Source organism: Carassius auratus, chromosome 9, assembly GCF_003368295.1.
Source record: "Carassius auratus strain Wakin chromosome 9, ASM336829v1, whole genome shotgun sequence".
Lineage (NCBI taxonomy): Eukaryota > Metazoa > Chordata > Actinopteri > Cypriniformes > Cyprinidae > Carassius > Carassius auratus.
The window spans coordinates 13,572,542-13,684,205 of record NC_039251.1 but is presented as its reverse complement, the minus strand read 5'-3'; the positions used below and the strand labels follow the sequence as shown (position 1 = coordinate 13,684,205).

The following is a 111,664-nucleotide window of genomic DNA, read 5'->3' as shown; positions in this document are numbered from 1 at the left end:
GATGAGGCCAAGTCCACATCAAACACTCAACAATAACACGGGTAGTGAGGCACAGACACATGTATGTGCTTGTGAGAATCTGTCACTTTGCTTTAAAATAATACCGATCTGTCCTTGCATCACCTTTCACTCTGTCTGCTAGTTTCTCACTATGACCACCGCGGTTGTTTTTCCTTCAGTTCACTTTTTTCAAGGCTGTATTCTCTCTCTGGTAGTCTAGTCACCGTGCTACGACATACGATCGATAGGATACAGTCATATTTCAAACTCAGGGAAGAATATTACAGTCGACGGTGACCAGTGTTTGTGCTCTTCTGTAGATTGTATATGAATAAAGCATGCATTCTACATGCAGTAAGCAGATAATGTACAAATATGTACATTACTGGTCAAATGTTTGGTGGTCTGTAAGATTTTTTGTAATATAGTAGGTGTAATGAGAGAGTTGTCCTGTTGGTGGTAGGTGGAGTGTTGAGCTTTCAATGGAGAGATCAATCTTGATCGTAGAGCAACAACTAAGACAAAACACTGCCTTTATGTAGGTTATGTAGGGGTGAAAAAGTGATCCTCAGTAATTCATCTCGTAGATTAGGCTCTGATGGGATATTAAAATATCCCCTCCAGAATTGGCTCTCTCTAAACATGCTAATGACAAAGCTACATCTAAAACACAAGTTTAACATCTTTCATTTTCATTCTGTTTTTTCTCTTTATTGAATATAATATCAAACAACTGTGTATAGCAGAAGCATGCTCTGACTTTAGAATATAATAGTATGACACATTTTATCAGACACATTTTTTAAATGCTTTCGTCAGTTTCCCATCATACCCTCTAGCAGCTTTGAAGCTAATAAATTATTCAATTGAATAATTAGCATTTAATAGAAAATAATTTGCATTTGCAAAACCACCATAAGGATTAGAAATTGAGTTTCACAAGTGCTTCGTGGCTTTACTCTTTCATATTAAACAGGATTCATGCCTACTTAATGTTCAGTGAAATCTGATACTTCCTGTTGTGCTCCTAAGAAGTTCAGCACATGCATTCACAGACCTCTGTAAAAATAAATAAATAAACAAAACTAATCCTTTCAGTATGGCAATGCCTGCGCATATGGTTCTCCAGCACTGTCCATGGTGCTGATTCTTTCACATTTCTTATAATATTAGAGGCCTGTAAAAGCAAACACTTTAACTTAATCACACACACTTTGAACAAATAAAACACACAAAACATTGTTAAAATAACAAAATGAAAAAGAGAAAGCTTGTTAGAGAAAAACAGATGGTCTTTAAATTCAACAAAGTACCCAGGGGAACAAACTCTGGGTGCAGACATGACCCACACTCCTTTAGTGTACATGTGCTTATATCAGGATGTATACAAGTATGTATACAATGTATACTATTTACAGAAGCAATGCTGCATTAAAAAAAAACATAATAGCTTTCTTCTCATGTGCACACAAACAAACACTCACACTCACAAAGCAGAATTAAATGAAAGTATTTGGGGTTTCCATTCTGTCACATTATAGCAGATGGTGTCCAGTTCAAGCCAGGCTGGTACAGTCCCTGGAGACGAAGTGGGAGGGAAAAAGAGAGAGACAGAGAAAAGCAAAAAGGGAGAAAGATGTTGGGTACTCTCTTAACTCCCTCTTTGTCTCAGTTATTTACACCTCAAAGATTGTTCTTGGGGGGAAAGGACTTACCAATTGGTTCTTCCCGCCCAGGAGTGCAGCCACACATCCAGCACATCTTGGATGTATCATGAAAGCCAAAGTTAGGTTGTTGCTGTTTTTGATTTCTGGGCCTGTCAAACTCTTCAATCTTCTCTGTGCAGGTGCAGAGATGGACCTTTCCAATCATATCCATGCATCTATAACCAGATTTGCCTCCAGGATCTCTCACAGGTGCAACATTGGCCCCCGGCCGGCCTGGCACCCTACCGTCCTCTGCTCATCAGCACCACTACCAAAACACACACACACATAAACCCTCTGCCCCCCTTCTTGAAGGTCCAGCTGATCCCCACCTGATCCCAATTCATGGGGGAGGAGGAGGTGTTCTGATCTGGGCTCACCCTGGAGAGGTGAGAAAGAAGAAAATATATGCCATCGCTCATCTTTCTCGTCTCTCTTTCTCGGATAGTAACTCTTTGTGCTCCTGTCAGATTAACACCAACAATAACCCCTAAAACCATATTAGATGGTGTCCTTGAGAAGCCTATGCATGCATGTGCATGTACATAACATTGTGCTTCTGTGTGAACCAGTGTTATTGTGTGTAAAGGGCAGTATGTCCAAGCAGGGCTGAGCTCAGGTGTCCTGTGCTGATGAGCTGCAGCTGGCTCTCATTGGGGCTGTAATGGGTGCTTCCAGTGCCTGGGTCAGTCACGCAGTTTAGACTACCCTCGGTATAGCAATCCTTGTTCAAATGCATTCAGCCTCCTAAAAGTAAAGAAGTTACGTACTTATCTTAATGAGATCAGGTCATTAAATGATTTTCTAAATTAAAATTCCATTTAAATTAATTTGTCCTCCGTGACAAGCTATTGAGATCACCACAGTACTATGAACAGGCATGCAAACATTTGCTTAATCAGGTGTAGTATTTCCACTGAATGCCAAATAATATGAGATAAGTCCCACATTATACAGTTAGTTCCAGTTCTCAAATGTGAAGCAATGCCGTTTTGGGTTCCCCAAAGATTTCATTTCAGTGAACAGTTCCATGGAACCATGGAAGTGAAAGGTTCTTCACAAAACCACATGTGCCACATAAGAACTGTTTTTAAGAGTGTGGCTGAACTGCGTATTTAGAGAAAAAATATTTTAAGTATGCTAATATGCTATTTCATATTAAGTTATACAGTACAACACAAATTATGACTTTTTATACAGGCTGTCAATCTGTGCATTAGTGGTAAATTGACTCTTTCTTGAAGAATACATTGATATGCCAATCAAGTGACTGTCTTTAGGAGTGAGTCAAGGTGTCATTGATTCAACCGATTGTTTCAAAAACACTGATTCATAAAGGAATGAAGCACCTGTGTGTGTTGTTCAGAGTCGCATTACAGTTAATTGTGCACTAGCTGCTCAGTACAGTTTTGGTGGAACAAAAAATATCTTCCTATTTTGAGTCTAAAATGTAAGTTAGTCAATATATCCATCTGAATAACAGTTTATATGAGCTGTACTGTTATTGATTTTTATTTATTTTTTTGTATGCATAAGGGATAAATGTGGAGATGATGCAGATGGGGAATATTTTGCACTACACACCACAATAAAGCATTGGGAATTTGTTATATGTGATTTAAATGAACATGCCTCACAGCTTGGCCCGGCAGAAGGTATTCTTATTGACCGCGTACTTGGACTGAATTAAGCCGTGAAATGAGCTGCAATCCATTGTTCTTTAACCATGAACAACAGAGATCAATACTTATGATCTCCACCAGCCCTCCTGAAACTAAGCACATAGGATAACACGTTTCCTTCAGTGACGGCATAATCTGACTAAACCAAATTATACAAACCAAAGCCTTTACAAAGTGATTCATGCCATAATATTCCCCAAAACACATATGATCTTCACTTGACTCTTCCAGTCAAAATATCCCATCCCATAGTCCCAGTACTTCTCTACCTCCATGTCCTCCCCTCTGTTTTTTCCTCTTTCTCTGTGTCTTATTATTTTCATACCCCTCCACTGGCCTTGGGTCAGACATCCTGCCTCCATCCATCTTTCCATCCACCCATCCATCTTTCCATCCTTCCAGCAACATCAGCCAGCTGCCCCAACACACACACACACATAGAGTAGACCTTAATTCAGTCAGTGAAGTCTTTGCCCCCTTCCCATAGCAATGCCCAGATCTGAACACATGCACCAGGCAAAAAAGGGCAGCAGAGGGGGGATGGGTGACACTCGAAGCCATATGCCTCTTTCTCACATTTGACTCTGTGTATTTATATGTGTATGTGTGAGGAGGGGAGGGGTGTGTTGCAGGAAATAACGGACCAGCTGACTTTATTCACAAACAGAGGACAGAAATAAGCGGTTTTAATGGAATTTAATACATCTCATCGGCCATGATCAATAATAGTCTAAAACATAATCGGTCTGAGGATGATTTGTGGATCCTGGAGAATTCCAATGATTTAATTTTCTATTAAAGCTTTTTTTTTTTCTCATCAAACTTGGTATTGAACTATACATTCATTTTACTGATCTTTACTAGCTGCATCTATTTGCTATTGTTATGACTATGGAGTGAAATACTCTTTACAGTTCTTTCACAGGAAGTTTGGCAGTACATTAAACACCCCTGTCCCCAAACTTTTATGAGAAATAACTTTCTATGAGAAATTAGAAATATCTTCATGAGAAACATCTTTGCCAAATCAGCATCTTTAAGGCCGTATCTCTACTCATGTAATCACACAATCTTCACAACAAATCATTACTAACGTTCTCTCTAACTCACTCTTTTTTTTTACTGGAAAATTAAAGAATTGATCTTCGAAAGACCATGGGTTTATGTTTACTCAAAGAATATTTGTACTACACTTTTTAAAAACAAAAAACTTCCAAAAGGGGATTTTGCAGTGATGCCATAGAAGAATTATTTTTGGTTCCCCAAAAAGAATCTTTCAGAAAACAGTTAAAAGAGCATTTGTGTGTGTGTGTGTGTGTGTGTGTGTGTGTGTGTGTGTGTGTGTGTGTGTGTGTGTGTGTGTGTGTGTGTGTGTGTGTGTGTGTGTGTGTGTGTGTGAAAATCTGAAGAAACTTTTTTCACTAGAACCTTTTGGGTCAGTGAATGTTAAAGGCTCCTTGTGGTACCACAGATGCCAATAGTAATAATAATAAACATTTATATGTGTGGCCCATCAATGCTTAAATCATTATTGTGACTTCTGGACAGCTTAGATTTTGTTAAAATTATAAACTTCATGAAATTCATCATGTACGGCAAACAAATTTTATAGTTGGATCCAAAGTAAAAAATAAAATAAAAAATAAAAACATCTTTGTAAACAGGTAGCTAAAAACAACATTTAAAATAATTCAAAAAAATTTTCCGCCCATGGTTTTTAGATTAAAACTTAGTTTCACGTATACTATCACATTACAATTTCCTTTGAAATTTACACCATTTTAATAATCTTTATAGCTTTGCTTTGTGGCAGTTCATTTTAATATCCATGTTGTATTACGGATAATTTGTTAGTATTTTCCTCAAATATGTCTCTCAATTTAAGTCATAAAAATGTATAAAATTTAAATAAAGCTATAGCCTTCGCGATACTCCTGCCATTCAAAACGTCACCCTAAAAATTTAAAAATATAAATTTTTCTTAAAATATAACAACTTACCACTTAATTTAGCTAAAAAAAATTTTAAAAAAGTTTTACAAATAATTGCACCACTTTAACACAGGCGTACAACCCATGCGTTACAGCCAAACATTTGCGTCCAGCTCTAGCCTCAGGCGCGCCTTTCAATCTGTTCGAGAAAGAACTCGCTGAGTGGAAGGAGAGAGAACAGAGGGGGTGGGACGGAGGTGTGACTGTCGTGGATAAGTGCATAAAGTGAATGATTTGTAAGAGCGAGCGAGAGAGCAAGAGAGCGAGAGAGGGAGACTTTAAAGGGAGCCAGCGGAATGTTATCTCTCAAATCATCAGAGGCACGAGGACCAGCACGCGTGGCTGTTAGGATGACTGGAGCAATGTTGTCCTAATCCACGGGAAACAGAAAGGACAGCCTGAGACGATACTTTCGTATATCTAATCGATCTTATCTGAGGACGCGTGTCCATTGTTAGCCACACACGGGTCAGAGGGCAACACATCTCCGAGCGTGCGTTACCGGTCCTGATATTTATATCCATTCTGTAACTCTGCTTACGGGAATTTCATGATATATCAACACAAATCATCGTTGCCGACTGCGAGAAATTAGTGACGAGGAAAGTATTACCCTAAAATATGCTGTTGCTGATGCTGAAATAAACATTCAGAAAGCGCAATGGACAGATGAACATGAATCAGTGACTGAAAACAGACTTGATAAAAGGGAATTGAGGGAATAAATTGATTCTCATCCAATTCATCATCAACAGAGGTGAGTTTCAAATCAATTTCATAAAATGTTGATTATACTTTTCCCTCATCTTCATGTTGTAAATGCCATTATATTGAATTATTAGCCATAGCAACAGTCTATAAAAAAGCAGCTCTGCAAAACAATTTTGTACAGTGATAGGCCTACACCTTTTTATGATAACAACATCTTTGTATTCATCCGTTTAACCTGTCACAATAATGTCCACGTTGTTTTTAGGATTTCAATTAGATCTTCCATATTTCAAATGGTTAAACAAGTGTAAAGAACTAATCACTGCAGGTTGTCACCTTTGCACTGCTTTGGGGTTTTTTCTTTCAAAATTAAAACAGCAATTAAATGTACATTTTTCAGTGTTCAGCTGCAACGCTCAAATAAAAGTATCCTGAACATATAATATACAAAATAAACATTAAACACATCAACCATCTTATACCTTTTTTCTTTTTATTAAAAATATTCCTTGTGATTGAATCTATGTCTTGAGATTCACGCACCCTTGTGTCATCTGGAGCTATAGGCTTTGCATTTGCATTTGCGACAGATGGTCAGCTATGACTTTGGTTTTATGACAATAGACTACTTGATTTCCATTAACTTTTGCATGGAACCAGTGAATATTTATAATCATCTACTGAGGGTAATGTGGGCTGAGTGAGCTAAATTGCAAAATGCACATTGACAACCATTTACCAACATTTAGTAGCTACTGAACTGTTTTTTAAAGTAACAGAAACCAATAGCCTACAGTGTTACTTTTAAAAACTAAAGAGTCTAAATACAATAATTTAGTCATTTCATGAGATATAACCGTTGTATTTGTTGAATTTATTATAATATGTAGGCCTACAGATTTTTTTTTATATTTATAAAAAACAAATCATTTTGTGTCTAATTCACCAGGGCAGTTAACAATCAGTGCACCACTGAAGTCTTGATCAAACGGATCTGAAAATGATGCTGAGTCCCGATCAGACGGATCCTGACCTCACCTGGACACAACCGGACGAGGAATGTCTGAACGTCATGAAGGTGGAGTGTGTGGCCCACGAGCCCTTAGAGGCCGAGGATGGCAAGACTCGCGCACTCGTGCCAGCCGCGCTCACCAGAGAGGAGAAGAGACGGAGGAGGCGCGCGACCGCCAAATACCGTTCTGCGCATGCCACGCGCGAGCGCATCCGAGTGGAAGCGTTCAACGTAGCGTTCGCTGAGCTGAGAAAGCTGCTACCAACACTTCCACCCGACAAAAAGCTGTCAAAAATCGAAATACTTCGCCTAGCTATATGTTACATTTCTTATCTTAACCACGTTTTGGACGTTTAAACGAACATTTACCAGTACCTTATAACAAAACCCTACAAATGAACAAAAATAATAGCTACTTTTATAAACATTGAGAAGTTGCATATTCCAGCTTTCACACAAACAGCCTATTAAAAGAGAGAGAGAGAGATAATTAGTAACACTTTATAATTACTTTCAGAATAGGCTACGTTTTGTTGTCCCACTAAATAAGAAAAGGGAAATCGGAACAATGGGATGGGAGAAAGTATTTTAATTAGGACTATTATAAAACATTAGCTACCGAAATTTTACGTAGGCTGTCGCAATAACTGAAGCTTGTTGTTTTTGATAGCTAGTGTAGCTTTGGATAGCTTTTCAAAGATTAGCTATCCTGTTCAACATCCCACATCATATGAGCACGTTTGTGGCAAAAGTTAGTTGTGGAGAGATTTGACGGGTTGGATCTCATTAGGCTACATCAAACAAAACAAATAGTTATCTTTCGCAAGCTTGTTATAAATCAAGCTGATTTTACAGGCTACCAACCGTGTGGAGAAATGTATAGGCTACTTCTATGTGCTGGAACAAATCGTAACCTTGTTGGTGGTTAATTTTTATGTTCTTGTTTATTTATTTATGAAGTAAATTAAATTATGCGAGTGTCCTTAAAATAGCATATCTGAAGTGTTTACGTATAAATGTAAATATTTAATGTTTTATTATTATTCCTATTTTAGACTGATGTCGCAGAGTTTGGGTTTACTGTTGGTTTTCACTTGCACTTTTCATTGGCAGTTTTCTTAAGAGTAGGAGGGCCTTCGCTGTGTGTGCACTACATTTATTAATATAGCTAATGGTGTTGCTGTTGATGTCCTGTCCTATGATAACGAGAAGCACTTCCCATCGGATAGGATCTATTGCTGTATTTTTAATTTTGTTTACAAAGTGCTCATAGATAGCGCTTTGGGTACCCGATGACTTGGGGTGGTTAAGAGTACAATTATACTAATTAAATACATCATAATCAATGCCAGATAAATAATTTGGGCATAGACATAAAAAGCGTGTTGCCTGCCTTCCAAGTCTACAAGCTACCCATCGACGCTCTCTTTGCTGCGACCAAAAATGATCTCAAAGTAGTTTTATTTTTCTTTTATAAACTATTTATAGAGATTATTTGTTTACTTGATTGTTGTGAACTTTTGGGGAATTTTAAAGTGAACAAAAGATCTCACATCTGCCTCATATCCAAAGATCACCCTGTTAATTCAGGGTTTTGTTTGTCATTTTGTAGTGGAATAGCCAGTAGCTACACTGGTTTGTATCGCAGTTTTTCATAACTATTTTAGAATAAATAGTAAACATATTAATTAAGCGCTGATTCGTCTGTTGTAGTTTTTGTATAAAACAAAATGAAATTAAAGATATTGTGCCAATATGATTTTCTCTGTTCATATACTTTCACGCACGTCATCTCAGAAACCTGAAATGAACGAACTATAGGCTCACATTATGAAATTCACTGTCAAAAAAAATAAATAAATAAAAATACAATAAAAATAAATATATATATATATATATATATATATATATATATATATATATATATATATATATATATATATATATATATATGTTTACCTATTAAAGAGTCATGAAAAAAGACCTTTTCATGCTGTCACACAACACATTCAGTCCGCTCTGCTCACGGCCCGAAGGCGACTTTCTCCCCAGAGAGGAGACAGGTGCTCGTCCAGACGGGCCAAGGCAACCAAATTACGACCCTTCTGCTGCGTCCCGTGGGAAAGAGCAAGAGAGCATGTGCGCGTGTACGTGTCCAAGTTGGTCATATTTCACATTAAAGATTTTTACTCAGCCGATGATGATGCAACTTTAAGGGGTTACAGTCGATCTCAAATTTGATTGTTTCACTCAATCAGTAAAGAAATTGTTAGTTTGTGGAAATGTGTTTAGATGATAACAAATATTTTAGGTTTAGTATGATACACTTAAGCTCTAATCTAACTAAACACATCCCATAAGTTACATTATGTTCCTCGCCCGGGCAAACGGGCTGATCAGTTTGTGTGCTCTGGACGTGAAAAGGTCTCGTTAGTGGATTATCTAATGAATGACCCTCAGCCCCGCTGTAACGCCATATGTCTGGGTGTATGTCACGGAGAAGGGTCGAATACATTGGCCTTAAACTCAGGTAGCCAGATTAGACTTTGACCCTTCATGCAAAGAGCCAATCTGCCGTCTCTACAAGTGTCTTAGATGATAAAACAAAAAGAGATTAAATCCTGATCAAATAAAATCCACGTATTAAGCTATCGCCTATACAATATTTTCTCCATCTGTTAAAAATCTCCATAGTAAAAATCTATCTGTCTGTCTGTCTGTCTGTCTGTCTGTCTTTCTGTCTGCCTGTGTCTATCTTTCTATCAGTCTGTCTGTCTGTCTGTCCCGGGTCAATCTGTCAGTTTGGTTAAATTATTTGTGGCCAGATGGAAACGGACGGATGAGAGGAAGACGACATTAAGGGGGTTTATAAAGAAAAGAATAGAAAAAACCGCTTAGAGGGGAAAACGAGAGTCAGTCTGTTCTCATTAACTAGCGCATAGAAAGTGTCACACTCAGAACAATGCGACCCGGCTGCGCGCGCACTGCCGGACCATCTGTGCACGCGTCAGACATACAATGATCAGATTTTCATCACACAATGACACACTGACATAGTCAGCGCATGAATTTGTTGACGCATGCATTGAAGATTACAGATTTGTAACCTTCTTTTGGATATTTGCACAGGATCAAACAGACTAGGTTGCAGGGGTTTATTGTAAGAGATTTTGAAGAAAAAATAAATAGACTTTCAAACACAATAAAGTTATTTTTTGTAACATTAACTATTTGGTAAATGTACGAACGCTATTGCGTTTGAGAATAAAATATATCAAGTGATTTTTATTTATTTATTTATTGTATTAACGGAGTGAATTTAAAGTTGTATTATTATTATTATTATTATTATTATTATTATTATTATTTTCAAAACTGGAGAACCCCCAACACTGCACGTTTGTTGTCTCTCTTCTCTGACACACAGGACCAGGATTGGGAGCCACTGGATCAGATAATAGGCTACTGGAGAAAGACAAAATGTGCTGTAATGCAGTCAGTGGTTCAATCCACAGGATTAAAAAAAAGAAAAGAAAAACACACACACACACACACACACACACACACACACACACACACACAAATGCCACCTATCGGAAGCTGCTCGCTAGTGCTTCTTAGTGGACAAACCCAGTGTCACTTCATTTATAAAATGGTAACGATAGCAAATGAAGATACATACATCACATATTATTACTTTTACATTTTAACTTTATTTGTCATCAACTACAGTGATTTTTTTTCAAATTGCTTAGAAGTTATAGAAGTTCAAGTCTAGCTTCCAACAGTGAAATAATGTATAACAAAACTTTGCTGCCCCCTATTGGTCAATAATGAGAAGTAATAGGCTAGGTTTTATAAAGAGTACACTTTCTCTTCAGTGAAAAAAAAGTTAAGAAACACAAAAATGACAAAGAAGTAATTAAGATAGTACACTACTTCTGGGTCATTAATTAAAAAAGCAAAAGTGTCCTTTTTGAAAGGTACTGCCCCAGTGACAGCTTTTGTACCTTTATTGTGAGAGTGTAAAAAATGTCAAACAGATGCATTTTCTAAAACGTTTTACATGAACAGGAAAAAATATTGCAAGGACACAGGCCTATAAGCAATGCACAATTCTAAAGTAGGTTATGTGTATTTGCAGACATTCTAATATTAATGTACAGCCTATATTTGATAATTTTCTGATTATTTTCTGAGATTCTGGACCATCAGTCCCAACAACATTATTTTGGCAACCATTGTGAGTGAACACTGAAGGAAAGCTTTAAGTGGCATGAGCAGTCGAGAGAATATGTGGGGGATGGAGCTATATTTAATGGCTCGCTCTGCATCTCTCTCGCTTCATCAGTTTTATGGAGTATGATAGCTGGATGCAATCATCAGGAAGTCGGTAAAAACTACAGACAGAAAGATGTAAAAACAGAGAGAAAGAGAGACAGGCAAAAGACATGGACAAGATTTGACCTGATTAATACATATCCAATTGTGTGCTATTGCTGTGAGTTTATTTGTATATAGGCCATGAACCAACAATTATGATTTTGCCTTTTGCTTTTAGTTTTAACAAACAATTAATATAGAGTACCCTTGACACAACTGCCCTACCCAACCATATTTCTCAGAACAAAACACAGTTAGCTATAGTTCCTAAATTAATCACTGTTTTTTAACTAACCGATTCATTGCATGATCCACTGACTCACTCAAAACGAAGGTCATTTGATGTGTTTCTAAATTAGGACGTGTGTTTGAACGAAGGACTTGAATGAATGATTCAGTTACTCACGTTTAAAGACAGTAACTTGTCTCCACCTACTGGCGGAACGATATAAACAGCATAAGTAGCTATAGGGGATCGAAAAAAAGCCTATACTGAAATCAAGAAAAATCCTCTCCAATGCATATTTCAATGCATTATTTAGCAACTGGTGATTCAGATTCATATTGCTTTATTTGCATGGTGAAATGTTCTTTGCATTGCCAAAGTGTTCATATTCACACACACACACACACGCACAAGTCTTATTAGAGGCGATAACTCCCCCTAGCGCAGCACACTGTAATGAGTCTCAGTCGGTCACTCCACATCCTCTGCCGAGGTGCATCTCCTGTGTACTCCGCCTGTAAAGGATACTTCCATTACTGCCGTCAGATTGGTCGCAATTCCTGATAGTGGATAAATTTGGTTACAGTATTGATCATCAGATCATTTTATCGGGGATGTTGGCGTAGCCGCCGGGTAAGTTTCTTCTGCACATATTGTCTGTTCTTTTGTGCTCACTGCATTGATCTAAATACAAGTGAACACCTTGGAAGACCCTGAGATACACGCATGTTGTTAAAGTTCTCACGCCCAGTTGCTGTCTGTAAAATGACAGATTAAAGTCATTGCAGCTCCTAGAGTATTGATTCTAGTCTTTATGACAGGGTTACAACAAAATCATTATTGATGCTTCCTGGCGAGACGTCCAAGAAGCCGTAATTTATAATGCAATGACATTGTAATAACATAATGTTTAGATACATTTTATGTAATATGTCCATAAACTGGTTGAAAAACAACAGATTTTCTTTACGACTCCTTGTGATCATTAATCTCGTGTCTTGTGACATCGAGTCGCCTTCAGAAATGCTGCTGGGTGGATCATGCGCGCACCACGTAGAGTGCATCTTTATTTATTTGCTGATGTGTTTATCGGATGTATTAGAGGCAGTGATGCCCCTCTTTAAAGCACATGGTTGGCATTCCATTGACTTGGGTGGTGTATCCATGCCTAGATGTCCGATTCGCAATAGAATCATTCTTTTGAGCCGGTTCGTTTTAATGATTCAGTTCTCGAAGCAGCAGAGCAAAGGAATTCACTGACAGAACATTTCATAAAGAAGGAACTAATTATAGCTTACAACTGCGTAATGGGTAACCCATGGGTAAAGTAATATAATATATTTTTTAAATGGAGTGACCATTGTAAAACATATATTAGTCCATATTCATATAATTTTATTAGCCTACATTTTTAGCATGTTTTAAATGTTAAGGAAAAAGGGCTAATATGGATTGTATTACTATAAAATATATTATCAACAGATAAGTGACACCTTTCTCCATTATTTATTTATTCTTCTTTTCTTTTCTTTTTTATACAATCAAAACTTTTTACCGTTTCTTATTATTTTAATGTTTATAACATTTTCTAATATTTTATCTATTTATTGTTTCATTTATTTAGAATATTTATTTTCACATAACACTACCATTAAAGTTTGGCTACAACAAAATTACTGGCAAACAAAAACATCATTATGTATATAATTTGTTGGCAAACACAGCAATATAAACAGCATTTAGCCAAATATGTATTTATCTACAAAAAACTCGTAAACATCGCGCTAGGGCTTTAGAAGCACTATGAGCAATGAAACGAATTGGTAAATCGCCTTGACGATTAATATGAGAGATCCGAACGAATCGATTCTAGAATGAACCGGTCTTCCCAACGCTATCATTTACGCCCATGAGCTACACGCAATTTAAGACCTCTTGCGGTTCCCATTTCTTTCCTCACAGACTGCTCTTTGGCTGAGGGGGTTGCTCTCGCATTATTGCAAACAGAAACGGACATGTTCAATGTCAACGCGGATCTTTTTTGTTTTGAATAGCTACGTGGTCCGCATGGAAACAACGGACGGATTTCAGGAATGACAGATCATTTGTGCGTTTTCACATTGCGTTGGATTTGATGCAGTCAGATGGTAAATGGATGCTTATGTTTCATTTTAATCATCATTGACTAGTTGTCTTTCTTTTGTTTATACATAATCATTCATGACAATAATTAAGGTGGTGGTGGTGGGGGGCGGGGTACCATCATCTTGATTATCTTTAGAAAGGCTATTTGGGGAATATTTTTTCTCTTCTTTTCCATACATCCTCTTATCCTAATGATCAGGGCCGGCCCAGGCTCTGTCGGTGCCCTAGGTGAGACTTTAGACCACCTCACCTATAAAAAAACCTTCACTATAATAAAACATAACATAAAATAAATATAAGTATAAACTTAAACAAGTAGCAAATAATTAGCGATAATAAATAAAGAAATGCGTCTTATAGTCACCTGAAGAGTAACACAAAAATGTAATTACAAATTAAATCAACAAATATTTGCCAAACTTAAATTTGTTACATTACTTACATTTGTAAGTATTTTCTGATTGAATCTGTTAAAATATCTAAGAGACCAGATGAGCTATACTCCCAAACAGAGAAATGCAACCCACAACTATGCCTACAGTGACAAGTACTTATTACAACAAAAAGTAATATGAGAAATATGGAATGCCTCAAATAGTCTAACAGACAACAAAGGCAACAAAATAAAGGCTACGTATTGAAATTTATAGGTGTTACCCAGCAAGCTAGCTAGTCAATCTAATTAGCATACCCATTTCATTTCATTTAGTGCATATAGTGAAAAATAGCATACTTAGAGATTTCTAAAAGTTAAGATGTTAAGATGTTCTAAAAAGGCTATGAAAGTGAAATTCAGCCAAGTATGGTGACCCATACTCAGAATTCGTGCTCTGCATTTAACCCATCCAAAGTGCACACACACAGAGCAGTGAACACACACACCGGAGCAGTGGGCAGCCATTTATGCTGCAGCACCCGGGGAGCAGTTGGGGGTTCAGTGCCTTGCTCAAGGACACCTCAGTCGTGGTATTGCCGGCCCGAGATTTGAACACACAACCCTAGTGTTAGGAGTCAAACTCTCTAACAAAATGTAATTTTTTCAAAATTGTTTTAGAAATGTTCCTTTCAGACCACACAAATGTCAAAACTATTTGTGCGCCATGTATAATTCAAGCATTATGATGATGTATTATAATTAAGTCATATCGACGCAGAAAGTGTTTAAATTAGTCCAACATGAAAAGTTGTTGAATCTGATTTTTCGTCTGTCAGTTTTATTTGATTCTAACATTATTTTTATCAGTTTGATGATCGCTCAGTACTAATATTTTAATTGTCAGTATTTGCTTAATATATGGGTGTACGAGCGCACGATAGATCAAGAATGGCACACGGTGGTTTTGCAGAGAAAAAAAACTATATCTATGTCGCCTATGCCACGGGCATAGTCACATTCTTGACTTCCTCTCTGACTCTTCTGTAGCCTAGTAAATGCAAGTATGTAGTAAGGTCATTGTATAGTCGCATAGAGCATATCTTCAAAATTAAGGTTAGATGAATTAATTTTATTGGACATAAACTTACAGTTTCTTAATATACATGTGTCCTAACTTGCTGTGAATTGTTAAGGACCACATTTTACAATAATATGTTCCATCTGTTGGCTTGTACAACATGAATGAGATTGTGTCCATCATACTGTTCACATGGACTAGTTTCTTGTGCTTCTTGGTCTATTTAGGAAACTACTGCCAGATAATGTAGGCTATATAATTTTTTTTGGACTCTCTGTAAGATGCCTTGCTTTTCATGGAAGATTGAATTATGAAAACTAAAAAAAAGAAAGAAAAAAAAACATCAGAAAACAGGTATTTTACCAGAGCATGTGCACCTCAGCTACAGTATGTATTGTATGCTGTGTGGTTTTGACTGATAAACAGTGGAAGCGTGCATGTTTCTCCTCACTAGAAATAAGTAATGAGACAATCTTTCTTGTAAAGCAGATATTTTATGTCTTTTGCACACCAGAAAACAACCGACTTGCAAACGCTGGCTTTTAATATGTCAGTACAACTCTTGCATTTTATATCTGACAGCACATGAATTATGCATTGACCTATCTAAAAGTTTTACGCTCTCATGCGCTAAAATAACACTAAACTTTATCTCAAGAACATCACAAAGGAACAAGGCACCCGCATTGTTGTTTGGGTAACTGTAATGTATTTATAAACGGCCTTTCTATTGCTACACACACATTCAACACGCTCTATGCATGTCTTGAAAATGAGATCTTTCTTATGATTAATGTTTAATATTTTAGTGTTTTATTTTTGCTTAAATAAAACCCTGTATCACTGTTAAAAAAAAAAAAACATTCCATGGAAGAACACAAAATGGCAAACGCTGGAAATGGTGAGACATTCAGAAACTATAACACACACTTTTTGTTTTAATTTCATAGTATCTTATTCTGTCTATCACAACATATAGACCTTTCAAAACATAGTATCTTAGTACATTAACACTAGTATCCCTTGCCTTCTAGCAAAGGCTTCCTTAGGCAGCCAGCACCCAGGGAAAGGGGTGTAACAACCCTTATTACAGTAAAACTGCTGGGAGGCCTTGCTATAAAATGTGTCAGTAAAGCTCATGTGCTGGCCCTGGCTGCAATCACTATGCTAACCACATAAGCTTGTGGTGTTTTTATTGTGAGATGTAGAGATGTAGAGCGATGGGGAAAATGGTGGGCATCAGAGGCCTTTATAGGCAGTTATATGAACAATTTTATACTTGAAATACTTCAAGAGTGCCTTGTAGCTGTTTCTCTAGCACGCGAATGAAACACTTAAGGATTGAAAGCCCATCTAGTAAATAAGGAATACCCTTTGTTTTTTGTACAGAAGGTTTTGTGATGTTTTTGTTTGTGGGTGTGTGTATGGTGGTTTTTCCACATCTGCTCTTTAGATATGGACTCCACTCCACTGCACAGCTGGAGAAAGAGAGAGTTCAGGATAGTGTTCTGTATGGGGCTGGATTGTCTTGGCTAAATATAGAGCTACCAATGTTTCTGACACAATTATTTAATTTCCATCAGGCCTCAACACCCAGATTAAAGAGAGCAAGGCTCTGTAATGCAATTTTTCTGTTGCACTGTAACTCGCTGTCATTCTCTCTTCCTCTGTCCATTTTGGAATAATGCAGACACACACACACACAAACACACACACACACACATACGCTGTTTACCTATTTGTGATTTGAAAAACTTCTATGAAAATGCTGTGGTAGTCTTGGAAAAGAGCCAGGGTGAATTGAAGACACGGCAAAGCGGAGAAGCTGATAATTGTGTAATATTTATTGATTTATCTTGGAGTTTTTGCATTTTTACTTGACATAAATAAAAATAATATCAGTAAATTATCATGAAAAGTAAGGAATGTCATTAGGATATATTGCAGGCTAGAATCAAACCCGTGTGACCAATATATGAGCACTATATCTGCAGTCATTTGGGATATTGTTTGAACAGTGCAATATTAAATTGAAGACTATCTTAGCAATACCATTAGTGCATATTAATATATAAATAATAAGTGTATAAATAAAGGGTAGACCAGTATATGTATACAATTAACCATAATATTTGTAACATTTTACATGACTTAATGACATGAAGATATAATTTTATACACATTTTTACATTATACCTATTTTACGATTTTATTATAGAGAGAAGGAAATTCTATAATAATGAAAATATAAAAAATCATATGTTAGTATATGTTTTTAAACAATTTTACTATAACATGAAAAATATATTAGTTAAATATAATGAATACGATACCTGCATTTATACAAACACATGCACATATATTTACTGTTTTTAAGATATGACCGTTCATGATCTGTTCATGTGTGCATGCTTTTATACATTATGGTTGCTCATTCTTTTTTTTTTTTATCTTTCCCCATTCTGTTCCTTTCACTCTCTCTGTCCCTTCCCCCTCTGCTCTTGTTCTTTCTGTTCTCTGATTCAGTCTATCTGCCTGTGTTGTATTCTTGTTTAGTAGGTGAAGAAATTTTATTGTTCTGTCTTTGATCATCCATGACTGCACCAAGGGCAAGTCAAATATGAAAGTCTTGCTTGTGCATGTGTGTTTCTACATGAGTGTATATGATATGCATTACTCAGCACTTTGAACATATGTTAAAGGCTTCTTTGGCTGAGTGGGCCTCTCTGTCAAATGATGTGTGTGTTCATGTGTCTTAGCTTTGTAGGTGTAATGGCTGTGAAAATCTGAGTTTTGATGGCTAAATGTAAAAGCCTCCAGGGACTCTCCTGCTCCAGTTAGCACTACATTCTGACTATATGCTCTAATAACAACTGTCCATCAGCTCATGTTAAAATAAGCCACTGTTTCCTGTTACTGACATCCTTTCTTCAGTGCAACGCAAAAGGATCATAAAAAAAGCACTGGTTGCTCATTTCCAAGAAAATTATAGTTAATGTGGAGCTTTCAGAAGACACAACAGTATCGCAGATGCGGCTCATACTCTTTCAAGTATTCTGAGGCCAATATGTGACAAAAAGACTGAAATTTAAGGTCAGTGTTAACTTCTACATTGTGTGTGTTAACTTCTACACACGTGTGTGTTAACGTCTACATGTATTGCAGCATTCACGTCCAACACTAAGCTGATTTGAAAAGGGACTAAGTAGCTGTTCAAGCCATAAAATTATTTTGAATGAAATGCGAAGATATTATGTCCATCTGTAATTATCCCCATAATTTAGAAATAGAATGCAGTCTGAGACTGTTAGCCAAGACCCAGCTCTACAAAAAAAATTTTATTTGAGATTAGTGAAAGTTAGTGGAGTTCTAAACAATTTCAAACCCTGTTGTCTTTCATTGTATGAAGAGAAAAAACACATTTCAAAATATGCATATGTTCCAACTGTCAGAGAGGTTTGGAACAATATGACTGTGACCAAATGATGCCACAATTTAGATTTTGGGTGAGCTATCCCTATATTAACAAATAGCAGAGAGATTTTAATTTCTCAAATCAATGTGCAGTTTTTCTGTGTGCATACAGATAAATACTATTCTAATGTGTATGGCGAACATGGATATATATAATACACACAGTATCTAAAATAAAAGTTTTAAATCTTTATATATTTTTGAATATCAATAAAAACTATTTTTCCTATTTATTTTCTGTCAGAACTCTGAAAACTGATTAAAGTCCACAGAGAAAGCCTGGTAAGATTAGAAAACTATTCACTCTGAATTGGGAATCTGTGTATTTGCATTAATGGAATGAATTTTGTAAACAGATTTCAGTTTTCAACCGCCTCTAGACAGTTCATCTAGACAGATCACATATCAAAGTCTATCAAACCTTGCATTCCTGCTTCAACAAAGAGATTTATTTGGCCTGTGCTGCCCTGTAAAATATGCAACAACCTCTAAATTGTCTCCAGAATAGTAATGAATTGACACACAGTGCCAAAACTGAGATAAGAAGAGTGAAATCTGTCTGATGTTATTAAACGTTTGGCAGTAATAGCTGTCGTCTCCTTTATGATAGTGTATAATATCATAAAAATACTAAGCCCCCGGCCTCCCTAACATGATACACTCTGTGAGTGCATATGAGTGTACATGGAGTAACTTTAGAGGAATTCTTTTTGTGTGTGTGTGTGTGTTTTCAGGGCACTATGAGGTAACCCCAGAGGAATGCTATGTGTGCTTGTCCAGGTCAGATTTCTCCCATTGATAAGAGAAATTAAGACTTGAAAGTGGTCAGTGCTATCTTGGCAAACTCACATACCACACGCTGATCAAGAACATGCAGGTATTTACCAGTACTCTTAGATAAACCAGCAATTGGTTCTAAATAACCACAAGTTCAAAACATGTTTGTCTGTTTTTTTCAGAGTGCGGGATGTTAATATCATTCTTGTGATTTCTAAAGAATGGTTTGAATACCTACATAACATTTATTGAGGTTGATGGGTCATAATTTTTGAAAAGTTTTTAAGAATACAAATATTTGCAGCTAGAGTGAATATTTGCTGTCAGAGGGAATAAATGCAATTTTAGTTTGAGCAATTTTTATGTATATGTGGTATATGTAAGTTCCTTGTGAATCGCAAAAAGAAAGACTTTTAAAATCCCATTTTTTGAACAAAACAGAAATTATTATTATTTATTATTTTTAATATAATTTAATCTACAAAATAGTTTGCCACCAATAAATTAATTAATTGAGGCACCCAAACCTTCTGTGAATGTGGCAGGGAATGAGAGGCAGAAAGTATATTGCAGAATTTCATTCCATCATGGTTTAATGCGAGTGACTTGTGATGGAATAAATTTGCCCATGCTGTGATCTAATTTTTAGACCTGTAAATCCTCTTAAAGGTGTGTATTTGTGAGTGTGCTTTGTGAGTGTGTTGATGTGTTGGTTGCTTGCTTTGAGATGACAGGTGGCACTAGAGCGTGAGTGCATTCCAAATTAGTAATTTATGAGCGGATAAATCAATGCACAAGGTCTGTGCTAGAAGTCTCAGAATAAAGCCTGATACTGCTCGCTAGCCTCATATGACTCTTTGTGACAGTTGACAGTTCAAAGACATTTTTTTTTCTAAACTCTTTATGTTATTGTCCAGGGCTTATGAGTCACATCACTTTGATATGCCCTATTCTGGGTGCTTAATAACCAACCAATCCGAATACCGCTTTGGTCCTGCAATCTGGCATGTCATTCAAGTTTTAGCAGCTAAGAAAACTATAACTAGCTAGCAAGCTTAGTCTTAATGTGTTTAAATGCTGTGGGAGAGTGCAAAGAACAAATTTTTTGAAAGATCAAATTTAAAGTGACACCATGAAACTAAAAGCAGGCAGAATTCTCTGAAGGTGGAGACCTGGGGGCCAAAAAGCGAAGAAAAATAGGTTCCACAACAGCTGAAGTGAGAGGGCTCTGTGGGCATAGTGATGAAAAGGAATAGTTGAGTACTGATAGTGAAGTACAGTTGATATCCTAAGGATCATACCTTCCGTTCTTTAATAAATTATCACCGGCAGATATATTCGAACTAGGAAGGAGGAAGCGGAAGTCAAGCAAACTACATTTATTACATTATCTTCTGTACTGGCTGAAGTCGAGTAATAATGAAACAGATGCACATTGATCTTGCCAGCAGAGGTGCTTTACAGTGCTTTAGGCATCGCTGCAGTGAACTCTTGATGCTGGTCCTGCATTTGTTGTCAGTGTATTGGAGAAAAGCTGTGTACATTTACATTTATGCATTTAGTAGATGCTTTATCCAAAGCGACACATTTTTATCAGTTCTTGCTTTCCCTGGGAATTGAACACATGCCTTTTTTGGACTACTGCACTGTATTGCAGTTATTTTATACTGACATGAAATAGCCCTAAATCTTTTAAACGACTGTGTTTGTCTTTCTTTCTCTCTCTTTTAGGTTCATGTTTGATAACAGGAAGCCCCTAGAAACGAGTCTGTCATCTTGCGAAGCTTCATGTATGTCCAGATCATCATCAGCACTTTAACTGTCTCTGCATTCCTCCCTCCGCTGTGTTAAACCAGTCACAGCACGGACAGACACAATGGACACAGATTCCATCCACTCTGGTTATTCCCACCACTCCAACAGGTCACGGGGGTCAAACAAACAGAGGTAAAGGGCTGAACTGCCTGAGCACATACATGTACAGTACACCATATCTCTCTCCTTAGGATTTTCTCAGATTTCCTCACACTTATTCATGCAGAAAATTAATGTTTTCACTATGAAAAGATTTTGCATTTATTTAGAGCTTCAATTATTCTGTGAAATTCTTTTGCTCATTAGTGACGGGATGTGTTTAATTACTTTCAGATTAAATTATTGAGAATATTTGAGAATATACATTTAGAATTATTACTTTTAAAAGGTAATCAGTGTCATTAAAGAAATGTTCTTGTTTAAAGGTTCACTCAGTATTTTTGAGATGAGATTAAGACATTTTTAGTGTTTTTTTTAATTCTTTTTTATGTTTTTTTTTTTTTTAAGTTTGATGACTACATGACCAATATTGCATTTGTTGTCAACATGCTTTTTCATCTCTACATCATTTTCGTTTCCTTTCCATTGCTGCTGTTTAAGTAGTTTCTTATTGTATTTAATTGTTTGTGCTTGAATGACACTTTCTACTCATGATCACAGATTTGGTCTGGATTATCAGCTGCTGTGATATGATCCAGAGATTTCCAACATATTATTCCAGCTCTCCTTGTCAGAACGTACTGAAATACACTTGAATGCGATTAGACTGTGTTGACCCCACCTACTGTAATTAGGACGTTATTTATTGAGCGCCGCTATTGTTTGGTTTCCTATAAAATCTCCAGTGAAAGGCCCAAACAGGCCTGAGGAATTCCAGAATGAAAGCAGAGAATGTATGAGTCTTCACTGAGAAAGCCACAAATGAATGTCCTCTCTCTGTTCGGCTGTCAAACTTCCTGCCACTTTTCACTTCATCTCTGTTTCTTTCCATTTGTATTATGTTAAGGAACATTTTTTGTTGTTGGATGAATTAGGTTATGAACCCTATCCTGTAATCTCCATATCTTACCATAATTGTGTGTGTTCAGTACTTAGTCTAGTTTAACTTTTTCTACACATGGAAAAAGCAAAACATGTCTCTAAAAGATGTGATAATGAAAGTTAAAACAATGTTCACTTAAATATTAACTAACATTGTTCACACACCACCTCTTTCTGTCTGTATCTACAATTGTTAGCATACACTCATCTAGTTTCCCTTGGATCAGTGGACAGGCTCTGCTATTTCTTTCTTCCAATTTTATAATGAAGTTGAACTGCAGTTTACATTTACATACATTTATAATGTCTGGGTGGGGACGGACACCTCAATGTTTCACCAGGGGCTATCACACTGCCTCTCCCATTCAGCATCAACACCCAGTTTATATAACTTCTAATTACAATCCCATGCTTGCTGCTGGGTATTTAGAACACTGGAATACACACAGAAATGAGTAGATCTGCACTGCTGGGAAAAGGGGCTTTGTTGTTTTATTCATTGATTGCATTTAATATATATATATATATATATTGTGGCGGGGTGAGGAACTACACGACAACCGATTGACAGAGAAAGTCCCCAAAGGGTGGATTTATTAAAGGTAGGTGCTCTGGGTGAAGGCGGTGATCTCCTGTGGCGCTTCAAGTCCCTCGTGCTCGCTGTGTCCTGAGTGGTGGATCCTGTGCTGTGCTCTCCTTGGTGGGGCTGACGGTCACACGCTGAGGTAAGGGTTAGCGTCTTTGTTGGGAGACATTCCTCACCACTCTGTCTTCCTCCTCTGCCTAAGTAGGCACTGCTTGATGAGCTGCAGGTGCGGCCACTCAGCCCGTGATGAGCTCGTGCCGGTGATTCCGGTGTGTTGCCAGGGCGACGCTGACGAGCGCTCGGGACGCATGTCACACTCCCCCCCCTAAGCGTCGACCTGCGCCTGCGGTACAATGGGGAGATATGGGGAGGGTGGGGAGTGGAGCCTGACAGACCTGCGAAAGCTGCCCCTATCCTGGAGAGACCGTCCGCGTTGGCGTTGGCCGTCCCCGCCCGATGTTGTATGGTGAAGTGGAAGTCCTGGAGCGCAAGGAACCAGCGGGTTACCCTGGGGTTGGTGTCCTTTGCGCGGGCCATCCACTGCAGTGGCGCATGATCTGTCAGCAGGGTGAACCGGCGTCCGAGGAGGTAATAGCGGAGCTCCAGGACTGCCCACTTGACGGCCAGTGCTTCCTTCTCCACGGCGGCATACCGTTGTTCGGTCGGGGTCAGCTTCCGGCTAATAAAGATCACCGGGTGTTCCTCGCCGTCCTGGACCTGGGAGAGAACGGCTCCCAACCCGGTGTCCGAGGCGTCGGTTTGCACCAGGAAGGGGCAGTTGAAGTCGGGGGCTCGCAGGACTGGCTCCGTGGTGAAGGCTGACTTCACCTGCCGGAACGCCTCTTCCGCTTCTGGACTCCAGGCTATCTTCTCCGGTTGCCCCTTCCTGGTCAGATCTGTCAGGGAAGAGGCTAAGGAGGAGAAGTTAGGGATAAAACATCGGTAGTATCCTGCCAACCCCAAAAAGGCTCGTACCTGGGTCTTGGTAGAGGGCCGCGGTGCAGAGAGGATAGCTGTCACCTTCTTTTCCTGGGGGCGGATGAGGCCACGTCCCACGCAGAAGCCCAGGTACTTGGCTTCGGAGAGAGCCAGGTGACATTTCCGGGGGTTGGCGGTGAGCCCCGCCCGGCGGAGGTCCAGCAGCACCCTCCGGAGCCGCTCTAAATGTTCCCCCCAGGTCTCTGAATAGATGACCACGTCGTCGATGTAGGCCGCGGCGTAGGCCATATGGGGCCTCAGCAGGACATCCATGAGCCTCTGGAATGTGGCGGGGGCCCCGTGCAGGCCGAAGGGAAGGACCCGGTACTGCCAGTGGCCACTGGGGGTCGAGAAGGCTGTCTTAGGCTTGGCATCCTTAGACAGGGGGACTTGCCAATACCCCTTGGTGAGGTCGAGAGTTGATATGAACCGGGCCCTTCCTAGTCGATCCAGGAGCTCATCGACGCGGGGCATGGGGTAGCCATCGAATTCAGAGACCTCATTTAGGCGGCGGAAGTCGTTGCAGAACCTTAGGGTGCCGTCGGGCTTCGGGACCATGACGATGGGGCTGGACCATGGACTCCGCGAGGGCTCAATTACCCCCAACTTCAACATCTCCTGCACCTCTGTCTCGATTGCGTGTCGCCGAGCACCGTGTTTTGGGCGCCGAGGTGGCCAGCCATCGGGTGGGCGTGGGCGAGTTCCAAGACCGCCGGAACTTTGCTCCGCGGTACCACCAACAGCGTCTTTTCCTCCCCCCTCCGCTGGCCGACATAATAGAGCAGGCCGTTTTGGATGATGAAGTGGGGTGTGGGGTGGGGAGCTGGTTGTAGATCCTCTCCTTCCGCCACCCGCACTTGAGACCAGCAATGCTTGAGGCGCTCGTCCCCACGCTGCTCTTTGGCGAGCGTCCCCCCTCCCGCTATCTGCTGGAAGACATCGCAGAACAGGTTAGAGTTTTGGGAGGGGGACTCACCTCCTCGAGGGCTGTCCGACGTCAGCAGCGCGGGGCCTCGTCGAGGGCGCCTTGCTGGACTCCGGCGTCGGCGGTTCCCGGCCGGGCTAGCAGGCTGTGTGCTGGAGGTGAGGAGCTGATCGAACCCCGGCCAATCCCGGCCGAGGAGAACGGGTACCGGTAGGTTCCTTAAGATTCCCACTTCGACGGGCCAGGAACCAGGTGTCGCGGTGATGGTCACTCGCCGGGCCGGCACATGCCTGGTATCCCCGTGCACGCACGTTATCGCCAGCCGGGCTCTGGAACCTGTTCGGGGTGGAAGGACAGTCGGTTGTATCAGGCTTACCCCACTGCCCGAGTCGAGGACGGCGACGAATGGCCGGCCATTGATGCGCACCGTGGCCCGTGGTGCCTTCGGCGCTGGACCGTGGACTGAACAGCCTGCTAGCCATGTCCGTCCTGGGGAACGCGGCGGCTCGGTGGGCATGGGCTCGTCCTGGGGGCCGGGAACCGCAGGCCTGCTCACGGGTCGCTGGGTGCCCTCCGGCGAGCGTCGCTCCTGGACCACCCTTCGGGGAAAAGGCGGCGCTCGCTCCCCTATCTCCCGGTGTTGGGCGGCCTCCGCCAGCTCAATGGCCTCCACGAGCCCGTCAAGGTCGGTGGGGTTCCTCATGCCAGCCGCCTGCCTCAACGCGCGGGGAAGGGCGCGGAGGAGTCGGTCGATCACCACACGCTCAGCTACCTGGTGTACGGAGGGACCCCCGGCCAACAGCCAATGTTGGGCCAACCGGGATAGTTCGGCCGCCTGGGCGCGAGCGGGCTGTCGAGCTCGATATTCCCAGTCATGGAACTGCTGCGCCGCACAGATTGGGGAAAGGCCTACTCGGCCCAGGATCTCCTTTTTCACCTCTCCATAGTTCCGGCTTCTCTCGGCCGTCATGGTGAAATACGCCCGCTGCGCTTCCCCGATCAGCAGCGGCGCGAGGAGACGGGCCCACTCGTCCTCTGGCCACGCCTCCCGGACTGCGGTGGCCTCAAACATCCGAAGATACATCTCCACGTTGTCATGCGACGTCATTCGTGGCATCAGCTGGACGGCTTGGACACGGGGGTCAGGCAACGGCGTGCGGTGGGCGGCGGCGCGGAGGGCGGCGAGCTCACGTTCGGCGTCTCCTTGACGTGAGGCCATGTGCTCCACTATTTGTTGCTGGCGGATGCTCACCTCGGTGAGGTGTTTTAGCAGTTCTTCCATGCCGGGGGAGGAGCGGCCGCCTGTGAAAACAGAGCAGACACAAATGACAGGGGGAACAAAAAGGAAACAGGAAAAAAAAAAAAACGGGTGGCTTTAACGGTCTCCTCAGGGGTCGGTTGTCGGTGTCCACCTCACACTCTTGCCCGCATATATATATCCTTCTCAAAAAATTATCTTATTGTGATAAAAGTTCATTATTTTCCATAATGTAATGATAAAAATTAAACGTTCATAAATTTTAAATCCATTGCACACCAACTGAAATATTTCAGATATTTTATTGTTTTAATACTGATGATTTTGGCATACAGCTCATGAAAACCCAAAATTCCTATCTCAAAAAATTAGCATATTTCATCCGACCAATAAAAGAAAAGTGTTTTTAATTCAGTGCCAAGAACTTTAGCACTGTTAAGAGCAAAGAAAATATGTATTCTGAAGGCCATTTAGATATTTTAAGACAATAATTAAAGAAAGAAGAATGAGAGAATGTGGCGTGGTGCAGCAGTTGAAGATGTGGTTGTGTTTTAAATCCACTTCAGCAGAAAAAAAGGAAAAAAAAGCTAGTTCTAGAAAATTTCGTTATTTATTTACTTATTTACTTAAAATATATTGTTAAGATTAAATTAATTTTAATGAATATTATTATATTGACTCCTACTATATCAATTGTCTATCTACAAATTTTAACCTTGTACTTTGCTGTATGTTGGAGCAGCTGTTTTGTATGTGACTCAGCAGTAGACATCTTCTATAATATAACACAAATCCCAGAGTAGCCAGGGTTCCCGCTCTGCCCAGGCTTTCCAGGATTAGAGTAAAGCAACAGAGGCTTGACATATGTGATGACTTACTGTAAAAGAAAAGGAAGTGTTTTAAAAACATAAGGGTGGTATTCAAATTGGGATTGATCAAAACATGTACCTTCTGGGCATATGACTGTATGAAATGTTAATGTTGTCATTAATTGCTAATGCTTTTATCACGGTATACGGTATTATCACTGTATTGAAATTTAGTTGCAAAAACTATGTTGTCATAAACTATAACAGGTTTAATAACTTTTTTTCTTATAACAGAAAGAACTGAGCAGTTATATACAATAAAGTAATACACAAAAAAATTTATAAAGTAAAATTCACAAAGTTCACAAAATTCACAAAGATTAAAGGATAAAAGAATTATAAAGACCAATAAGTAACACTTTACGATAGATCTCATTAGTTAACCATATTTAATGCATTTACATTTAATAATGAGCCATAGCTACATCTGCTACTGTAGTTATTAATCTTTATTTAAAATAAAAAACTACAAAAAAAATAACACAGTTGCACATTTTGATTTTAACAAGGATCCTTGGTAGGCAGCCTTCCTTTTGTGTCCTTCATTCAGCTGAATTTGAAGGATTTCTGGGATGCTTCCTCCACGACCTTCAGTCACCCACAATGCTTTGTACCCATTTCATGAAAATGGAAAATGATGGAAAACGAGTCAGTACTGAGCTTGTCTGAATTTATTATGCAATGTAAGACAAAAACAATGTTTTCAGACATGAAAGGATAGACGTTATTTAAATGCTAAACTGCCAATAATTTAAGCCACAGGCAGGGAGACTAGACGACTGTGATTCATTGTATTGCATGAATAGAAAGCAAAATAATATAAAGATTTGTAATACAAACTATTTTAACAAAACTAAGTTTTGTTACTGTTTTTGTGCAGTGACGGTGAGGGCGAGAACATATGTGACGTAGCCATGCACACTTACTAGACTGTCTCATTGTACCATTCAATTTTAATATAATCACGAAGGGTAAGCACAGCACCTTAGAAGACGTTTAATTCAATGAACCAAGGGATACTAACTCAAGAACTCAGAAATTACTTTTAACAGCGAATGGTAAATAAGGGGCAGAACACACTATAAATATACAGACACAAATGGGACACACCTGGGAGCAAATAAACAAAATAATCAAACACAGCTGGAAAAGAATAAACACAACAAGGACCGAAACAGGAAAGACCAAATAAGGAAAACGGGGGAAAAACAAGACCACTGACACTGACAGGGTCGTGGACTGCATACAAAAAACAATGCTTGCTAGTACTTACTAAGTGCAACTAAATACATAAATTAAGTTCTGTGAAATAAAATGGAATTATTCAAGGAAAAACTATTGAACCCACTTACTGAAATGCATTTAATACTTCATAAAAAAGCCTTTGTTGTTAATGACAGCTTCGAGACGCCTCCTCTACGTGTGGTTTTGGCTCATTCTTCCACACAAACAGTCTTCAAATCTTGAAGGTTTCATGAGCCTCTTCTATGAGCTCTGATCTGTAGTTATTTGCTGATGCCAATAATTACTCAGAGCGAGATGTCTGATGCTGTTTGATAGTATGTGTGTTTGAGTGTGTGTGTAAAGTAGTGCTTGTATTTGTTTGTTTATCTGTTTTGTTTTGTTCTAAGGCTTGCCAGGCATTGGCTACGATGACTAAAAAGACTGAGCGAAAGATAAAAAGAGAGAGAGAGAGAGAATGCTGTGTTTGGATTAGGGTCGTCACAGCTCACTGCATCTAACCCAGTTTGCACCAGATGCTCCAGCTAGGGCATGTGCGAGACAGTGCTAGAGGAAGCCAGTAAATGTCAGCGAGAGGATGAAGAGGGAGAATGATGATGGTGGTTATCCTGTCATTAGTCTGAGTGTGTTTTCCCGCTCCCATCGCCATGGCGACAGCGTTTCCCTCACCTCCATCGCTGTGTGTGTCTCTCTCGTGCAGTGAACGTAGCAGCAGGGATCGGCACAAATCACACAGCCGAGACAGCAGCAGCCGCTCAGACAAAAATGTCACCATCAGTGCATCATCAGCTCAGCCACAGCAGCCGGATCAGAGCTCCGCCCCGACAGATGCCCAGGTGAGTCAGACACTGAAGAGATTTGAGGGGCACTGATGTAAATGTACTCCAGAGAAACTGAACCTTTGAGTTGCTTGAATAAAACACTTTCTCAGAAAACACTCTATACAGACGGATGAGGATTAGAGTAAAGCAACAGAGGGCTGGGAGCGGGGGACTGTGACGTTTGGCTAAAGAAAAATTAAACTGACATATATATTAAAAATAAATTTTTAAATATTTAAAATATTTTAGCAAATCGAAGCATGTTGCGTTTTACATGTGAACCAGTCTCCAGATTTAAAGTTAATAATATTTTCAATATTATATAAAACATTGATATTCTATATAAAATTAATATTTTATCAAATATCTATTATATTTTTTTGAAAACAAATATTACATTAATATTACACTACTATTAAAAAATTTGGAGTTTATTTAAAGAAATTACTTTTTTTTAAAGAATGCATGAAGTTCATAATTTAGTTGATCAGATTCTATTTTAAATAAATGATGATCTTGTAAACTTTTTATTCATCATATAATCCTGAAAAAAACATAAAAGATGGAACATATAACATATGTGTATATATATATATATATATATATATATATATATATATATATATATATATATATTTTTTTTTTTTTTTTTTTTTTTTTTTTTTTTTTTTTTTTTTTTTTAAAGGAACAAATCATCATATTATACTGATTTCTGTAAGATCATGTGCCACTGAAAACTGGAGTAATGACTGCTGAAAATTGTGCTATGCATAGAACATAGAAAATAGTTATTTCAATTGTAATAATATTTCACAATATTACTGCTTTCTTGTATTGTGATCAAATATATGAAACCTTTGTGAATCTAAGAGACTATTATGTTTATAATATTATAAATATTAAAAAGTCTTGCTGACTGCAAACTTTTGAACTGTAAGATGATATTTTAATGATATGTGTATATATATTAAGTAAATATTTTCCTTAAACTTATCCTTATTTCACTCATTGCAACATTGCAAACCAATTGTACATGCTTATCATTGTATACTTTACATACAGTGTAGATGCACAAATACAAACATTCTTGTTGTTTTTAATGCTGCACTGCATATGCATTTGTGCAGAATGTATGTGATGAGACTTTATGTGATGGGATGAGGGCGTCAACCTGACCGCAGCTCATAGTTAACAGAGTAAAGAGGATAACAGGGATTTCAGAGAGTGACATGCTCCAGAAAATAGGAAAATGCATTAGATTTATTGAATGTTATGTGCTGCAAGAGTAACTCATTTGTGAAGTGCTCAGTGTTTTGACAGATTAAAGCAAAGAACCTCAAAGAAAATAAGTCATTTACAGCTTAACTAATGAATATTATTCATGTTCATAGTCCTTTTTTTTTAAATCACAAGCTTCACATTTGTGTTTTTTTAAGCCTCCAGTCTGCTTGCCTGCTAGCACTCCATTGTAAAAAGCAAGTCCCAGATGTGGTTCATGCTGTTTCACACTGCATGCATAAACAGCACACAAGCGGTGCTGCAGCTTTACTGCCAAAGCAGGCTCACATTGTGCTTTCACACTAACTGTATTTCTGCTGCATAAAAGAGCTTCAGCTTTATACAGAAACTAAAGGGAGTTTGGGTTAACCACAATTGGTATTAGGTGTGTGTAATTGAGAATTACAGTATGTGATTATAAGCTTGGTGGATCACATTTACATTCAAAAAGTAATTTATATTCAATTGAACCCAATTCTATAAACTTATTTAAATTATTTGGATTGACTCTGATTTACTGATTTGCGGTGTTCGGGTGTCTGCCAGTGTTTAAACATAATGAAGGCAGATATATGTATTTTTGTGAAATGTCAAGTAGATGACTCTGTTATTTTGTGTTTCTTTATAAAAGCCAATAATGTAAAATGTGCTAATAAAATGCGTTTATATTGTTTTTAATGTATTTTCTGCTGCACTCTTAGAACACTTAGAAGTGGAAAAATAGGCTTAGAAGTGAAACTCTATGGGCAAAAAAAACTGATTGCTGCTATGAACCCAGTGTGAAACAGGCCTAATATATATATATATATATATATATATATATATATATATATATGATGTTGATTATCATTGGTTGTATTCTGGCATATACAGTAGCTGCATTTGAGTTATATAAAACACATATTTACAGGAAACAGTCAGGTTACAGGGAAGATGAGATGACTGTGCTGGAATATTATCAGAGAGACAATGAAAAATTTAATGACAGAATATGAGGGTAAAGTGTGTGTGCGTGTGTGTGTGTGTGTGTGTGTGTTTAAGGAGGGGGTTTCGTGGAATAGGCAGATATGGAAAATAAGAGTGACATACATCTCAGTATGAAGGGACGCTGCTTTGTACTTCCTACTGGGTCTCAGTTATTCTGACCTACTTGGCTCTCCCTCAGGGGCAAAAAGCACACAAAGTTTTTATAGGTCCTCATGTCTGTCTACATTCATTTGTGCAAGTGTGTGTCTGAGTGTGTGTGTTTAAATACTGTACATTTCTGCTTGAAAAGACTTTGGAAGAATTCTGATTGATTAGATTTTAGTGCATTATATTATATAAATCAATACTGAATAAAATGATGTTTGTTTCCACAAAAAGCAGCATAAACCTTAAAAAAAAACACTGACAATAATAAGAAGTATTATTAACTGAGCATCAATGATAATTGATAATAGCTGAGCAGCAAATTACCATATTACAAATGTTTTCAAAAAAAAATTATGTGATGGTGAAGACGTGAGTAAGGGTTTCTGAAAATTCAACTTTGCCTTCAAAGGAATTAAATACATTTTAAGATATCTTAAAATAAGCCACAGTTATTTCAAATGTTTATATTTTTCACAAAATGTATTTATTTTTGATCAAATAATTGATCAAACTGATGAGCCTAAGAGACTTCTTTCAAAACTGGTATATTTGGTTAAAAATATCATAGTAAAATGAGGAAAGCCCCTGGCACCGCTAAAAGGTTAATGCCATGCCCTTGAACGGCTGTCAGGTCTATTCTTCCCCGAGTCATTTCATCATGTTGGCTCTGATCTTCTTTTGTCTTCCTGTCATTTAGCCCGGGCCTCTGGAATGTTTTCTCCAGTGAGGAAACTTTAGACGTTAGTGAACAGAATGACTTGGAATAGCAAACATGTTACTAGCTAAAGGGTCTATATTTATGTTTGCAAGTTGTGCCCTTGTTTGAGTGTGCCTTACTTGCTAAAGTCAGTTTTATTTATAAAACAGATAGCTCTGGCTTGGTCATTTGATTGGCTGAATTTCAAAGGCTACATAGATTTATCCATTGTTTTGGTCTTTAACTCTTTTCAGTATTTTTCAGGCACATAATGAAGTTGTCTGATAATATAATACCTCCACAGAGTGCTGCAGTGATTATGTATCTTTGTAGGTCAGTACTGAAGTTAAATAAAAAATAATAATAATAATAATAATTGGATTGTTCCATTGGCTTTTGGAGTATTGCAAAAATAAGTTCTGTGACAATGTTTATAATTCTTACACATTTTGTTCATCATGATAATGTTAAAATATGAACAAAATTTTTTAATAATCGGCAGAAAAAAAGATAAATATAAGCTTAAACTATATACGAATTACGAACTACACCAAAGTCACATGATTTGAACACCACCAACATTTAGCGTCTCATTTAACCTCTTAAGTGACCTTTTTCAAGACAAGCAATCGTTTTTAAAAAGCGCAAGTGGGTATTACTGAGGTATTTTGTATACAGTAAAACATGAAAATGTCTTTAACTTGTGTTAATCACAGACCTTATTTCATGCATTTAACAATAAACCCACTCAAAAAAAAAAAAACCAACAACATAGACTTCAGAACTCTGTTAGCCTCTATCAGAGTGTCATCACTAATGACAGATGTCTATTTTAGTTCCTCCCCTTTCCCCCAACTCACTCACTTTGATTTATCTCGCTTCTCACGGAAGTTAAAAGCACAGAGTCAAAATGAGTTATTAATCCTTATCTAATGCAGCTTCTAACCTTTCAAAGCCAGCCTCTGTTAAAAGGAATGTCATGGGTTCAATACAAATTAATTCAAAATCAAGTTAAACCATGCCGAAAGCTGTAAGATACTACGGACTATTATTTTAAATCATTGTGCTATTAGTCATGTCTGTAATTCATGTCCATAGTCATTATGTTCATTTTCATTTGGAGTTGTGAACATGAGAAACATATCTATGTAGGTTTATTTAGGAAAAAACGAGTGGAATAGGGCGAAGGGTGGAGAAGAGAGAGATGTAGGAGTTTCTCACACTTGTTTACCACTCCCTGGCTTTCTGCTTTTCTATCTGTGGTACATCTCAGACTGTGGCTCTGTGAGAGGGAAATGGGCTGTACTCGAGTCAAGCAGAACACTAACACACATGCAAACACACACTATTAGCTGTGATGTGTGCTTCCTTTGTCTCTCTCAGTGGGGGAAGCACATTCAGCAGTGTGGGACTGTGGACAAAATTGAACAGATCAGATCGCTGCAAATATAGTCTGCCCTCTGGTCACAAAGGAACAGCTCATAAGAGTTATTAAATTAACAAAGGCCTAGTTTAAAATAAGAATCTTTGTGGAAATATTCTGCAGTAAAATGAAATAAACTTTTAAAATAGAATATTGTTGTTCTTGGGTTAAAGAGTAAGTTCAACCAAAAAGGAAAAGTCTGTTATCATTTATTAACCCTTATTTTATTGTCTCTTTGAGCTGGTCTCAGGAAAATGCGTATCAATACCACAAGTTTTTTTGTGTGTGTTTTGCATGCTGTTGACTTTAGTATGCATACGAGATGCACGTTTAGCTGTGGGTAGCTGTGGCCTAATGGTTAGAGATTTGGACTAGTTACCTGAAGGTTGCTGGTTTGAGTCTCGGTGCTGGCAGGAGTTGTAGGTGGGGGAGAGTGAGTGAACAGTGCTCTCTTCCACCATCAATATCCATGGCTGAAGTGCCCTTGAGCAAGGCACTGAGCCCCAGTTGCTCCCTGGGTGCTGCATATATAGCTGCCCACTGGGTGTATTTTCACTTCTCACTGCTGTGTGTGCACTTGAATTTGTTAAATGCAGAGCACCAATTCCGAGTATGGGTTACCATACTTGGCAAATGCCATGACTTTACTTTACGTGGCGTGCAAATAAAATACAGTTTTTGCGAGCATATGATATGCACTTTGTTGGCATGCATATTATACACACCTACCCCACACCCCTAAACCTAACCATTGGGATGATTTCAGTCAAATCTAACAGTTTGTAAAGTAAAATTTCCGCCTGGCTTGCTGTGTGAACCTTTGCAGCTGTGAGACTGTTATTGAAGGATGAACCCCGCTTATAGACATTTTTAGTTGAATATTTTATTTCAAATGTGGAAAGCCAATCATTTCAATCCAGTTGTTTTTGAAGTCTGAAAGGTATAGTACCAAAAACAGTATAATTTCAAGGGTCAAAAGTAGGTGGAAAATGGTCAATAAAAAAAATGAAGAGATATGACCTTTTTAACTGTAGTTTGAGGTAGCTGTGTTAGACTTTAGTGCTCAAAAATGTGAGTGTAAATTTGTTTATTGCATATATTGATTACAGCAGTATTTTACACTAGTAGTTGACTGTGGTTCCAGCAAAACACTTTTGGTGGTTGATCCTTTGAATTCATCTGATGGGCTTCTCTAATAAAAAAAGTTCATGTGCATCTGTGTTTGTGTTTCCACCAACTTTTACAACACCTTCTTTAACCTTTTCCATCTGCCATTTCCTCACTTCTGATGATGACACCTAAAGTTATTTTTGCACAAGGGTTGGTACAAACTCTAATCTGTGTAATAGAAAGGGAAATTATTTTCTTTTTTGAGCTGAAACCATCAGACGATATAGTCACATTGATTTGTTGTCACTTTTCTTACACCTACTAATAATCCCTTTTCTTTAGTCACATACATCTTATGCTTATCTTATATTGTATTAGTTAGTTGTCTTATTCGTTATTTCTTTGGCCCTTGATTCTTTGAATCTAACAATACCAGGTTATGCAAGGTCCGCCATATAGCAGAGTTGCAGCAGTGTTGTTCCTAAACTCATTGAATTGAGCTTAAATATAGTCTGTTTTGCTCAGTAATTGCTGCATGCAGCTGTATTTTATGTCTAACATGGATGGAAAAGTGGGCAAATCAAAAGTTATAAATGTGTCTTTTCCTGTATTATCGATCCTGAGTGCTGGGTTTGGGCATCTGAGATAACAGGGCTTTTAGGAGTATGTTGAATTTTGATGTGCATGGTATATTGCTGATCCCTTCCCACCTCTTGACAGGATGACAACTGGGGCGAAACCACCACAGCGGTCACTGGAACTTCAGACCACAGCTTGTCTCAAGAGGATTTGGCTGGCTTTGGAAAGGACACGGAAGGTCCAGTAGAGAAATTGAACTGTGTACGCTTCCTTCCTTTGGCCCTCACCCTTGTCCTGGGCCTGATGGTTCTGGTCACCCCCCTGTCCTTCCTGGTGCTGCCCCAGCTGATGTGGCCGGAGCGCCTGCAGGCTTGTGGCACTGCCTGTGAGGGCCTGTTTCTTTCACTAGCATTCAAGCTCCTCATTCTTTTGCTGGCTGGTTGGGCGCTGCTTGTGCGACCGGCGCGGGCATCCCTTCCCCGGATAGCAGTGTTCCGTGCCCTGCTGGGGTTGCTCACGCTCCTCCTGCTACTCTCCTATTGGCTGTTCTTTGGAGTGCGCATCCTGGACTCGCAGGTATGGGCAAATGTGTGTAGTGACCATGGAGAATCAATAGAAACATGTTGAGATTTGTGGAACTGTGATTGTGTGAATTAAGTTTTTATAAAACGGATAGTTTCAGCTGTTGATGAGCCATCTTTAAAGCCGTATTGAAATAAATACAGATATGCACACCTTGGGTAATTATGTTTGAGATGTTACTGGCACTGAAACTACTCACTTCACTTATAATGAATGTTTTCTATTTTAATATATTTGAAAATATCATTTATTCCTGCATGTGATGGTAAAGGGTTTTCAGCATCCACTGTTCCACTCTACAGTGTCACACAATCCTTCAGAAATCATTTTGATTATACTTTTTTTTTCAGGATTCTTTGATAAAGCAAAAGTTAAAATTAACTTTTATTTCAAATATAAATCTTTTGTAATGTGTCTTTAATGCCACCTTTTATCCATTTAAAGCATCCTTGTTGAAAAGTAATAATTTAATATATTATTAAATTATTTTATAACACTGAAACTAAAGATAACATAATGTCTTTTCTTTAAGAAAATCTGTGAATTTAGTACAGGTTATTTTGATTCCATTTGCGTACTGCTTTACTATATGTGCTTGACAGGATGAGAACTACCAAGGCATAGTGCAGTTTGCCGTATCATTGGTGGATGCTCTGCTGTTCATCCATTACCTGGCAGTGGTTCTGCTGGAGATCCGACATCTGCAGCCCTGCTTTTCTCTCTGTGTCGTGCGCTCCACCGATGGAGAGACTCACCACTATAACCTGGGACAGCTCAGGTGCCAGCTGAAAACAATGACCAAACTTTGATTAAAATGATTATAATATGCTGTTTAACGGTCTGTTGCACGCTCTTTAGTCAAATAATACAAAAGAAGTCAAAAGAAAGAGAAAGTCACTTCAAATTAAAGGTTCCAACTAATACTAAAACGTTGTACAAAACCTGCATTTTTTACATTAGAGAATTTCTATAGAAAACCAGTTATTTATTGATGTGTTCAAGAATTTAGATACCAGAAAGGACTTTTTAGAGAATAGATAAACATATACACCACAGTGAAATTTTTTTATTATTAGAATTGGGTTCTTCATTGAAACATAAGGATCATTGTAGATCTTTAATTTTAATACTGTTTAAAACATCAAATCTGCAAACAAACTATATATATTAACAAAGAAATGTTTATAGAACATTAGAGGTATCTGTAATTGCACTGATTATATGGCTGAGCTGCTTTCTGGCTGAGATATTTTATGTACTTGTGTACACAAAACTGTGTGTGTGTGGTCTTTTTTTTGTGACATATCAGGACACAACTTTGTATAATGACATGGGTATGACACAGGTATTACAAGGAGAGGGTGACTTATGAGGACATAACCCATGTCCCCATTTTTCAAAACGCAGAGGTTTTTTTTTTTTTTTTTTTTAAGTAAAAATGCACAAAGGTTCCTGTGAGAGTTAGAGTTGGGTGTAGGGTTGGTGAAGGCCAATAGAATATACAGTTTGTACAGTATAAAAACCATTACGCATATGGGATGTCCCCACTTTTCACAAAAACAAACGTGTGTGTGTGTGTGTGTGTGTGCGCGCACTGTTTAATGCATTAATAATGAGTAGAGGTTGGGCCAAGGGAAAAAGGTTCATTAATCAATCCATTACAGAAACTCCCTACTTTGCCCTGCGTTACTTCCCCTCTCCCTTCCTCTCTCCTGCCCATCGCTTTCCTTTGTTCTTGCTCCCATTGTTTCATTGGCTGAACATTTTTGATCCAGTGCTGCTACAGAATCAAGTGACAGTGCACACACACACACACACACACACACACACACACACACAAAGCCAAATGAAAAATATTATTATCTGACATCCAATGACTCTGTTTAATGCAATACGTGATGGGATTGTGTGTTCCTGTATTTTAATATTACAAGGGTTTTTTTAATTTATATATATATATATATATATATATATATATATATATATATATATATATATATATATATATATATATATATATATATATATATATATATATATAATGTTGATCGGTCTGTCTCTCTTTCTCTCTCTGTAGCATTCAGCGGGCAGCCCTTGTAATTCTTGAACACTATTATAAGGATTTCTCTGTCCACAACCCTGCCCTTCTAACAGCTGCAAAGTCCAGGGCAGCTAAACATCTGGCTGGGCTAAAAGTCTATAATGTAGATGGTGAGTTTAATCTGTGTAAAGTCTGTTTTCTGACCTGACTCTTTCTGAAGTCATTTTGGACATCAAAGGCATCAAAATTGAGATGTCTTTAATACTGTATATGAAATATTTCTCCTAATTCTCCTAATTTTAAAGCGTGCATTGAATCACAATACATTCATTGTTGGGTTTACTCTCTGCTGTTAATGGAATACCAAAATTCATGCAAAAACTAACATTCACTATACATTTACTAACCCTCAAGGCACCTAAGATATACATTAATTAGTTTCTTTATCAGTTAGATTTTGACAAAAATTTGCGTTACATCACTTGCTTATGAATGGATCCTCTGCAGTGAATGGGTGCCGTCAGAATGTCCAAACAGCTGATGGAAACATCACAATATTCTACAAGTAATCCACATGATTTTAGTCCATCACTTAACATCTTGTGAAGTGAAAAGCTTTGTGTTTGTAAAAAAAAAAAAAAAAGAAATAATAATAATATTAATAATAAATCATCAATGTGTTTTAACTTTAAACAGTCGATTCTGGCCAAAATTTTGTTTAATTTATAATGATGCTTCGTCAAGTCAAACTTCCATTACATTGTTGTCCTCTCACAAAATCAACTGACATTTGATTAGAACAGTTTTACAGTGTTTCCACTTGTCAAAGGTGCTTCATCTGTGCATATTTCTCTCCTGATTCAGACGAGGTGACTTTTTCACTAGAGAAGGCAGTATGGATAGAGTTGTATTTTAGCCAGTTGAAATAGTTTGAATTTAAAAAGATCTTTATGACACATTTGTTTATTACAAACAGGCAGGTTTTTGCTTCAAAAGATGTTAATTGATCGACTGTAGTCAAGGATTATTGTGATGTTTTACCAGGTGTTTAGAATCTCGTTCTGATGGCACCCATTCACAGCAGTGAATCCATTGGTGAGCAAGTTATGAAATGCTACATTTCAAGTAAATTCTTTGTTTTGTATTTGACCAACCCCACACTTTTTTTCCACTATATACAACCAATTGTTTTGTTTCTAATTGTATCCCTCATGAGGAATTTTAATAGAAACATCTGATATAAGTTGAGAAAGTTGATCTACAGTTGGTTAAATCAACTTAAAACATCAAGTCTCCAAAGTGGTAAAGTAATATTATTCTGATTTTATTAAAAGACGTACTAAATGAAGCTTTTACTTTTAATGCAGCAACTGTGTCAATCAGTTACCAACAATATCTAACAAATCTTCTGTAACAAATCTTTTTGCAGAGTTTAAAGCCAAACTGAAAAGCTATCTATTCGATTGTAAGTTCATACTGTATTATACATTCAGAAATCCTTTCACAGAGACACTGAATTGTTAAGTGCTCCACATGTCTTGGTTATTTGCTTGTGCATGCAGTCATTGTACACTGTGCACAAGGACACAGACTTGCATCACAGAAAATTATTTGCATCAAGAAATCATTCTACATGTCTTGACTACTGTGAAAAAGGCACTCATCTTTGCACTCACTGTGCTCTAAAAACCTGTCCAAAAAGTCAATAATTCTTCCTCCCACCAGATTTTAAAAACACTCTCCCTCTCTTCCTCTGTCTTTGTTTGATATTCATGATGTGCTGTCACCACAAGAAATGCACATACACCACGATGCAGAGATGCATACGTGGGATCAAGTTAACCCCTTAAGCACTCAAAACTTCCTTCATGCCTGTGGGTATTGAAGCAGGCCAGGAATGTGTGTGTTTGAGTGTGAGTGTGCACGTATATGAAAATCTGCAGAGTGTAGCTCTTTGTGCTTTGCACAGATTGTCAGAGTATTAATAATGCATCACTGAAAAAAAAAAACATATCTTTTTTTCTAGGTTTCAGAGCGCTCTGAAATAGTATACACTTAACTACATGTTTTTTCTGTGTGTTAAATTAGTTTAAAATCTTGTCTCTTTTAATTATTTTCCTTATTTTATGTGTATATATGTTAAATATAAATAACTAGTGAGGAAAGGTTGGTTTCAAGATTCGCTGGTCCATTTTTAGTATATGTGATTTCTGGAGGTGATTTGGTGAGCTATAGAAGAAATCACAAAGCTGCCCTGCTACCAAGGAAAGTCATGCTGCCCTTGTCATGCATTATTAATTATAACTGTGACCTGAATATGGATAAATATGCATAAATAAATCTATTCACCGCATTACTATGCACATAGAGCTAATATGCATTACGTGTGATCATCATGGCCCCATTCAACATGAAAATGTGCTTGGCTGCCAGTGATCTTTTTTGCAGTAAATGTAACATACTGTTCAAAGGTTTAGGGTTTGGTAAGATTATTTTAATGATTTTTTAAAAGAAGTCTCTAATGCTCTCCAAGGCTGCATTCATTTGATAAAAAATACGGTACTGTAAGGTCCACATGATTGGCCAAATGGAGGTATCCAATGGTGGGATGAAGGTTTAATGCGTATTTGGTCATTTCAGTGTGCAAAGTTATTAAATTGAGGTTAAATTTAAATATAACTCCATTTTATTATGACCTCGCATTTGAGTTAGAATGTCAATTACTGCTCATCTATATGATTATTTATCTAGACATCTGCTTATTCTATTTATTCTTTATATTATTGTACTCGTTCAATTGGGTGCTCATGTCTCTCAAATCGCTTTGGTCGTTAGCTTATCTTACGGTCACATTCTCATCAGTCTTGGTTATTAGACAGAGCTAACGGTCTAATACTGTAGATGGTCGCTCTTATGCTTGCTCATTCTAAAAGTACTTTTAATTAGCCTCCATAGATTTGTACACTCTTGAATAAAGCAACATTATTTCTAGTCAGAGGTCACCACCACTGCTATAGATGTAAGACAACCAATATTACTTTCCCTAACAATAGATTTGTTATGGTCATGACATGGTTTTCCCATGTAAGGTTAGGCTCACCCGATTTACGTTGGTTGAACAACATCCAGTTGACCTAAAAGGAAATTCCCATAAGCCCTTACAATCTAAGTACATTTGAACTAATACTAAGTGTTAGCCAGATCTCTAAAGATACATAGTTTGTGTGCCCTATGCTCCATCTCAACTGAATTTTAGTCCGTTACTAACCTGATGCAGGAAATGCAGTAACAAGGATTCAGCATAATCTACTAGAGTCAATAATTACAGAGTGAAACAGAATAAATCAATTGTAACAATTATCAGGTAAATGTGTATTGAAGATCCACACCTGACCTTAGTCTTATGTGGAGACAGATATCTATATGTTAAAGCACTGTGTGTGTATTGTCCGTCTCAGAAGAAAAGAAAAGTGTCTGAGGTTCTGTTAATCTCACAGTAATGTGAAATATTACAATTTATGATAACTGCTTTTAATGTGAATATATTTTAAAACGTAATTTATTCCTGTGATGGCAAAGCAGAATTTACAGCAGCCATTACTCCAGTCATCAGTGTCACATGATCCTTCAGAAATCATTCTAATATGCTGATCTGGTGCTTAAGAAGCATTTGCTTACTATTACAAATGTTGAAAACCGTTGCTGCTTAATACTTTTGTGGAAACCATAATAATTATCCCCCCGATAAAAGTGGGGGGGATTCTTTAATGCATAGGAAGTTGAGAAGAACAGCATTTATTTGCAATATTAATCATTTGTAACATGAATGTCTTTACTGTCACCTTTGATTTTTTAAATACATCATTGCAGAATAGAAGTATTATTTTCTTTCAAAGAAAAAACATCTTACCGAACCCAAACTCATGAAAGGTAGAGTATATGACCTGTATGAGAGGAAATAACCGGACAATAAAATTACAACGTAAAAAAATATATAATAATAATTAATTATATTACTTATTAATCAGCATTATAATGACTGCTGAATGACACATTTGCATGATAATCTGCAATAAGATCATTTGTAATATAGAACAATTTCAAAGGGACTTTGTTGGGTTTTTTAATTATTATTATTAAATTGCATCTGTTCTGTCCCATGATGCTAATCTTTCTCTTTCCAGGTGCTGGTAGCGATACTGCAACAGCTCAATCTCGGGCTAAAATAGCAGCTGCCGCCCGACAGAGAGACACCAGCCACAATGAGCTGTACTACGAGGAAGCAGAGCATGATAGAAGAGTCCGAAAGCGCAGAGCACGGTACCAAAAACTAGAGAGGGGCATACTTTATGAAACAAAAAGTTTGTGATACAGAGCATGCAATAGAATTGTGGTTTCAATAAAAACTACTGCACTGCAGCTTAATATGTAACATTTTCTCCTTCTAGGCTGGTGGTGGCAGTAGAGGAGGCGTTTACACACGTTAGACGGCTGCAGGAGGAGGAGAAAAAGAAGCTGCCAGGAGATGAGATGGATCCACGTGAGGCAGCGCAGGCCATCTTCCCCTCCATGGCTCGAGCACTGCAGAAATACCTGCGCACCACCCGTCAGCAGCACTGCCACAGCATGGACAGTATTCAAGCCCATCTGGCATTCTGCATTACAAACAACATGACTCCAAAGGTGAGACACTGTGTGGCATGAATCTCCTAATTGATACTATCAAACATGTCCTCAAATATATATGATTCAAGTCCATAATAGGAGTGAGACTCAAAAAATATTTTTGTGTAAAGTTAAATATTTGAATTGTATATTCAAACCCTATTACAAAAACCCATGGGAAAATATTGAAGGCACCGCATGGTGAAAAAGACTTCTTGGTTTTGACGTTTGTGTCTGGAACACTGTATAATGTCATCACTGACTGTGTGATTTTGTAAGCTTAAAGTTCTGCTGTAAAGCAGGTCTAAAAAGACAGTAGTGTCATTATTCAGCTCGAATAAAAAAATTCAAATAAATATTACATGCAACTTCTAAATCAAATGAACTTACTGTAGGATACTGACAGACATCATCGAACAGATATGGATGCTGTTATTCCCTCTTAGGCATTTCTGGAGAGCTATCTGATGGCTGGGCCCACACTGCAGTATACGAGAGAGTGCCGGCAGACCCGGCAGTGGACGCTGGTCAGCGAAGCATCGGTCAACAGTCCCCTCCGTCACGGCTCTGAATTCCAGCTCAAATCATCTGACTTCAGCTTAGTGGTCACCAGCAAAGCTATCCCTCACCTCAAACTCGGTGAGGAGTACGTCCACCCCAAATCTCACAAGTTTGTACTACAACTACAGTCCGAGACCTCCGTCTGATGGATTCAGTTGCTTTTGTCTGTTTGGTTTTCTACACTTGTAAATTTTGGACTAGTGCTATTTTGTTTGAAATTATTTTTTACTTTTTCACAGTTTATAAATGGCATTTTACATAATAGTTGTATTTTGATAAAATATTTGTTATTACCAAGAACAGAGATGGGGAAAAAAACAAAAATATATACATGGTCTGTATGTATCTGATTATTTAGTGCTGACTGGTGTGATTGTGCTGCTTGTCTGTATGTTTCTTTCTGCATAATAAATGCTAATTACAAACTGTGATAAGCATAAGACTGAGGCATCATTGGTAAAGTTTTTGCAAGAAGATATTGTTTATGATATCTATGTTTGTAAGACATTTTTTTTCTCAGTTGACCATAACAGATTCTGTAAGATCTAGTAAGGTCACAAACATTGGTTAGAGAGTCAGATTTACCAATGCCATATACATAATAGTGGTATAATAGCAAAAACATAAATTTTCACCCTTTTGTTGTTGTTGTTTTTTATTACCATTTTATATGTTTGGAAAAAAATGGGTAATATGTTGTGGAAAAAAACTGCCTTTTTTGTGATTAATAAATTGTGATTTGTAGATTGCCCCTTTTTTGTGTGTGGTAATTAAATTGTGAATAAGGTATTTTAATGTTACATTTTTTTCAGTGTGTGTGCATCATCATTAAAGAATTATTAAAATGATATGTCCAATTGTATATGGAGAAGTAGCCTAATCATTTTAAATTAATTGCAAATTCTCTTTTTCTTGTATGCAAAACGTGGTTGTTTACGCATGTTGTTAACTCAGTAGTAGAAGAGGTTCTCGCAATTCCACTCTGTTTTACCCTGCCTTAAAAACTGCTCCTGTACCCCACACGATACGAACAATAGAATACAGTTTTTTCAGGTTACCGGAATGGACACAGCATGAGGACATTTACATATTGCAATCACACATTTAACTAGCCAACCCAGAACTGGTTTGTCCACTTTGCAGCCCCCAACACAAAAACCTGGTACAGTATGTGTCATTGGGCTAAAATCAAATTACAACTAAATACCTAAATATACACAGCTTTAGCCTACATCAAAACATGTTGGAAACATTTGAGTACATTTAACATCTCGTCGTTACAATCTAGTCTTTACGAAACAGTCGCAGTTGATTACCTTGTCATTTGGGTCAAGAAGTGTCTGCTAAATGCAATGTAATTACAACACACTAAAACGCATGTGAAGAAACTTCCCTTGGCCAGTACAACGCTGTTTTCACCACCTGGAGGCTTGTACTGTAGATGGCCAAGTCCTGCACCCAGCCACAGCAGAAAGTCTTGTAACTTTCCAAAGTCTTGTGGCTTTTAAACTCCTGCATTGTGTAGTAGCGTACACCAAAAACAAGATAATTCACAATGTCCATATGTGCGCATGGAGGTAAATGGGGAGTTTCAAATTAATACATTAAAGACAGAGCATCATTGAATGGTTTTAGCAGCCTTCTAATTTTTTTAATAATGGATGGATTTGATGTACTGTTCCGTCTACTTAGTAAAAGCAATAAAAGAAGGTTTTGCATTACTAAATTTGACTGTGAATATGATATTTCCCTAAAATGATCAATAGATTAATATTTCTTTCTGTTTTTTACTCTTGTTATCATGAACACCAAACAGTACATTTTTCCATAACAAAGAAAAATCATCAATAAGATTAACAGTAATGTATCGGGACAGATCTTTCCAGAAAGTGGTGGCAAAGGAACATTGCCAGAACAGTACCATTTGTTTCTGGACATATTCCACAAAAAGAACTGTTAACACATATGTCAAGCGTAATAGTATAATACCTATGTATGATTTTGAAAGATACTTCTCTTTCTTTTTTTTTCTTTTTTTAGGAGATATTTGTAAGGAAGGTTCCATATATTCCCCCAATTCAGGTTGTCAACAAAGTTAGACCAGTAAGGAACAACATAAGGTATGCTGGTGACATCTTTCTGGAATAAAAGAGTGAATATTACGATTATTATTCCTCATTGTGGTTTTGAAACATAATTTACCAACCGAGGTCAACTTAGGGTCCAGATCTGTAAGGCAATCTGGTTTTCCAGCCCCTTTTAAGATAATTAAAATACCAGATGGGTAAGCACCCATAACAATTGCAAACTCTCTTGGAGTGACTGGAATGCCAAAAGTGTGAAGGAATTCAGAATAATTCCTCAATGATCCACTATCATTTATTTGTTGGCACACTAGAATTATGTTGTTATTATTGAACCAAGTTTTAAAAAATAAGAAGTGTCGATTCACGCACCAGGGAGACACAGGAGAGAGTAAGAGATCCAATTGCTGGTATTTATTATCAATTCAGGGTAATCCAATTCATGGTCAAACAAGCAGAGGTCAAAGCCAAACAGACAGGATTTTTTTTATAGTGAATTCATTTGATTGTTAATAGCCATCAATTTTTTGATTTTATAACAACCTGACATAAGAGGACACATGACAATTTACTTATAAGAACTTATAATACTGATAAGCTAACATCTCCCATTTTGTTTTTGTTTTTTTGTCGTGCAGTTATTTCTACTGTGGCCGAGATATCTCAACATACTGCAACTTAAGAAAACACATGCAAGTATTGCAAATCATCACAACACATGCATATAACGAAATGCACTGCAAATCACCACAACACATGCATATAGCGAAATGCGCTGCAAAATGATCACAACACATGCATATAACGAAACTCGCTGCAAATACTTCACAACACTTGCAAATTAAGAAACAATTAATTAGGCATTGCAAATGTATTTTCATTAACCTTGAAAATATATTTAGGATATATTTATAAATATATATATATATATAAATTATATTTAGGATATTAAAGTTAGCCATTTTAAGTAACGTTTTACATTTAATCATGTAATTATTCAGCTTATTCAGGCTAATAATATCCAAAAGATTAATGAATCATGGTAAAAAAAACACAATGAAAAAAAAAAACCTCACCTTTCAGTTCACCAACAACTCCACTGACCAGTAGCCATTGCACAATAAGCAAATCCCAACCTGGTCCTACACTTTTTGGGGTTTCCTTGAAACATTTCCATTGTGGTCAGTGTTATTTGCAGCACTTTTATGTTATGAAGAGAGTCAGAGGCGTTCGGATCCAAATGCAGTATTTATTTAGAAAATGGCCAGGTGTGTCAGGGATAACCAGAATTGAAACCAGAAACAAGCAGTGATCTGGGCAGAGAGCACAGAAATCAGAGTCAAAGGTCAAACACAGGAAAAATGCTTGGAAATGTCAGACTGGCTAAACAAGACTTCGCAAAGTGGTGGAGTGAGTGTGCTGCTTATATGTGTGTGTAAATGAGGTGCAGGTGTGGCAAGTAGATAGCTGATGAATGAGGTGCAGGGGTGGCAAGGTGATAGTGATGCAGTGACTCATGGGAGATGTAGTTTGGGTGTGGTGCAAGCAACAGAATGAGAGGTGCTAGTGTCCAAGTGATGATATGGTGACATCTGGTGGTTGATGGGTGGAATGGTCCTGAGTGGAGTTCCCTCTACTGAAGTTCATGGGCACTCCAGATAATGATTGTGACAGTTAATTGCATGTGCTGTGAGAATTTGCAGCGTTTCTTAATATGCATGTATTGTGAAGGATTTGCAGTGCGTTTCGTTATATGCATGTGTTGTGATGATTTGCAGCGCGCTTCGTTATATGAATGTGTTTGATGGTTTGCAGCGCGTTTCGTTATATGCATGTGTTGTGATGATTTGCAGCGCGTTTTTTTTTTTTTTTTTGCTAGTGTTTTTTCAATTTGCATGTGTTTTCTTAAATTGCAGCGTGTTGAGCTCTCTCTGCCACCGTATATTTCAGGCGTTTGATCTATCAACTGAGAGAGCACAACCTGTTTATTATATTATAATGAATATTTAATATGACAATTGAACTTTGACTATAGCCTAGATATGTTGCATATTAATTGTTCTATTTACTTAAAGCATATGTTTGTGTATTTTGTGTTACTCCACAATGATGTTCTACTTGAGGGCATTTGTAATGTATAGGCAGCGGAGCACATAATTTTTTCAGCCTAGTTCTCATAAGAGAACCTGGAGATTTGGTTTGGTCCTCACACTGCACATAGCATGACCCATTAAATGCAACTATAAAAAAATAATTAATAATAGTTATAATATTATTACACTTTATTTCGTTTTTAAAAAATTTAATAATAGTAAATAAACTAAATGAAAGTGTGTGATAATATTAAAAATAAAAAGCAGTCCTAGTATTAAATACAAATGCATTTATTTTATAGTAAATAAACGTAAAAATAAAATTCTAAACTTTCCTTCTACTTTGTTTGCCTTTTTATTCGCTTTGGGAAAAAAAGCATCTAAAAATAAATAAATAAAAGCGTTTTCTTCATATTCAAACTTAAAATCAGCAGGCTTTTATTTTGGCAGGTTGCCGGCAAGTAAGTATATGCGCTTCTGGATTTAGCCCTGCTGATTAAAGAGCGTCAGTGGATGAATGTCACCGTTTTGTATTGTGCTTTGAAACGGTAGGCATAGCCTATATTTATGCACTGTAAAACCCGACAAGTTAACTTAACTCAAATCGTTTGAGTAAACCGATTGCCTTGACTGTAATACCTGACAAGTAAACTTAACTCAAACGGTTTGAGTAAACAGATATCCTTAAGTTATGTTAACTGAAACCGTTTGAGGAAACCGATTGCCTTAAACCATTTAAGTTGAAAAAACTAACAGATATGAGTACTCTGAACTTAATTCAGTTGAGTTCACTGAAAGAAGATATACATTGCAATTAAGTGATTAAGTGATTAATTGAGCTTTAGTGATGAACACCTGCTGTTAACAAACAGAATTAATGAAGAAAAGAGAGAAAGGAACAACAGCTGACTTCAGATACAGCCTCACTCAAACCTGACAAGTTATGTTAACTCAAACCATTTGAGGAAACTGATTGCCTTAAACCATTTAAGTTGAAAAAACTAACAGTTACGAGTACTCTGAACTTAATTCAGTTAAGTTCATTGAAAGAAGATATACATTGCAATTAAGTAATTAAGCGATTAACTAAGTGCTGATTGAGAATTAGTGATGAACAGCTGCTGTTAACAAACAGAATCACTGAAGAAAAGAGAAACACAAGAACTACTACAACTGACTTCAGACACAGACTTAGATGAAATCAACTGAAATAAAATACATGAAATCTCTCAAGATCTGATTAAACAACCCCACAAACAGCATCACCAGCTCCACTTATTAATAACCAGACTGACTTTATTTCTGTCAGACGTCTACAGAAGATCTTATTGAGAATGAACTAAGGTTTAGATGTTGATTTATTGTTTCATTTGAAGTAACCATGTTAGAGATCACTGTTTGCTTTAGTTGGGCTCTTGACCCTTGATTTCTGTCTTAGTTTTTTCTTTGGCTGTTATAACTGTGTGTTTCTAAAACACATTTGTTGTAACTCAAAAGCCCAGAAGAAATGCCATCAGGTGATAACCTGTACCTAGATGTAGGTTGTTATACTTTATATAGGTGATGATAATTATTCATTATTGTTCGCAAATATTGATCGCACTAATCGGAGTCTAATCTCTGATGAAACAAATGTGTAATTAGTAGAAGAAGACCTAATAAAAATGACACTAAGAGCCAGGGATTATGTGATAGTTAATATAAAAATGACTTCATAAATATTTTGTACACATACATTTGTCTTCTATTCCAGTAACTGGTCAAACACAGACATCAATAATCAGAATATGAACCTCAACAATGGTGACAAAAAAACATGCTGCAATGCATGCTGGGTACTATTGTAGTAAAAAACACCTGATGGCATTTCTTCTGGACTTTTGGATTACAACAAATGTGTTTTAGAAACACACAGTTATAACAGCCAGAGAAAAGACTAAGACAGAAATCAAGGGTCAAGAGCCCAACTAATACAAACAGTGATCTCTAACATGGTTACTTCAAATGAAACAATAAATCAACATCTAAACCTTAGTTCATTCTCAATAAGATCTTCTGTAGACGTCTGACAGAAATAAAGTCAGTCTGGTTATTAATAATATTAATAATAATATTAATAATGGAGCTGGTGATGCTGTTTGTGGGGTTGTTTAATCAGATCTTGAGAGATTTCATGTATTTTATTTCAGTTGATTTCATCTAAGTCTGTGTCTGAAGTCAGTTGTAGTAGTTCTTGTGTTTCTCTTTTCTTCAGTGATTCTGTTTGTTAGCAGCAGCTGTTCATCACTAATTCTCAATCAGCACTTAGTTAATCACTTAATTACTTGAATGCAAAGTTTTAAAACTTACAGGGTTTAAATCAAGGCTATCTGTTTACTCAAACGGTTTGAGTTAAGTTAACTTGTCGGGTTTTACAGTGTGCTTTCAGGTTGAAAATAAAACTTATATAGTGCAGTTTGTGATCTAAAATGGTAATTGTGCATTAACAGCTATCAAACATGTCGGTATGCAAATGCGCTGTCAGTACATATTTATATTACACATTTTTTATTTTGGTCGGGCATGCGGACCTGCGGACCACTTATGTGCACCTCTGTGTATAGGGGCCACACTTAACATCAAGGCCAGAGGCCCCTTGCCCAACTAAGTCAGTTACTATTTATGGATAATATAGGAAGTGAAACTTTCAGCTCAGCATTAGTAGAGGAAAGAAAGAGATATCTGCTAAGCAAAACAACATGTCTTATGATCATGATGCAATAGCCACATCCTTTAGGAGGTACAGAGAAGAGCACAGAAATCTTACAGGCTATTTCTGGAACTTCACTACATCTTCCTGTTAATCTTGAGTACCTATAGAGTAGTACTGCATCCTTCGTATCTCCAAAACGTCTTTAGTTTTATTATATGTATAAGAGAAAGATAGTCTGTGCAAATTTTTTTCGGAAAAACACGACCGGCTGGAGGCGTGACGTGTGGGCGGAGCTAGAGAATCACGAGCGCGAGTAGGCTTTTGCATTGACAGCGTCTGGAAGCTGTGACATTTACCGTGAGGAAAAAAACATCATCCAAAACAAACCATGGCTAACATTCAGATTCAGCCGTATATTTATGATCCAGAATCAGATCCCAAGGCTGAAATTGAACAAGAGCAGCAGCAGCAATGACTACAGCAGGACGTCTCTATGTAGTATGTATTGAAACTGTATATATTTGCTTAGCGGTTTTGGAAAATGACTAAGTTCCACTTTATGTCGTCTTTTTTTTTTTTTTTTCTTTAAAGGTGTACACCGCCTGCGGTTCCAACACACGATCGTGACACTTTTTCGTTGTGACTGCATCATCCTTAAGAAATGAACGATACGCAAATCCGGCATCAAACTGGGCCTTGTTTGTAAAACAAGCATCTTCGAAATGCAGGGAACAAACACAAACACTTGCACAACTCCTTTGATGCTCTGTAAAAATAAACTCCATCCACTGGTCCCTTAATGCTGTTTTTTTTTTTTGGTAATCTGTGCAGGGTTGTCTTGCCCTGGCAACCAAAAACACACTCCTTTTGTGACATTTCGCGACGCTCTCGCTCTGATCAGTGATTGTCTGTGCTCTCAGTGCTCTGCTCTACGGGAGCGCGCGCTCTTCCGGGAGAGGTGCCCTCAGGACCCATATAAGGAAATTCCGCTCCATCTAACGTCACACAGACCCATACTCGAAAAAAACTTTCCGAAACTTGTAACAAACTGGAAGGAGTATTTTTGGAACAAAAATACTCCTTCAAACGTACAACTTAATTTTTGAAACTTTGTCCATGTTTAGCATGGGAATCCAACTCTTTAATAGTATAAAAAAACTCAGTATGCATGAAATAGCATTTCACCCCCTCCCCCTTAATATGTACACAAATCAGAGATTAAACAGTCATATCCAGTATCATCCTCATGAGTCATGACTTATATATACCTGACTTCAAGTAAAGTATAAAAGCAGGGCTGTTAAAATTAAGAATTTGGAGATCAAGTATTTCAAGAAGATTTGTTCTGGTTGAGTGATGTAGCACAGAAAAGAGACATGTATACCTGTTGGAGCCAAGAACTACACAGACATAAGGAGTGCAGTTCAATCATTGCACACAGGTTTATGGTCTAAACTGTAAAAAAAATAATCTGTGACATTTACAGTAAAATACTGGCAGCTCTGGTTGCCAGAATTTCACTTTTAAAAATATGGTAGATTACTAGACTTAACTTAAATTCACAATAAAAAAAAAACTGTATTTCATCAACTGATGTAATGTTAATAAACCAGCATAGTGAAGTATTGTTTTGAACCAATGTACTGATGAGCACCAAAAGTAGGTGGAGATGAAAAATCACATGATGAATCCAAGCTTATCACAAACAAATATTCCACATGATAAAGGGATAATACAGTGTATATATAAGTGTGTATGTGTATATATGTGTGTGTGTGTGTGTGTGTGTGTGTGTGTGTGTGAGTGTGTATGTGTATATATATATATATATATATATATATATATATATATATATATATATATATACTAGGGCTATCAGAAATAGTGTGTTAACGACGTTAATTAGTTGTTTGTCGTTAATTACGTCAAATTTTTTAACACATTTCACGCATGCGCAGTGTGACAAATTATTCAGGTCAGGAAAAGTCTCGTCGATCTCTGAATTCTCAAGATAGTAAAAAACAGCGGCGAGCGAAAACGTCACGACGAAAACACAGAAGAAGCTTAAGGTTTTACCCCATTTACTCTCAAATACATTAATGCCAAGCTCGATAAACAGAAACGACTTTGTTAGTTGACACACTGGAGCTTCTTCCTGTTATATATATTATTTACATACATACATACATACAGTCTTGGCCCATTCCTCATCTGAAAAAAGCTTCCAGATCACTGATAATCATTGGTTTTCACATTGCCACTGCTTTCTTCAAATTCAACCAGATATTTGCAATGAAAATTAACCCGGGAGCCTGAACAGGCCACTTAAGAACATTCTATGACTGATCCCTGAACCAAGCAGAAGTAGATTTGGATGATGTTCTATGGGATGACTCTCCTGCAGGAAAGTCCATTGATCATCAGCTTCAGTCTTTACACCAAAGGCATCACAATTCTTGTAAAAATGGCCTGACACTTTAAAGAATCCATGATGTCCTTCATACAGTCATGACTTCCACTTCCTTACTACAGTAAAGCAACCACATAACAGGACTGATCCACATCCAAATGTGATGATGGAAATGGTCTTCTTCTGCTTATGAGCTTTGCCTTTTTTGCAGCAGACATACTGATCCATGGACCCAAAAAGTTCCTGTTTGGTCACATCACTATATAAAACATTCTTGCAAAGCTCCACAGGTCTACAAAAATTAATTTTATGAAGTTCAAGTAGGCCTTTTGTTCTTCTTGATCAAGACTGGTATTCATTGAGATGTCTCAACATGAAGGCCATACTTGTCTAGTGTTCTTCTTACACACTGCATTGAAATGGTTTTCCTCCTTTCATCAGGTCATCTTGCAAGTCTTTGGCTGTACATTGCAGGTTTTTCTCAGTTGCTCTGATTAAACATTTTATGATAGTGAGCTTTTTCTTCAATACCCTCAAAGGTTTTCTTGTAAAACACACTTTATGCTTAGGGCTAAGGCTGAGAGCTGTGTCTCTAGGAACTTTCAATGTTTGGAAATTTTCATATAGCCTTAGATTTTCTAATACAATATTTATTCTCTTTAGCTTTTGTGAGATCTCTGTTGACATGCATGGGCTAACTGTATGTATGTGTAATAGCTCAAGCTAATTCTGTTTTTAATAGAATTTCTAAAGGCTTAATTGTGTTTTGAGACTCAATTATGTTTATGTTGTAGACCATGAAATAAGTTATTTAAAAACAGTAATGTTGAATAATTATGACAAAGCAGTATTATAAAAAAAATATTAACTCAAAACTATTATACATTATATATTGACAATGACACTTTTAATATGCCAGTGAACTGTTATAGATGAAATTTTTATTTTATCCTGGATCTTCAGAAAAGCTTGTATTTGTAAAGTACTGCAGTCTACGAGGGGTTTAGTAATTTTGATTGCAACTATATATATATATATATATATATATATATATATATATGTGTGTGTGTGTGTGTGTGTGTGTGCGTGTGTGTGTGTGTGTGTGTGTGTGTCATTCTTATTTTTTTTTTTTCAGGATTCTTTGATGAATAAAAAGTTAAAAAGAATAGCATTTATTTAAAATATATATCTTTTCTAACAAAACCACAACAGTTCAAAAGTTTGGGGTCACTAAATTTGTATTCTTTCTTTTCTTTTAAGAAATCAAAGCTTTTATTCAGCAAGGATGTTAAATTGTTAAGAAGTGATAGAAAAAAATTATATTCTGAATAAATGCTTTTCTTTTAAACGTTTTATACATCAAATAATCCTGAAAAAGTAGTCCAAAAAATAAATACATTTGGCAACACAACTAAATGGGGTCCTATACATTTGCACACATTTACTTTTATGACGTGATGCTTGCTGCTGCACAATGGGGCCACATTGTTGTGTCCAATGTTCTAAATTTTTTATGTACATGTTATAATGGGATTCTTTAATTTACATTTATTCATTTAGCAGATAATTTTATTATTTCATGTTGTAGACCATGAAATAGTAATTTATTTACCATTGAGATACACGTTTTAACAAATATATATATATATATATAAATTATAAAATGATAAACCTCACAACTGAACTTTTAAAACCTTTTTTTTTTTTTTTAAGAAAAACGATGAATTGGAAGTACAAATTATATAATTTAAAACGGATTTATGTGGGTGAATTTTTGCATTGGTCTGAACAAAAGCTGTAGACTGGATTATTGAAAATGCACATTCATTCTCTGCCAGTAGGTGTTTGTAGACGGTCAGAAGTATAGTGGTTCCCCTGGTAACGGCTGTAAACAAAGCAGCTCAACTCATAAATGACACTTAATCAGTTAAAATTAAAATGTAATTGAAACTTTTTTGAAGACACCCAGTTCCCTTCAGATATTCATTCATATAAAAACTTGAGTTAGTAAGAATGAGAAAAGTGTGCAAAAATATAGCCTACATTGACGAGGAATGTTACCAGCATGAGCTGGTAACTTCTTATGCTGGTAACTGGAGGGACAGGAGGCTCTCGGGACGGACAGAACGCTCTCTGACTTAATCTAAAATATCTTAATTTTACGGTATGACAGAGAAAAATCTAAATGTCCGGGGAAAAAAAGTGCCCACCGAGCACTTATGGTCAGTCCAAACGATTAAAGGTACCCCCGACCCTTCTAACCAATGACGCCATCCCTTTAATGCTAATATGATGGCCAACAATTATCTGTTACCAATGCCATAGTTACCATCGGCGGGTGATAGACGATGGAAGAAAAAAAGGTGCAAAGATGCATCTTGTCATCTGAGGAAGTGCTTTGGGAAAGAACTGCACCTACACCCACCTCTGATGCTTCGACCTCCACCATGGACTGACGTGTGAGATCAGGGGCGACTTTGGATTGGAGATTGGAGCCAAAACAAAGCAGCTCTTTAGATTGGCACAATAAAGCCTCGGCTGTATCGGACCACCTGAACAGAGTTCTGGGGAGGTCAAGACATTCAGAGGTGCGGCTTGTTGGCTGAAGTTACGAATGAAATGGTAACTTGGCAAATCCCAGAAACCGGTGTAGGGCCTTACGGGAATCTGGACTTGGCCAATCTATCACAGCCTTAACCTTTTCAGGATCCATGCACACTCCCTCAGAAGATACTATGTTATCTAGAAAAGAAACAGACTGTGCATGAAAAACGCATTTCTCTGCCTTGACTTTCTCTGGTTATTCAAATCTTGCCCTGTAGGGCCAATGCAGTGCAGAGTTTAGCTCCAACCCTAAACAAAGTAACCTGCCTGTGATTTTTTCTAATGATCCCAAAAACACTGATAAGCATGCTCAGGTGTGTTTGACTAGGGTTAGACATAAACTCTGCACTGCATTTGCCCTCCAGGGCAAGATTTGAATAACCCTGGCCTAACACTCTATGGAATAGTCTCGGTGTGATTGCTTAAAGTTGCCTAAATATCTTAATTAATGTTGGGGAGTTCTTAACCATTTAGAGCTTTGATGGTGATCTGGTGGGAGAGAGGCGTGATGGGAAGTTTTAGCTGGTGTGTGAGATGGGAGTCCATAAAATTACCTTAAGCTCTGGAGTCCAGGAGTTCCTGACAGGGGTTGGTGTTGTTGGCCCATCTCAGTCTCACTGGAAGGAGAGTAGATGATGAGGACTTCCAGGCGGAGATCCCACCCGATAGTAGCCTCAACCTTACGACCAGATTTGCTCTTTTACCAGGCAAGAGTGTAAGAAATGTTCAGAGCCAACACAGTAAAAGCAGAGTCCATGGGACCTCCGCCTCTCTCTCTCCTCCCGGCACAGCCGAGCTCTTCCCAACTGCATAGGCTCATGATCGACTCCAGTGCTTCTGGGAGTGAGTATGGATCAAGCAAGTTGCTCCAACTAATCAATGCTGGCATCAAACCATAGAACCAAGTCAATTTATCCATTATGTCTAGGAGGTTAATCCACCATATAAATCTCTCTCTGAACACGGCCCATGCAGAAACATATCCCACTGTGCCTCCTCGTTCCATTTGCACTCTGTTGCCAGCTTGCAGAATTTGATTGAGTAGTATCAAAGTTAGATAGAGTATCAAAACTCTATTTTGCTCTGTCAGAAAGAAAATAGAACAAACAGATCAAAAAGAACAAAATCAGTTGATTGTTGATAGCCAGTATGTCTTTTTATTTGATTGAATTTGTGGTTTAAATAAGAACCTGACATAAGAGGGCACATATATGACAATAACTTTTATAATACTGATAAGCTTACATCTCCTGTTTCGTTTTTGTTTTATTTTTTCAGGGTTTTGATCTATCAACAGTGAGAGCACAACCTGTTTATTATATTATAATGAATATTTAATATTACATTTAAACTTTGACTATAGCCTAGACATGTTGCATATTATTTGTACTATTTACCTAAAGCATATGTTTGTGTATTTTGAGTTACTCAACAATGATGGTTTACTTGAGGGCATTTGTAATGTATAGGTATAGGGCCCACACATAACATCAAGCCCAGGGGTCCCTAGCCCCACTAAGTCCGTTATTATTTATAGATAGCCTAATAAAGGAAGTGAAACTTTCAGCTCAGCATTAGTAGAGGAAAGAGGGAGATGTATGGTTACCAAAACAACTTGTATTATGATCATGATGCAATAGTCACACACATTGGGAGGTACAGAGAAGAGCACAGAAATCTTTCAGGCTCTTTCTGGAACTTCACTACATCTTCCTCTTGAGATTCTGAAGGCAACAATCTTAAAACCAATGTGAGTTCTGGCACAGAGACCTACTGAATAACCCTTTGACTTTGCTTTTAAAATACATTGACAGTCCATAATGTGAGGTATAATACATACTTTTAATTTTAAATGCTTAACTTTTATTTTTCAGTTCCGTCATGCCAATGCTGAGAAGTCTTCTGCTTCTTTTAATTGTGTTCTCCATGGAGAATGAAGAAGGTAACAAATATATTTATTTGTAAAAACCACGTTAATTAATTTTAAAAGCTTTTCTGACAAATATAATATTCAAACAACTTATAGTGACAATAAAGGGCTACTACTACTACTAATACTGATCATAATATTATTATTTTTTTATATGTTTATTTACCGGATAGTTAATGCAGTTAAAAAATGCCCCTTTGGATGGAAAAATCTTGGAGTTCTATGCTACAAGTTCTTCTCTCAGGGGGTCAGCTGGGTCACAGCAGAGGTAAATTGTTAGTTACAAGGTGATTTCTAAAATAAATAATAATTCCTTTTTGTAAATAAATTTGACAGAAAACTATCACTGAGCAAATGATATGTTAAAACTAAAATGTTGTTTTAAAATGCTTTTTGCTAAAAAAAACTATTTTGTATTAACAATTAAAAAATCTATGTCTTTAGAAGAACTGCCAAAGTCTGGATGCAAATCTTGCGTCTGTGCACAGTAAAATAGAACATGATTTTCTGCTGAGTCTGTTGCCTTCTTCTTCCACACATTGTTGGTTTGGAGCTCATGATGGTGAAGAAGTGAGTAAAGTTGTGCAGTGTTTTGCTTTGTCTAGTTTGTATGTTTGTCTGAAATCTCAAATGTTTGTAATGAAGTTGATTTGACTTCTTCAAAGCCAATCTAAATGACCTTCTAAATGAGGTCTGAGTACAGTAAAGCACTCTTATAATAAGCGAATTTGCTCTTTAGGAAGGACAGTGGTTGTGGACTGATGGAACTACGTTTGACTACACCCACTGGGCCCCTGGACAACCTGACCATGACAGTGAGGACTGTGGGGACTTGAACTATGAAAGTAAGAATGCTGTGTGTTTTTTTATTTACAATAATTATTTGCAATCATATTTCACATCAACCAGTAACATGAAATGGTTGATTTGTCAAACATGTCTGAAACATTCAATTTTATTTTGATTCTAACATGACAATAATGATGAGAATGACATACTGTTTTTAATTGTTTCACCTCATAGGTAGCGGTTGGAACGATGGAACCTGTTTAACCAAACAGGGTTATGTTTGTGCTAAATACCTGTGAGATCACATACAGTCATCCTGCTCCACAGTTACTTTCATTGTACTACATTTACATACATTTTCTGATCTTATCTTTACATGTGTTATTCTGAAATAAAAAAATGTTCATAAATATTTTGTAGTTTGCAGTTGGTTTCTGTTGTAAATATGTTCATCCTGTCATGTAAACTAGTTTCATATTTGTAATAAATAGCTGGCAAACAGGCTAGTTAACAATTCTATAAAGCACATGTTATATTATCAGTAAGTGAACAGCAATGCTATTATTTTAGCAAGCTGTCTGAAGGAACCAGCTACACTATTTGTTGGAGTGACTCAGGGGACTTTTAAGTTTGCTTTCATCAGTGTACTAAATTTTAATTCTGTAATTTCAAGTGTTATGGGTATATGTGGCAATCATTTAAAGACAGTAAAAGGTAAAAACGGTTAGGTTTGTCGTTTGTTTCACACAGGATACCATGTCAGGGATTAATCCAGTTAAGAGCAGGCCTTTTATGTTTCCTTAGGGAAACTGAACAACTAGATTACCTTTAGAACAAATAATAATATTGTGATGTTTCACAGAGACACTGTGGTGTTCCTGCAGTGCCAATCATCTAGAAGATTCTAAAGAACAGTGCAGTGAGTTGATGTTGAGTCATAAAACCTAAATTTATCTTACATCCAAAACTATTTACAACTCAAACTGGTAAATAAATAAACAAAAGAGAATATTTATCAAATGACACTTCATATATAACAGTTCATAATGTGTCCTTCTTTTATTTTGAGGCATTAACAGGCTTCCGTGTGACAGGCCAATGACAACGTCTGTAAGGGCAGGTGGGAAATATTCACCCAAAACGGAGATCTCTATATAAAATTTATAAATAATAAACTGTAAACATGTTCAGCAAATATGTTTTTTCAAACATGAAATAAGCTATGTAAAAAAGTTATTATTATTATCATTATTATTATTATTATTATTATTATTATTATTTACTTGAACTGCTTGATTAAGAGAGTCAATCTTTTTTACAAATGCATTCCTACACTGTAAAAAAAAAAAAAGTTCATTCAACTTAAAAAAAAAAAAAAAAAAAAAGTTGAGGCAACTTGAAATGTAAAGCTGTGCTATTTGACAACGGGGATATTTGAGCTGACTATAAATCTAAAATGTTAAGGTAGCACTAACAACTTTTTTAAGTTGAAACGTTTAGTTTTTTAAGTAAAGTTGTCAACACAACACAATAAGCACTATTTAGTGCTTATTGCCTTGCTTATCAGGCATAAAAACTTTGTATCATATAATGCAACCAATTTTTTGTTAGACTTAAATTGTTGCCAAATTGTCATTTTGAACACCCTCACTACAACATTGGAATTTAATATTTTAGCTTTCATGAATATTAATATTTGTCTTTCTTCAGAATTGATTTGAAATGAAGTAAAACCTTTTGCTTTTGAACTTTTAAGATGACCTAGACTAGACATACTTTCCATTTTGTTAAAAATACACGTATTGAAACCAACCAAGCCTCATTTGAATTTTTAAATGGGAGTACATTTAGTGCTGTACAATGTTGACTTGAACAAATAATGTTATCTCTATTATCAGTGATTGTCATGGATCGCTACTAGCAAAAATAAAGTTTTGTTGGCCTTTCTGGTTTTCATGTGAACACCTTTTCTCTTTTTCTTTCTATTGTACAATCAAACCACACCTCCAAAGAGAGAGATGTTTTTAGATGATATCTTTTACATTTACTTTGCCTGGCATACAGAGCGAGCACTCGCCTCCCATACACCGCATGACCATGAGTGTCTGTGTGAACAGAATCATTGACAAAACTAGCCAGTACGGTCTTCTTTCTCTTTTTTTCTGAACCCAGCATTAGAACTAAGAAATTAGAGATAAGGTCTGAGGCCATATCGCCAGTCACTCCCCTACACATCTCTCTCCATGACAGTAACAGTCACCCTTTTATATAACAAGGCAGTAAATTAACCCAAATGAACTGAACATAAACACACAAAACATTGCTAATGCAAAAACCCAACCATTTGGCTTAAATAACACATAAATTAACTCTAAACAAATACCCATAATGCACCTGTCTGCTAGTGCTGACTACCAGGTCATTACATAACCCCCCAGTATAGTTATTGTCCCCACAACCCTAGTCTCCCACAACAAAATATAACAAATGTCCTGGCCGGCATTGAACACGCTTTGGCCTCCCTGATGTTTTTCCCCCAGCGCCAGGCTAAGCCCTGAGTCCATTATTGTCCATCTCGGCAGTGGGAGTGGATGGTGGGGAGCCGAACTGGCTTCCTCAATTCTCTTGTTCTGGGGCTAGTGGGTGTTACGGTGCCAACCGATCCTTGTGAAGCACCAATCGTCTACCCCGTCCAGGAATTCTGATCCAGAAGACCACCTCTGAAATTTGATCTAGAATTTCCTCAGGTCCCTGCCAATGATGAGTCAGTTTTGGTGACAACCCCCACTTTCTCTGGGAGCAGAACACCCACACTCTGTCCCCTGGCCTAAGAGTAGGCCCGTGGGCCCGGGTATCATACGCCCGCTTCTGGAGGGCTCCACCGTCCTCTAGGGCCTCCCTGACCAGTTGATTGACCATGCTCTGATGCTCCTTCAAATCGGAAGTAGTCCAGTTCTGGTCCACCAGCAATCTCCGGCTCGAGGGGCGACCCGGACACCAAGTCAACAAGCCTACGGATCTCCCTCCCAAACATCAGCGCCTCCGGTGTGCACTGACTTGACTCCTGCACTGCTGTCCTATATGCCCACAGGACCAGGGGCAGATGCTGGTCCCAGTCTCTCTGGTGCTGACTGCTCAAGATGGCAAGTTGGGGGCCAGGGTGCTGTTGAACCGCTCAACCAGTCCATCACTTTGAGGGTGGAGGGGAGTGGTTGTTTTCTTCACCCCCAGCTGCTGGCACACCTCACTGAATAACCGACATTCAAAGTTCATAGTAAAAAAAAAAGTTGAAATTGAATTAACAGGAAAATATTGTTCCTCTAATTTCTCTTCATCCTCTACTTTCCTTGCCCACAACTGCTCAGACCAAGAACATTTTTCATTCCAAGGCCTCAAAAGATTAATTTGGAAAACCCAAGACTTTTTTTTACGGTTAGGTAGAGAGATCTCATAGTTAGTAGTCCATTTTCTAAGCACTTCATATGGCTCTTGCCACTTAGCCAAAAGAGAAGTTTCAGAAGCACATGCAAAACTGCGTGTGTATCAGTCAAGTGTTTTAAGAGGAGATTAAAAAAGAAGGTGGCCGAAGGACTACAACATGTTGTACTAATTTTGTCCACTAGAGGAAACCACAGGATATTCATTATTTCTAGCAGGTTCCATTATTCTGAATATCAATTAAAATATTTTTTTGCAAAAGTAAAAGAAAATCCCGTGCTTCATGTCCTTATGTATATTTGTGTCCTCCTGTACTTTACATTTAAATGTACCAGTTGTAGTTCACTTAGACAATGCTGAGATGGTATCAGATAATTGACGTAGTGTACACACATTTTGAAGGTTTCTGCAATTTGTCTGGGATCATCTGTGAGTGTGAATGACACATCAGTGTACATAACTTGAAATCAGTTTAAATGGTTCAAAATAATGACTTGTACTAAGTAAAATGGAATACACACACACAAACACACACACACACACACACACACACACACACACACATATTCATATGAATGAATGAACTCCATTTCATGTGTGATCTCCAAAACACTTAAATATCATAATTGTTACCTTCCTTTTAAAATATCCAAATAATAATAAAAACATTTGTCAAGTTGCATGATTTTATTAATTGCTGTCCAGTTAAAATTTTAAATTGCCTGTTTTTATTGCAGTAGCCTACATATTGCTGCCTTCCAGTGTACTCATGCCAACCAGTAAACATCCCCACCTTCATGATCTGATGTCCATTTTTACCAATGGAAGTGAGAGATGAAGGAAGCCTGTAATTCTAATGTTGTCCACCAGAGGGAGGCACAAAACAACAAGTGGATGGACAAATCTTGGAGCCCGGTGCTACAAGTTCTTCTCTCACCTGGATCGTACCAGAGGTAAAGTGTTAGTTACAAGGTGATTTTTACTTAAAAAAAATAAAATAAAACTTCCTTTTTGTAAATAGATTTGACAGAAAACTATTAATGAGCAAATAATAAGTCAGACCTGATTTTGTTTGAAAATGTTTTATGCTAAAAAATACTTTTTATTGACAATAAAAAATCTATGTCTTTAGAAGAACTACCAAAGTCTGGATGCAAATCTTGCGTCTGTGCACAGTAAAATAGAACATGATTTTCTGCTGAGTCTGTTGCCTTCTTCTTCCACACGTTGCTGATGATGTTGAATAAGTAAGTGAAGTTTGGCATTTTTGTTTTGCTTTGTCTAGTTTGTATGTTTGTCATGACTGAAATCTTAAACGTTTGTAATGAAGTTGATTTGACTTCTTCAAAGCCTATCTAAATGTCTAAATTACCTTCTAAATGGAGTCTGAGTACAGTATAGAACTATTATAATAACTGAATTTGCTCTTTAGGAAGGACAGTGGTTGTGGACTGATGGAGCTATGTTTGACTACACCCACTGGGCCCCAGGACAACCTGACAATAGTGAAAACGAGGACTGTGGGGAGTTGAACTATGAAAGTAAGAATGCAGTGTGTAATCATATAATTCCACACTTCAACCAGTAACATGAAATGGTTGATTTGTCAAACATGTCTTAAACATTGAATTTTATTTTGATTCTAACATGACAATAACGATGAGAATGACATACTGTTTTAAAATTGTTCACCTCATAGATAAAGGTTGGAACAATGAATCCTGTTTAACCCAACTGGGTTATGTTTGTGCTAAATGCCTGTGAGATCACAGTCATCCTGCTCCACAGTTACTTTGATTGTAATACATTTACATTTTGTGATCTTACCTTTACAAGTGAAACATTTCTTAAATATTTCTTAAAATGTTAATTATAATCTCTTTTCAATACTGAAACACTCCTCTAATCAATAAAGGCATTAAAAGAAATGTCTGGCAAGGATTTAATATAGTTATTAGAATGGCTTTATAGGTTTTAAGTGATGTCATCATCAGGGGAGGGACTTACAAAGATGCTGGGACCCAGTGACTAGAGCACATAAATCTAAGGGTGTCTATAACTATACTCTTTACAAAAAAGTAGAGTGGGTTCTATACACCCTGGGGTTCTTATCTCAGTTTTAAATAACCTTTCATGAAAACGTAAAAAAAAAATGTTTTGCCTCCATTGGCATAAGATGCAAAAAAAATGTATGAGACTTACCAAATTGTAATTTTGAACACCCTCTCTCCCACATTGGAATTTAATATTTTAGCTTTTATGACTATTAATGTTTGTCTCTCTTCAGATAACAAAACCAATTCAAACATTTTGTTTGGGTGTTTCTGAAATTTGATATGAAACCATTAGCTTTTTTTTGACCAATACACAGAATTCATGCTCTGCATTTAACCCATCCAAAGTGCAAACACACACACAGAGCAGTGAACACACACCCAGAGCAGTGGGCAGCCATTTATTCTGTGGTGCCCGGGGAGCAGTTGGGGGTTCAGTGCCTTGCTCAAGGGCACCTAAGTCGTGGTATTGCCAGCCCAAGATTCAAACCCACAACCCCAAGGATTAAGAGTCAAACTCTCTAACCACTAGGCCACGACTTCCCCAAAGAACAGGTTAGACATACTTTTCATTTTGGTAAAAATACACTTACAGAAACCAACCAAGCCTCATTTGAATTTTATGCAAATACATTTAGAAAATATTTAGATAATTAAAATAGTCTTTAAATGTTGACTTGAACAAATAATATTATCTCTATTATCAGTGATTGTCATGAATCACTACTAGCATAAGTAAAGTTTTGTTGGTCTTGCTGGCTTCCCGTGACCACCTTTACTGTGTTTCTTTCTATAATTGTACAAACAGACCACACCTCCAAAGAGAGAGATGTTTTTAGATGATATCGTTTTGATATTTATTATAATGTGTACAGTATGTGTTTTTCTAAAGCTGTATGACCTTATTTCTTTTTAGGGGTGAATTATTTATTTCACACAACAGAAATGTAAAAAAGGCTGCCAGTTGAAAAAAAAAAACATAATATATATATTTTTTATGTATATTTTAAGTTTTCACAACAATTAGTTTAAATATTTTTTATCATTCATATAAATATATCCTGATAAACATATAAAATAAAATAAAATAAAAAAACAACAACAACAACAACAGGGAAGAAATATAATTTTGTTTTTTAAATGCACCTTATACATATTGAGTTTATTAAATACATGGCAATTCAAATGTTTGGGATCAGTTAGCTTTTTAAAGAAGTTTCTTCTGCTCATCAGGGCTGCATTTATTTGATTAAAGACACAGAAAAAAAATGTAATATTGTGAATTATTACTGCAGTTTAAAATAATGGTTTTCTATTTTACATATACTTCAAAATATTATTTGTTTCTGTGATGCAAAGCTAAATTTTCATCAACTATTACTCATATAAATATGAGCATGCTTCAGTTTCGCATGATCCTTCAGAAATCATTCTAATATGCTGATTTATAATCAATGTTGGAAACAGTTGTGCTGCTTAATATTTTTTTGGAACCTGTGACACTTTTTGTAGAATTCTTTGATAAATAAAACATTAAAAAGAAAAGCAAACTTTAAAAATAAAATAAATAAAAATACACTGAGAATCCAGGGTGTGCTGTATATGAGTGCAGAAAAATTAACTTTTGCTGCTTATTATTTTTAGGTTCATCATGCCAATGCTGAGAAGTCTTCTTCTTCTTTTCATTGTGTTCTCCATGGGGAATGCATTCAAAATTTTAAGGTAGCACTTACACCTTTTTTTAGTTGAAACTAATGTTTGTTTTTTGTTTTGTTTTTTTTAAGTAAAGTTGTCAACACACTTGTTTGGTAGAGTTTAGGTTCCTTGTTGGTTTGCTTATTTATTGCGTATTGCCTTGCTTATCAGGCATGAAAACTTTGGGGAAAATAAAAAATAAAATAAATAAATAATTTTACCACCTCCTTTGGAATATAATGCAACAATTGTTTTATTAGACTTCCCAAATTGTCATTTTAACACCCTCTCTCCCACATTGGATAGCTTTCGTGACTATTAATGTTTGTCTTTCTTCATAAAACAAATATTAACCAAATCAAACATTTCACCTGAGGTCAATTCTGAAATTTGGTTGATTTGACATGAAATAAAACCTTTTGCTTTTGAACTTTTCAATCAGATGGCCTTGACTAGACATACTTTCCATTTTGTTAAAAATACACTTATGGAAACAAACCAAGCCTTGTTTGAATTTTCACAAAACCTTCATTTGATTCTGGCAAAAACCTTTAGATCGAGGACAAAAACCTTGCATGTGAGTAGATTTAGCAATATTTTAATAATTAAAATAGTCTTTCAATATTGACTTGAACAAATAATATTATCTCTATTATCAGACTGTCATGGATCGCTACTAGAATTAATAAAGTTTTGTTGGTCTTGCTGGTTTTCACGTGAACACCTTTTCTCTTTTTCTTTCTATTGTACAAACAAACTACACCTCCAAAGAGAGAGATGTTTTTAGATTATATCTTTTGATATTTACAGTATTATTTGTCATGATTATTTAGTTTAAACTTTTTTTTATCATTCATATAAAGATATCCTGATAAACACATAAAAGAAAAGAAAAGAACAACAGGGAAGAAATATAATATATTTTTAAAATGCACCTTATACATATTGAGTTTATTATATACACTGCAATTCAAATGTTTGGGATCAGTTAGCTTTTTAAAGAAGTTTCTTCTGCTCATCAGGGCTGCATTTATTTGATTAAAGACACAGAAAAAAAATTATATTGTGAAATATTACTGCAGTTTAAAATAATGGTTTTCTATTTTACATATACTTTAAAATATTATTTATTTCTGTGAAGCAAAGCTAAATTTTCATCAACTATTACTCCGGTCTTCAGTTTCGCATGATCCTTCAGAAATCATTCTAATATGCTTCCTGTCAATTAACTGTCCTATAATCAAACAAAAATATAAATAAATAATAAAATACACTGAGAATCCAGGGTGTGCTGTATATGAGTGCAGAAAAATTAACTTTTGCTGCTTATTATTTTTAGGTTCATAATGCCAGTGCTGAGAAGTCTTCTTTCTTCTTTTCATTGTGTTCTCCATGGGGAATTCAGAAGGTAACCAAGACATTTATTTGTAAAAACTCTCACAATGCCATTAAAATATTCTATTGAGTAATATTTGAAAGATCTACAGTGTCAGCACACAATCACTTAAACATTAAATAAGCTATGTAAAATAGTAATAATAATAATTATTATTATTATTTATATTATTATTATTATTGTTATTATTAACTTGAACCGTTTGATTAAGAATCAACATATTTTAAATTTTTTGTGCTATATGAAATCTTGAATATTTAAGCTGACTACATTCATAATTTGAAGGTAGCACTAACACCTTTTTTTAAGTTGAAACAAATATATATATATATTTTTAAGTCAAGTTATCAACACACTTGTCAAAAATCATGACGATGGTAATGAATTGATAAATAAATGACACAAGCTCTAAGACTTTTTAAGAGTGTGCTAGAAATGGATAATGCTGCTTCTGAATGACTGCTGAGATAGTTTTATGACCTGAAATTGAGTGGAAACTTATGGACCTGGAAATAGTATTCATTATGTCACAAATTAACAGACAAGCAGATACAGATGAACAAAAGTACGGTGGCCGGGAGAGCTCAACGCGCTGCAACTTCAGAAAACACATGCACATAAAAAAAACACACCAACAAATCAAGAAAACAACTTCATCAGTCGGACAGCACATGTGCTGCAAATACGCACAACACAAACAAATAAAGTATTTTATTTGCAGTGCGTTTCTTTATTTGGTTGCATTGAGACCATTTGCAAATTGATTAAGCTGCTTTCTTAATTTGTAATTGTTTTTATTATTTCTATTTGCAGCGTTTTTCTTTGTTTGTTGTGAGTATTTGCAGCTCTTTTTTTGCATTTTTGTATTCAATTGTATTTGCAGCAATTTTCTGGTTGTGTTGTGAGTATTTGAAGCACGTTTCTGTTTTTGCAGTGTGTTTATTTATTTGGTTTTGTTGTGAGCATTTGCAGCATTTGTGTTGTCAAATTGATGAAGTTGTTTTTTTAATTTGCAAGTGCTCTTTCTATTTGCAATGCATCGATCTCTCTCGGCCACCATACAAAAGTCTTAAAGGGGCACACTTCACAAACAGCAAAAGAGCACTGGATGTTTCAAAAAGGTTTACAGTTTTTACCTTGGTATTCAAATCCTCTTTGAACAAATATGGGGAGAGAATTTCCCTAATGGCTAATGTTTAATTTCACTATATATAAAATAAATATTTGATTAAGATAATACTGTATTTTTGACTGGCTCATCTTAATCCATTCTCTTATGTTTGGATTTGGATTGTGTACACATGTCCATAGTTCAAACAATCACATTCCGTGTCGTCCTTGTGACTTACGGTATACACACTTGACTTCAAGTAAAGTATAAAAGCAGGGCTCTTTCTGGAACTTCACAAAATCTTCCTCTGAGATTCTGAAGGGAGCGATCTGAAAACCAAGGTGAGTTTTTAACACAGAGACCTAATAAATAACTTTGTCTTTAAAATATATTGCAGCATATGAGTGCAGATCAACTTTTGCTGCTTATTCATTTTCAGGTTCATAATGGCAATGCTGAGAAATCTTCTGCTTCTGTTCATTGTGTTCTCCATGGGGAATGCAGATGGTAACCAAGACATTTATTTATATAAATCCTCATTATTCTATTTCTAGTTTGTTTTGCCAAATCATTTGCATTTTGTGTAGAGGGATATAAAGAAATATACATTGTTCTGTTGAATTTACATTATTCTGTCTATTTGCATAATAATAAGAGTAATGATTAACATGAAGATTAATATTTATTTACTGGATACAGTTGATGTAGATGAAAAATGCCCCTTTGGATGGACAAATTTTGGTGTCCAATGCTACAAGTTCGTCTCTCAGTCGGTTAACTGGATCACAGCAGAGGTAAAGTGTTAGTTACAACAATAAGATTTTTTGTTATTTTTTAAATTAGGCTACTTTACAACATATTTTGTTTGAAAGCGACTTCAAATGTTAATTTATGTTTTTTTCTAAAAAAAATATATATATATTGTATTGACAATTGAAAAAATATCTCTCTCTTTAGAGAAGCTGCCAAAGTCTGGATGCAAATCTGGCGTCTGTGCACAGTAAACCTGAAAACGATTTTCTGCTGAGTCTGATACCTTCTTCTTCCACACGTTGTTGGCTTGGTGCTCATGATGGTGTGCAAGTAAGTTAAATTGTGTGGTCTAATGAGGCTTTTTTGCTTGTCTATAATAACATTTTATAACTAAAATTTCTAATGTAGATGGTTTGAATTCTTCAAAGTCAGATTAAATGACCTTCTTTATGGAGTATGAGTAGTGCACTCTTATAATAACTGTTTTTGATCTTTAGGAAGGACAGTGGTTGTGGAGTGATGGGACTCCATATGACTACACCAGCTGGTGCTCTAATGAACCTAACAATCTGAATACTGAGAACTGTGGAGAGATCAACTGGACCTGTAAGAATGCAGTGTGGTTTCTGCTTTCAGTGATTATTTACAATTCTATAATTTCATATTTACAAGTTTAAAAAAAAGCCTAATTTTCTAACACCACTATAATGATCAGAATAACTTATTTCATTTTTCCACCCTACAGCTAACCGTTGCTGGAATGATATAAGCTGTTCAACCTCAATGGGTTATATTTGTGCTAAAGACCTGTGAGATCACATGGAGTCATCCTGCTCCACGGTTACTTTGACTGCACTATAATTACATATTCTGATCTTATCTTGGTAAAATGTATAACTTTAATCTCTTCTCAATACTGATCCTCTAATCAATAAACACATTTAAGCAAAGCTTGTGAGTTGTGGTGTTAAATCAAAATCATTTATAATATTATTGTGAGAATATGGTTATTAGAAGGCCAGAAAAGCAATTTGTATTTTGTATTTTAGTAGGTTACAGATTATAGGTTACCCTATTTAAAATGTAATAAGTAGTGTAACTATTTCAATTACTTTATTAATGGAATGTATCTGATTACTTTTGGTTACATTTGATTACTTTTCTAACTTTCTAGTGAATGTTTTGAACTGTTAATCATTTTCAGACGTTTAAAACAGGCAGAGTTAGGCCTAATCGTATAGTAGTGCTCAACACTAATTACTTTCAGACTTTCAAAATCCTTCTTCACTTGAATTAAGATTACAATAATTACATTTTAAAGTGTGGTCATGCACCACAAAATCAGACGTTACTGCATCCCATCCCATGTAGGTACTAAAACAGTTAGCAAGTAAGCATGTGTCCCATTCTGCCTTCAAGACTCCTGAAACATTGGTGTCTCATACATTAAATGATGTTATTCAGTTACATGTAACTAGTTATTTGCTAGTAACACTGTGAACCAGGTAGGCCTGACATGACAATGATGTTATCACTATCTTTGAGGATGAGTTTGAGAGGGCTCTGAAGCAAGTAATCATGCCTAATCAATGGTAACCAAGCTCATCGTAGAACAAAATTAGCCTCCAAATACAATCTGTTATAGATTAGCTTGCAGTTAGTAAAGACGGGATAGGTGGAATCATGCTGAGTGACACACATCAGAAGCGTTAGGATCTAATTATGAATTTGCTCAAGAGAATAGACACTGATGAACCAAAATAATTAAAGTGTTTTACTCTCTCATTGATGGTGTTCTCTGGTCTGTTTCCTGAAGTCCACAACAATCTCTGGTCTTTGTGACCAAAGATCTGACTTGTTCCAGCACAAATTAAGCCATGTACTTGGGGTAGCCCATAACAATTTAGTGAAAACAAAATGGGTTTTTTTCTCCCTCCTTTCCTGTTAGAAATGACTGGTCTACACAAAAAAAAATATTATAAATTCCTTGTTATGCTATTACCAAATTTTTGGTTTAACTGTTTTACCTCAGGGACTGCTCTCCCCTCTCTGCATGCAACAGGACTTTTTTAAGTTTTGTAAGACAAGTTAAGATGTTTACTCTCTGGTTCACCTAAATCTTTGTATAGGACTTGGGATCCCTTTTAGGACTATATTAAAGGACTGACTACCTTGTGCACCAGTAACTGGCAACATGTAATGTTTGTCATCTGTTAGAAGGGTTTTTTGTTGTTGTTGTTGTTATTACTTATATACTAATTAAATATATATATATATATATATAGATAGATAGATAGATAGATAGATAGATAGATAGATAGATAGATAGATAGATAGATAGATAGATAGATAGATAGATAGATAGATAGATAGATAGATAGATAGATAGATAGATTATTTAATTTGTTATTGTTTATTTATTTAATTTACTTTTTTTCTGGTTACAGTATGTCCTCACTAAATACAGCGCAGGATGTCTTGAAGGATGAGGATCGAAGGGCGCTGATGCAAGTGAAGATCAGAAAAGCATCTGACCCTGATGCTAGGCCTATTTCTGGTCATTTTCTGAGATCCTGCGCTGATTGGCTTGCAGGTTTAATAAAAAATTCATCTTCAACGAGTCCCTTGCTACATCTGTGGTTCCCACCTGTTATAATGCTCATGTTGCCTTCCTGTCATTTTGACATGGAGAGGATTTTCTTTTCCCTGAAAATGCTTGTTAATGTCTTTGCACTGGATTACTGATTGACTCTGCTTACACAAGTCAGTCCATAACTACTTTAGTTTTTTTGGAAGAATCAGCTCTTAGTATCAAAAGCTCTGCAGGGATTGGTGTGCTTAGCTGAGAAGTCTGTTCAGCAGATTTGTGTCAAATCATATTAATATGAAAACCCATGAAGCCTCACATAGGGACACGCTTCCTAAACCTGTTGTAAAGTTTTATTGTCTTGTGTGAATGATTACAGTAGAAAATGTACAGGAGAATAATGATTGATGCAGTGACAAAATTGCTCTGCTGAATTTCATTTGACTCCCCCAGTTTAAAAGTGAATAAAATAAATTATTTTCACCTAAATAAATAAGAGACTTCTTTGATTTGTATAATTTCAATTTAACATTAGGATAACTCTGCAGTGTACATAATGTACATAACGATTTTGCTGTAAAAGAAAGTTCTTTTTAGCAGATTTCTTTGAGCTTCACAGTATATGAATCATTCATCATCATCATCATCATCATCATCATCATCATCATCATCTTCGTCATCATCATCATCGTCATCATCATTGTCATCATCATCGTCGTCATCGTCATCGTCGTCATCATCATCATCCTCTGTATTCACTGTTCCAGAGAGCACATCTTCTATCCAGTTTTCCAGCTCTTCAGGTGAAGGCAGCTCATCATCATCAGGTATCTCCAACCAGACACTGTCCGCCTGTCAAAGAGGCCATGGCAGTGGGACAGATCCAAGCATGAGAAAGAGGGCTTTCATAATGAATTCAGCGGATCTGGTTAAAAATGAAAGTAGTGCACTTACATCTGTAACATTAACTACACCAATCTGTGGTCTGAAGAGGTCAACCTTGAAGGTCTTCTCCCAGTAAGGAATGAGCTAAGACAGGAAATATAAAGAGGGGTTCAACCGAAGAAAGATTTTTTCTTCCGGTTTTTGTCATCACAGTATTAGTGATTCAAAATATCGTCATGCATCTATCCAAACTTATTTTAGTCACCAGTGGGAAGTTGTCTGGGTCAATCCACACAATACTCAGGTCTGGATTGTGTGTGTTGTCTCTTGCCACTTCCTTCAAAATCTCCAAGAATTCAAAACCATCTGAAAATCATATTCAAGGTCAAATCCTTTTGATGTTGCTCACACCAAATGAATAGTCTTTGGCTTTATAAGGAATGAATAGGTGCCCTGGAATTGTACATACCAGGGTCCTCTTCTTCTGCAAAGGCTACAATGTGGATTCCATTCAAATCATCCTCCTGCAAAAGATAACTTTTATTTCAGTGTGTCATCGCTTTATGATATCCACAGCTATTTCTCTGCTCTGCAACAATGCTTTATTTAGCAATTTTACTGTTCGGCTTATTACATAGCCTCTCAATAAATTAGTGATCTGGCAATGTGGACATAAAATATTGATTTGGGTTTCAATAAATGCTTATTAGAAAAACAATAAATGACAATATAAACAGTCCAATGTAATATGATATAATAATATTAATAGTCAAGTCATCTGAGTCATTTTTATGACAAACAATAACTGACATGCAACTGACCAATCAAAAGAGTTTTCCAGAAAGCCATGCAATAAATAATGATAGTCATATAAAATACAACAATCATACAATTCCATAACATTTTCGTTTAAAAATATTTCTCACCCAGGTCTCAAACATGTCTTCTGCCCTGAGCTTTCTTAGAGTTGGTCTGTGGAGGTCAACAGATGTCATCAACATGACTTTGACATCAGTATCAAATATCTGTCTATCCATCCTTCAGAATATCCTTAGATAAGCTTTTACTGATTACCTCCTGTGTTCGGATATGAAGGCCACCAGCTCTTCCTCTGAGTGTGGTTTGTCTGGAATAGTGACTGGTTCCTCCATGAAGGGCTCATAGAAGTCCACCTCATTCATCTTCAGAGTCAGCTCTTTTGCAACCTGAAACACAACACTTCGGCCATCAGTAGAGAACTCTCCACTCCCCAAAAGAAAATAATGGGACAATGATAGCCTCAAGATATTCTAAACATAAACCGAGTATAAAATAAAACAATACTCACAGATTTCTCAAAAGTGGCAAAAAATTTGATAAAAGGCTGAAACTGTTCGGCTGCCTCTTGGAAAGCAAGATAATCTGAGGAAACCAGAGGAAAAAAAAGAAAAGATAGCTTTTGTTTGTTTATTAAAAGGAAACTGAATCAAAAGTTGTAAATTCCATTTTGATCACAACCGGACCTTTATTTTTGACAGTGTAGCCTACCAGAGCAGTGACTTGAAATAAATGACCTTTAAATGTCAACTATAGCTTGAAAGAGTAGTAGCCTACAATACTCAAGAGGTTTCTTCGTGCATTTAAAAAACATAACCGGAATGTAGGACATTTAAAAATGAATGTGTTAACATTTATTACATGGTATTAATTTTTTGCATACTGTGAGGTATGTAAAGTGGTTTGGAAAGTACAGAGATCTGATAACCACAGCTGAAGAATGTAACTGGTCCTCATAGTCTGCGTGCACATACTTACGTTCAGAGTCACCACTCTTGAAGAAACCAATGAGTTTGATGTCTTCTTCCATATTGTCAAAAGCCCGTAACTCCAAAGCATTGTCAATGATCTCAACCGGATCGTCCAACAGCTGGAGCACCAGGGAGAGATGGAGGCAGAAAAATAAAATGGCATATAAAAGCACTACAACAAATTAGATGTCTAGGTTCAAAATTAATACAGATTCTTTACATCCAGAAGGAATTCCACAAGAGTGTCTGCAGTGAGCAGGCCATCAAATTCAATCACACGGTCCTCCTTAAAGACATAGACGCTGCCTTCCTCGTGCAGACCTTCCAATGAAACACATAGACATTCATCATTGCAATGTAAAGTAGTACACTGTCCAAGCAAATAGACATAATGTATAGTCTATCAGCATTTCTTTATTCAAATTTCTGTTTACACAATGATGTTGTTCTAAAATTATTCTACTGGGATGTTTGCAGAGCATTTTAGAAGATGTCTTGAGGTCATGCTTTGTATCATTGATAGATCATAGTCATGTTGGATCTCTCTATAGTCACTGCAATGCACTGTTGCTTCTGTCGCTTTTTCATGAGACCAAAATTAAAAATTTTTACATACTTATTTAATTTCATTTAAACATTTATTTAATTTTGGCAATTCAGTTTAAATGACTATTTTCTGTGTTTTTACTGTTAATTTGATGTTAATTACACTGCATTTCTACACAGTCTACATTTCTGCATAAACATTTCAATGACGATTCTCGTTCAGATATCGCACCCATAGACTGTATAAGTTTTGCATATGAGTTTTCACCTCACCTAATTTCTTGGCAACCTTAGCATCTTTTTGGGAGTCAACCATTCCAAAGCCAATATCCTTTTCTTCCAGGACTTGAGCAGCTAACTGTGGAAAAATCAAATCATGGTTAGCACTGTAACAGCTGTATTTTTTGTTATTTTGTTTTCTTGTCATATTTTTTATTAACTATTAGCTCAAGCTCAAAATGTCAAGTAAAACAAAATAAAATAAAATCAAGTCTAATAAAATACATATAACCTTAGTTTATTCATGTATGTATGCATGTTTTATAGAATATCAGTAGAACGTGGATAACCGCTGAGTCACACTGGCATCGTTGTCTAGAACGTGAACCTGTTAGCCATGAATTTAGAGTTAAGGAGGCCACACACAAAAATGTATTCATTTTAGAAGGGTTCTCATTCCGTAAATACCCACAGTGTTCTGCTTTCATCATGATGTGAGTAGTAAATGGCAATACTCTAGGAGCAGTTTCCCGAGCCCACATTCAGAAGCTATCAGGTGCACTGAACATTAAGAGTCTGATTAACATGGTGACTGATGATGTCCACTTTTTAATCCAGATAAATACTTAAATGAAAAAGAGATGTGAAGATAGACATGTCGGTCAGCTGCAGCCTGTGGGCCTCTAGAGTACTGATATTAGCCTACTTACAAAAATATATATTTGAACCTATATTATATTACATTTATTTTTATTATTACATTTCATACTTGCAACCCATTAACATTAAAATGCAATTTAAAAAAAACGAAATATTTTAAATTATATATTTAAAAACATTGAATCATGTTTACTGCACATGTATAGGAAATTCCATGTTGCTTTGATCCAAAAAACACCCTCTGAACTGAAGTCCATTCAGTCTTATATCTTACACCATACATTCACTCATGTCTTCTCCTCTCTTACCTCTAGCACTAACTCAGTCATTTGTAACTGTTTCTGCAGCTCTTTTGCAGTTGGTGGAGGAGCGTGGTAGAACAGGCACAGCATGTCGTATTTCTTCAAGCCTTTGCGGTAGTTCTTCTCATTTATGTCCAGGACACGATCTTTGCCATCATAACGTGGGAATTCCAGGCCTTTCTCAGCACCACACAGGACAGAGAGACCCAGAGAGGCAAGCAGCAGGATCCAGGTGGTCTGCATGGTCTATACTAATGACTTAAGACCTTTCTGAAAAGAAACAGTGGCTCTTCATGCAGCTCCACCAGGTTTAAGAGTACTTTCTGACAATGTGCGTGCCCTTCTTCTGAAAATTCAGCTTTCTTCAGGCAAACCCTTGACTCTCTGCCTTCTCTCCTAACCACAGACAAAGAGTGGTTGGTGGATTGAGCTGGTAATAGGATGAGAGAGAGCAGACAGGATACCTTACATAGCAGTGTTCCTCTAACCCTTTTTTAGGAGCCCAGTTGTTTCAGAGCTAAAAATACCCCAGTTGTACAGCAAAGGGAAAAGAGCACTATGGGAGAGTGATTAGGCTTCAGCTAATGACATCTGATGCTAAGAAGGGAAAGGAGTGATATAAAGACTTCACTGCAACATAAGACAAATGAAAACAGAAGCAAATGGACTCTTTCCTGTATGTTCATGTGTGCGAGTTGGAAAACAGCTTGCTGTTGATGACAAAAAGTCATTGTGCACTGTACTGTACTGTAACTGGACACCTGTGTACATATATGTTTGTCCCCCTACATGTGTGCACAAGTTAAGCTGACAATGTTCATGTGCTGTTAAATTTGGTGATTGGAGTTTTGGGCTCTGCAAAGCCATTTACACAAATACTGGAACCCTCAAAGAGTGAAATTGTATGTTCAAATGACAAAAAAAACACCATTAAACTTTTTTTAGCCTAATACTTACTTTGTTTAGTTTTTTCCATTCAATTGCAATTGATTACTCCAAATATGAAAGAATAAATGTGTGAGTGACTGAGTGAGTGACTGAGTGAGTGAGTGAGTGAGTGTACACTGACTTGACTGAAACTATATGTACTGTAATTAATCAAATTATACCCACAGGCTTCTAAAAAGGTCGTTGTTTTTTTTTTGGGGGGGGGTTATTTGTTTGAATTTTTTTTTTTTTTTTTTAGTACTCACGCTTGTTAAATCACATTTTATAACTGAACCTTTTAAGTCTGTTTGACTTTAAATAGAGTTTGTTGACATAGAAATAACACCAGCAATGCTTGCCCAAATTAGGATCAGCTGTCTCAAGGATTCCTTTCTAATTGCTTTAGACACAGCATTCCTCAAAGATCTTTTTCTCATACAGTCACAATGTCTTAAAAGTAATCTTACAACATCAACACATAAATCCTAAATAAAATTAACTGCTAATGTGCTTTACAAGCCTCTCGTGTTATGCAGACCATTGCAAATCCTATTGGAACTTTTTTCAGAGCTGTTTTGTCCAAGGGTAAAGGTTCATTTTATGTCGGGCAGGCAGTGGTGGACAGTAACGGAGTAGCTTTACTTCGTTACTGTACTTAAGTACATTTTTCAAGTATCTGTACTTTACTGGAGTAGTTTTATTTTGAGTAACTTTTACTTTTACTTCACTACATTCCAAAGCATAAAATCGTACTTTTTACTTCACTACATTTCATAAAACATATCGTTACTCCCTATATCACGTTCTCCGACACGCAGAAGCGGTGTCTGATTCATCATGAACGAACTGAGTCTTTTCAAAAGAAACTTTTAAATCGTATCGCGAATCGCACCAAACGATTCGTTTACGAGTTAGAATGATCCGATTGCAGCTGTTCTGGAGTCGACCACTCACTGATTCAAATGAACCGTTTAGTGCGAGTCACCAGAAGTAAGAACCGGGAGATCTTGTGAGCGCGCGTGCGTCTGATGTTGCTAAAAGTAAGTTATTAATGTCGAAATTTAGGATTAATTATTGTAACTGAAAATCATATTTAGGTCAAAACTGTCAGTTGTTTGGGAACTAAATCCGTTGTAAAGAGAGATCTATTTAAGCCCACTCAAATGCTGGAGTGCAGACGATGCAGACACATCAATTTTAGGTAAAAAAAACAACAACAACAACAAAAAAAACTTAAAACAACACAGATTAAATACAATAACTCATGCATGTTCAAATTCACCGCTGCCGTAATGTTAACAGTTTTATCAAAATGTCCTATGTTACGTCTGTTTTTATATTGTTTATCGACAGTAACGTTATACATATGTATATGGTTTGGATTAACTAGACGAGTAGACAGACATGAATGTTCATCGTACTGAAAATAAGTAAATATTGTTAGCTGATGCTAACTGTCTAGCTAACAAGCTTGTTGGTGCTAAGTTGATGTAATTTTTATAATTGTCCAAATATTTGTATTCAGCCACACACATATATTATACATACATACGTGTTTTTAAACCACAGACAAGATTTGAGAAGGAAAAAATCATTATGAAATTTTTTTAAATTATTTTTTTCCTTAAAATGTTCTTCCTAACTTCAGGCCTTATTATCATGTCATATATGCAGTACAGACCAAAAGTTTGGACACAGCTTCTCATTCAAAGAGTTTTCTTTATTTTCATGACTATGAAAATTGTAGATTCACACTGAAGGCATCAAAACTATGAATTAACACATGTGGAATTATATATGGAATTATATACATAACAAAAAAGTGTGAAACAACTGAAAATATGTCATATTCTTGGTTCTTCAAAGTAGCCACCTTTTGCTTTGATTACTGCTTTGCACACTCTTGGCGTTCTCTTGATGAGCTTCAAGAGGTAGTCACCTGAAATGGTCTTCCAACAGTCTTGAAGGAGTTCCCCGAGAGATGCTTAGCACTTGTTGGCCCTTTTGCCTTCTGTCTGAGGTCCAGCTCACCCCTAAACCATCTGTATTGGGTTCAGGTCCGGTGACTGTGGAGGCCAGGTCATCTGGCGCAGCACCCCATCACTCTCCTTCTTGGTCAAATAGCCCTTGATGCCTTCAGTGTGACTCTACAATTTTTATAGTCATCAAAATAAAGAAAACTCTTTGAATGAGTTTTCAAAATTTTTGGTCTGTACTGTAACTTTGATGTTCTGTAAAACAACTAACTTTAAAATACTTTTTTCTTACTGGTGAAAATCAGATGGTCATCTCTGTTTTCTCTCAGGTACATCACAGTGTAAGCTTCACAGTGAACATTACTCTCGTCAGCGTAGTCCATATCAACAACAAAAATATATCTTGACTCCATATAGTGGTTATTTTGGAAAAAATCCCAGGTATTTTGAGCAGTAGGATTATAAAAAAAATGTGCTAATATAAAATTAAATTAAGTAGCCTATGTAAAATTGCAAACATCTATCTTTCAGTACTTTTTTACTTAAGTACATAAAAAATGTAGTACTTTTGTACTTTCACTTGAGTAAAATTGAAAAAGGAGTACTTTTACTTTTACTGGAGTAATATTTTACCATATGTATCTGTACTTTTACTCAAGTACTTGATTTGTGTACTTCGTCCACCACTGCGGGCAGGTAACAGAACAGCGGACGTATGCCTTAGTCTGAGAAGACCAGACTCACTCTTTGTATCCTACTTGTGGTAGGTTATGCTCCCTTCTCTTGGTCTTCACCGTGCTTCGTATTTGACAACAACATAACAAGCATCACAGATGAGTTGTAAATGTTTTTCTCAGTAGGCTGTTGGATAAAGCTATGGTGCTTAATTCTCAATGATTTTAGTCATGGTGTTTGCGACTGACTTCACAGGTGGAGGCTACATTTTACAATGTAAAACCGAAAGAAAAGAAGCACTGGAGAGTACATTTGTTTGCTCCAAGTTGTCACTCAGTTCATTATTTGTCTCAATTGAAGTTTCTAACTGAAACCACAAGATGGCATGTGTGTCCCATGTCAGACATATTTTCAACAAATCATATCTAAGCTCCATTGAATGCAGTTCCATTTATATGTGGTTTGGGGTGAGAGGGAAGGAAGGTCCTTTTATGTGTATGAATGTGAATGAAAATTACACCCCAGATATTCACTTTTTTTATGTTTACTACTTTCATGAAAACTTATTTCCAGCCACACCTGTACGGTCCCTTTCAGTTTATCACACAAGATTTGAAGCCTGCATATGGTGTGGCAAACAATACAGCCATTCAGAAACTGCAGTACAAAGGTTTCTGCATTTCTCAAAGAAATGTAAACATTAAGCTGAACATCCTAAATGAAACCCAGCTTTAGACGTTCCAAATGCACCGACTGTTTTCTGTGTTGTTGTTAGCACTGACATTTAAAGCATTTAGCATACCTCACTAACACAGAGGCATATTGTTTGATTCAAGTATAGCCTACTGCTGTGGATTTTGCTGTGGAAATTTTCATTGCTAGCAACACTGAATTTACAACCTCTCAATCTCCTCAATCTCTTTATGTAATGGCCATCATTACTCTCTGAGTTATTTTTAGTTCCAGATTTGAACCAAGTGATACTCTATGAATACATTATGATTTAATGATTTTGAATCCTATTTGACTGAAAAAATAATAATAATGTGTACTAGTAGACTATTTAAATTAATTAATGAGCTTGGACAGACAGGTGATCTCTCTGGATATATAATAAAGTTTGTCTCTGCAGATACACACTATATGTTGTCTCTTTCCAGCACAGAAAAGCTGTGATGTTCCTTTAAGACATACTGAAGGCCAAAGTGAAAAAAGTATGAGAAATTGAGTAAGAGAGAGAGAAAAGAGGGGGAAAGGTGATGGAAATATTTGACTTTCCAATGGAACATGAAATGTTTACAAATATCTGAAGATTACAAGTAAAAAAGGTCATCACTGCATCAGTTCCACATTTCCTCCCTTTTCTCTCATTTAAAACAGACAGATATTCAAGAGATTGTTTATTTGGTTTACACACAAAGGGTTCTGAAGTGAACCAAAGTGCATGCAAATAAAATTACACAATGCATTATCGTAAGAACGCTATGATGTTTAGAAAGCATTGCTACTGATTAGAATTAAAAGGACATTTTAATAAGTAACACAGTAAAGTGGCCTGGGGGTTGAGGGGTATAAAATAACAGTTACTGGAGCAGAGAAACAGCATCATGAGCTGAAGGGGAACTTGTGCCAGAGGTCTTCAACCTTGATCCAACCCCACACACCTGAATAATAACCAGCTAATTAAAGTCTTCATGGTTACTTGGAAAATAACTGACAAGTGTGTTGAAGCAAGACTGGAACTAAATCTGCAGAAAGTTTTTTTGGGATATCTGACTTTCTTTGGTTATGTATTTTGATGTGGGGGTCGATCATATGCAGGGGAGGGTACACACTATACCTCAAACCATCAGATTCATAGACATAGATTCATAGCAGTTTTATGCTTTAACTACTAGAGAGCCAAAACATTATGAGGGCCAAATTGCATTGTGTTGTTTAAAAAAATCTCAGTATATTGTAACAGAATAGCTGCATTGAGATAAATTACTTCATTACTATTCCAGAAAAGTTAAAGTTTTATAAACTAGTTTATTTTTAAGCTAAGTCATTTGCATTTATGTTTGTCTGAGAACCTGATGATCTAATGATACACTGGTTTTAATGGAGCTGTTATATCCTGCTTGTGTTAACTCAGGTAGTCTCCTCAGAATGTCAAATATATTCAAAATATTTAGCTTTATTGTTTTATGCATTCTGGCACTGTACTGTTCTGAACCGCATATCTTACGCACTAAAATGATCACTTCTAATACTGTCCCCAATTACTTCACAATTGCTTTTGCACTTTACCATTATACACACACACACACACACACACACACACACACACACACACACACACACATATATATATATATATATATATATATATATATATATATATATATATATATATATATATAACTTTAGATTTCTCAGAATATTCTTAGACGGTCATGGAGAGAGAGATGAGAGATGAAAAAATATGAAGACATCATGGTAATTTTCCATGAAGTCTGTCCCTTCTAGCGTTAACGTGCCTCACCCAGTTTCTGTAGTTTGATCTGTGACACCCTCTTTACCCTCCACCCTACTAGGTTTTATCATGTACCTTTATGTTTTTATTTTTTAGTGTTTTTTTTTTTTTTGCAAGATGATGCTGAAAATTGACACTTTATATTTACTTATTTTAGAAGTATCTTTAAGCACAGTACATCAGGTTTCACTAAAGATAACCAGTGTAGAAGGTGCATGCAGCTGCATACATTACACATTGGACAACACAGACCTTAAAAGAGACAGTTAATGGTTAGAATCAAAAGGGTGATTTAATACATAACACAATAAATTGACCTGAAGGGTGTGGAGCAATGTAACTTTCCAAGGTACTGGAGCAGAAAAACAGAAGCATGAGAAGAAGGAGAACTCATGTTAATGACTGGTCAAGGGCTGAACATCATCAGTTAAGCAGGCAGCAAGAGCAGATGTAAAATGATACATCTTTACTTCTGTCAATTTAAATAGTAATTTCAGTAGCGTTTAGTAGTTAAATATGTGTTCTTCACCTTGTGCTAAACTGGTTTGGCAGTGTGGATCCTTTGAGGTCTGTTACCACAGTCCTGAACTCACTCCTAAAGCCTCTTGGTTAATGCAGCATCCATAAATATTTCTCTTTTCAGATGCCACTTTTAGTAATAATTGCATTAGATGAGGAATCTCCTGCACAGCGGAACTGCTTAATCGGCCATCTATATTGAATTTTGGGAATGCGTGTCATCTGTGTTTGTTTTGCTGTGGGTTGTGGTGGAGAACAGTATGATTCATCATATGAGATACTGAACAATGCTGTTTTCCATGTGCCTCTGCCCTGGTGTGTGATGACTTGTGACAGGTTTACATTACACCTAAGGCTTGACAGAGATGTTGTCTTTGAGGGATTGTTCACATTGTATCATTCAGTTAACTACTTTGTATTATAACCACAAGCATGATTCATACCTTTTAAGATTGAGGATAATTGTCATTTATTTATTATTTATTTAACATGTATAGACTGAATAACAATCAAAAAAATCCAGAAAAAAACACATTATATAAAGGTTAGAAATTGATATGCATTTCAGTGAGTGAAATAAGTATTTGATCCCCAAGCAATACATGACTTGTACTTGGTGCAGAAACTCTTGTTGGCAAGCACAGAGCTAAGACGTTTCTTGTATTTGGTCACCAGGTTTGCACACACCTCAGGAGGGATTTTGGTCCACTTTCCAGATTCTCTCTAAATCCTTAAGGTTTCTTAAGGTTGTTGGCAACTCTAAGTTTCAGCTCCCTCCACAGGTTTTCTATAGAATTGAGGTCTGGAGAATGGCTAGGCCACTCCAAGACATTAATGTGCTTCTTCTTGAGCCACTCCTTTGTTGCCTTGACCGTATGTTTCGAATCATTGTCATGCTGAAAGACCCATCCATGACCCATCTTCAGTGTTCTGGCTGAGGGAAGGAGGTTCTTAGTCATGATTTTTCAGTACATGGCCCTGTACATTTGCCCCTCAGTGTGGTGAAGTGTTCCTATACCCTTAGCAGAAAAACAGCCGTAAAGCATAATGTTTCCACCTCTGTGCTTGACTGTAGGGATGGTGTTCTTGGGGTCATAGCCAGCATTTCTCTCCCTCCAAACACGGCGGGTTGAGTTAATACCAAAGAGTTACATTTTGGTCTTATCTGACCACAATGCTTTCCTGATTGTGGTGCGAGAGGATGGAAGATACACTTTGTGCTCACAGGTAACAAGCTGACATTAGGAGTAACTTCTTAAAGGGACAGGACTAATCTGTACAACCCTCCCTACTCTCCAAGAACTGACCAGAGTGAACAACAGGGCTGGCAAAATCACTCCGGACCCCTCACATCCAGCACACTCCCTCTTTGAATTGTTGCCATCTGGTCGGCACCACAGAGAACTAGTACGCACCAGAACGACCAGGCACAGAAACAGTTTCTTCCTTCAGGCAATTCATCTTATGAACACTTGACAATAATTGTGGAACACACAATATTTATACACTTATATACTTATTTATCTAACACACATACTTAGTTTACATTTCGAATTTGCACATAATATACCTGTACATACACAACTGTCTATTCTAATATACCTGTGTAAACAATTGTCAATCTGTATATTGTAATTCCCTATTCACTTGTGTTTTTGTCCTGTCACCCTTGTGTAAAAAAATTTATACTTTATTGTTTTTGTAAAATATTCCCTGGTTTAAAAGTACATTCCAAATATGCTAACAAAAAATGTAAATCTTTAAACATATAAAAAGTATATTAGCATCATGCTTTTGCCTATTTTCACATTACAACTTTTAGCATACTTTAAAACAATTCTAATTTAGTATATTTTCAAAAAAATATATATAAAAAAATAGATACTTGAATTGATAGTTCTGTTTATTTTTATAAATATATTTTTTTCACTTTAATTCAATATACTTTATGAATATTTTTTAACTGTGTGCAGAAAATGATCATTGTAACAATGCGTTGAAAGTTTACTTTCAAAGTATTAAATAACCTGAATATCATTACAAAAGTCAAATTGTTTAGTAAATTTTAAGTTTACTTCTTCATTCACTTCATTACTTGTACATACACTGTTTTCAGAAAGTAATAAAACTTTAATAAAAATAAAAAAAGCAAATGCATTATAAAGTGTACAGTCAAGTAAATACTGTCTATGCATGGCCAAAAACTAAAGTACGCTCACTCTGCATTAATATTATATCATTGCATTACATATCATTATACATTTTACCGAGAAATAAAATTGAAAAACATCTGGATACCCTTGTGAAAAATAAATATACTTAATTGCATTTAAAATATATTTGTTTTATGATAAGTATACTAAAAACAGATAGACATGTCTATTCTAAATGTAGGTCAGTGATTGGTAGGTAATGTACATGACAATGTTAATGTATTTGGTCTTGGCCGAATAGATCAGCTACACCGCTGTTGCTGGAGACTTGTACAGAGACCTGCTAATGTAAGAATATTGCTTCTGCAAATATAACATCTACATGAAATAACGTTTTAACGTCGGCCTAAATATAAGCTACAGTATGTTCAGTAAAGGGGGCTTGATAAGTGCTACCTGGGATAAGTCAGTTTCTCCTCGCCTAACTTTCACAAACTGTGAAATTCACTAACAATCCATTTTTGTTGTACTTTTGCGAAACATCTGAACCCACTAGAGTGCAGATTATTGGGAGTCTGTGTTGCAGAAGAAACCTTTAGTCTAGAAACTCATTCCAGCTAAATACACAAGTCTCACCATGTATTTCAAATCTGAGAATAATGAAATTATTTGAAGATGAAGCTGTGTAATTCTTTTATGAGACTTTCTTTTTGGGCAAATAAAAGAAAATGAAAGAAACATCTACTATGTTTCTGCTAGGTGCTGTAAGGGCCAGAATTACCAGAATTTCCAAACGTAACTTTTGCCTGCAGCACAAATGTAAAACCAATTTGCAAATAAGACATTTAAATTTGTTAAATAATGAAGTAATACTTTAGTAATTATTTTTTATTGAATCCTCTCTTGATCTGTTATGATAAATATTATGATATAATGCACTGTATTTCAATTTTACTTGTTGAGTATAAAAATAGTATACAAACAGGGGCATTGCACAAGATCCGGGCCCTATGCATAGGCAGCCCTAATGGTCCGCTATGGCCCCGCCCATGAAAATATCCAGGTAAATAAAATATATTCCAGACTTTCAAGGGCCCTTTCTTCCTTTGGGGCCCTGGTAATCAGTACTGGTTCTACCCCCAGTCCGACGCCCCAGGATACAAATAAATAATTCATAATTATGCAGTACTTTTTTATAATTATGACCTTTACCTTATATACCTATATATAAACACACACACACACACACACATTTTTACCACACTTCACATTAGTGCTTTTCACAATTTTGCATGGTTGCAAAGCAGCTTTACATAGATACAGATAGTCGTTACAAAAAGTAAAGTTGTAAACATATAGCAAGTTAGTTTGAAATGATGAAAGACATTCACGTACTTGATCAGAGAGTTTATTTTAGTAATAATCTATAAATTATGTTATATAATCATAATCGTTAAAGAGTCATTGTTTTTGCATTAAAAGATGATTTTGACAATGATTTTATTAGCACACAAGTTTACTTTGAATGCCATTGCAGTGCATTTTAAAGTTACTAAAAGTAAAGGATATGACCTCAGTTTTTTAATGCACATTTAACACTCTTAAAGTGTAATTGTAATGTCAGCAAAATACATTTGTTTATGCTGAGTGAATTCTGCATTTCAAAACTTAAATACAAGAAGGGATATTTAAATTGTACTGAAATATACTTAAACTATTTCCACTATTTCCACTTTTGCACAAACAAGTATATTTTTTACAACTTTAGTTGTACTTAAGCAATGCTTTGGCACAACTAAAATTAATTTAGTACAAAATTTGTTCCAATTTAACAGACTTTAAGTATACTAATTTATAGTGTGCCACAAATACATTTAGTTATACTAATGTACGTACGAATAAATTGTGCTTAAGTGTACATTTTTATGTACATTATGGAAAGTTTTTTTCACCTGGGGTAGTTTATTTCCAACAAGTAAAACTTTCAAATATTATTTCTGAATTACAGTTACAATCAGCCTTGCTTGCAACTTATTTGCATGCAAAGTGCATTGTTTTGTTTGAATTGGGCATTAACTGGAGTGGCATATTCTGCTACTAGTGCAATTTCCACAGCTTTATGGCCTTTAGTAGTAAAAAATGAAGCAGTAAGTCGAAAACTATTCTAGACTAATAACTAATAGACTATTCACTATTGGAGTCCGGCTGCAACAAAGAACAAAGAGCAGCCCCCGGCATTGTTTTGCCAGTACTTTTCCACTGCCTGTAGTATCAGCACCAGCCTCAGGAGGAAATGCAGAGAAAGAAAAAGAGGTCATAGTAACATTAACCAAATATAGGAGCAAATAAACGGGTATACGTTTTCACAGAACTGCTCTATGTCTGATAAGATGCTGTTAGGTTGAGTGGTACGGAAGAGGTCAAATATCACCTGTTGAATGGATGAGATCAGACTTTCCAATGTTGCACTTCTCAGTACTGCATTGGTTCTCTTCATTCTCAAGTCCAACAGTCTTGTCATAATACTTTTTCTTTGCTCATGGATAAGTAGTTCAAACCAGATATGGATAGCGATAAGGTTAGACAAGATTATGCCTATGATTAGACGAGGAATGTTGAATCTCCCATGCAGGTGAACACAGGATGTATCGCATCGGCTTGGTTTCAAGAGCTTGCAGCATGTAGATTGTGATTGTCATATATTTGGAACGTTGTCAAAACAGATTCTTGGAACATATTTCTGTTTTTAATCTTTCTCAGAAACATCAAACAGAGGATTGACACACCCTAAAAACCTGCAGGGCTTTGCCAAACAAAGGTGCGAGGTGGAGGTTGGCTCAAAACATTTATTCGCCCACGCATTTTCATCTTCAGGAAAGTTTTCCACTCGGTCACCTCCATTCCTAACATGAATCTGAATGCAAATCAAATGGAAGCTGACAGTGGAAAAGTACTGTGCAGAAAAACTGTCATACTGCAGAGAGAGTGAGAAAGAGAGGGAGCACTGTGAAACTGTATCCTTTACAAGTCATTTCAAAGCAATGCAAAATCTCAAATCTTTATTTTATATTCTTTCAAAGGCATATTTATATTAATTTATATCTATGTTCTACCAATATAACTACTGTGTGACTTTATATAGCTAATGTGCACTGTATATGTTATTGAAATGGTTGATTCTCTGCGTGTGTATAGTAATTCTCTTCCTATTGCAGAGGGATTAAAATATTTATGCAGAATATTCATTTATGGGGGAAAAACAACAGGACTAAATAACTTTATGCACAATTTTGATGCCATTGTTCATGCAATATCATGATAGCGCAAGAAATGATTATCAGAGGAGCCATGAATGATTGATAAACAAGAACTTTGAAATGCAGTGGTGTTTGAAAATATGAATATGACATTAATTAAAGCTGCAAATAATTTCTGTGGCTCAGTGGTAGACTATTGTGTTAGCAGGGCAAAATGTCGTGGGTTCAATTCCCAGGGAACACACATACTGGTAAAATAAAATTGTATAGCTTGCACACGTTGTAAATCGCTTTGGATTAAAGCATCTGCTAAATGCATAAATGTGAATGTAATTAAACAACATTCAAATAAAAAGCACAATATATAAGATTAATTGTCAAATAACCAAGCTCATACAGTTTGTAGTTCTCAAATTAATGTATTTTTATTCATCCGCAACTTTTGATAATAAAAGCAGCAAATGTACAATGTACAAAACATTTGTGTATTTCTGATAAGATCAGAGATCGAAAGCAATAAACTCCATATGTATCTTTTTAGCTCATGGAACTCATCACAATAAATCGATAAAGCCAGATTTCTGGCAACACAAAACATCATAAGAAATGTACACATTCTAAACTAAATCAGACAACATAAATATTTGAAAACCATTCAATGACAAATGATTCAATACAAAACATGAACTACTGAAAACAAAATCAAATATAATCACAAAAAACATTTTATTGTTATGAAAGGCCATGTTAAAATAAGAATCTCAGACAATGATGTTGAATTAAATAATGTAACGGTCATTTACAATTCACATTATTAAACACAAAACAAACAACATATACGTGCCTTCAAAAAAAGAGAGAACCCCATCATCATTTCACTACTAAATAAATGGACAAGTATTCAAAACGTTTGGGTGTTGGTTTGAACATTTGTGGTGTTTCCAAAACCAGCAATCAAATATTCCACACCCCTAAGCAAGTAGTAGTATGGCATTGCTAGAAAAAAGGTCATATGCATTATATAAGTGTCCAATGTGTGCTACTGTGTGTCTGCTACAAACAATAGAAGAAAACTGATCATGTATATTGTTATTTCAAGGAAATCATGTCAGGGTTGGATGATGAGAACAATGAATCTGAATCAATTAGGCCTCAGATAATCGCAACAGTTGCTAAACTTTGTAAATTTGATTACAGCTTATGCATTAATATGACCAGGGATGCAACATTACAATTTTTTTCAGATGCGTTCCGATCCAAGTATCGGGTGATTCCGATCCGATACCAGCGTTTTTGTTTTTTTAAATCAATGTAGAATTTCTATACTTCTTATCGTCACTCTTTTGTGTTAAATATATATATAATATATAATCATAATCTATAACAAAAATACTATTTTAAACTAGGTTAGCAGATAATTTAGCAGTAAAGGTTATTCTTGAAAAATCATGAGTGCACAATTTTATAAAATCTAATCATTTAGTGAGGAATCAATAAAAGAGAATAAGTGTATGACTAAATCTGGTAAAATGTTACATTGCTCTTTATATTGTAAAATACATAAAAACATGTAAATGCATTTATATATAAATATAAACCAATTGAATAGTACAGTAATGAAGGAAGCAATATATGAGAGTCCTATCTATCATATGTTGCTGCCACCATTACTGTGCTATACATCTCATCTGACCGATACCCGATCCAGCTAAAAAAAACATATTGTGTATTGGATCGATGCATCCCTAGATATGACTGAATCTACAAATAAGAAAAAAATGAGCTGATAGCTGCAAAGAAATAGGAATCACTTCAGTAACATTCACAAGGACCACAAGAGTCCAAAACCAAATCGTCAAATTGGGGAAAATACATATAAAAGAATGAATGTCTATTAAACATTTTCTTTTTATTTATGTACCACTTTTACAAATAGATATCTGTACAAAAATGAATTTAAACATATGGAGTGATTTTACATAGATATAAATTATAATGTAAAACAATAGCTCTCCATTGACTTTATCCCTACTTTATTTGGAATGATAAAAAGTCACCTTTTGCAGTCCCATTAAAAAAACCTTTCTACAACTCTTTTGACAATTTCTGAATTTAAATGACATTACATTTAAGGTCTCTTCTCAAAGTATTAATACAACATTGTGAACTTGTACTTAAATAAATAAGTTACATCTGTCTAGAAAATCCCTCATGCACATCTCATTTTCACTAAGGCCATCCAGCAGTTCCCCTTTCTCTGAACAAATAGTGCATTCAACAGCAGATCAACAACAGGCAACGCCTGTTACTGCAGCCACAATCAAATTCTTCTTCTAGAAGAACAAGATACTATTTTGTGCAGCAATCAAAACTGGACATCCAAGTCTTCATGTTTTGGGATCATAATATCAGTAATGATATCAGTTATTAACATTTGAATGACATTGTTCCCCAGCTAGAATCTTTTTTCTATGGCAGCCCTTATGGTCATTTAGTAACATCCATATAACCACTTTCTGCATTTTAGAATTAAGTTGTTTTGTAGTGATAACATCTTGGAAGTCTATTTTTTTATTATTATTTATTTTTTCACATTAAGTGTTATATTTACAAAAAACAATGTCTTCAAGGCTCTGCACATATCCTTATGCTCTATTTAAATAAAAAAATTGACATCATGATACCCACCTATTGTCACTGTAAATTCTTCATTTTCACCATTTCTATCACACATTTAAAACTTTGGAAACACTATTCCAGTTACGCAGGTGACAGACTTACATGTGAGGTCTGGTTTTAAGAATTCGTTAGTCCTAACAGTCTGCAAATGCAGAAGACAATTTCCTTAAACATTTACATACTACTATATGATTGGAAAAAATAGCTTGAGGCCAAAAACTGCCTTCATTTGTGACCCTGGACCACAAAACCAAGTCTTAAATCACTAGGGTATATTTTTTTGCAATAGCCAAAATAACATTGTATGGGTCAAAATTATAGATTTTCCTTTTATGCAAAAAATCATAAGGATATTAAGTAAAGATCACGTTCCATGAAGATATTTTGTACATTTCCTACCATAAATATATAAAAACATACATTTTTGATTGATAATATGCATTGCTAAGAAATTCATTTGGACAACTTCAAAGGTGATCCTAACAAACCATACATTAATGGAAAGCTTATTTATTCAGCTTTCAGATGATCATACATCACTTATAACTGGTTTTGTGCTTCAGGGTCACATTTTGGTTAGGAGGAGTGCACACATTAAGGCAAAATTCACAAAGGAATAAAAATAGTACATCCTACGTTACCTTAGCTCAACCAAGTGTACTATAAACTATAAAAAAGCTATGGTCTCAGAAATCTATTTGGTTGTCAACACAACACAAAGAACAGCTGAATATTTTCAAGGAGGTATGACAGAACAAAGGTTAATGAATAAATAACCTCTATCAGTATGGAGAAGCAAGTTTTTAAAATAAAAATAAACCACACTGTAAATATTACAGACCCTAAATGGCTTATAATAACAAATAGTTTATATAAATGTGTTGTCTTTCAGACAGGCCTTATGGTACTGCGAGATCAGCATATTACAAGGAGAAGTACACAAACATGAAAACACCCAGCGAACAGACAAATACCAGGCCTAAGTTAAGTAAGAGCTTGATCTTAGGAGGCTCATGAAGCAATTCACGGACAGCTCCTTCATCTTCTTCAACCACTTTGGGTTCGACACCAGATGTTTTCTCTTTGTGACAACAAATCCAGTCAAACACTTGCAGGCAGCTCTCTTCATCACACTTGTCTTGATTCTTCTGTTTTACAAGGTTTGCATGACCATTGGCATACAGCTCCATCGGTGTGGATGCCTCTGTGCTGGGGGTCATGGGATCTTGCTCACAAGGGGAGGGCATAAGGAGGGTCATGTCAGCCCCATCAAGACATCTTTCCTTTTGGACATCTTCTGGAACATCTTTCTTGAGAACACCATCGCCACTGCCATTAGTGAGTTTGTACATCTCCTCTCGTTTTGTCACAGGAAGGCGTTTAAGTTTTTTCAAGCCCCATATTGTGGTACGCTTGACCTTCTCCTCTTCTGGTGGAGATGTGCACAGACTGACACACACAGCCACCAGCCCTGAGATCCAAAACAGCCCGGCAGCAATGTACATGTAGTGGACATCTGTGATGAAAGCCGGCCGTTCATCCGGCTGGTCGCATTTTGGCTCACGATATATGAACCCAAGGAAGAGGCGGGCAGTGCCTAGTACGAACCCAGTCATGCCACCCCAAAATGCGCCGGTCTCATTGCAACGCTTCCAGAAGACTCCAAGTAGAAAAAGGGCAGCAATGGGTGGAGTCAGGTATCCTGCAATTTCCTGGATGTACAGGTACATCTGGCCACCTTGCATCTCAATAATGACAGGCACCCAAGCAATGCTGATAGTTACCATGAATAGCACAAATAACCTGCCGACGACCACCAGCTCACGGGAGGAGGCACATACACGCAGCATTTTATAAATGTCCAGTGTGAAGATGGTGCTAGCGCTGTTAAAAATCGAGTCTAGGTCACTCATGAGGGCAGCAATCATCACAGCCATCATCAACCCCCGGAGACCCACCGGCATCACGCTCATAACCAGCCGAGGGTAGGCGATGTTGGAACAGCCAGCCTGACTGCCACACACAGCCATGCAGTGCTCTGGTCCAATGCATGCCAGCTCATCAGGGAACAATATTCGTGAGATCATCCCTGGAATAACAATGATGAACATGGGAAGGATCTTCAGCATTCCTGCCATAAGTGTGGAGCCTTTGGCATGGGCAATGTTCTTGGCAGCTAACACTCTCTGGACGATGACCTGGTCAGCACACCAGTACCAAATGGATGAGGGTGTTTGACCCAAAATGAAGCCTGGCCAAGGGATGTCCTCATCCAGTGGCCCTCGTAGGAGCTTGAGGGAATCTGGCTTGGGATGGATTCGGCAGGAGTTTGTGTACTGGAAGCTGAAGTTGCTGTTAGCTAGGATGGCTGTGACATTGGGGACTGCCTCCATGTATTTTTCCCGCACCCCTTCCAAACCACCGACCTTGACCAGGCTGATGATGGTAAGGGTTAACGCACCGCCAACCATAAGCACAGCCTGTAGAGTGTCCGTGTAGATCACAGCTGCCAGTCCACCGGTAACTGTCAGCAAGGCGGTCATAGAGATAAGCAAGATGATTGACAGGTAGAGGTTCCAGCCAAGAGACTCCTGAATGAAAAGAGCTCCTGCGTACAAGTCCACTGAGAGTTTAGTAAAGATGTAGACCAGAAGTGAGAGGGCTGCAAAGTAAATCTTTAGCCGCTTGCCCCCATAGCGCTTGGAGAGGTACTCTGGCATGGTGTAAACCCCAGAGTAGATGTAGACTGGAATGAACACCCAACCAAGTAGCTGCAGAAGCAAGAGGGCATTGAACTCCCAGGCACCCACTGCAAAACCACTGGCTGCACCAGAACCAGCAAGTCCAATGAAATGCTCGCTGCCGATGTTGCTGACAAACAGTGAGGCGCCAATCACAAACCAATTCATAGTTCGACCTGCCAGGAAGTAGCCACTGACAGTGCTATGGTTGGCCTTCCACATGGCGAGCAGGCCAATTACAAGCACAAGCACAAAATAAAGTGCAACAACTGCAATATCTGCCGCCTCCATCACTGGTCCCGTTTTTAACATGTTTGAGCTACTGTTCAAAATGCAATTGTCTGCAAAAAACTGGCTTATCTGGGTAAAGTTGCAAGTAAAAGCACATGAAAACTCTTATTTCTTTGGTTTGCTGTTTTTCTAGAAGGAAACGGAAGCATCCGTCTGTCAGATGAATTTCTATTTGGTTTGTGTTTGGTTTTGATTTGATTCGTTATCCAACGGTGCTCTCATGAAGCACGAGAGTTATTTTGGGGAGGATGTCTCTGGCTTCTGGTCTAGAAATGGCAAGAGTTTACATTCCTGCAAGACAGCAAACACAGAAAGAAAGAGACAAAACAGGGCATGCATTAGATCATGTGTGGATCAAAAGACTAAGCTAATGACAGATTTTCTCAACCCCATTCATTATTACTAGCCATTTACTATAATCACCACAAAACAGAAATTTTTATAACGATTTTATTAGTAACATTCTTACAGATGTTATTCTGAACAATACACAATGATTTACAAAGGAAGAAAAAATATTTAACATTTTATACATTAATTGGTATCGAACAATATTGGATATTTAATTGTGCATTCTCATTTCCCTTATTTTACATTTAGATTAACAGTGTTATTAGTATTTTAAAATATTAAGTGAGGCAAAGTTAAACACTGTTAAATACAACCTTCAGCAAATCTCAAAATTAATTTAACTGCACATAATGTGATGCTGCCTAAATTAATATAGACTTTTAATATCAGTGTATCCTTAGAAGAAATGAATAACAGCAATGAAAAACACTGTTTAATTCACTCTGTCCGTTTTCAAATAAGCTATATTATGATAAAATAATAACAAACATTCATCATAATCATTATACTCCTTTCAATTTTTTTCTCCTTCCAGTCATTTTTGATAGTGTTGTCAAATCTTTGTCTCCAATCACTGCCGGAGTTTAATGTTTACATAACACTGGACATAGACAAATGTGCCGCATCACTTTTCGAGCTCTGCCATCTGAACACTATACCAGCTCGGACTTCAGGCTGTAATTCCTTGTGAATCATAGGGCAGATTATTGCATAACACTACACTGGTTGGTTCTAACCGCTAGCTTAACATCCCATCTAATAGCAAGCTAAAGGTCAGACTGCAACAGCCCTGACAACTAGTTTGGTCGTTTAATGTTGAGCTTTAAAGCGGAAGTGAGAAACAAAGATTTAAAAGTAATCAATGGTAACATACTACCAGATCCTTATGCCATTTAGCAAAGAAAAAAAAAACTTTATGGAATGTCAAAAAACAATGACTACTGCTACCTATTGGTTATAATGTGAAACTGCTACTGTAACTCATTTAAGATGCATATCACATATGTATCTGACATATGCTGTCAGAACAATGGCAACTCTGTACTTCTTACATTACAGCCCAACACTGGAAGCCATGTGCCCAACTATTACAAAACAAAATCCCTTATCACCAGTCTAGGTTAAATCCACACAATGAGGAAAAAAATAATTATCATTCCTCTTTACTTTCTTTTTTTTTTTTTTAGCCCAAGCCTAGGTCAGAATTACTGTATACGGTGGTGATTACAAGCATACCTTTTGTCATGGCTTTATCTATGTATCAAAGCACACCACCATAACAACATGCTACTGTAACTGTATATCACAACCTGTGCTGATATTATCAGGTTGCATTTGCTCAACAGCGTCGCTATAAATTGAGCCTAACTGACAACACATCACAAATGACAAAATATTAAGTCAATACTATAAACAACTAGGTGTTAAAGAGACAGTTAACTTAAATTATGTCATCCTTTACTGACCTCATATCATTCCCAACTCCATATGACCTTCTTTCTTAACTTGAACACAAAAAGGAGATGTTAGGCAAAATGACAGTCTTGATCACCATTAAGTCAGTCACAAATATTCTACCTAACATCTCCAAAAAAACTGTCAAAATGGGGGACTGGGGGATGACAATTTTCATTTTTTAATAAACCATCAGATCCCTTTAATTCTAACAACATCCATTTGACTCCTGCGAAATTTCTAGAAGCACCGCTCGCTGTCAAAAACGATGCTTTATGCTGTAATGTTTTATAGTGACCGAGACAGTCGTTACGTATTCACCCTCAAAACCTGTACTGACCTTCTTCTTCTGTCACCCTATAATTTTCAAAAAAGCTAAATGATAAAGGTGAATGTTTTCCAAGATGTCACGCCTCCTTAAATAAATAAATAAGTAAATAATTTTAAATGATCTATCCATTTAATTTACGACGTATTTTTCGTTATGCCATTTGAAAAAACCATTTTAACAAGACTTGTTTATATATCTTGCAGATATTTACTACTAAATCACTAAATTCTTCAAATATGGCGCATTTGTACGGCAACAGTCTCTTTACAAGTATATGTTTGCCAATCATATATAGCGGCAGATGTTTGCGTGGCTCAGTTTAGTTACCTTCAAAATTCCTGTTTGATCAATATACAACTTACCATTTTCATGATACAGTCTTGAAATAAAGAACTGAGCAGCGCGTGTTACTAAAATGAAGGAAGGGCTCCAAGCGACGTTGATCATCTACATCAATTCTTGACAGCTTCAATGCGGAAGGAGGCAAGATATGTTCGTTGTCGGACAGCGTCTTTAAAAGTTCAGAAATGGAAAATTCCATTCCTTCGGAATGAATGGTGCCCCAAACGCGCCTTTTATAAACGTACATCCACTCTTGATCTTTCCTCTGTAAACGTCCTTCCTTGCTGTACATTCGGTCTGTAACGTGGCCAGTGCGTGTAATCGACGGGTAAACCACGCCCCATACAAGAGATTATCCTAAGAGCCTTACATGATTAAACTTTTTTGCAGTCCTTTAGTTAATACTGGAAACTACTAGAAATCGCCCTCTTTAGCCACGGTCAAACCTCCTGGACTAAATCATTAGGCAGGGCTTTTGCAGATATAAGAACAATCTGGAAATGCACCACAGTGCTCATTAAGCATGTTCTTTACTAAGTTAGTTTGCCTTAGTTTTACTGTATCTATGCTAGCATTTAATCCAACAAATAAATATATTGTACAGCCATTCTGTCATAAGGAATAAGAATAGAAATATAATATGAATGGAATAGAATAGAAAATAACAGAACAAAATTCTAGTCTATCAACAGATTCGCAAGGTCCATCCAAGATCATCCAATGTAAAAAGTGAAAAAGTGACTTGACATACAGTCAAATATGGTGACTCATAGAATTCATTCGTGCTCTGCATTTAACCCATCCAAAATGCACACACACAGTAGTGAACGCACCAAAAACAAACACAATTAGTCATTGCTTATGGTATATCTTTATCAATAGTCTGTATCTGGGTGAAAGGATCAAGATAATTTTGTGACATGATGTCATATGCAGCTGACGTACTTGCTCATGGGGTGAGCTGCATCTGTCCTCTCACTAAACAAAATAAACAGATGAGAAAGTGCAATTTAATTAAATAGCAGTACGTAAGATTAAGGTGTTGTTTAAAATCAGCTGAGATGAGGTACTGTCATTTATGAATAAGGGCACATAAATCTTTTTAGACACATTAATTTAATAAAGAAATGCTGGAGGAATTACTGCAGTCAGTATAGGGATCACCTTGATCATTTTACAATACAGGATTGAAGGTTAGAACTGTGATCTTTAAGCATGTTTCCAAGCTTTCTGTAATACCTGTATATCAGGTTTGGCCAACCTAAATTGATTTTTATTTTGGACTGGCCACCAGATTTAAGATGAATGCTAGGCTACGTTACCAATAGGTAGTTGATTCAAGGGGGAAAAATAAAAAAGTGTATATATATAAAAATAATAAATAATAAGTGGAAGTTTTATAAATAAGTTTCCAAAACGTTTTATTTTTTAAGTATTCCGTCATTTTTTCGGAGTAATTTTCCACTGTCATGACTAACCACATTTCCCACAATGCATGATCGCAGCTGCTGTGTAGTTCTTCCCAGACTTGCACGCATGCGCAGTGCTTTTGACCTACACAGTCGCAGGAGAAAATGGCAGCGCTTGGAGTGGGGCTGCAGGTAGGACATTCTGAAAAACCTTGGTATTTGTATGGTAAACCACGAGCTGTATGGCTTTGTTTAGTTAAATATAAGTAATCTTTGGAAAATAAAAGTATTTGTCCATGTGAATCAAGCCGCTTTTTCTGATAACGGACCGAGGCCTTGACGGGCATCGCCTAATCCGCAGCCTGTTACAATCATTCAAACCTTTTGTAAAAGTCGCCTGATTTAATAATGTTCACTATCGTCTCTTTCTTGAGCTGTGTTCGATACATGGATTATTTTTACGTTCTGCTCCTTATACTGTACGTTTTAAAGTATGTGAATACGAGAATATATTTATATTTATAACCTGGTCGTGTCATTGAGAGTCTGTTAAATCTGTCAAAAAATGTGTACAAGTTACTGTTTCTCTCTCCGCAGGTGCGTCAGTTTAGCACCTCTGTGATCCGACCAGTAGCAAAACTTGTCAGGGTAAGCCTTAAAAATCATCCATGCCAGTGTATAAATATATACTATAATATATAACTAACTTGTGTGTATATATATATATATATATATATATATATATATATATATATATATATATATATATATGCATATATGCACACTGTAGCAATATAAGTATTATTGTGTTTTAAAAATAAATGCTAGCTGTATTCTTACCAAAGTATCTTTCTTCAGCCTCCTATCCAGATCTATGGGGTGGAGGGCCGTTATGCTACTGCCCTGTTCTCTGCGGCCAGCAAGCAGAAGAGCCTCGATAAGGTCGAACAGGAGCTTGGCCGCGTTTCTGTGAGTTACACTTTGGATTTGCGTCTCTTTGTTTCTGCTTGTTTTCCATAATGCTTCAATCAATTCTGGCTCATCTTTCCCTTTTCCCACATCCTAGAGCCTGATTAAGGATCCTAAGCTGTCAAGTATCGTGATGAATCCTCATGTCAAGCGCAGTGTCAAACAGAAGACTTTCACTGATGCTTTGACTAAGGCCAAACTCTCTCCCATCACCATCAACCTCATCAGTGAGTTTTCCAACCAGCCTTTATTTTCACTATCACCCAGGTTGATTCAATGAGAACTATGATGCAATTAAAAAACAATTGCACATATTAAGTGAAAAGTGTGTAGAAGAGTGACTTAAAAAAGCATTGAAATTCATGATAATTGCATTTAGTAAATTAGGAGTAATTTATAGGTTTGAAAGAGTATTTTTTTATATATATATATATATATGAATATTTACAATTATTTTTGTTTTCAGATGTCCTAGCAGAAAATGGCCGCTTGACCTTGACCCCTGATGTCATCACAGCCTTTGGCAAAATGATGAGTGCCCACAGAGGAGAGGTCACATGCTCAGTCACCACCGCTCAGGTAAGCTGTGCATACATTTATGCACAAATACATTTACATGTTATTATCAATACTAAAGTAAATGTTTTGTATTCTGGGTGCGTAAAATATTTGTGTTAGTAATTCATTAAAGTTTTGAATGAAACCTTTTGTGTCTGTGAACAGCCTCTAGATGAAGCTAGTCTTGCAGAGCTGAAGGTGGCACTGAATGGTTTCCTGGCCAAGGGAGAGACCATCAAACTTGAGACCAAGGTAGGAGGGCTTGTTCCCAAAAGTTGGCTTCATTATATTCTAAAGTGCTAATTTTAAAATGAAGGGTATTCAGGTCAGCATAATGTTTTGATTTAGATTTTGTTCTCTGAAGTTTAAAAGGGTGACGATCTTCATCTATCAAAGCATAGAAAGAGTGCTAAAACGTTATCTGCTCATTGAGTTAGAATTAGGCAAAACCTTTATAAAATGACCTTGTTTTGTCTCGTCATTCACTCAACCTTGTGAATTTGAATGCATAATAAATGATTGTTTTAATCAAAAGGATTTATTACAGATGTTTAATGTGTTTCTTTTCCTCACAGTCTGATCCTTCTATCCTTGGGGGCATGATCGTGAGCATTGGTGACAAGTATGCAGACATGTCTACCAAGACAAAGATCCAGAAGCTCACCAAGCTGATCAGGGAGACCTAAGTCCTGTGGACTGACCAGACCTAATCAAACCAAGATTCAGGGGGTGACGAAAGAACAACCTCTCTCTGCTATTGTGTAATTGATTTATCTTGTCCAGTTGTGAACAAAATAAATATTATGTAACATTTAAACTTGTGTGTGTTATTTTTAAATTAAATATTGCATGACACCATCTTATTTCCAATGAATGTGATTACATCAATACCACAGTACCAAAACCAAACTAATACAGTTCATGGGTGATAATGCAAATTTATGCTTTATTTCTTGTAAGTTATTTTTTGTTTTGGTTGCAATAGCTACACTAATATTTAGATTGGTTACTTTTTCAGTTTTTGTAAGTTTAATAACTCCATCTTGACCTGCTAAACATTTTGGTCTCTCTAAATATTTTATAAACTAGGTTTTAAGGGTATCCACTGATTTTACTTCAGCAGTTGTAGTTGGACATTTCTCTGGGTCTTCAAATATTTATTTTATTATTAAAACAAAGTTTATTTTTATTTTATTTATTTTAATCGATCTTTATCTACATTTTTCATTGGATCATAATTTTTAACTTAGGTTTGAATAGGTTTGCTTTCATTGTCAAACCCCAGCGTTTATATTTTGATTTTATGATAAACACAAGAGGGCGCCAGCGACTCAAAATTTGCACATGTAATCTGACCATATGAAGGTATCTTTGGTGCTGAACAACTGAGCGTCTGTAGACACGTGTACCAGTAAATTTGAAGTCACAGACAAAAGTTGCAAAATTGTATAAAACAACCGCAACACTTGCACCTTCTTCCGGTGCACAAATCATATTCTACGAATCACAAATCAAGAAACTCATACGCTCACGTTTTGCTGCTATTGTTTCAGTGAAAATGATGCAAAGCATTCACACACCTGCATCAAAAAAGGGGAGTCACTGACTGTAAAAGAAACTGAGGCACTGTTGTTCAGAGAGTTTTGGCAAATCAGAACAGCTACACTATCCGATATTAATATCGGAGAATGTCAGACATACGTTGCATAACTGCTAGCTAACCTTAAAATAGAAAAGAAAACAGAGTCAATAAACACCCTTGTTATGTACATCTTTTGTACTTTATTTTCAGGTTGTGGTCATTTGTCATGTCATCTGTAATCGTAGCGGCGCTAACGACGACAGTTGAGTGTTAGTTACTACATTAGCAGAGTTAGCCACCAGCTGCTGCTCTTCATTAACCCACAGAACTAGACTAGCTACAGTATATACAGGTCCTTCTAAAAAAAAATTAGCATATTGTGATAAAAGTTCATTATTTTCCATAATGTAATGATATTTAAGATTCATTGCACACCCACTGAAATATTTCAGGTCTTTTATTGTTTTAATACTGATGATTTTGGCATACAGCTCATGAAAAACCAAAATTCTATCTCAAAAAATTAGCATATCATGAAAAGGTTCTCTAAACGAGCTATTAACTTAAAGGTGGGGGGGGGGGGTGAAATGCTATTTCATGCATACTGAGTTTTTTACACTGTTAAAGAGTTGGATTCCCATGCTAAACATGGACAAAGTTTCAAAAATTAAGTTGTACGTTTGAAGGAGTATTTCTGTTCCAAAAATACTCCTTCCGGTTTGCCACAAGTTTCGGAAAGTTTTCGCTCGCTCGGAGCGAGTCGTTGCTGCTGCTGCTCTCGTTCAGTTTCAGCCTCTGGATCTGATTCTGGATCATAAATATACCCTGAATCTGACTGTTAGCCATGGTTTGTTTGGTTTGTTTTGGATGATGGTTTTGTCCTCAAGATAATGTCACAGCTTCCAAACGCTCTCAACGCAAAAGCCTACTCGCGCTCGTGATTTTTTAGCTCCGTCCACACGTCACGCCTCCAGTCGGTCGTGTTTTTCCGGGAAAAATCGGTACAGACTATCTTTCTCTTATGAATATAATAAAACTAAAGACTTTTTGGAGTTATGAAGGATGCAGTACTACTCTATAGGTACTCAAGATTAACAGGATATTGAGTGAAAACGAGCATTTCACCCCCATTTAATCATCTGAATCAACTAATAAACTCTAAATACCTGCAAAAGATTCCTGAGGCTTTTAAAAGCTCCCAGCCTGGTTCATTACTCAAAACCGCAATCATGGGTAAGACTGCCGACCTGACTGCTGTCCAGAAGGCCATCATTGACACCCTCAGCGAGAGGGTAATCAGAATCAGAATCAGAAAGAGCTTTATTGCCAAGTATGCTTACGCATACAATGAATTTGTTTTAGTGACATAAGCTTCCAGTACACAGAGACAACAACACACAGAAAAAAAAAGAGATTTACAAATTGGCAAATAAATAAGTTATAAACAATTGTGCTATAAATGATAATGGAATAGGATTGAGTGAGATGCAGGAATGTTCTAGGATGGAGGGTTAACAAATAAATATAAGGATATTGCACGTTTATAAGCATAAGTAGGGAACATTTAACTGTTCATGAGGTAGATTGCCTGGGGGAAGAAACTGTTCTTGTGCCTTGCTCTTCTGGTGTTTGCGGCTCTGAGGCGCCGGCCAGATGGCAAAAGTTCCAAGATGGGGTGACTTGGATGTGAGGGATCCAGAGTGATTTTCTGAGCCCTTTTCCTCACTCTGGATGTATACAGTTCTTGAAGGGTGGGCAGGGGAGCACCAATAATCCTTTCAGCAGTCCGAACAGTTCTCTGTAGTCTTCTGATGTCTGATTTTGTTGCTGAACCAAACCAGACAGTTATTGAAGTACAGAGGACTGACTCAATGACGGCTGATTAGAACTGTTTCAGCAGCTCCTGTGGCAAGTTAAACTTCCTCAGCTGGCGAATGAAATACAACCTTTGCTGGGCCTTTTTCACAATGGAGTCAATGTGACACAGAAGACATAGAAAGACATTTCTGAACGAATAGGCTGTTCCTAGAGTGCTGTATCAAGGCACCTCAGCACCTCAGTGGGAAGTCTGTGGGAAGGAAAAAGTGTGGCAAAAAACGCTGCACAACGAGAAGAGGTGAATGGACCATGAGGAAGATTGTGGAGAAGGACCGATTCCAGACCTTGGGGGACCTGCGGAAGCAGTGGACTGAGTCTGGAGTAGAAACATCCAGAGCCACAGTGCACAGGCGTGTGCAGGAAATGGGCTACAGAGAAGCAGCACTGGACTGTTGCTCAGTGGTCCAAAGTACTTTTTTCGGTTGAAAGCAAATTTGCATGTCATTCAGAAATCTAGGTGCCAGAGTCTGGAGGAAGACTGGGGAGAAGGAAACGCCAAAATGCATTAAGTCCAGTGTGAAGTACCCACAGTCAGTGATGGTCTGGGGTGCCATGTCAGCTGCTGCTGTTGGTCCACTGTGTTTTATCAAGGGCAGGGTCAATGCAGCTAGCTATCAGGAGATTTTAGAGCACTTCATGCTTCCATCTGCTGAAAAGCTTTATGGAGATGATTTTGTTTTTTAGCACGACCTGGCACCTGCTCACAGTGCCAAAACCACTGGTAAATGGTTTACTGACCATGGTATTACTGTGCTCCATTGGCCTGCCAACTCTCCTGACCTGAACCCCATAGAGAATCTGTGGGACATTGTGAAGAGAAAGTTGAGAGACGCAAGACCCAACACTCTGAATGAGCTTAAGGCCGCTATCGAAGCATCCAGGGCCTCCATAACACCTCAGCAGTGCCACGGGCTGATTGCCTCCATGCTACGCCGCACTGAAGCAGTCATTTCTGCAAAAGGATTCCCGACCAAGTATTGAGTGCATAACTGAACATAATTATTTCAAGGTTGACTTTTTTGTATTAAAAACACTTTTCTTTTATTGGTCGGATGAAATATGCTAATTTTTTGAGACAGGCATTTTGGGTTTTAAAAATAAATAAAGTGAAGTGACATTCAGCCAAGTATGGTGACCCATACTCAGAATTTGTGCTCTGCATTTAACCCATCCGAAATGCACACACACAGAGCAGTGAACACACACACACACACTGTGAGCACACACCCGGAGCAGTGGGCAGCCATTTATGCTGCGGCGCCCGGGGAGCAGTTGAGGGTTTGATGCCTTGCTCAAGGACACCTAAGTCAGGGTATTGAAGGTGGAGAGAGAACTGTTCATGCACTACCCCCACATTCAATTCCGTCCGGCCTGAGACTCGAACTCACAACCCTTCGATTGGGAGTCCAACCCTCTAACCATTAGGCCACGACTTCCCCCTTCCCCCCTTTCATGAGCTGTATGCCAAAATCATCAGTATTAAAACAATAAAAGACCTGAAATATTTCAGTTGGTGTGCAATGAATCTAAAATATATGAAAGTAAAATTTTTATCATTACATTATGGAAAATAATGAACTTTTATCACAATATGCTAATTTTTTGAGAAGGACCTGTATTAGCAAGATTGGTTAACAAATATTGTTTATTTAAGTGTTGTATGGTAGTAGTTTTTTCTGACCATAAACTATAAAAAGCTGTTGTGACTGTCTGTTACATGAGATTTCTCCAAGCAAAAACACAGATGTTGATTATGAGTGGCTCATTATATGGCCAGCTGTCCATTTTATTGAAATGTAGAATTAGGTAACCCAAAATATTTTGATTTTGCATTACATTTACATTCATGCCAGATGCTTTAATCCAAACCAACTTGTGCTGCATAAGGTACACATTTTATTGAGTTAGGTTATCCAAGCAGTAGCCTATTTTCAGGTACTTCTTTTGTTTTTTATTTTCTAGTTTGTGTTCTGGATCATGTCATCTGCAATACATTCCAGTCCGAGGCTTTACTTGTGATTGCCATCATAATGGTGATGACATCAGCTGGTAAGTTAGCCAAAGTAAATTAGTTAAAATATTATTAGTTTTTATCGTTATCCATTTCCTGGGAATTAACTCTATATAGCACTTTGCTTTACTGTTTGATCTAGTCAAGTCAAGTCACCTTCATTTATATAGTGGTTTAAACAAAAAAGATTGTGTCAGAGCAACTGAACGACATTAATTAGGAAAACAGTGTATCATTAATGCAAATGACAGTTAAAGGCAGTTCGTCATTGAATTCAGTGATGTCATCTCTGTTCAGTTTGCAAATCAAGTTAGTGATACCGCTGTAAATGAAGTGTCCCCAACTAAGCAAGCCAGAGGCGACAGCGGCAAGGAACAGAAACCCCATCAGTGACAGACTGGAGAAAAAACCTTGGAAGAAACCAGACTCAGTCGGGGGGCCAGTCTTCCTCTGACCAGACAAAATGAATGCATTGTAAGGAAAGGAGCTTTGATGATTTGTGATGGAGTATAAACTAATTGCACTTTCTTTGTAGGTGCATTCAGATAGTGTATTTAATACATTTATTCATCTAGCTGATGCTTTTATCCAAAGCGACTTAAAATTGCTATATATGTCAGAGCTCACATGCCTCTGGAGCAACTAGGGGTTAAGTGTCTTGCTCAGGGACACATTGGTGTCTCACAGTGGATTTGAACCAGGGTCTCTCACACCAAAGGCATGTGTCTTATCCACTGCGATAAATTATAAGGGCATTCTTAAGCAATTATAATGAATGCACAATGCATTATAAGAAAAGCTTATAATATGTTGTATCATGAATATTCATAAAAACAAAATTAATTTTAATGAATTATAATATTTATTTATTTGTGGTTATAGCTTTTAAGAGTATGATGATTTAAAACACACAAAGAACATGTTGCATCCACTTAAGTAACATTGGATTATATTTTTCATAGTTATAATGTATTATAAATCATATATCTTGCCATGTTATTAATGTTAATTTACATGAAGCAAAGACCACTTATAAATAATAACAATTATAATATATTTTTTTCTCAAACAGCTGTTAGATCAGATACCATATTAATGTGTAATATGCCACATCTGTTTGAACTAATTTTATTGTAATATCAGTTTGGTTATTTTGATGGTGCACCAACAGACAAACTGACTATAAAAACTTTGCAAATACGTCAACATTTTACCTTAACCTAATCCTACTAATACTCTAATGAGAGTAAGTTGACATGTAGTTGCAAATTTCCTTATAGTCAATAGACTATAAGGGGACCATAAAAATAAAATGTAACCTAATATAAACAGTAATACATATATAAGTAAATGTAGTAAATTTAATTTGTTATTCATTGTGTCATAAATAATCATACTCTTAAAAGTTATAACCACCAATACATAAGTATTATAATGTATTTTAATCAACCCTGGTGCCACCAAATGCCATTCAAAGTCACAGATCAGATTCAGAATTCAGAAAAAGGGTTAAAACAAAAAGCATTGTTTTTTTTTTAGCAGCAGTTTCCCGGGAAAAAATATATAAGAAAACATTCTGCTAGTGTGCAAATCTCATTGCAAGGATTCACATAGTGATTTGCAGATGCAAAAATTTGACTGTGACTTCACATTTTTTATGCAGATCGGTGAATGGGTTTTGCACCATATTCACTGCAACAACAGTAGCAAAAAATGTGAGCGTACACATTTCTTGATTTGTGGTTCATAGAATAGGATTGGTTTGCCTGAAAAGTGAAAATTACATACACGTTGTGTCTGTGACTTCAAATTTACTGGTACACATGTTGCTATTCTCTACAGCTACAAATTCCACTGTCACAGACGCTCAGTTGTTTTGCGCCAAAGGTACCTTCATAGCTCAACTCATTCAAGTGGTACTCATTTAGAGGTTTTTATTTCTGTCCTTTCAAAAAATGTTTGATATTCCTCTCATACCTAACAAGTTTTAACCCCAGAATTAGAGTGAAAACCTTTGTGCTATCTTGAAAAATACTTTAGAACTCAAACAGTGCACTGGATAAGAGCTGCTTTGCATAACTACATAAAAGGGGCCACCTACTGAGCTATGCTACTCTGTTATCTGGATAGCAATTTTTCAGGAGCAAAACTGTTTTGTTACTGGTAGCTTAAATTGTAACTCAAATTAAGACCAGTGTTTGCTGTGGAAAATATCTTATGTTTTTTTTTCTGTAGATTATCTCACTTGGTCAGTTTGTGTTAAACGCATTAATGCATTTTCTAATATAGCCTACTATACTATTTAAGGTTATAAAAAAGTATTTTATGTTCACTTAAGCTGCATTTATTTGATTTTAAATATAGCCTATTATACTAGTTGCTTAATGTAAAGAAAACGTTCATGCTCAGTAAAGTGCCATTTATTTGATAAAAAATAATAAAATTGTGAAGTTTTATTACATTTTATACCTGAATATATTTTACAATGCAATTTATTCCTGTGATGGCAAAGTTTAATTATCAGTAGCCGTAACTTCAACCTTTAGTTTCACATGATACTTCAGAAAGCATTCTTATGCTCAAGAATTGTTTCTTAACATCAACTTTAGAATTCTTTGATAAATAGAAAATTCAAACCAACAGCATTTATTTAAACTAATCTTTCGAACCTTTACTTCCCGATCCCTTTTGATGCATTTAAAGCATAATTGTTGAATACAAGTATTAATTTCTTCTTAGTTTTCAATAAATAAACAAGTAAATAACAGTGAATTGTATGCACTATATAAATGTCATATTTATATAATGTTACACATCTGTCTGACAGTCTCTCTCTTTTTATCTAGCCATGTTTTCAGTTGATGCTCATTCAACTACTTCACAAATTATACACCATTTATGGTGTAACGAGGCCTTGGTAAACTGCTTCATAATCTGTCATGCGTTGTTATTATCACTAATGCACTGATAGTCAGCCGCCACAAAATGTGACAGCTTGGTGCAAGTAAAGTAAACAGATGACATCCTGGAAGATACCAACGAAAGGGGTGAAGCTGGCAAAGAATGTAGCTCTCTCATAAATACCCTGCTTTCGCCCAGCACTAAAACGGATACTACATTCAATGTTATTAAAAATTAGCGTGTCTTTATTTAAACGAACTCGATATAATTTAGGCATGCAATAGAAGCGTACAAAACTGAATGTCTCAGCCACACCCCCTTGTCATCGCCGCGTGGTTCGTCCCCCTCCGCCCATCAGGAAGTGTACACAAATGAACTCTTCGGTGGAAATCAGCTGAGCGATTCAATTTCTGCTGTCTACAGCCTTGAATATTAATATGGCGTATCTGCCCTCTCTTGCGCTCGCCTTTTACTGTTTTTAAACCGTCGATTTATCTAGCATCGTTTGGTTATTTGGCACGAGTCCCTGTGATCTGTCGTCGACAATCCTGTTTTGCTGCAGTGAGTGAGTCATTCAATTCTCTCAATAACATCCGACATGGTGTAGCCTAATGAATGTCATAAAAATGTAATGGCTAGTTTATTGTAAATGCTGTACTAATAGTATATATGTAATCAATGCTGTAGTTAAAAAAAATAAGATTTATATGTGATTGATTCTGCATATTATTGTTCCAGCATTAAGTGGAATGTTTTTTTTTTTAAATGTGTACTTCTTTAGTTTAAATGTATTGTATTATTCTTATTTAAATAAATTCAACCATCCAGCATAATGCCACACGTTTTCCATTAGAAATATAGAAAATGTGCAATGATTAAAGGTCAAAGAATGAATATGCATATTGAATATGATGTACTGTGGTGTAGCCATGAAGTCACTGGATGCGAAAAGGATAGATTTTAGTTGCATAACAGGTCTCTGTATGTTGTGTTGCTTCACTGTTGCTTGAATGAAACTGTTGCTCAAATATTGTGAAAGGAGTTTAGCAAAACCCCTCCTTTATAACTGCAGAAATGAAGGCCTAGGTATTTATCACATGCACATATACAGTATATCCGTTTGCTGTACATTTCTCTGGCTCCCAGTGCACTGTTTTCACTGGTATGCTTCTAAGAGGAGCACGATTAATGACTAGATCAATAGACCAATATCATTCTGTGCAACTCTGTACCATAAATGCATGGCCTCGGGAGAGCTGGTTGTGTACAGTATATGCTTTGTAGATTGGCTGACAATCAATCCTGTTTCCTTGCTTTAGAAGGTGGAGATTGTTCACAATATGTGGTGCATGAATTGAGTACTGTAAATAGGTGATTATACATGACATTTACAATAACATTCAAAAGTTTAGGTCAATAGGATTTTATTGTAAAGAAGCACTTCTATTGATAATTAAACTTATATATTTATTCTGCAAAAAAATAAAACACATTCAATTGTTTACAAGTATCAGTAAAGTCATTTATAATATTACAAAAGATTTCTATTGCAAATAAAAAGAAAATGTATCAGTATGTATATAAGTTGTCGAAATTGGATGATAATAACAATGCTGCACAAAAGCTGTCACTAGGGCAGTACCTTTTCAAAAGGTACATTTTACTTTCAGGTACCATTATGTATCCCTAAGTTACCAATAAGCACCCTTTAGGTACAAAGATTTACCTTTTGAAAAGGAACAGCCCCACTGGCAATTTTTGTACCTTATTTTCTGAAAGTTGATCTGTAATTTTTAAGACATAACATCCATCGTAATTTTAAAGGCTTGTTGTTGCTTCCTTGCAGCCTTTTCAATGAGCTGCTGTTATAATGACCATAAGCTGCTGATGATGTTAAAAACATAAGCCAGGATAACTGTGTGAGTGTCTGTGTTCGCTATATTGGCTTTGTGCCTCCCCCTGCCATACACAGAATCTCTTTGATGTGTGAATGAAGTACAGGAGCTGAAATCAGTACTTGATATTCAGCAGCTTACTAATTGGACTGTAATGAGTCGAAATCCATAATGGGAGTTGTCTTGTACATTTCTGGGTGGTAAAAACAGAAAGCAGAACAGGTAGTGTGAATCAGTAACATGATCAGACTGTTTAGGTGGGTTTGTGTTCAACAGGCATGTGTTTTGGGGTTTGCTTCTGTCTGTTAAATCCTCTGTAAATCTCTAGATGCCGTTTGATGCTCACAGCATTAGATTGAACGGATGTAAGTGTCACAGTGTGTGTTTCCATGTGTGTATGTGTGTGTGTTTTCAGGGCTTTTATTACCGGAGAGCTAACAGATGTCCCCATATCTAATCAGAGACCATAATCTAGCTTATACTGTCTGTTGTTTTTGGTGTGTATTCATTTGTAATGTCTGTTTATGAGCTGGTCAACACAGAATAATGCAGATGCATTTTCTGCTATTATTTTGTCAATATGTCATTTGATTGATACTGGTTATGTTCAGAATCATTGCTCTGCCGTTAATCCATTCATTTCCATCAGTTTGACTCATTAAGGCTGATTTGCAGATTTGTGAGTATGATTATACTGACAGTGTAATCAGCCAATAATAGTGCTATGGATGCACTGACTGCTCTCATGTGATTTGTTGCCTGTATTTTGCTGTTATCCCCTGCATTCATGGCATGAACCTCTGTGAGAACAATGAGCTCGGGGGAGGCAAAAGAGATGCTGTGTCCCTCTGTAATCTGCTGATGTCTCTTTTGGACTGTATTACTTTAGAAAAAAATCTGTGGATTATATGCTGCTTGTTTTGATTATATTTTTGTACTGTTATTTATTTATCATCCAGGTTTTTTTTTCAGGAGGCAGTGCCTCGCTTGAGAGAAGACACTCCTGATGTGTGTATACTACCATTTAAGTTTGTTTTTTTTTTACTTAGAAATTGAGTACTGGCAATGGAAGATTATAATCGACATCTACTTTACAGTTTGAGGTTCTTTTGCACTTTACCTTCATTTAAAAAAAATCCGAAAAAAAAAAACAATTTCACCAAAAATATTAATCAGCTAAATAACAGTTTTTATCTGTGGTAAAAGAAATGTTTATTGAGCAGCATATCAACATGTTTAGAATGGTTTCTGAAGTCTGCTCTGCAGTAATGGCTGCTGAATACATAAAATGATGGAAACTGACATTTTAAATACCATTTTTATTATATTTTTAATCATATAAATGTAGTCATAGTGAACATCAGCTTACTGACCCCGAACATTTAAATGGCATTATAAATTGTTTCCGGCATGTGTTTACAACAGTATACTCTGTTGCCATAGTTTCACGTTATAGACTTTGTAGAAATGTTCATAATTGAGTTGCTAGGGTTGCTTACTCTTCTTAGTCTGTGGGTTCTACTTGCTAAATAGGTTTTGGTTCTCTCTTTCCATTTAATGTATTAAACCCAAGTATTGGGCATGAGGTAATAATCATGAGCCTGATTGCTTAGAAAAGTGATAGCACACCACTCCTTAATAAGCCACATATGATTTGAAGTATAGTTTTTGTTTTTTATGATTTCTCCCTACTTTCACCCTACTTTGTTGCATTTGTTCCTTTGTGCAATCATGAGTTGTGATGCAGGATTTCTCCTGAAAAGTCTGTTTTGTTTCATAGACGGATACTAAGCATGCTGGGAAGGGACTGAGGCATTATGGATCCCGAGGAAGCTGAGCTTCAGAATGACTACCGTTATCGCAGTTACGCCGCTGTCATTGAGAAGGCGCTGCGCAACTTTGAATCATCTAGTGAATGGGCCGATCTCATCTCCTCGCTAGGAAAACTCAACAAGGTAAAGTCTGGAAAAAAACTAATCAATACACTTCAGTTGGAAAACAGAGTCAATATCAGCTCTTTACTGATTCCTGTTTTAAAAAACTCAGAAAGCTCAACAGAGAGTTTTTATGTTTCAGAGAAATCAATTTCTAAATGTCTTGCGTATAATTTCACATTAAACTAGTAGAGAATATTTTAGAATTTAAAAAGGCACACTTTGGCTTTACTTCCCTCTGCAAGTAGAGGAAGTTTACTTATTTCAGTTTATGTTCATTTTTTAAGAGAAGTGAGACTTTCCTTTCTAATCTTCAGTCCTGTTGAAAAAAGGCCATGAGTATAACACTACTGCTTGACCTCAAACACATCACTCATGGACAAAGTGCAGCTGATTTGAATGAGTTGAACAGGACATGTTAACTGTCCTTAAGATTAGACAAAACTGTACTTTTCATCTCAACCTCCCTTTTCCTCTTCCTTTTTTTCTAAACACATTTGCATGTGAAATTTCTTTCTTTCTCTTCCTATCCTTTTACATGGCATGTGATTTTCTTGTTTGCTCAATGGGACTTTCCGGATATTAGGCAAGTTTCAAATCAACATGGAAAGGAGGGATATTGATTAGGTTTTGTGTATTTGTTTCAGATATTTCACTCTTATGTGATGCTATGATCAACACCTTCCTTTTTAACACACTCAGAGTATGTTTACTTTGTATATCAGGTGACATTATCGATGGTATGTCTTGTAGAACATGTTTCAAGAGCTGGGCAAAAACACACTAAGCCTAGTTCCTCCTCTGAGATCTTGTTGGTTGTTTGTTTGAAAAACTGTTCAGGAAATGTGGTTGCTGACTGAGATATGTGTTGATGTGTGGACTGCTAGTAACTTAGACTGACAGTCATTTTATTTAACTGATGTAATCAATCTACAATTAGCCTTGCTTTAGTGGTATAGTTTATGTATGTACAATCATTTTAAACTAGTTTATATGAACACTACCATTCAAAAGTTTAGAGTTTGTAAATTTTTTTTAGATTTATATCGATACTTATAAAAAAACGTTTGACCTGTCAGTATAATTTAGCAGTTATTTACTTCATCCATCC

The 111,664-nt window shown here is 36.7% G+C and overlaps 8 protein-coding genes across 11 annotated transcripts in view; 6 read left to right on the top strand and 2 right to left on the bottom strand.

Annotated features, from left to right (window-relative positions):
- The first annotated feature begins 7,090 nt into the window (after nucleotides 1–7,090).
- LOC113108038 (helix-loop-helix protein 2-like) lies at nucleotides 7,091–7,459 on the top strand. Its single transcript, XM_026270865.1, has one exon. It carries the CDS (start codon nucleotides 7,091–7,093, stop codon nucleotides 7,457–7,459), a length of 369 nt encoding a protein of 122 aa, XP_026126650.1.
- Nucleotides 7,460–12,177: 4,718 nt separating this feature from the next.
- On the top strand, nucleotides 12,178–43,915 carry LOC113108432 (vang-like protein 1). 3 transcript variants are annotated; one of them, XM_026271561.1, is made up of 9 exons: nucleotides 12,178–12,344; nucleotides 21,293–21,508; nucleotides 28,976–29,111; nucleotides 35,459–35,893; nucleotides 36,502–36,677; nucleotides 37,977–38,110; nucleotides 42,125–42,260; nucleotides 42,389–42,623; nucleotides 43,052–43,915. In XM_026271561.1, exons 2-9 carry the CDS (start codon nucleotides 21,438–21,440, stop codon nucleotides 43,310–43,312), a joined length of 1,584 nt encoding a protein of 527 aa, XP_026127346.1. In that variant the 5' UTR covers nucleotides 12,178–12,344; nucleotides 21,293–21,437; the 3' UTR covers nucleotides 43,313–43,915. The 3 variants fall into 3 exon arrangements, with proteins under 3 accessions (XP_026127346.1, XP_026127347.1, XP_026127348.1); XM_026271562.1 differs by lacking the exon at nucleotides 12,178–12,344 and adding an exon at nucleotides 13,605–13,858; XM_026271563.1 differs by lacking the exon at nucleotides 12,178–12,344 and adding an exon at nucleotides 19,530–19,661.
- Nucleotides 43,916–56,685: 12,770 nt separating this feature from the next.
- Nucleotides 56,686–58,180, top strand: LOC113109306 (galactose-specific lectin nattectin-like). The gene is made up of 6 exons (XM_026272926.1): nucleotides 56,686–56,799; nucleotides 56,924–56,991; nucleotides 57,153–57,247; nucleotides 57,424–57,549; nucleotides 57,719–57,824; nucleotides 58,003–58,180. The coding sequence occupies exons 2-6, from the start codon at nucleotides 56,931–56,933 to the stop codon at nucleotides 58,065–58,067; spliced, it is 453 nt and encodes a 150-aa protein (XP_026128711.1). The 5' UTR covers nucleotides 56,686–56,799; nucleotides 56,924–56,930; the 3' UTR covers nucleotides 58,068–58,180.
- Nucleotides 58,181–67,704: 9,524 nt separating this feature from the next.
- On the top strand, nucleotides 67,705–69,165 carry LOC113109305 (ladderlectin). Its single transcript, XM_026272925.1, has 6 exons — nucleotides 67,705–67,803; nucleotides 67,902–67,969; nucleotides 68,162–68,256; nucleotides 68,420–68,545; nucleotides 68,713–68,821; nucleotides 68,961–69,165. The coding sequence occupies exons 2-6, from the start codon at nucleotides 67,909–67,911 to the stop codon at nucleotides 69,026–69,028; spliced, it is 459 nt and encodes a 152-aa protein (XP_026128710.1). The 5' UTR covers nucleotides 67,705–67,803; nucleotides 67,902–67,908; the 3' UTR covers nucleotides 69,029–69,165.
- A 1,968-nt stretch (nucleotides 69,166–71,133) lies between these two features.
- On the bottom strand, nucleotides 71,134–75,658 carry LOC113108431 (calsequestrin-2-like). The gene is made up of 11 exons (XM_026271559.1): nucleotides 75,208–75,658; nucleotides 74,294–74,378; nucleotides 73,695–73,795; nucleotides 73,482–73,593; nucleotides 73,015–73,088; nucleotides 72,762–72,892; nucleotides 72,614–72,659; nucleotides 72,157–72,211; nucleotides 71,953–72,053; nucleotides 71,757–71,831; nucleotides 71,134–71,654 (listed from the first exon to the last, which is right to left on the bottom strand). The coding sequence occupies exons 1-11, from the start codon at nucleotides 75,442–75,444 to the stop codon at nucleotides 71,430–71,432; spliced, it is 1,242 nt and encodes a 413-aa protein (XP_026127344.1). The 5' UTR covers nucleotides 75,445–75,658; the 3' UTR covers nucleotides 71,134–71,429.
- A 15,056-nt stretch (nucleotides 75,659–90,714) lies between these two features.
- On the bottom strand, nucleotides 90,715–95,818 carry LOC113108430 (sodium/myo-inositol cotransporter-like). 2 transcript variants are annotated; one of them, XM_026271558.1, is made up of 3 exons: nucleotides 95,437–95,818; nucleotides 94,755–94,793; nucleotides 90,715–93,228 (listed from the first exon to the last, which is right to left on the bottom strand). In XM_026271558.1, exon 3 carries the CDS (start codon nucleotides 92,956–92,958, stop codon nucleotides 90,829–90,831), a length of 2,130 nt encoding a protein of 709 aa, XP_026127343.1. In that variant the 5' UTR covers nucleotides 92,959–93,228; nucleotides 94,755–94,793; nucleotides 95,437–95,818; the 3' UTR covers nucleotides 90,715–90,828. The 2 variants fall into 2 exon arrangements, with proteins under 2 accessions (XP_026127343.1, XP_026127342.1); XM_026271557.1 differs by lacking the exon at nucleotides 94,755–94,793.
- Nucleotides 95,819–96,884: 1,066 nt separating this feature from the next.
- LOC113108428 (ATP synthase subunit O, mitochondrial) lies at nucleotides 96,885–99,169 on the top strand. The gene is made up of 7 exons (XM_026271556.1): nucleotides 96,885–97,017; nucleotides 97,423–97,473; nucleotides 97,684–97,794; nucleotides 97,892–98,021; nucleotides 98,261–98,373; nucleotides 98,518–98,604; nucleotides 98,928–99,169. The coding sequence occupies exons 1-7, from the start codon at nucleotides 96,991–96,993 to the stop codon at nucleotides 99,036–99,038; spliced, it is 630 nt and encodes a 209-aa protein (XP_026127341.1). The 5' UTR covers nucleotides 96,885–96,990; the 3' UTR covers nucleotides 99,039–99,169.
- Nucleotides 99,170–110,436: 11,267 nt separating this feature from the next.
- LOC113108427 (protein dopey-2-like) overlaps nucleotides 110,437–111,664 on the top strand; it is a 21,993-nt gene continuing 20,765 nt past the window's right edge. Inside the window, 1 exon segment of the mRNA XM_026271555.1 lies at nucleotides 110,437–110,574. Within this exon segment, the coding sequence (XP_026127340.1) occupies nucleotides 110,437–110,574 (138 nt within the window).

Excerpts from the sequence above, each read along its gene's own strand:
- LOC113108038 (XM_026270865.1), top strand. The coding sequence starts at position 7,091 with ATGATGCTGAGTCCCGATCAGACGGATCCTGACCTCACCTGGACACAA.
- LOC113108432 (XM_026271561.1), top strand. The coding sequence starts at position 21,438 with ATGGACACAGATTCCATCCACTCTGGTTATTCCCACCACTCCAACAGG. Across the intron at positions 29,112-35,458 it reads CCGCCCCGACAGATGCCCAG|GATGACAACTGGGGCGAAAC; the intron begins GTGAGTCAGACA and ends ACCTCTTGACAG. Across the intron at positions 42,624-43,051 it reads CAAACAACATGACTCCAAAG|GCATTTCTGGAGAGCTATCT; the intron begins GTGAGACACTGT and ends ATTCCCTCTTAG.
- LOC113109306 (XM_026272926.1), top strand. The coding sequence starts at position 56,931 with ATGCCAATGCTGAGAAGTCTTCTGCTTCTTTTAATTGTGTTCTCCATG. Across the intron at positions 57,248-57,423 it reads TCAGCTGGGTCACAGCAGAG|AAGAACTGCCAAAGTCTGGA; the intron begins GTAAATTGTTAG and ends CTATGTCTTTAG. Across the intron at positions 57,550-57,718 it reads GAGCTCATGATGGTGAAGAA|GAAGGACAGTGGTTGTGGAC; the intron begins GTGAGTAAAGTT and ends TTTGCTCTTTAG.
- LOC113109305 (XM_026272925.1), top strand. The coding sequence starts at position 67,909 with ATGGCAATGCTGAGAAATCTTCTGCTTCTGTTCATTGTGTTCTCCATG. Across the intron at positions 67,970-68,161 it reads CTCCATGGGGAATGCAGATG|TTGATGTAGATGAAAAATGC; the intron begins GTAACCAAGACA and ends TACTGGATACAG. Across the intron at positions 68,257-68,419 it reads TTAACTGGATCACAGCAGAG|AGAAGCTGCCAAAGTCTGGA; the intron begins GTAAAGTGTTAG and ends CTCTCTCTTTAG.
- LOC113108431 (XM_026271559.1), bottom strand. The coding sequence starts at position 75,444 with ATGCAGACCACCTGGATCCTGCTGCTTGCCTCTCTGGGTCTCTCTGTC. Across the intron at positions 72,893-73,014 it reads TTGCCACTTTTGAGAAATCT|GTTGCAAAAGAGCTGACTCT; the intron begins GTGAGTATTGTT and ends GTTGTGTTTCAG. Across the intron at positions 71,832-71,952 it reads ACCCAGACAACTTCCCACTG|CTCATTCCTTACTGGGAGAA; the intron begins GTGACTAAAATA and ends TTCCTGTCTTAG.
- LOC113108430 (XM_026271558.1), bottom strand. The coding sequence starts at position 92,958 with ATGTTAAAAACGGGACCAGTGATGGAGGCGGCAGATATTGCAGTTGTT.
- LOC113108428 (XM_026271556.1), top strand. The coding sequence starts at position 96,991 with ATGGCAGCGCTTGGAGTGGGGCTGCAG. Across the intron at positions 98,022-98,260 it reads CATCACCATCAACCTCATCA|ATGTCCTAGCAGAAAATGGC; the intron begins GTGAGTTTTCCA and ends TTTTGTTTTCAG. Across the intron at positions 98,374-98,517 it reads GCTCAGTCACCACCGCTCAG|CCTCTAGATGAAGCTAGTCT; the intron begins GTAAGCTGTGCA and ends GTCTGTGAACAG.